The sequence below is a fragment of the Ylistrum balloti genome, unplaced genomic scaffold, assembly GCF_031769215.1.
Source record: "Ylistrum balloti isolate Yb309-2 unplaced genomic scaffold, AGI_CSIRO_Ybal_v1 Utg371536, whole genome shotgun sequence".
In the NCBI taxonomy this organism is placed as follows: Eukaryota; Metazoa; Mollusca; class Bivalvia; order Pectinida; family Pectinidae; genus Ylistrum; species Ylistrum balloti.
Window position 1 is genome coordinate 40641 of NW_026782792.1, and position 120027 is coordinate 160667.

Sequence of the window (120027 nt, forward strand, 5' to 3'; positions counted from 1 at the left end):
CACTCCTTCAGTCATACAATCCTCCTACAACCACCTCTGACAACATCACTCCTTCAGTCATACAATCCTACAACCACCTCTGACAATGTCATTCCTCAGTCATACAATCCTACAACTACCTCTGACAACGTCACTCCTTCAGTCATACAATCCTCCTATAACCAACTCTGACAACGTCACTCCTTTAGTCATACAATCCTCCTACAACCACCTCTGACAACATCACTCCTTCTGTCATACAATCCTCCTACAACCACATCTGACAACATCACTCCTTTAGTCATACAATCCTCCTACAACCACCTCTGACAACGTCACTCCTTCAGTCATACAATCCTCCTATAACCAACTCTGACAACGTCACTCCTTCAGTCATACAATCCTCCTATAACCAACTCTGACAACGTCACTCCTTTAGTCATACAATCCTCCTACAACCACATCTGACAATGTCACTCCCTCAGTCATACAATCCTCCTACAACCACCTCTGACAACATCACTCCTTCAGTCATACAATCCTCCTACAACCACCTCTGACAACATCACTCCTTCAGTCATACAATCCTCCTACAACCACCTCTGACAACATCACTCCTTCAGTCATACAATCCTACAACTACCTCTGACAACAACACTCATTCAGTCAGACAATCTTCTTACAATCACATCTGACAATGTCACTCCTTCAGTCTTACCATCCTCCTACAACCACCTCTGACAACATCACTCCTTCAGTCATACAATCCTCCTACAACCACATCTGACAATGTCACTCCTTCAGTCATACAATCCTCCTACAACCACATCTGACAACATCACTCCTTCAGTCATACAATCCTCCTACAACCACATCTGACAACATCACTCCTTCAGTCATACAATCCTCCTACAACCACATCTGACAACATCACTCCTTCAGTCATACAATCCTCCTACAACCACCTCTGACAACATCACTCCCTCAGTCATACAATCCTCCTACAACCATCTCTGACAACGTCACTCCCTCAGTCATACAATCCTCCTACAACCACCTCTGACAACGTCACTCCCTCAGTCATACAATTCTCCTACAACCACCTCTGACAACGTCACTCCTTCAGTCATACAATCCTCCTATAACCAACTCTGACAACATCACTCCCTCAGTCATACAATCCTCCTACAACCACCTCTGACAACATCACTCCTTCAGTCATACAATCCTCCTACAACCACCTCTGACAACATCACTCCCTCAGTCATACAATCCTCCTACAACCACCTCTGACAACGTCACTCCCTCAGTCATACAATCCTCCTACAACCACCTCTGACAACATCACTCCCTCAGTCATACAATCCTCCTACAACCACCTCTGACAACATCACTCCCTCAGTCATACAATCCTCCTACAACCACCTCTGACAACGTCACTCCCTCAGTCATACAATCCTCCTACAACCACCTCTGACAACATCACTCCCTCAGTCATACAATCCTCCTACAACCACCTCTGACAACATCACTCCCTCAGTCATACAATCCTCCTACAACCACCTCTGACAACAACACTCCCTCAGTCATACAATCCTCCTACAACCACCTCTGACAACATCACTCCTTTAGTCATACAATCCTCCTACAACCACCTCTCCAACTACCTCTGACAACATCACTCCTTCAGTCATACAATCCTCCTACAACCACCTCTGACAACATCACTCCCTCAGTCATACAATCCTACAACTACCTCTGACAACATCACTCCTTCAGTCATACAATCCTCCTACAACCACCTCTGACAACATCACTCCCTCAGTCATACAATCCTACAACTACCCTACAACTACCTGTCATACAACACACTCCTTGACAGTCATACAATCCTCCTACAACTACCTCTGACAACAACACTCATTCAGTCAGACAATCCTCTTACAATCACATCTGACAATGTCACTCCCTCAGTCTTACCATCCTCCTACAACCACATCTGACAATGTCACTCCCTCAGTCAGACAATCCTCCTACAATCACATCTGACAACATCACTCCCTCAGTCATACAATCCTCCTACAACCATCTCTGACAACATCTGATTTACAAATGTAATAGTCAAGTGATTTCACATAATAGAAACCAGAGGTGGGTATATCTATAGACCTTCATCTAAACCACAACACTATGAAATATTTCTTCAACAATCAGAGATTAATACTGTATGAAAAGTACTTAAACACTATACGACGTACATGTGGCTGGTTCCATGACCAGCCTAATTATTTGGACTCTTAACTTGCTTTGAAGAAGATAACTTAACAGCCCTTCCTGAATGATATTATTGATTTTATCAAACAATAATCTTTTAGACATTCCCAGCAGCAAAATATAAATATAATACAGTCACTTTGTCTTATTGATCCCTTATGATCCAATTGCCTGAATACAATTTTTTTTTTTTTAAATTACATTTCAGTACCAGAGTATAAATTCCATTTATTTTAAAATAAGGAGTTTCCTTGGCTTAGATCTTGGACCTCAATATACTTTTGAAACTTCCTGGCCATGAGATGTCTAAATACAATCAGTGATAATATTCTAAATATCAGATTTGTAGAATTTTGTAAATCTGATAATAGCAATAAGATTCTCAAGAAGTGGGTGTCTTGTCAGTGTAACAGAGATTATAAAGAGACATGTAACCTGAATACTATTTATCCTGGCTATAGGAACTCTTTTGAAATGAAGGTAATTAATCTTAGACCATTAGATCATGGGGCAACTCTAACATTCTGACATGGCAACAATATCAAACTACTGGTTGGTGCTGTTCAACGATCTCAACATTGTCATATCTTCTTTGTTTCTAATTTAGCAGGAATTGTTTCTATAAACTGGGATTTAAAACCTTGCACTTTCATTAATGAAGCATCATGTTTCTTTTCTTTAAAGTTTGGAATGTCATTGCAACTTCACAATCTTTTTTCTTTTCTTATTTCTCTTTTCAGGCAACAAACCCACTGCTATACTATGTTTATTGTTCAAGAAATATTGAAGAAGGCTCTAAAGAGTATAATTATTTAAACTCCAGAACATGAGATTAAAAGAAGGTAAAAAATTGTCTGTTACCTGTATTCAAGGATGTATGGCAGTCAGGATTGTCGTAAAGTTACGCATAATAATTCAATAAAAAATTAATTCCAGTGCAATGCCTTAGATGTTTGTATTTTCATATACTCTGCTGTGTAGTTGTGTTTATACCCACTGAAATAATGAGCTCTCAACGAAACAACTTTTGTACAATTTTTGCATGTGGACTACATTTTGTGGTGGTAGTCTATCAGATGTAAAACAGGTGTTTAGCATCAACAACTGAAACATTTTTCCTTTGCTAGAATACTTGTCTTGGGTATAAATCTTGAAGTCTTGGGTAGAATTAAACAAAATTTGTCAAGAAAATTTTCAATAAGGAAGATGTCCTAGCTTTTATGAAGTTTGATTTCATTTGGTAAAACAAACTAATAACAATAATTTGGTATAGTAAGGGTGACCTCTTCACCCCAACCCATACCCTGTCTCTACATCCAGGACAAAATAACAGTACCATACCACCCAGTCTCCCTGTCAATGTTGTTCAGGACTAATTACAAAAAAGCACAATTGTGTGAACTATAGTTAATCAAGCCACTCTCTAACACAAGAAGGTAAAAAAAGCTGTCTAGATGAGAGCTAAAGGGCAAACTATAATGTTAACACTAATAGTCTAAATATGAATCAAGCATACATACTTAACCTGTATTCTTCATCACTGTGCTATCAATCTACACTTTAAAACTATTGAAAAGATTTTTAAAAATTTTCTTTGTAAGTCTTCACAATTCCAGACCAGAAAACTTAACAAATGTGTATCATAATTATTTTACTCTGTCAAATTGTGTTTGTGTTTGCTAGTCAATTGGAAATGGATTTATTAAAGAAAGTTTAATATGCATTATATCAGAAACCTTTTAATTTTACAGTATAAGCCATTGGCAATGGTTGAAAAGTTCATTTGCCGAATGCTTGGTTACCATCAAGGAGTTAGTTACAGATTGGACAGTCTGCACTGTCTTTTATCAAATTACAGCACAAAAAGTTCACCAGACACTTGGCACCAATTCTGGTCAATTGAATTAACAATGGATGTGTATCAACACAAGGATACCATAAAACTAAACATTGTACAATACTCAGAACCAAATAACCTAGAAACGTACTGTATATACACAAACATAAATTCTCACTAATACAGTGTAGTTTTATACCATAATATACTAAATTCCATATCACAATTCTGTACCATATATACTCTAAATATGCATTATACAACCACATTTGTAAAATTAATATCATCAAAATACCCACTATTAAGAGAAAAATAATTCCTCTTCCCCAAGAATGCTTGGTCAAATTTGGTCATAATCAGATGTTTATGACTTGTAGCAATTTATTGTTGACTGTTGCCATGCCATACCATAAAAGTCACCAGTCCTTCAGACCAAGTGAGGTGAAAAAAGTAACAGCGAACTTGACCTCAGCCCTGGCCATTAACCCTAAAGTTCTGAACTTGTCTGTGATATTATGGTCCTTTATATGAACATGAACTTTGATCTGAATCTTTCCAGTAATAAAGCCAGTAGAGTGCTGACAAGGAATTTCTATAAAATAGTATCAGGTAAAGGTAGCTTTGTCCTTGGTCCAACAACTTACCCCTGACTTTCAAACTTCCTCAAAATAGTATGGTCCTTTAAAGTGTGCGATGTTTGATCAAAATCCCTCACAGCTGTTAAGAGTGCTTATAAGGATTTTCTAAAAATAGCAATTGTGACCCTGACCCTACAATCCTTAAACTCCAATGTACAAAACTTTGATTCAACCCTACATCCTTCAAATTTCATGTTTTAAGATATATGGTCTTTAATCAGTTAGTGTATGATGGTGACTTCAACAAATGAAGCCAATACAACACTAAAAAGGATTTTCTGATATTAGTGATTGGTGATTCTGATCTTGACACTCTGATACACAAACTCCTTTAAGCTTTGTCATACTTGACCGATATATGAAGTATGATCACAATCTGTTTATACATATATGTATGTACATATAATGAGTCAATCCCTGACCTCATCGTAAGAAGATGATCAGATTCAAAATTTCACAAAAAATGTACATTGTAATATTCTAATAAAGAAAGTTTTCTTAGAAGTAGTTCCATTTTCAAAATCTATATATACCATATAGTAAATATTACTTTACATAACCCTCATTTTCAAAATGTTGTGAAGCTCATGAGACCTTATGAAGAGATCTATAATTTAGATTCATTGATAATGTATCCATACACAGTAAGTTGAAATTTCACACTTCAACACTTCCGTGTGTATATACATGCATGCATGATATGTTTTATTGATAGTGTCACTGCAGACTCATAAAATCAATTCATTAAAGTGTTTTCTTAACTGTGGTCAGGAATACTGATTTCAGCCAAAAGCTTAATTATTAGTATAACCATGTAATAAAAAGGGCATTTGAACCATGCTACCAGTAATACTCAATATCCATGTATGATATATGTACTACAGAGCTCAAAATTTTGTGTTTCGGGGTACACAAAAGATACCATATTATCCACCAAGCCAAAAGGTACTGTACTCTACATACAGAATTTGGCAGATGTGCCTGGGGATATATGCACCTGACTATACAATACTAATGGACAGATTGACCATTGGACTAAATATAAGCGTAGCATATTGTAGAGGCGACAGAAGATGAACCCTGATTTTATTTGTTGTAACAAAAGGGAGCTAATAACACATAGAATAATAGTAGGTGTTCTGCAGAATAAACAGTTACATAGTTGTGTATATGTCTGTTCTTACATGTACAGCATACACATAAACAAGCGGAAATCAATCCTATAGCTGATACATACTGATGAGGCACACAAGGTTCTTGTGGATTTAATTACAATGAATGTATACAGTTCTACAGTGTCCATTTCCTAATACAATCACCATAATCTCCATCTGTAATTTATATTCCAGAGTCTGATGTAAACTTGTAAGTCAGCCCTGTCACTTCAGTAGTGGCCGAAAATTAATGAACACAGACATTTCACATGTAATATGATTTACACAGAGTAAGAACATTTTAAATTAATGTTGACATCCTCCACACAAACAAGTGTAACAGGAAATATGTAACAGATATGTGCCTCTGTGCTATAAGGATAAAAACACTGACCCGGACATGTATAATCTCCTACTACAAAGTATGTTCTAGTTCATCAGACATGTTCTACTATTACCTTCGATTTCTAGCTCAACTTCTGGTCCATGTATCATATACAATTTACCACTGATACATACTTTCTAGTTCACCATGTACAATTTACAACTGCTACATACTTTCTAGTTCACCATGTACAATTTACCACTGTCTCATACTTTCTAGTTCACCATGTACAATTTACCACTGCTACATACTTTCTAGTTCACCATGTACAATTTACCACTGTCTAATACTTTCTAGTTCACCATGTACAATTTACCACTGCTACATACTTTCTAGTTCACCATGTACAATTTACCACTGATACATACTTTCTAGTTCACCATGTACAATTTACCACTGCCACATACTTTCTAGTTCACCATGTACAATTTACCACTGCTACATACTTTCTAGTTCACCATGTACAATTTACCACTGTCTAATACTTTCTAGTTCACCATGTACAATTTACCACTGTCTAATACTTTCTAGTTCACCATGTACAATTTACCACTGCTACATACTTTCTAGTTCACCATGTACAATTTACCACTGCTACATACTTTCTAGTTCACCATGTACAATTTACCACTGCTACATACTTTCTAGTTCACCATGTACAATTTACCACTGCCACATACTTTCTAGTTCACCATGTACAATTTACCACTGCTACATACTTTCTAATTCACCATGTACAATTTACCACTGCTACATACTTTCTAGTTCACCATGTACAATTTACCACTGCTACATACTTTCTAGTTCACCATGTACAATTTACCACTGTCTAATACTTTCTAGTTCACCATGTACAATTTACCACTGTCTAATACTTTCTAGTTCACCATGTACAATTTACCACTGTCTAATACTTTCTAGTTCACCATGTACAATTTACCACTGCTACATACTTTCTAATTCACCATGTACAATTTACCACTGCTACATACTTTCTAGTTCACCATGTACAATTTACCACTGCTACATACTTTCTAGTTCACCATGTACAATTTACCACTGCCACATACTTTCTAGTTCACCATGTACAATTTACCACTGCTACATACTTTCTAGTTCACCATGTACAATTTACCACTGATACATACTTTCTAGTTCACCATGTACAATTTACCACTGCCACATACTTTCTAGTTCACCATGTACAATTTACCACTGCTACATACTTTCTAGTTCACCATGTACAATTTACCACTGCTACATATTTTCTAGTCAACTATGTACAATTTACCACTGCCACATACTTTCTAGTTCACCATGTACAATTTACCACTGCTACATACTATCTAATCCACCATGTACAATTTACCACTGCTACATACTTTCTAGTTCACCATGTACAATTTACCACTGTCTCATACTTTCTAGTTCACCATGTACAATTTACCACTGCCACATACTTTCTAGTTCACCATGTACAATTTACCACTGCTACATACTTTCTAGTTCACCATGTACAATTTACCACTGCCACATACTTTCTAGTTCACCATGTACAATTTATCACTGCTACATACTTTCTAGTTCACCATGTACAATTTATCACTGCTACATACTTTCTAGTTCACCATGTACAATTTACCACTGCCACATACTTTCTAGTTCACCATGTACAATTTACCACTGCCACATACTTTCTAGTTCACCATGTACAATTTACCACTGCTACATACTTTCTAGTTCACCATGTACAATTTACCACTGATACATACTTTCTAGTTCACCATGTACAATTTATCACTGCTACATACTTTCTAGTTCACCATGTACAATTTACCACTGCCACATACTTTCTAATTCACCATGCACAATTTACCACTGCTACATACTTTCTAGTTCACCATGTACAATTTATCACTGCTACATACTTTCTAGTTCACCATGTACAATTTACCACTGCCACATACTTTCTAATTCACCATGTACAATTTACCACTGCTACATACTTTCTAGTTCACCATGTACAATTTACCACTGCTACATACTTTCTAGTTCACCATGTACAATTTACCACTGCCACATACTTTCTAGTTCACCATGTACAATTTACCACTGCCACATACTTTCTAGTTCACCATGTACAATTTACCACTGCCACATACTTTCTAGTTCACCATGTACAATTTACCACTGCTACATACTTTCTAGTTCATCATGTATATATATTACATATTTTCTAGTCAACTATGTACAATTTATCACTGCTACATACTTTCTAATTCACCATGTACAATTTACCACTGCTACATACTTTCTAGTTCACCATGTACAATTTACCACTGCCACATACTTTCTAATTCACCATGTACAATTTATCACTGCTACATACTTTCTAGTTCACCATGTACAATTTACCACTGCCACATACTTTCTAGTTCACCATGTACAATTTACCACTGCCACATACTTTCTAGTTCATCATGTATATATATTACATATTTTCTAGTCAACTATGTACAATTTACTACTGAAATGTATTTTCTAGTCCATGTACAATGTTTTACCCTGCCATTTCTAGTCCCCTGTATATAAATTATTACTACGTATTTTCTAGTCCACCATATCTAGTTCCATCCCTATATATACATTGTCTATCTACATATCACAGCCCCATCCCTATATATATATATTGTCTATCTACATATCACAGCCCCATCCCTATATATACATTGTCTATCTACATATCACAGCCCCATCCCTATATATACATTGTCTATCTACATATCACAGCCCCATCCCCATATATAGTACATAGACTATTGTGTCTACATATCTTTGCCATAGCCCAATTTATTCTCTATTTAGAATGGATATATTAAGGCCTCCATTCATTTTAATAAATCTGATTTGCTTGTTTTCAAAATATGTTTATATCAAAATCCTTCTGACTTTAATTGCCTGATGGTCATCAAATACACATATCAAATAATTGAAATGGTTTTTTGCTATGATAATAGGAACCTCCTCCTCTATGAGTTCTCTCATGGAGACAGAAATCAATACTTTACATTTGCTCTCTAATGGAACCACCCTTCCTACAATATGTTGATCAAGCTTTCAGCATTGGTGGCTGGTAGTACCATAGTTAATCACACGCTACATATCGTTACACCAAATATTGTCAGGTTGTTATATAGATTTAATCAATTACTTAAAGATCAAAGTCCAGCAGTTCATTTCATTATAGTTTTATAGTTTATGTCTCTGCATGATCATAACCAATTTTCACTGACACCTTTTCACAAATTATCTAAATATTAAAGAACTTTTTTACAATATATTACCAGTAGTCAATGCTTTATGTATATCAATATTCAAATTTGCCTCCAACCTTCATCTAATTCAGTCTGACTCGATATTTCTGTAGACAGAAAGTTTTACCTAGGAGCAAACATTTGCAGTTAGATTAAGGAACAATTAACTCAACTTGTGAGTTTTGAAATCACCTAAATAATGAAAACACAAACAAGTATATAAATCTAACATGTACAGAGGTGATACTAAGATAATCTGTAACTGATGACCTCTGTGGTCAACTTTATATCCTGGGAGAGCTGCTCGAACAGCAAGATGAAATTCAGTAATACCAAAACTCGCAGGAACCCAGATTCCAAAATTTTAGTTCTGTAGTATGTTTATAAAGTGATGTACCAGTGTTTAAATTCTACTCTTGCACTAAAATCTTAAACATGTCATGTGTTTTCTTCTGTAGTCCAACTCTGAGAGGGTTGTAGTTTAACCCTACATGGTCCCAAATCTCAAATATCAGTACCCTAGTACAAATAAATAGTGATGTACAGTGCTGCCTTCCAACAACTTGCACAAAAATCTTAACATTAAAGGCTAATACCAGAGCCCAAGCAACAACACCTTCTTTGAAGAGGCAAGCTAAGATTATGTTTATACACAAATAAAGATCTTGATTCAACATAAATGATATCTGCACATTTATGTGTCAAATAATATTGCACATCTACCAAACATTTTGCAAACAAATCTAAATAGCTTGACCAGATTCATCAACTGATCTATCAACCTTTAGCCTGTCACAGACGCCAAGTTCCCGGACACTGATAATCCAGAGCTAGTCACAGAGTGATAGATCCGGACAATGAATGACCAGGGGGTAAGGAAGACAGAGGTCCAGACTGGAAGCAACTGCAAACCCAGGGGATTACCAGAAGGAATCTTTATACCTGTTGGCAGAGCCAAACCAAGAACTGACCAAGGACCCTTCTCAGGACCAGAAGCTACGTGAACATGGGAACAACAACGAAGTTGGTGACCAATAACTCGGTGACTCCCTGACTACCAAACTGCTACCACCGAAACAGTGAAGGATGGACCAGCCACAGGATCACCATGGGCAATATACTTAGACAACCCAGTGGTAGACTTGTCCTTATCCCTTTCAGAAGGCTTCAGAAGGCTCAATCTTCCAGCCCAAGTAAGGATGCCAAGGTGAAGCCACCGAACTTTCAAAAGTAGAGCAAAAAAACAAAAAACAAAATACAGAACACCAGTGGGGAGATGCAGAATAGGGGTCAGAATCACGATAAAAATGGCCGCATCCATCCTTGGTACCGCGACAATGACCATTTCTATCCATTGTAATTGGTTACAATAACAAAAGACCAAATAACAATGAAAAAAACAGAATACTGAGTTAATTCAAGTCTAAACACAGACAGGGGGAAATGGGGCAAAAATAACATGGCCAACACAACAACAAACAAATGAGAAATATAAACAGTAAAACCGCAATGAAAACCAAATTCTCAGCAAAAATATGGGATACTGTCCTGTATATTTGAGAAGTCGCCAAGACAAGATGAATACAGCCAGCCTGCTCAGCGTCGTGCATAGGTATGATAGGCAGGTAAGAGGGGCTCCCTTCTGGAGGTTCATTGGGCACTCTTTTTCATTTAAATATTATATACAAATGAATGGGAATTAGTGGAAGATATTCATAATAAAGTTACGATAATTATTAGTTATATGAAAATATTGATTTCAGCAAGGAATTGCTAACAGATGTTAGTATACAGTCAATACGAATACAATTTGGGCAACATGATTATTTATCAGTCACTTAGATATTCTTATATTGTCTCTAAACTACTATCTAGTAACATATAAATGCTTATATTTACATATGTAATTTTGGTAAACTGACTGCATTTACAATTTTCCACTTTACCAAATACTGATGTTTGTAGGTTCAAATTACAGTCATCAAAAATTATACTTGTTTTTTTTCTGTTTTCACTTTTTAGGAATGAAAGTTGTTTATTGCACATAGATATCTAAAATAACGAGGTGATCATTGATGGGGCTCTCAATAGGAGTGCATGACGCAATGTGTCTAGTGTTTGGGAATATTATCTCTTTCATGTTGTGGATTTAAGTGAATTTTTGAACAGAAACTCTAAATGGAAATTGTGTTGATAATTTTGCTTGTCAGGGTTTTGATGTATGGACTGTCAGATCAATGTCTAGCAGGCGACATTGACAACTTGAAATCTCATGCGTCATGGCATTAAGGAAAACTTAATTGTAAATCACATGTTTAACAATCAATTTATTTTGCCATATTTTATAGCTTTGTAACATTGCTTTATTGTTTTGTAAAGGTATCTAACTAAAGACTAATAACTCTGGTTATTTCTGTATATTGATACCAAGAGTGACCAGCTGCTGTTTTTGTTTACCTGATCTATTTCTACAGAATCAGTAAATAGTGGCACACCGTTTCAAATACTATAACTTAATACATTAATGACAGACAGTCTAATGCAACACTTCAAGGCGAGTGACTGGAAACCAGGAGAAAAGTCTTGAATTACACCACACTAGGGGAGGGGGTGTTCTACTTCCATGATTTCCTTATATTTTCTCGAGATTAAGGGAATCTTGAAGTAACAGTTCAGTTAATGTTATAGGTAACATGCATGCTTAGGAATGCATAGTATGACAACAATGGCAGGCATTAAGCATAGACACATCAGCTGTTTATCTGGTTGTACTGCCTTTTACAGACACATATATATCTATGGTCACCATATGCGACTCTGACCATCTAATAGCATAACATATTCTGAGCTGGAAAAAAAATCCACTTTATAATGGACCTCATTATTCCAGACTGAATTTCATAAGAAAAATAATTGGAGCTATTTATCAACTTTTTTGTATGTAATTGGACAACCTACATGAACATGTAGTTTTTTTTAAGATTTTGAACTATGAAGACAATGATCATAAATTAAAGTCATCTTATTAACTGTGGCAGTGTGCATGTCGACATTTTCAACTTTTAGAATTTAGTCAGCATTTGGTATAAAACATTTGCTGGTATAAATTTATGACACATATTTTTTTTCCAAGACTGTCCACAATTCCTCACTAGCAGAATGTCAGTACAAAAATGGAATTGTTACAACTAGATCAGAACTTTCTATACCATATTTTACATGATAATTGTCCTAGATGCTTCGCATTTGGGAAAATCATAATGACCGCAGAATTCTACACAAAAAACTTTAAATTTTTTAACACAAATTGACAAATGCAACAATCCATCAGTTCAGACAAGAAAAACAGTGTTTTTGTACTGTATATCATAAGCAGCGCAATTTATTATAATGTATCATCATTATATATGGAATAATCTACCTGTATCCCAAACAAGCAAAGGTCAGCAAAATCTAAATTTCCTTGTTTTTTCCTATTATCTTAGTCAAAATAAAGGATTTTCAGGGTTTTTAGTCACTGTCAATTAAGAAGCTTTTTCATGAAGGAAAAAAAACTGATCCTGTGACTACATTCTTTGAATGTTAATGCATTTTACCTTATTGTAAAAGCTTTGTAAAGCAATTTAGAAACTTTCACTAGCAGCTTATAATCTAGCTATAAGCTATATGCCTCAGCTGCTCTTGTAGTTTTAAGTGAAATATAACTGATATAAAATGATCATTATTTTGTCTGAATGATCTGGCAGCTGATGGGACGGCTTCTGATCAATACATTCATCATACTGATATTGAAAGTGTGTCTACCGTTGAGTAAGAGAGATTTATAATCTGATATGACAGAATATCAGAGGAAAACAGCTAAAGGTGATTAACTTTTCCATTTCCTTATTTGCCTGTTCTACTGCAGCCTTCCACTGGTGGTCACTATAGGAACATTCTTGTTGTTCTTGTCATTAACAGTGGTCAGTGTTGGCTCATCTATCAGCAGTCAGTGTTAGCAGGTCTCCAGCAGGGAAGTCTACAGAAGCCTAGCATCCAGTCTCACATATCATTACCATGGCAGTTTAGAGAGGTCAAAGGTTATTTAGTAATATGGTAGTGGTGATGGGTTTGGGGGTTGGGTGAGTCCTGTATTATTGGTGACAGTGTAGAGAGGTCTAAGAGTCCTGTATTTCAGTGGCCATTGTAGAAATGACTAGAATCATGTATCACTCTGGTCAGTATAGGAAGATCTAGAGTGTTGTATTACTGTGGTCAGTATAAAGAGGTCTAGAATCCTGTATTAGATTAGACAGGTTTTCAGTCCTGTTCTTCTCCAGCCAGGTATATGTGGTCAGTGTAAAATGTCTATTATATATGGTCCTACTGTTTATGGATCAAAGAGAGGTGAAATTTTTAATTTCAAATTCTATTTCAAAGTAATTACTTAAGATTTCATTAAATGATGGGAATATATTTTAATGGCTTGCTTGTTTCTTGAATTGCTGATTTGATAATGTCAGTGTGTACAGTCAGGGTAATTTTCTGCTGGACAGCATATTTGAATTCTAATAAACTGACATTAACTAACCCCAGTATGAACAGTCAGGGTAATCCCCTACTGGACAGAATGTTAAAATTCCAATAAAGCTGAAGGTTACTAACTCCAGTGTGAACAGTCAGGGTAATTTTTTTGCTGGGCAGCATGTTAAAATTCCAATAAAGCTGAAGGCTAATAACACCAGTGTGAACAGTCAGGGTAATCCCCTACTGGACAGCATGTTAAAATTCCAATAAAACTGAAGGTTAATAACTCCAGTGTCAACAGTCAGGGTAATTTGTTACTGGACAGCATGTTAAAATTCAAATTATGCTGAAGTGTTTCAACAAAGCATCTGACAGACTAACTACTATAGACTGTCTCAAAGAACTAACTTCTCACCAAGTTCTAATGTGTTATGCGATTCATCTGCTAAATTATACCCAACAAAGAAAAATCTCAAGTTGGAGAAATTTATTATGCTGCAATGTTCTAAAAAGTTCACATCATACTACCAGACAAGAAAAATCTCCTTATTACCTGGTACATGTAAACCCTGTAAGCTGCCCCTGACACCAGCCGCCTTAAGGCCTCAAAACATTTCAGCAACAAGCAAAAGTAAAAAACATCCAGAAGAAACCAATCTCAAAATGCAGACAAAATTTACTATAAGCTAACAAATGAAACTTATGCTTATGATGACTGGATATCAGAAATGATACTTTGAAGCATGATAAAAGCTTAATTTTAATTTTTAACATTCAGATTTTATCAGTTCATATTCATCACCAAAAATGTGATAACACTGTATAACAGTGCAAGTCTTCAACACTTTCTTACTTACTTGTCTCAACAGGCTAAAATTGTTTATTCCATAGTATATGTCCTGTCGATTTTAATGTTGGGTAGAGTGTCTCAACAGGCTAAAATTGTTTATTCCATAGTATATGTCCTGTTGATTTTAATGTTGGGTAGAGCGTCTCAACAGGCTAAAATTGTTTATTCCATAGTATATGTCCTGTCGATTTTAATGTTGGGTAGAGTGTCTCAACAGGCTAAAATTGTTTATTCCATAGTATATGTCCTGTTGATTTTAATGTTGGGTAGAGCGTCTCACCAGGCTAAAATTGTTTATTCCATAGTATATGTCCTGTTGATTTTAATGTTGGGTAGAGCGTCTCACCAGGCTAAAATTGTTTATTCCATAGTATATGTCCTGTTGATTTTAATGTTGGGTAGAGTGTCTCAACAGACTAAAATTGTTTATTCCATAGTATATGTCCTGTTGATTTTAATGTTGGGTAGAGTGTCTCAATAGGCTAAAATTGTTTATTCCATAGTATATGTCCTGTCGATTTTAATGTTGGGTAGAGCGTCTCAACAGGCTAAAATTGTTTATTCCATAGTATATGTCCTGTCGATTTTAATGTTGGGTAGAGTGGGGAAAATGGTGTTGCAAAACATGACCTAAGGAATGTGAGACCTCAACCATCATAACAAAAGTTTTAATATAGACTGTTTGGTGTTAAAATGGAGCATTATCTCTTATTTATATACTGAGCACCAACAGGAAGGCAGCACGTTTTCAAAATTTTCAGTAATTAAAATATGAAGTTTAAGGATTTTAATGCATTTGGAATGGGTAGTTTTAACGTTATAATCACTAGTGATACACTCAAGCAGACAAAAGATAGTCCATAATGTAGCTACTTGTTGTAAAATAACACTTTTGCTAGTGCTTTTTGTGTCAGTGTTCCAATGGCACACAGACTTCAAACTTACACAAGGGCAAATGGCATTTTCCCATACTGAAAATTGTTAGAATGACAAGCATTTGCAAAGAAAATGCCAAGGTTGTTGATATCAGAAACCATGAGGTAAAAGGTATGCTTGCTGATGAACTTTCTTGTAATGAAATTGCATGGAAAATGGGTTGTTCACCTTCTAAAACTAGCAGTTTAAACCAATGCTACCTTCTGATGGGATCCTTACGTGATAGACCACATCCAGGCTGACAACTGGTAATGGCAGCACAGCAGGACCAGTACATCCATCTCCAACATTTCCATGATTAGTTTCAATTGGCAACAGAATCTTACTGGAATTCAGGGTAGATGACTTTCTGCAAGTACCGTACGCTGCCGCATGTTTATGTGGGAGTGGTTAAAAAACTTACAGGCTATTTTATGTTAACATACTGATGCAGCAACGATATCAAAACCAATTGTTGTGGACAAGACAACATCAGAGATGACAAATTCGGCAATGGAAACGCATGTTATTCACCAATGAATCCTGATATCAACTGCGTAATAGTCACAGCATTATTAGAGTTTGGAGACTCAGTGGTACACATTTTGCCAATTGCAGTATCAATGAGCAAGATTGATGTTGTGATGAAAGTATATTGGTGAGGTGTGGAATTTCTTTCAAATACAACACGCCGCTGGTAACCATCAATGGTAATCTGATGGCCCAAAGATTCTACAACCAACTGTTGTATCAAATACAACACTGGTGACCATCAATGGTAATCTGATGGCCTGAAGATTCCACAACCAACTGTTGTATCATTTTTGGTACATACCATGATATGTTGAGACTCTACAGTAGGTTAGCACTTATGCACAATCCGCTAGATTAACCAGTGATATTTTCCATCAGCAAAACATTCATTCAGCCACTTCTTTTGCCAGCCTTTTCTCCTGAACTTAGTCCTAATAATTGAACACCCATTGGATTAATTAGGACAAGCTGTGCAAAAAACATCAACTGCAGCCAAAGACATGCAACAATTCAAAAGAGTCATCCAGGACAAATGAAGAAACCATCTGCCTATATGGATCTGATGCTTGGTTTATACACCAAAAAGGTGTCACTCGTGTGCAATTCTTTGACATTCTAAAGAAGTCAAGATTGTGAATGGATAACATTAGTTTCAAATGGATTTCAAGTGAATTTGTATATTTTTTTAAAACATTTCAGTGTTCAGTGTAATTATATACTAAAACAAATGTATGAAGAGTGTTAATAGTCGTCACCTAATTAAATGAAAACGTAATTAAAAATTAAATTACTATTTGTTACTTTATTTTCAAAATATTCATTTCTATCCAAATTTTCATTTAAAAACAATCTTAAGCATCATGTTTTCAACTTACAACAAAGCCTCAAGAAAACAGGACATATAGATATAAGTACACAGATAGACATTCCAATGTCTGTACCTACATGCATTAAATACCTGCATAACACACATATAGCTATAGACATACCAATGTTTGTACCTAAGACCTGTATAAAATACAGATAGACATTCCAATGTCTGTACCTACATGCATGAAAAACTTGTATAACATACAGATAGCTATAGACATACCAATTTCTGTGCCTAAAACCTGTAAGATATAAAGATAGACTTACAAATATCTATACCAAAAACTGTATAATATACAAATAGTATATACCTTAAACCTTTATAGTATGCAGATGTATGATTTGTACCTAAAACCTATATAGTATGCAGATGTATGATTTTACCTAAAACCTAATAGTGTACAAATGTATGATTTGTACCTAAAACCTATATAGTATGCAGATGTATGATTTGTACCTTAAACCTATATAGTATGCAGATGTATGATTTGTACCTTAAACCTATATAGTATGCAGATGTATGATTTGTACCTAAAACCTATATAGTATGCAGATGTATGATTTGTACCTTAAACCTATATAGTATGCAGATGTATGATTTGTACCTAAAACCTATATAGTGTACAAATGTATGATTTGTACCTAAAACCTATATAGTATGCAGATGTATGATTTGTACCTTAAACCTATATAGTATGCAGATGTATGATTTGTACCTTAAACCTATATAGTGTACAAATGTATGATTTGTACCTAAAACCTATATAGTGTACAAATGTATGATTTGTACCTAAAACCTATATAGTGTACAAATGTATGATTTGTACCTAAAACCTAATAGTGTACAAATGTATGGTCTGTACCTAAAACCTGTAAAGTTTACAGACATAAAGCTTGGGCATATATAGTGTATAGATGTATGGTGATTTTACCTGAAACACAGATGTGTGGTCTGTACCTTAAACCTGTTTAGTGTACAGATGCATGATCTGTATCCAAAGCATGTGTAGTACAGATGTATGGTCTGTAATTAAAACTTTTACAATATATATGTTATACTGATAGATGTATCCTGTATTGCATACAGAACCTGTATATAGATGTAGTTTTGATCATACAAATGTCATTAAGGCGTATAACAAAATCCTGCATTACCTGGGATAGGATGATCTTGCACATGTACAAGACAACAAACAGTCTGTAATTTAACAATAAAACTTAATAGCTTTCAGGAAAATTGCAGACAAAAGATCTTGATGAAATTAAACAACTGGCTGGTCTGCAAAAAGTAAGGCAGATGCAAGGCCATCCTACAGAAGTGTGGGTCTGGGACAATCGCCAAGAAAAAATAAACAAGAGTACCACCAACGATACATAGCCTGCCTTACATTGTTTTTCAATATAGCACATACTAGTATCAGGGGGTTGGGTTCACCAATTGCAACATACTACAATTTTAACAAAAAGCGTTTTCCAATTCAATATTTTGTAAATTTTTTGTACACAAATGAGTTGCATGAGTAACTAGATTTAAATGCAAAAGAAACAAAACATAAGATACATTGATTTTTGGTTATTGTCAACATTTTTGGTTAGTGTCAATATTATGTAGGAATTGTTTACAGTCAAACAAATGTAAGAGTTTTTGCATAAATTTCTCTGTTAGGATTTAAGGGAAAATGTAAAAAGTTTTTAATTTTTTTCCAAAAATCATATATTATGACTCTGAGAAGTAATTGTTAAACACAACAGAAACCCTGAAGACAAATATCAGTAGCCTAGTACATTTATTAAAGGGTTTAGCAATGCCTTTAAATAGTTGCACATTAATCTTAACATTAGATTTGAGACATAAAGTCGAAGTCCAAAATGTTTCATATGCATGAGTCCAGGACTCAAATATCTGAGTCCAAAAAATCATTGTGCATTCCCACTTTGCAAAGTAATAGTTAACACCTACAGACACCCTGAAACCAAATATCACTTCCCTGGTATGATGGAAAAGGAGTTTGCCGACGTCTTTCAACACTTGCACCAAAACCTTAACATTACCACTTAGAAACCAACACCAATGCTAACATCAGGATGAGCATAGTCTTTTTTTTCTGCGCTATGTTTTATACTTCTTAGATATACATATCTCATCAGGTATTTTTGTTTCTTATAATATTAAACAACCTTAAGCATGAAATTTTCTCTGCTAGTACAATGACAAAATGTCTAAGCTTTGCAGACCGATGTTCTGTACAATCTTAATCTATCAATTGTGAAATCAACTTTGAGTTTGATATGAATAACTTCATGTTTCTGCCATTGGGGCAATATAGTATAAATATTGTACAAGATATTTGTGGAGTAGAAAATACTCAACTTAAGAAATTGGTTTACTAAGAAATGAAAATTATGACCATTTCATATTAGCTGTTTCTTTGTATATCTTTATATACCATCTTCTTCCTCCCATATACACTCCAAAACACCAGGGTCAGTCTGCAACTGCCTACTTCTACAACTTGACTAGGTACAACCTTTATTCTAAATTTCAGTTCAAAATATGAATTGATAATGCAACCTTCTTTTTTCATTTATCATAGGACCTATAGACCTCCAACTATGGAAAAGATATTTCATTAAATAAAATAGAGTTTAAATTCTGCAGTGAATTCAACATTTTTCTTATCATATAATACAATCAATAATATTTACAAGGAAATTGTATTACTACTTCTTAAATCATAAGTTAAGTTTTCAAAATATGATTTTAACAACAGAAAATAAATTTACTTGAAATATTGACCACATAAATTTTGTAGTCATGCTTCTCCAATGGTTTCTGTCATGAATGTACCACAGACACCACAATATTTATTATAGGAATTGAGTTTAATAATATGTACTAATATAGTTATGACAAACACATGATCGTGTTGATAGATTACAGGCAACTATGAATATATTATCATTCCTAGGTCTGGTAGTGCAAATTATAACCCTACAATATATATCAAGATAACAGTCAGATAAAAAATAGCTATTTATAAATGACCAAATATATTATTTAAATTGTACTAGCATATTTTTCCTATACCACTGATCCAGGCAGAGGTTCAAGTCAGGAAATGATCAACCTCAAGACTGAAAATTGAGGCTGAAAACTGTCTTTTAGTTTAAAAAATGAGAGTAAAAACTTTGTAAGGCCAATACCTGTTACACATTGTAAACTCTTTAAGCAATAAAAGCTGATTAGAGGATGATCATATTTCAGCTTGTTACATATTTCTCAATCAAAGTTTACACATTAAGCTTCATTGCCTTGAAAAACATTTCTTCTTCCAAATCTCACCCCATCCCCAGAATCTTGAATGTCTGTAGTTTTTTTTATATATTTACATTTCCAGTCAATCTGACCTGAATCGTTCCAGGCCATATTATATTAAGGCTCAATGCAACCTGGTTCTCTTAAATTGTTCTTCAGGTTCCTTTTGTCTTACTTCTTTCATTCTAAGTTATATTTTTTTCCAAATCACATTCAACTTTCAATACTATTTAATTATATAAAGTACATTATGAGTGCCATTATTATTTACATCATCTACATACTTTTTGATCATTCACTTTATACATATAATGCATTTATAACATATCATCATATAACATAGTGTGGTGTGCCCTGCCTAGGATGCTCATAAGTATGCAGGAAGGAAATAGTTCTAGTGCACCCAGGGATTCATCACAAGTACTGTATGTGAAATTTCAATTATCATTGATCGCTGTATGAAGTTGCTCTTCAATTCACATTGAGAAATAAAGTTATTGGAATATTTCAGGCAAGACGATCATAAATAGCCTTTCTTAAAAATTTGATGAGGAATATTGTTTAGAAATATGAATTTACACCGTATATACTGCATCAAGGTATCCACACTCCTGTAAATATGTAAGCATTTAACATGAGGAGAGTTTTCAAATGTGTGCTAGTGACACAAAAAAGGCGTGGATTCATGGGCAAGACTCTCATATGTCAACCTCCCCCCTCCCCCTCCAACCCAACCCCTTAAAAAAATTAGTAAATTCCTTGCATAAGCTGAGTGTCAAATATATTTAGCATTGTAATCTAACATACATTTGTATCATAATATCCTCATTAATTTTTTGTTTCTCAAATACAAGGGTGAAATATTTCAAGTTTATTATGTTTAAAAGGAAATTGCAAGGGCTGGAACAATTAGTTATATTAGGAATGGAGGCACTTAACTAGGATTATGCCAAGAAAAAACTCTGTGAATTGCATTGTATGACAACCTGCAGATATATTAGCAAGAATACAGAGTATTTCATTAGTTATCAGATACTTTTTGTCATTGTGATGTAAAGAACATGTCTTCATGTGTTCTTCTTAATATATGATATGAATAGATATATATATATATATATATATAGATATATATATATATATATATAAACACTTGTTTTATCATAATTATGTCAAATTATTTTTGATACAAAATGCATGATATGGAGTTTTTGTACAAACAGATAAAGTAACTACCACATCGGCACTTAACATGATATCAGAAAAATGGAAGCATATAACTTTAAACTGTATCTATTTGCACATGATCAAAAGCTCTCTCACGCATACACCGATATCAGCATCATCAGCATCCCTGTAAAATATATTATAAATAGTCAGTATAAATGTCGAAATGCACAGTAACGTGAGGACAAAAGCTACACTGTCCAACACAGTCCAGTAGCACAGAATGAAACTAAGGATTACTTACGCTCACTTAGTTAATCCCTTAACCGCTGTCAGCTACCCGTTTGTTGGGGATACCGTGTACACAAACTGGCATGTGTGGAATATGTCTATGACGTCATTAATTTCTGTACAATTAGGCACAAGTAGTCGATAAGATATATTTGTGGTCAATTTTACATCTAAATCAAATATATCCAGTTTCAATCTGATACTTTAAGATAAGAAAGAAGCGATTTTTGACGAAATCATAACGAAATAATCAGTATGTTTTTAATATTGAACCATTCTGAAATTCCAATTGCCTCTACATTGGTCTTTCATTTAAGAGTAACAATCGGCTTCTCCTAAGAGTTTGAATTCTACTCACATGAAAGACGAAAAGAAAAGCATGAAATCAACGTCGAGCAGACACAGGTGCTCCCTGTCAATATGTCACTTTTACGGGACATGAAGGAAGAAATCAAGGTATTTGAAACCGAAAACATACCAAGCCGTTTTAATTGTTATGATCTACCTTTTTAGATGTTTTATTCTCTTGTTTTTATAAAGAACTACCCATTGTTGACGGTGATAAGTTCGGTGGTTATTTGTATAACACCACACAATTGGATACACATGTAATGATGTATCGAAGTACGTGCACACACTTCCCCTCGAATCTCCACAAATATACGCCACCTCTATATTTTACAAGTAAACTGTAAACTTATTTCGAATATCTCTGAAATACAAGCTACCGATTTCCTTTTATGTGAACGTGACATTTAGTAATTATAAATAAATGTACACGCATTATTGATTACCAACACAGAAGAGGTTATATTGTCTTTTAATCAAAAGATATAACGCTTGAAAGGTAATTGTACCATGCATATAGTTTAATTATACACATAAGGCATGTGTAACCCTAGAATTCTGTATGACACGGCAGCAAAGAAGTTTCCTCTGGATATGGGTGTATCAGGTACGGGAGCAATTAAAGCGAAATAGGCACATTTAGCTTTATAGTCGAATCCAGTTATACATATATAGGGCTATTTCTTTTGTGCAGATCAAAAAAGAAATGAATGACGAATCATATTTTTCATTGAAATGAATGTTTTCGACATATTTACTCAATTTCAGGTGATTTTTGGTAATTTTACACTAGCTATTTAGTAACAAACTGTTTAGTGATTCCATCCAAAATGTCATCTGCAAATAAGCATCACTTTAATGCAGATTTTGGCTGCCTGTGCACTTTCAGCATGATGTTTCCATGAAAAAAATTTATATACCACAATGAATGTGAATTGTGTGGTGGAAGTAAGTGATGAAACAGCAGATGTAATCGTTCGTAACTATATATTTATGTATCTATAAATAACAGTGATAAAGTCAACACAACTGATGTATAGCATAGTTTTGTGTACAGAAAAAGGAATAAAATAAAGGTCCAGGTTGTAACTTTTCACATAAGGAAAATGTATATAAAGGTATACTGTGATATTAATTTTCCTGGATGATATATTTTTGTGGATTTTGTGGATACTCTTACTCCCATCCTCGGTACTCCAGGGGTTATACTCACTATCACTCTCTGCACCCCTGGAACATTTCCTGACATAAATGAAGGCACAAGAAAAGTAAATTGATTAGTCTAGAGTAGGTTTCAGGAGAAAAAAAGATGATCAAACACAGACTGAAAGCTATATAGGTGCCTATTAAGACTGTAAACGAGCGACATCCAACTTCAAAGTCAGTATAATATACTGTTATGTGACCTCAAGATTTATTTGAAGAACATCAAAGGATCAAACTAGTCTTCTCCTTTTCCGAAAGGTGTCACACTAGTCTTCTCCTTTTCCGAAAGGTGTCGCACTAGTCTTCTCCTTTTCCGAAAGGTGTCGCACATTGAACATTCAATATTGCCAGGAAATGTTCCAGGGGTGCAGAGAGTGTAAGTGATCATATCAATGTATGCATATTTCCATTATAGCAATTGTTTTCATATATAATTTTATGTAGCTGGTGCCTCATCAATTGTTCTAAGGTTGACAACAAATGTGTTTAAATTGATCAATTCTGGCAAATTTCATATGACTGTTTACTGTTTGCATAATTTTATCGTCAGAATTTTTGAATTCATGAAAACTATAAAACTTTCATTAGCAACCTGACATTGTATAGAATAGTTGTTCTTGATCTTGCTTATTCTCTTCATGGCGGCTGCTACTGGTCATTGAACTTTTGACATCACAGCTAATAGGGTGCCATTTAGCATGAGTCACCCTTTGGCTGATTAGAAGTAGAAGGACAGGTGAAAATCATACACTTTATACATCAATATCTTGGCATTGGGTTGACTGATTCTGGTGCAGTTTTTAACCTTTTGGATTTTGGATCATAAAAGTGATTTTTTATTCATTTCTATTTTCACTGAGGGTATACTTTAACCCTTAAGTATTTAAACTAATAAATATATGGGTAATCAACAGATCAGACTATAATGTTCAAAGAAAATTATTATGAAGTATGTCCTTTTTTGTCTTGATAACATTTATCAATTCATTTGCACATTTTTTTTTTGTTGCTCTTATCAAACTTCACATTAAGTTTTGTTGATTGATTGTTTTATGGTTTCCATAGGATGTGAAACGTGACCAGGAATTTGTGTTGAGATGTAGAATAACTGAGGACCAATATCAGATGCTAGAAGCTATAAGAAAAAGAGATAACAACAAAGTTAAACACCTCATGACTCGAGGTGTTGACCCAAACTTCTTCAACAATCTTGGTAGTACACCTCTGCACATTGTGGCTGGACTCAAGCCATCTCCAGGTAAGGTATTGTGAATGTACATTGTGTTTAATTGGACCATCCACAAAAGAATGATATTTTAAATCCTTTTTCGTTTTATAAATGACAATTATCGTAACATTACTGAAAAACTTAATATTGACATCTTTTGTATTCTTTTAATCACAAAATTGAAATTACATTGTTCATATTTTCACAGAACTGATCTGAATGAGAAAACAGTACATGTGTTATTGAATTAGCACATATTGTAATATAAGATTATAATGTGATTTCAACTCTATAGACAAGGATTAAACAATGTATTAATGTTTGTACCCAGTATTGTTTTTCAATAGTCCATCCTTTTTCAAGGAGGCTGGGGGAAAATCCTGCTGCTTTTATTTAAGGACTTACAACATAAAAATGAACACGAAAGAATCCTTGAATGCACTTTATTGTTAATCAGTGATATTTTTCTGCTCCATATTATAGCTGTAAAGGACATGCTACAGATACTAGTATACTTCGGGACATCTTTGGATTCAGTAGGAAGGTTTGGACAGACGCCTCTACACATCGCGTGTCATAATTCTGCCACTACTGTCCAAGTTTTGCTTGAAACAGGGGCCTCAGTCAATATACAGGACAATGCAGGTACTGTGCACAACACTCATTGGACATACCAGTATATAAAACCATTTACCTTGTAAAAGATATTTTCTTTTACAGATCATCAGCATCTGTCTCTCCATCACTACCACCCTCTCTCTTTCCACCTGCTGCTTCAACCATGTGTCTGTCCATCTTCCCTCCTACTGCTATCATCTATCTGTCTACCATCCATTATACTGCCATCATCTGTCTGTCCACCATCCATCATACTGCCATCATCTGTCTGTCCACCATCCATCGTGCTGCCATCATTTGTCTGTCCACCATCCATCGTGCTGCCATCATCTGTCTGCCCACCATCCATCAAACTGCCATCATCTATCTGTTCACCATCCATTATACTGCCATCATCTGACTACCATCATATTGCCATGTCTGTCTGTCCACCACCATATTGCCACATCTGTCTGTCTGCCATCTTTTTGCCATGTCTATCTGTCTGTTGTAATATTGCCACATCTATCTGTCCACCACTATATTGCCACATCTGACTCTCTGCCACCTTTTTGCCATGTCTATCTGTCTGCTGTCATATTGCTACATCTGTCTGTCCACCACCATATTGCCACATCTATCTGTCCACCACCATAATACCACATCTGTCTTTTTGCCATCTTTCTGCCATCTCTATCTGTCTGTTGTCATATTGCCACATCTATCTGTCCACCACTATATTGCCACATCTGACTCTCTGCCACCTTTTTGCCATGTCTATCTGTCTGCTGTCATATTGCTACATCTATCTGTCCACCACCATATTGCCACATCTGTCTGTCTTTTTGCCATGTCTATCTGTCTGTTGTCATATTGCTACATCTATCTGTCCACCACCATATTGCCACATCTGTCTGTCTGCTACCTTTTTGCCATGTCTATCTGTCTGCCGTCATATTGCTACATCTGTCTGTCCACCACCATATTGCCATGTCTGTCTGTTTGCTGTCATATTGCTACATCTATCTGTCCACCACCATATTGCCACATCTGTCTGTCTTTTTGCCATGTCTATTTGTCTGTTGTCATATTGCTACATCTATCTGTCCACCACCATATTGCCACACCTGTCTGTCTGCTACCTTTTTGCCATGTCTATCTGTCTGCTGTCATATTGCTACATCTGTCTGTCCACCACCATATTGCCATGTCTGTCTGTTTGCCATTACACTGTCACCCTTTTGTCATTATGTAAAGGTTAGTAATACTCATAAGAAAATGTATAAGGGCATTGTTTGAAAAACGAGTATATTGAAAGATGTTTGCAAATAGCAAGGTCACAAATATAACAAGCATAACATTAGAACTTTACATTTAAGAATGAATCCCTAGCTGTAATTCAAATTGATGTAACATATTTCTGTGGTATGAACTGATATTTTACAATCCTGACATTTTTAGGTTGTACACCCTTGATAGAAGCTTGCAGCAGTGACTGCCCAGAAGCCCTGACCATTACTCAGTACCTTCTTGACCATGACTGTAACATTTTTCTCACAGATAAGGATGGACGGACAGGTAATATGTTGAAGCAGTAGGTGACTTTACTGCTCCCCCTGATTGGTTTCAGGGATCTACTGCCTTTTCCTTGACCAGACATGGTCAGCAAAAAGATGATCAGACACCAACTGAATGATCTATAATGACCCTTGCATCAATCATGGAATGTATTTTTTAAAAGCACATATTTGGTTTAGTTTTACAATTAACCTTCCTGTAAATTTATACAAACAATCATATTTTAACATGTTTTGTCTGTTTAAAAAATAAGGCATTGCACATGTAACTACATTTTTTTTTCAGCTTGAAAGTGAACACAAATCAGCTCATAATGGTTCTAATATGTTTCAGCCCTACATTGTATATGTGGTAATACAAAACAGGACTTGACTGTGAGGAATGAGATAGCCTGCCAATTACTGAACCGGGGTTTGTCAGTGAGCATAGAGGATAAAACAGGTATACACTGATAAATATAGATATATCAACAAAAATAGAAATGCACAAAGTTCCCCCCTGCAGTACACCTTAGCTGTTAGGAAATAATGGAATATTTGGTCAGGTATTGTGTCAAGAATGATTTCCCTTTTGACAACCTACCTTAAAATCATCCAAGTGCTGTCATTGTCTGATTTTGTGCGCTTCTTTAGTCCAAGTCATGTGGTGTGATCAAACCAAGCCAGATTTTTCCAAACAAATAATTTCAACGGATACTCTTAAGTTCAGCCACATTAATTTTCCATGTTGGCATTTTGAATTTGCCATTGACCTCAGTGCCACACTTAACACAAATTCAGAGGGGTAGAGCAATTGCGATGTTGATGGATGGTCATATCCAAACTGCTGTCACATGGCAGTTTGGTGTTGCACGGTGTACAATTAACCGTTTCCATGCTACTGGGTTAGATTCCAAATTTCCTGGAGTGGTCATCCGCATGAAACAAACACATGACAGGTTGATTTGATTGTTGCACTTGTGCAATAGATTCTAGACTGCTGTAGAGACTGTGTCTTATACCTTAGGTATTCATGGCAGGCCTATTAGTGCTCAAACTGCTAACCTTATGTCGGGCCACCATAGAGTAAAATCAGTGGTCCTGGATCCAAACCTCAACGCTGTTCAATACAGAGACCAGATCCTCAAACCACATGTCCTTCCACTTCTTTGACGCATAACCTAATTTTCCAGCAAGACAATGCTTGACTGCCTCTGGAATGGCGCCATATAGCCCCGACATGTTCCCATTGAGCCTTGAGAGGCGTATTAGGAAACATCAATGGACCCATGATAATACTGGTACTAATAGTGTGAAAAACTCACATCTGGACAGAAATGTTGGGGAACAGATTTCTGTAACATTGATTACACTCACCAGTCTAGAAATTTGAATTCCAGTTCTGGAAATTCTTCCACAATAGTCTGGATATCCTTTGTTACCATACTAAGAAAATTTAGTGTTTCATGTTATCTATGCCAAAAGTGCATAGCATAAATGTAATTAGCACTTTATGTAAAACATAGAAATGCAAAGTAAAATTTGATTGATAACAATGTGTCATCAGTCTTGTGAGGCATCATGAAAGTATATTGAAAGTTCGGTTTTTAAATTACTGTATTTCACTGCTGCAATTGTTTTGATCATGCAGTAAATATCTACAGCATTTTTAATAGACTCACTTGATTTTTAAAATTGGGATAGTTTCAGATGACAACAAATTGTATTATTCCATGGGAAAATAGCATACAAATTATGTCACAACACACATAAAAACACTATGCAGTGCATATCATATTGAGAAAGCCTGTGTTATCAAATATACCAAGTAGGCATTTAATCATCTACGAAATTGGTCTTCAATGAATAACAACATTTTACTTCGGAAATTTTAATTCATATACTTTTTAAATTATTTATGAAAATTAATCATACTAAAACAATGAAAGACATTTAAAGATACAGTAATTCAGCAAATACTATGTAGATATTCTGAATACAATCAACAGCATCATATTGACAACTTTATCATTATGTAATCAAGAGAGATAACTCAGATTTTATTAGCTGATTGGCTTAACTCAGCAGTCCAGAAAACACTTTAATTCAGACAATTTTGGCCAGGAACAAAGATGTCAGGATTGAGGGTACACTGTAATGCTTTCAAGGTCACCAGGGTCAGATGTGTTAAAAAAAGCTTCAAACAACTTCTAATTAAGGGAAAGACCAATGGTACCTAATGATATTGGATCCATGTCATGCTAGGATGAAGTGCTACTAATTTTATTCAAGTGAATGATCTTAACCCTCTTTCAAGGTCACAGGGTCAAATGTTTTAAAACATCTTTCATACAGCTTCTCTTCAGTAAGGGAAAGGCCAAAGATGATGATATTGGGCTTTTAGCATACTAGGAAAAAATGATATCCTGAATTGGTCTCGGCCCATTGAGGCGCAGCCTAATAGGGGAAATAGAGCAAATTTTACTCCTGTAGAAATGATTAGATTTTGCCCAAACTGGGTCTAAAGCATTCGATGAAGGTGAATTAATTTTGTATAAACAGTGGATCTTGGCTCCCAAGGGCGGAAGGGCAGGACCCAAGAGGAGAAATAGAGCCAATTTTTTAAAATCCTACTCCTCCTTTAGGAATGATTGGATTATGTTCTATTTTGGTCTAAAGCATTCTTGATTGAAGAGGAATCAGTTTTGTATAAATGATGGGTCTGGCCCCTTTGGGTGGGACCCATTAGGAGAAATAGAGTAAATTATTCAAAATCCTATTTTTGCCCAAGGGACTGAAGAATTATTAGTAGAAGGGAAATCAATTTTGTTTGAATGGTGGGTCAGGGCCCCCTTGGGTAGGGTCCAATAGGGGAAAAAGCAAATTCTTCAAAGTTCTACTCCTTCTGTAGGAATGAATGGATTTTGCCCAAATTTGGTCTGAAGCATGCCTGGATGAAGAGAAACTATTTTGTATAAACATTTGTCTCGACCCCCTGGGGTAGAAGGGGCAGGAGAGCAAATTATTTGTAATACTGCTTTTCCTGTAGGAATAATTGGGTCTGAAGTATGAATGGTTTGGTTGACCCCTTAGGGACAGAAGGAACAGGTCCGATAGAAAAATTGATGTTTTCAGACAATATACTTTGATATTTAGAATTCCTTTTTTTTAAGTTTTAATGAAGCAATTTCAGCCAAGCAAAGCCTGATGAGGGATGCAGGCCCTATAGGCATCTTTTTATCGAAGTATCAGTAGATCAAAACGCATTATCACAAACAAACACCAAAATGTACAACCACATGTTTCAGGATTTAATCATTCACTAGAATTAAATTACAGGGAAACTGCAGCTTTTGTTATTATCAGTACAAATTGTTTATAGGAAGTATATGCACACCTAGCCAAAGAGAATGTGAGTTTATGCCGTAGCATATATCCATCATCTGTCTGGTGTAAACATTTGACTTTTCCTACTAGTCTTCTTTTTAATTGCGAAAGAGGTGAATGATACAGGCCCTTAAGGTATTTTCATATATAAATACTAAAATATGGTTGAAAGCTTTCATATTCGAAAGCATTATCACTTTGAAAATTTTATAATATGCTTTTGTCCATACTTTATGTCTACACATCATATACTTACAAATATAATCAAAGTCAGTGTTTACAGAATATATTGAAATATAACCATGTATTATTCTATTAAAAATGTTGTTATGCATTTTCAGGTAAAATGCCATTGTGTTATGAACTGAAGCATTTCCTACATCGAACACGAAAGCCTCTTTCAGAAAAATACTTACAACTAGTGCAGACTTTAATCAAGGCTGGAGCCAGTTTTAACAGGAAAAATAGGCAACATGAACGTTTTGTAAGGTATGCCTGCAAAGTGTCATGTGGACCAGTGTTTACGCAGCTAGCAGGACTTCTGGAACCAGTGTTATCAGTGGGCGGGGTTTTAGCTCTCAGAGACTGTGTTCCTGAGGAGGATGAGGACCACACCCACTTGCATCAGTACCTTTCATCCTTGGCCTGCAGAGTTCAACCCCTTAAACTTATGTGTAGGACAGTACTTCGTGAGATCCCTGAACTCCGGGGAAAACTTTACACCAAAGTGAACCTCCTTCCCATTCCTTCCACACTTAAGGACTACCTAGTACTGATGGAATGATACTTAGAAAATATTGATCTTTTTAAGGGTGCAAGTATGATGTGGTGCATGAAAATTATTTTTACTTTTTAAGAAGACTGCAATATTTTGTTGTTTTTAGAACTCCTGCTGAAAATACATGCAATTTTATTTCATGATGTAGTCAGTAACTGATGATCAACCAGTTGCATGCTGGGAAAATTAGTGCTAGTCACTTTTTTTTTAAATAAGTAACCTTAACTTACTTTCAAAGACAGGTTGAGGTAATGTTTGTTAAAACTTTTTTGAAATGAAGATGACATACCTGAAAAACTGTTATTTAGGTCTCTATAAAAAGTACACACATACCCACACCCACACCCACCCAGTTGCAACAAAATTCTGAAGTGGGACATTAATACTGTACTGTGTAAAGCATGTGCTAATTGCATGCACACTTCGTGAAACACTTATGTCTTCATTGTGGTGATGATTATTTTTTTTACTTCATTACAAATTAATATCAACCTAAAACTTGAGTCAGCAAGCCCTACCACTTATGGTGCAATAGTTATGGCCATAATTTTTCAAATGTAGGTCAAAGGTCATGGCCAAGACCACATGGTCAAAAATTATGGTACTTTTGGCACATAAAGGCCAAATATGAAACTCCTACCTCTTATAGTGCATTAGTTATGGGCAAGGTTAAAGTTGACAACAAACAGACAGCCCAAAACAATATGACACTCTTTCAATCCAGGGGCATGAAAATACCTGCCAGCATTTTGCATGGATAAATTGTATCAAGTTTGTGCAGTAAATGACTTTTAATTACTTTGAAATGTTCATTCAATATCCTGCAAATGTCCAGGGCAATAAGACATTACACCTGATTCAAAGTCTTGGATGGATTATTAATTTGTTAGTAATACTGCAACACAGATTCCGATCCAAACACAGCTCTGAGATTCAACTCATCACATTCACTCTATAAATACTGATCTTCCAGCAAAGAAACAAACTGATATAGCAATTTTGGATGTTAAAATGTTTTTGATAAAGTAGGCCATTAAAGATATGCATTCAACTTTTCACATTTCAGCATTACTGCTGGGCAGTAATCCCAAATTTATCACCTGGGTACAAAATGTTCTTGAAAATCAAAGCCAAATCGTACATGTACTTGTCAAAAATTTGGAATCAAGGTGTACCCCATGGTTTTGTATTAGGCCCCTGCTTATCCCCTGACAGCACTTATGACATGTTAGAAACCCTGAATCTTTACTTGTTATGATGAACTCCTAATTCCTTCCCAAAACTATTGATATGTCATGCCTATTTCGACCACAATCTAACGTAACATTACTTGAATTAGGACTTTCACACAAAATTTAAAGCTTTCACCATTTCCATCTTATGAAATAAAAGAAAAAAAATCAACTCTAGCTGAAATGGTGATCAGCTGAATGGTGTGCCTCTATAAATTCTCCCATCCTGAACAGGTATATCCCACTTTTTACTGTGTGAGATTTCCTTTTCCCAACCTAGGATTGAAATGGTGAGATTTTTCCTGTCAAGAATCATCGTAACAATTTATTGACCTCACGTCAACGATTCAATCACATCAACGATGCAAAGCATTGGGACAACAAAAACACATATGAGTACCAGAAGCGTAAAAGAAAAATCTTCATTTATTGCCTTATTGGTATGTAAGAGGGATCTCAACCCTCGAAAAAAATGTTTAAGTTACAAACACTGAGCAAGCCTTGTACTTGCTAACTGAATCATCTATCATCCCCTTGGTTGAGATTTCCCTATTTCACCTCCAAGGGGTGGGGGGGTCATATATATGGGACATAAATAACACATGTACTGAACAGCATTAAAGATAGAAGTTACAGTATTTAAATGTAAGTTCAAATCTTTCAAACAAAAAATATGTTTGCCATTTACATACCAGTATTGATAAAAAGACTTACATTGATTGTAAGCTTTACGTTCTGTTGGGCATTATTTATTTCCCTTTGTCTTTTTAATTTCCTCAAAATTAGAATTCATCGTAAGAGTTTGTGATATGAATTAAATCAAAATGATTTAATAAATGTTGATGAACATAGGAGGAAGAACAATGTTTGTAGTTGTTTTGTTGTTTATGTTGCTTTTTCACTGTACTTTAGGCACCATTTCAATCTAGCCTAGAGGGCACTAAATTTTCCATACTTGACATTTCTGTAGTCAGCTCACACTGTTTCAGGATTCTAGTTTAGGATTCTAGAAAAGATGTTTCAGCCCACATTAATTGATAAAAACCATAATGTTACACTTTTTGTTTCCAAACCTTGGTACAACAACTGTTTAATATCTTTTAGGCAGAAATTGTTGTTTGTTGTTTACATGACTTTTTTTTCGCCTGTAATGAAATGGGAGGTTGGGGGAGAGGACATATAGTGTTGCTCATGTACGTACCGTCCCAGTCTTGTCCCGTCATGTGTCGCATCCGACTCATGTTCGTCCCGCCCTGTCATGTATCACATCCTGTCCAGTCCCATCCCGTCCAATCCTGATTCAATGTAAGCACTTTGCAACTTCATTTTGACAGATTTTTGTCAACCATTATACAAAGGTCAATTATGAGTATACTTTGGAAATTGTTGTGGTTTAATGGCCCAAGGTCACCATTGCCATATATAGAAAAATCATTAACTGATTCAATTTTTAAAACACTTAGCAACTTCATTCTTTCATGGAATTGGGTCAAACTTTACGCAACAATCAAGTATTAGTATATTTTGGACATTGATGTGTTTCAGGGGTCCAAAGACAAGGCCAAGGTCATCATCACTATATATAGAAAATCATCAACTAATTCAATTTAAACGCTAAACATTTTTATTCTTTCATGGAATTTGGGTAAAGATCAAGTATGAATATACATGCCTTGGACATTGTGTTTTAGGCATCCAAGGTCAAGCCCATGGGTATTTATGTCTTACAGATATTTTTAAGGTTAATTGGTAATTAATTAGTAATGTTGCTTTGAAAATACTCAACAAACTCCTCTTGTACATTTTCTTGGTTTAGTTTTACTTACTTAACTTACTTGCAGTGTTTACAAAATCTGAAATCACAACAGCATGTAAGTTCATTATACTGGTCACCAGCTTGCTTGCTTATGGGTTTGAAGTTTTGTCTTTGAAACAGCTAAAGTTATAAGGTTATACATGTATGAAGATTGTATTCTCAGATTAAAGTGCGGTCACACTGAAATGCCATAACCTAAGCACAACAGCATAACATTTCACCTGGTCATATTATACTGACAATGGGCTGACCATGCAGTCCTTGCCACTAATTCATTTAAAACTTAAAAGTCAAGCAAAGAAGACAAAGTAAAAACTTCAAAGACATTGAAGTTGGTCATAGTAGTTGTGGACAGAATCCTTAACGTTCCTTATTAGGGCAAATACTTAATTCAAGACCAAAAATGAGGCTGAATTGGATATGTTGATACTGAATGTCATTTATGACAATTCAATGAAAGGGACATACTACAAAGAAATGATATTTCAACACTATTGTTTATTGTTCACCAACTAACTAAAAGGTCAATTAAATATCAACATAAATGAGGCAGATATAACCAAACCCTCCTACACACATTAGTATGATGTGGAGGAATAGTAGAGAGTAACTATTTGCATAACGGAAATTGATTGGTTGGCGCCGTACATTGACCAGAATTACTGTAAATGAGATTTGAAATCTCAAAAACATGTGAACAGAAACATAACAGACAGCAAATATTACACACATAACAGCAAACAACAACATCGACATCAGACCCATCATCAGGCGGTATGCAATCCGATGGAAAGTAGATATCGCTGTGCGATGGTACAGAGACCCAGAGATTTGTGTCCCTTGGTAAGAGCTTGCGGTAAAATGTATCACATTGAATGTCTCGGCTGTCATTATGCAAGTCATGCGGGGCCCCTGAAAGGTTTTGGCCCTCACTGGTAGGAGAAACATTATAGCAGTGTTATGTTCTCAGTGGAAAATGTGAAACAAGTATGTAAATCCTCACATATCTTTCAACAGTCATGAATGTCTATCCGGCATTAATGATGAAGCAGGTAACACATAGCTGCAGACTGACAACAACACTACCAGCACTTAAATATTACTACTTGTTCATGACTTGTGTGATGGGATCACTAACTTTCACGTTTGCAGACTTGTTCTTTCTGAAAATTTTAAACCAACAACCAAGACTCTAACATATATACAACATTTGTTTTCCATGAAGATTTTAAACCAATTGTGGTCCAATATATATACCATGTGCTTTGAGCAGATCAAAGATGTGTAGCATTATTCCTTCTGTAACATCTATCTGAAATGAGAATGACAAATTATAATCCAATGCTAAGCTTAAAAAATTTCATTTCCAATAGCTATTGAATACAAGCAATCTGTTCAGCATCAGCTTTATAAAGAGAAAGATATGATCATTTGCACTATTTCACCACAGTAGTTAATGATTTAATTCTTTAATGACATGTACATCTATAATGTTCTGTAATAAATGAGATTAAATTACTATTCTGTTGTCCACGGTTCCGATTACAAATAGGCTTTCATATTACCGCCAGTGATTATTTGGAGACACTCTCAGTATTCCCTCCCCAGATTTTCCATGGGAAATTTTAAAAATCAGATTTAGAATGGATCTATTTTTTGGGATATTGGTAAATTTAAATGATATTTTTCCACCAGAAACGTACAAAATATTGAGTACCGGTAGCTAAAAGAATCGGTACAAATTACATCACTTGCGCAGCATATTCAACATGGAAATTTCAACCGTATCAGCCACATAAAGGAAAGCATACAATGCATTGAAATACATTACGCTGGAGACTTCTTTCATCGATGTACAGCTTCTCAATCTGGTCTGATCACTAACGTTCTATCGGAGACATATCTTTGGCAAATTACTCTAAATATATAACAAACCCTTGTGTACCTTATGAGAGTTTGTGTTGTAGTGTCCATAAATACATACACGTACATCCCCGGTCCGAAGGGATGCAACTCTCATACGGACCCCTGTTAAAATGAACTTACCCCAGAAAAGGTCGCAGAATAATAGTACCCCAAGGGTTTCGTTGCATATTATTTGCTCCAATTGATGCAGTTTTACACGAGATATGCGAACCATCGACAAACCGATACTAAAAATAAACTGTTCCTTTAATATTTTTAATCGATAATGGAGCGATTTTACTCACGGGGAATAACCTGTTCTTCTACTTATTCCCACGGTACCATTCCACAGCCGACGGAAGATCTCATCACGAGTGTAGGATTGTCTGAAAATTCTGAAGTCATATTTACTTATTATATTCACATATTAAGTTCAGTCTACAAAAATGAACAAATAAATATAATAAAATGAATGTTTAGAATAGTTTTGTGTCCAGTTATATCCGAATGATTAAACATTAACATAAACCTTAGCATGGTAATAATGACTAGGACAACCCGTTCATGAACTGAACTTTTTGTTTTATAATTTATCACGGGATAATGGCTTGGATGCTTGAATGTCGACCTTTGCCGGTATAACACAATTTGGCGTGTATCTGAAGGAGTTCTGACTGTAACAGAAGAACATGGTCAGTACCCTTGTGTTTCACTGTTACTCGAACTCTTTGTCGAATCAAAACTCCGCAATAAAATCCAGTTTCATCCCATTTTTAATTACACGAGGTATCAGACGTAAAATGGGATATATCTCCGAAGAAATGTAACACTACAAATACATAGATTTTTTTACAAAGATATGCTTTGCTAGAAACCATTATTACACAAGCTTATTCGTGAAAGTCTTTAGAAAGAACAAAATCTAAGTAAATCTGAACGAGTTAAAAGTTTATACGAACGGCATCAAGTAAAACGACACGACTAAACAAAAGTCATCGGAATATGCTATATAGAGGATATATATACATATATATATTTTTTTTTTTTTTTTTTTGCTTGACGAATAACGGTTATATTTCATTGAATGGGATGGATAGTTTGATATTTCGCACGAGTGAAGATTACCAGACTTTCTTCACCACGACATGAAATATCAAATTTATTCGCCAAGAAACCACGTTCTTTCATGTCTTTCGTTTATGTGAGTTGGAATTTGCCATTCTTTCTACGTCCAGTTTGTATGTTCCACTATCATTACTCTATCAGATATAAAGCGTCACATCTAAGACACAGATCTTCAAATTATTTAACATAATGCTAGGTAAGTAAATACGACACGTGAAACATTCTAATGACCAAATTCACATTAACAAAGATCAATATATTACAATACAGCGAGGATTTCCTACTTTTTTGTAAGGTTGTTTCTACCAAAGTTGTCGTTCCTGTGGTCCCCATGCATGCTTGGAGAATAGATGTTTTCACTGCAAATGTTGGGGTGAACATTTCACTTATATTTTCATCGTAAAACCTTATATATAACTGCGAGAAATGCAATAAAAAGTCCCAGGAACATGCGAACCATTAAGGTGTACAACTGACTTGCATTACTCGTACCTGGAATCAGATTATACACTTTTAAAAAGTTATACGAATGACAAACAAAGTCGAAAGACTCGAGATCGAATTTCAGGATTTTTTTATCACTATCTTTAAAACAGTCCTCTGACGATATTGCAGCTCAGTCGGTATAGCTTTGAACTTCGATCGTAACATTAGGTGAAGATCAAAGGTGTGTGGTTCATGGCGACTGCCCTCTTCTATATGATGCCGTTGTGGTTTCGGACAGGATATTACCTCCCTTTGCTTTGAAAGCCATGTGATGAGTCTCCCACATCTTGTCCAGCGAGCCACAGCCACTTCAAGGAGACCCCGAATCAAAATGACACTGGCTGGTGACGAGGCGATAAATATAACAAGAAACACTAGGAATTAATTAAATGTTTTGATGGTATGATGAATTTCGTACAATCTGAACTCTGGCTTTCACTTATCTATCGCACCGATTTTAGCAAGCCATTAACATCTCGCACATATTATCACGTGGTCGATTTATAGATTATTATTTTGCTTATATAGCTTGTAGATAAAGTATATGTGGTGTTTCTGGACACCATTGAATGATCGATTTGATCGGTGTGATTCCGGGCAGTCACTTCTAACCATTTAAAGAAATGTATTTCATAATTGAAAAACGCATATGTTAATGAATAACGAAAGGTTGGTGCGAACCAGTTATTACAGAAAAGGATATTTCGGGGGGTTTGGATTACAATTATGAACACGATATTTTCATCGACAATTTGATGTATTTCGAAACTGGCGCCTCCGATGTTTGTGCAATGAAAGGTTTTACAGTGCAACAGGATATTTTTTTATAAATCCAATTCTCAAATTAAGTAAAACCAATGTTGGTGTTAAGCAATATGCCACACTCGCTACAGGTTGTTGGTAAGATACAATATATGGAACAGTTTATGCTGGCAATTATTTTAAGGCGAAAACAATTCATTGTTAATTAGTTTTGGAACAAGACAAAGATATATAATGTTGGTACATTAATATTGTCATTATAGGACTAAGATTTCTGTCTCGGTCACAGATGTGCTATCTGTCTGAACAAATGATACGGAAAGCGACAAAATTCCCACATGTAATACAAAAATCAATAAAGCAGTGCGGGGATGACGTTATGATGTACACAAACAAAACGTCTCTACTTTACTGTTTCCTATTGCCTAAAATGCATGCTCGCCAATAACATTTCGATAGCATGAAAATGTGGCGAATGCTGTGATCGTTTTCCTTTTTGCACCTCAAGCTGCAATATCTGTACGTGTATGAGCTCGTGCGGCCCTTATCGCACCTCTTGGCGCGTACCCAGATGCAGAGCCACAGCACAATATCCTGAACACACATCGTCTGCTCTTTACCCCAATCCTCGCGATCGCTATGTGCGCGCCATCATTTTGTGGAAGTATGGAGTAAAGAGATCGGGTTTCTCCAAGCCTCGTTATTTTGGGAGCATCTACGCTCAGTATCGTCACTGGTTACTATGTAGCAACAATCATCATTGGTGATATATCTATTTCGTTAAAAAATAAAACCCTGGAGACCCATATACAAGCAGACGACACACAATTTTGACAACGGAACCAGTTGGGACGGTGACTTGTGTTCCCCCAAGGATTTTGGAATGGTGACATTTAACTGTCCCGGCCATGGGAAAAAGGAATAGTAAACTGAAACAAGAAGAGGTAGTGGAACTGAGGAAGCGAACTTATTGTAAGTACATAACGTGACCTAATTTACCCCCTCCCTTAGACTCGTTCTGTAGTTAGGCGCGTGTGACCTCCCCCGCCTCGGCGCTGCCAGATGTATGTATTGAGTACGTCCTAGGTGTACCGTCAAAACCATATATATTTATATCGCATTGTATAAAGCTGCTGATAGTGCTTAGGTACAATGTACTTTGAACATTTTCTTTCACTTTTTTATGTGTTCAGAACAGAGTTTTTTCTACTACCGTTTGACATTTGTACATTGTACATCAACATTAATACAGAATTGATAAAATTAAGTTTGTTCTTGGACAGTTTGGCTGTCCTACGGCACAGTTATCAAAATTAATTGTCTCTACAACACATCTTTAGAGCCACCAATTTTCAAATAGTGGCATACCAATTTATATCTGTTAAACATACATACCATATACTTGAAAAAAAAACTTACTTTTCTTACTATTTGACTCCCAATAAAACCAAAGCAATGTCTAAAACACATTTGAAAACACACCTATTTATATTGAAATGTCATTCAAAGTCTTCACAACAAATCGTCTATTGGTACAGACCTGAACTACAGGTTGTCTGCCATTCTCATGATTTCAAATATTTCCAACAACCACTAAACTATCAATATACACAGGTGCCAAATGCATATGGGTATCGGGTGTACACAGGTACCTAATGTATATGGATATCAAGTGTAAACAGGCACCTATTGTATATGGATATCAAGTGTACACAGGTACCTAATGTATATGGGTATCCAGTGTACACAGGCACCTAATGTATATAGGTATCAAGTTTACAGGCGGACCTAATGTATATGGGTATCAAGTGTACACAGGTACCTAATGTATATGGGTATCAAGTGTACACAGGTACCTAATGTATATGGGTATCAAGTGTACACAGGCACCTAATGTATATGGATATCAAGTGTACACAGGCACCTGATGTATATGGGTATCAAGTGTACACAGGCACCTAATGTATATGGGTATCAAGTGTACACAGGCACCTAATGTATATGGGTATCAAGTGTACACAGGCACCTAATATATATGGATATCAAGTGTACACAGGTACCTAATGTATATGGATATCAAGTGTACACAGGTACCTAATGTATATGGGTATCAAATGTACACAGGTGCCTAATGTATATGGATATCGAGTGTACACAGGCACCTAATGTATATGGGCATCAAGTGTGCACAGGCACCTAATGTATATGGATATCAAGTGTACACAGGCACCTAATGTATATGGGTATCAAGTGTACACAGGCACCTAATGTATATGGATATCAAGTGTACACAGGTGCCTAATGTATATGGCTATCAAGTGTACACAGGTGCCTAATGTATATGGGTATCAAGTGTACACAGGTACCTAATGTATATGGATATCAAGTGTACACAGGTACCTGATGTATATGGGTATCAAGTGTACACAGGCACCTAATGTATATGGGTATCAAGTGTACACAGGTACCTAATGTATATGGGTATCAAGTGTACACAGGCACCTAATATATATGGGTATCAAGTGTACACAGGCGCCTAATATATATGGGTATCAAGTGTACACAGGTACCTAATATATATGGATATCAAGTGTACACAGGTACCTAATGTATATGGCTATCAAGTGTACACAGGTGCCTTATGTATATGGGTATCAAGTGTACACAGGTACCTAATGTATATGGATATCAAGTGTACACAGGTACCTAATGTATATGGGTATCAAGTGTACACAGGCACCTAATATATATGGGTATCAAGTGTACACAGGCGCCTAATATATATGGGTATCAAGTGTACACAGGTGCCTAATGCATCTGGGTATCGAGTGTACACAGGCATCTAATGTATATGGGTATCAAGTGTACACAGGCACCTAATATATATGGGTATCAAGTGTACACAGGTACCTAATGTATATGGATATCAAGTGTACACAGGTACCTAATGTATATGGGTATCAAATGTACACAGGTGCCTAATGTATATGGATATCGAGTGTACACAGGCACCTAATGTATATGGGCATCAAGTGTGCACAGGCACCTAATGTATATGAGTATCAAGTTTACAGACGGACCTAATGTATATGGATATCAAGTGTACACAGGTACCTAATGTATATGGGTATCAAGTGTACACAGGCACCTAATGTATATAGATATCAAGTGTACACAGGCACCTGTACATAGATATGTATATGGGATATATCAAGTGTACACAGGCACCTAATGTATATGGGTATCAAGTGTATATGGGTATCAAGTGTACACAGGCACCTAATGTATATGGATATCAAGTGTACACAGGTACCTAATGTATATGGGTATCAAGTGTACACAGGCACCTAATATATATGGATATCAAGTGTACACAGGTACCTAATGTATATAGATTTCTGATGATATACAGGTGTCTACTGTACATATATATCTACACAGGTATCTGTTGTACACAGATATTGAACAGGTGTCTGTTGTACATATATATATCTACAGAGGTGTCTGTTGTATATCTACACAGGTGTCTGCTGCACATAGATATCTACAGAAGTGTCTGTTGTGTATAGATATATACACAGGTGTCTGTTGTACATAGATATCTACACAGATGACTGTTGTACAAAGATAAATATATATACAGGTGTCTGTTGTACAAAGATAAATATATATACAGGTGTCTGTTGTATATAGATATCTACACAGGTGTCTGTTGTACTGTACATAGATATATACACAGGTGTCTGTTGTACATAGATATCTACACAGGTGTCTGTTGTACATAGATATATACACAGGTGTCTGTTGTACAGATACTTCCATAGGTGGATATATACACAGGTGTCTGCTGTACATAGATGTATACACAGGTATCTGCTGTACATAGATATATACAAAGGTGTCTGTTGTATATAGATATATACACAGGTGTCTGTTGTACATAGATATCTACACAGGTGTTTGTTGTACATAGATATCTACATAGGTGTCTTTTGTACATAGATATTTACACAGGTGTCTGTTGTACATAGATATCTACAGAGGTGTCTATTGTACATAGATATCTACACAGGTGTCTGTTGTACATAGATATACACACAGGTGTCTGTTGTATATAGATATATACACAGGTGTCTGTTGTACATAGATATATACACAGGTGTCTGTTGTACATAGATATCTACACAGGTGTCTGTTGTACATAGATATATACACAGGTGTCTGTTGTACATAGATATCTACACAGGTGTTTGTTGTACATAGATATCTACACAGGTGTCTATTGTACATAGATATCTACATAGGTGTCTTTTGTACATAGATACTTCCATAGATGTCTATTTTACATAGATATATACAAAGGTGTCTGTTGTATATATATATCTACACAGGTGTCTGTTGTACATAGATATATGCTCAGGTGCCTGCTGTACATAGATATCTACATAGGTGTCTATTGTACATAGATATATACACAGGTGTCTGTTGTACATAGATATCTACACAGGTGTCTGTTGTACATAGATATATACACAGGTGTTTGTTGTACATAGATATCTATGTAGGTGTCTATTGTACATAGATATATGCTCAGGTATCTGCTGTACATAGATATCTACACAGATTTCTGTTGTACATAGATATATACACAGGTGTCTGTTGTACATAGATATCTACACAGGTGTCTGCTGTTGTACATAGATAATCTACACAGGTGTCTATTGTACATAGATATATACACAGGTGTCTGTTGTACATAGATATCTACACAGGTGTCTGTTGTACATAGATATATACACAGGTGTTTGTTGTACATAGATATCTACGTAGGTGTCTATTGTACATACATATATGCTCAGGTGTCTGTTGTACATAGATATATACACAGGTGTCTGCTGTACATAGATATCTACACAGTTGTTTGTTGTACATAGATATCTACGTAGGTGTCTATTGTACATAGATATATGCTCAGGTGTCTGCTGTACATAGATATCTACATAGGTGTCTATTGTACATAGATATATACACAGGTGTCTGTTGTACATAGATATCTACACAGGTGTCTGTTGTACATAGATATATACACAGGTGTCTGCTGTACATAGATATCTACACAGGTGTCTACTGATCAAAGTCCTGTTGAAGTTGATGTCCTGTTTCATTGTTTTTTTTTGTTTTTTTTTTTTTTGCTTCCTTATAATAAATGTTTTGTTTGTATGCAAAATGCATCTTTCTGATTCATCAATTTATTCTTTCATTTCTCAAAAAAAAATCTAGCTTCACCCGCTTGATAATGAAATATTAAAATATCCTACAAAGTACACAAACAATAAACAAGCAATAGATAACAGATTTATCAGGGGAATTTTATTTTATTATTATTTTTTTTTTTTTTTTTTTACGCATTTCTGTTTGGAATGTGATTGGTCCATTTATGAATGAATTTTGAATGAGGGAAAATGGCAGGAGTTAGCCATCAAGGACATCATACATGCCACACCAGCTGTTGTGTGTAGTGATTTGTCATAAAGTAATCTATCATTGAATTATCAATTTATGTGTTATTTTTGTTTTTGAAACCTATCCAAGAAATTAATTATAAGATTTGATAGGAATATTTTTTGCTTCATGCTTGTATTCCTTTCAAAGCTATGAAAAGTTAAATTTTCTTGTACAATTTATCATCATAATATGTATATATATGTATATCCTTTGTGTTCATAATTAACCAGATTAACAAAAGTTAAATTATGCCAATAATACAAAGCATATAAAATTTATTTTGATCCAACTTTCAGACTATAATTGTTGTTTGAAAGTGTTAATATCTCTTGTAAGCATTTTGCAGAATCTAGTCTTAACTATGTTGTGCAAAGGAGCATGTCATCTTCTAATTTTTATAACAGTCATCATGATAATAACAAAGTATTGATTTGCATTGTAAATACAGCCAACATGATGTTTATTAATGGTGATTATTTCAGTCAGAGAAATGTTTACACAGAACATATCTAGGTACTAATGGCTGCGTCAACCTACAGCCAAATGTCATCATATTTAAGCATTAACAGGACACGGATTTAGTCATGTTAGTGTCAAGGGGCTTTGCATTCTTCGGTCAATGTATGATTGCAGTGTGTCATGAAAGATAAACTCTACAATGGAATAGATGGATCAGTGACAGATCAATACAAAATTTCCTGAAATTGATCATTAAATATCAATACACATTGGTGTCCTCCTAATGAAGTTTGAATTCCCAGGTTTTAATAACAGCTTGAAGTACATGTATTTGCAATTAGTTAATTTCCATTTACATTATAAGCATGCATTATAATCTAGCAAATGATATGCATTTTTCTCTTTACAACTGGTCTACCTGAATAATGGTTCCATTATTGGTCCCAGTCTCCTTAGAAACACACTGCTCCAAGTAGGGTAATCTCAGTCTCCTAAGAAACAGAAACTGTCCTGAGTAGAGAGAGTCTCAGTCTCCTAAGAAACAGAAACTGTCCTGAGTAGAGAGAGTCTCAGTCTCCTAAGAAACTGAAACTGTCCTGAGTAGGGATAGTCTCAGTCTCCTAAGAAACAGAAACTGTCCTGAGTAGGGACAGTCTCAGTCTCCTAAGAAACTGTCCTGAGTAGGGATAGTCTCAGTCTCCTAAGAAACAGAAACTGTCCTGAGTAGGGATAGTCTCAGTCTCCTAAGAAACTGTCCTGAGTAGGGATAGTCTCAGTCTCCTAAGAAACTGTCCTGAGTAGGGACAGTCTCAGTCTCCTAAGAAACTGTCCTGAGTAGGGTAATCTCAGTCTCCTAAGAAACAGAAACTGCCCTGAGCAGGGATTGATAAACAACTCTCAGCTTGTGAAAAACCTGATGCTGTACCATATTATCAACAGCAGTATTTCATGACCTCTTGGCTGTGATAGTTAAAATTAGAATTACTATTCATTTGTTTATACATGTTTAAATGAAAAATGAGTTTGATAGCATGGCAAAATCATACACAAAGTCCTCATGAACTGGTACTAAGCAGATATCAAACAAAATTTATAGGCGAGGCATGTATGCTCCAATTTTATCTCGTTTGAAACAAATTTCATGATTTAAAGAAAATGAAAGACATTGCAAGGTTGTGGTTTATCTCAGCAGCTTGTATTTCGGCACCAGGTGTTAACGGATGTGAGGATTACATACCATTAAACAAGGAGAAATACAACTGTAACATTAGCTATACTTAATCTTTCAGGTAAATACATGCCATGGCAATGTTCAACATTTACTCAGTTGAAACTTTACTGTAGCATATGGGAGATTGTACAGTCTGGATTATATCAAAACTGAAGTATACATTTGAACAGCTACAGCCTTGAGTTAAAACATGTAAAGTGTTAAAGAGGCAGCTGTAATGTCACTCTTCTTTCATAACTATAGATTTTATTTTTCCAGATGTTCAAACCGAAACTAATCTTAATTTGCATCTGGTCTTTCGACCTGAAACGTTTCTGTGAAGTTTTAATTTCTGATTGATGTAAAGCCAACAATAGAATTAAACAGGATAAAAACATTAAAGAGCTCTTGCTTCCTTGTTAAAAAGCAAAAGGTAAATCTTCATTGACATGCTTGCCATGCCTTCAGTGGAGTTCTGGAATATCATGTCTAATATGTTTGATGTCCTCTTTGATCATATACCTGTATGACAATGCGTAGGTAAAACTAATATAATTAGAACATCAAAAGAAGCCATTAATTTTTACTTTGCAATTTAGATTTTTGATATTAATTATTTTTAAGAAATTTTGAAATATGATCTTCCTAATCAGTCCATGTCATCCATTTAGATTTTATTTAATCATCTGACCCATAGGATCTGAATGAACTAATGCTATCATGTTTCATCTGTTCATAAACTTTTACCTGTGAAATGCTGCTCCTCTGAAACCTCATAAAGTTTAATACTGAAAACCAAAGATAAATTTAGTATAAAATACATAATATGAAAATCTCATTTTTCTTTTTCAGTCACTTAAATTGTCTGCTGAATGGATGAATAGTTTTACTGTCTCTTGTATATTTGAATAAGATAGTGTGAACAATTTTAGGGATGTACTATGAAACTAATGTTTTGAATGGAAGGAGGGCATATTTATTCAATAAAAAATCAATTCCAGTGTAACATTATAGACTTTAGCATTTCTATGTACTTTGTGACAAATTTTTGTACTTATTACTAAATTGGAGAGCTTAATATGACGTTCTGTAGAATTTTCTCCTGTGGACTTTATTTTGTAATGGTATAATTGATGTTGTGATACAGTTTTTAGGTCAGCAACTTCAACCTTTTCACATTACTAGGATATTTCTCTAGAGTGTAACTCTGGAAGTTGGAGGAAGAATTCAACAAAATGTTGCATGATCACCACAAATAACAAATTTGACATTCATGAATGTTGATTTGGGGGATCACCTTACTTGAATTTTAGGACCCAAATTTCAATATTTCAGACTGTTTCTTGATTTTTGAAAAAAAAAAACGAAAACAATATTTGGGGTGAAAAACACAGTCATGCCTTCTTTTTTGGCCCACCATCTAATAGATGGTGGGTTATTCAAATCGCCCTGCGTTCATGGTCCGTCGTCTGTCCAGCCGTCCGTCCATCCGTAAACAATTCTTGTTACCGCTATTTCTGGAAAAGTACCGGATGGATCTTTCTCAAATTTCATATGCAGTTTCCCCTTGGTCCCTAGTTGTGCATTGTACCTTTTTTGGACTGATTCGAATTCAAGATGGCCGACAGGTGGCCATCTTGGATTTTGGAAGTAAAAGTTTGTTACCGCTATTTCTGAGAAAGTACTGGATGGATCTTCCTCAAATTTCATATGCAGTTTCCCCTTGGTCCCTAGTTGTGCATTGTACCTTTTTTGGACTGATTCGAATTCAAGATGGCCGACAGGCAGCCATCTTGGATTTTGGAGGTAAAAGTTTGTTACCGCTATTTCTTGGAAAGTACTGGATGGATCTTTCTCAAATTTCATATGCAGTTTCCCCTTAGTCCCTAGTTGTGCATTGTACCTTTTTTGGACTGATTCGAATTCAAGATGGCCGACAGGTGGCCATCTTGGATTTTGGAAGTAAAAGTTTGTTACTGCTATTTCTTGGAAAGTACTGGATGGATCTTTCTCAAATTTCATATGCAGGTTCCCCTTGGTCCCTAGTTGTGCATTGTACATTTTTTGGACTGATTCGAATTCAAGATGGCCGACAGGTGGCCATCTTGGATTTTGGATGTAAAAGTTTGTTACTGCTATTTCTTGGAAAGTACTGGATGGATCTTTCTCAAATTTCATATGCAGTTTCCCCTTAGTCCCTAGTTGTGCATTGTACCTTTTTTGGACTGATTCGAATTCAAGATGGCCGACAGGTGGCCATCTTGGATTTTGGAAGTAAAAGTTTGTTACTGCTATATCTGAGGAAGTACTGGATGGATCCTTCTGATATTTCATAGATATTGGTTTCCCTTGGTCCCTAGTTGTGCATTGTACCTTTTTTGGACTGATTTGAAATCAAGGTGGCCCACAGGCAGCCATCTTGGATGTCGACAGTAATACAGCACAAGCATATTGTCCATTATCCACCTGTAACTGACTGCTATCTAATAATACTTTGGGATCTTTTTCAAATGATATTTGCTGATAGGTGCTTAATAAAAATATCTTGTGCCATCATTGAGTACATTCAATGAAGACCAGTTCATGAACATTTACAACACCTGTAACAAACAAACAAAAATAAACAAATCTTCAAGAACTGAAAACAGATCCTCAAATGGTGGGCGCCAAGATCCCTCTGGGATCTCTTGTTTATTATGAAACCTATTCCATCCATTTTTCTACCTTATCATAATGTCTTAAAAAGATAAACTTTTAAAATATGGTGAAATAAAGGATTTTAGCAATTTTTCAAAATTTGCTCTTTTTCAATCAATATGGAGATTTATGACTATCAAATCAAATTGAAAATTAGCATTAGAGATTATCTTTTGCTTGTTATCCCAGTTTAATTCTATTGCATTTTAATGATAAAAGAAATTTACCGAAAACAATGTTTGCCTTGAAAATAACCAAGAATTCTCTTTATTCACAGAAATATTAAGAAAAATCAGTGAAAATACATTTTTCCTATAACATGTATTTGGACGCCTGTAGCGGTAAAGAAAGTGCAACAACATGTTTTTTTTTTTGTTTAAACTTATTTTCTGTCATCTAATCTTTAAAAACTCAACTTTCGAACTTTTAAAACCAGATAAAAAGTTTCATTTTCAAAATGAGTTTCAGACATCTTTAAAGTTGCATTAAATCATGGCCTTTACAATCTGTACCGGGGTATTGACAAAATACAACAACGATATGAAAGAAATGATTAGGCACAATATCAGTGGACATGTCTGAATGGAGGTCTTATGTAAAGAATGTTGACAGACAAGCTAGTGAATTTCTCAATATATAGAGAAGACATGGTCAGTGTCTTAAAATATTAGCTGTATTGTGAAGTGAAGAAGGGGAAAAGTGGTGAGCAATTTTTGTATTTCTGTCCCAAGTCAAAATTCAACTTATATTGTAAGACACTGACCATGTATTCTGTTCATCCTACAACAGTTATTGAACATTCAAACTTAAAATATTTTGCTTAAGTGACATTGATGTTATGATGAACTTTGCCTGATGATGTCTACCAAATTGTTCATTACAACAATAGAATTGCTTATTGTTTAATGAAATATTGAAGTAAGTCAGAATGTAATTCTGTCAAATGGATGCACATACTAAAATGAAGCTGTTTTCCATCTCTGTAGAACACAGCAAAAATATATGTAGCAGAAGTATTCTGACGATGTCAGTGCCAGTTGCAGGATAAAAATATCAGTATTTGTGATAAATAACATTATCAATGATTGCAACAGGGAATGGACACTTGGTTTATAACCACTGGCCCAGGTCCGTGAGAAGCAGACAACAGCACTGCTGTGTAAGATATTGGTGTAGCATCAATGTATGAGTTGTATGCTTAAAGATTACTCAACTATGTTGTGACAGTGAGCAATTGGAAACAAAATCAATGGCAAATACACAGGCAAGTCTGTAAATAAACATTTCATCTTCATCCAGGCGTCAGATTCCTACCATCTAGATGTCTGGGGCCAATTCTTCAGCATATGTCCAAGCTCATATTTTACACTTCAAATACATCTATACATATTCAGAACAGCATTGGTGCAATACATTGTAAGATTCTAACTTCTTTTTATTAGAAAAAAATTCCTAATTACAGCTGAGGTTGTAGTTAAAACAAGTGTATTTCATTTGTCAGTAAGTTGACCTGAGTGGACATTGAATAAAAAAGAGAATGGAGGAGTGATATAGAACAATGTTTTGTTACCAGGCTAATATCAGTCATGTCTGTAATGTGTCGCTTTATAGAAGTTACTACCACAATTACATGTGTATTGATATATAAATACTACATTTATACATCTATAGAATTTTTCCTCAGTATATTATTCAATATATTCAGCCATAACACAAATGTTGAAAAATATGGACTCTTATTATCATGATTAAACTGATACTTTACACATTCTTTCTGTAAAATTAATTGTTTATATGTACACTGGTACTTACTTTTGTACCTGGGTACATATTGTAGCTAATATGAAACCAAGAATTCTACTGAAACTTTATACTATTTGTACAGACGTATCTATAGTCACTGGCCATTAACTGTCCCATTCACTGAGCATTATCACTGATTAAGGTATTTATTCGCATTTTCATTGTTTACAAATAACAAAGTTCATGTCTTGTCACTGACAAAATCAAATTGGATTACTCCCTGACCTCTGCATGTTTGTGCCATTATGTGGCAGGGTCTCTTTGTAAAAGGTGGTGTAGTGGCTACCTCACTGAACAACATGTGAGAGACCTTCCACGGGCTATCTATGTGATTGAGGTTAAGAGTCCCTTAATCAAGGTCACCACAACAGCACATGATATCCATGTTCTCAATTCTCAATGTATTCAGAGATATGGTTCAGCCAGTGACTTAGTAAGAGGACAAAATATATGCTATTTTTGTGAACCATTTTGGTATGGAAGGTTACTTGAAATTGGATGCTGATTAAAAGGATTAGAAAATGATTTGATAATTCAGAACCTCTAATATTAAACTTGGGGTTGAAACAGGATGATGGGAGGAAATCTAACATAAGACAGAATCTGACCACTTATGATGTAACACAGGTACTAGAGATGAATTCCATTTTTATCTGTTATTATCATGATGTGGTGCAGTTATAAGTCAAATGTGATGACTTCATTCAGTATTATCATGTCTTTATATGTTGGTACATTGTATATAATTACACAAAGAACAGCATTTTTTTCTTTGTTTTAGGTACCTATGATATATCTATGTACTATTATATAACAATATGTACTGCCTAATGTGCACCTAACTTGCAGAATATGACCTCTTGTCCTCTAGAATTACACATTGTGTGTTGGAGAGTAATAAATCAATCTTCAAGTTTGCTTTTAAACTGCACACCTCAGTCCTTCACCCGAGGCTAGGTCCTTGGTAGAATCCTGGTCACAGCACCGTTTTAATAGGAAAGAAATAATGCAATAGATTGGATTTGAACACTGGACCTCTGAACTTTAGACTTTAAATGGATGCTCTAGCTTATCAAGCTACCTACCTGGTTATTGGTATATTCATGTATTTCAAGCCAGCAATAATATGAGTGTATACCGATTCAAACCTTATCCAGTACTCTAGACCTGGGATGATCTTTTGGACTGTATAATGAAATTCACCCAATTGAGAATACAGCACACTAGACATTACAGTTGATTTACATATGGCTGTACAAAGTGTAAACTTTCCAGTTTTTGTTTCCTGAAATAATTTGATTTATTGAAGTGGATATTTTTCACTCCAAGTAATCATTATAGATTAACACCAAATTGGAAAATCATTTTGACTCAAACTTATCACTGCTGCTGAAGCAGGTTTTCATTCTGGTGCAATGATAAGTGCAGTCAGCTGTAATGAGACTCAGAAGGGAACATGGAGATCATTACTAAGTGCCTGTGTTATTATGCAAGAGAGTGGAGGAAATTAAATGATGTATGGGGAAAATTAATAGGAAATTGAAAAGGTAGACTTATCTAAAGGTTAGGATAAACTGTTTATATTTTCAGTTGTGTTTATATGTGGTTTGTAGAAATAGAACTGCATGTTCTTCATGTCTTTAATTAACTTTCATGTATATACTTTTATATTTTCTGATGTTTTTCTCTCTCTTTTTTTCATTTTAAATCTCGTAGGAATACTTTGGCTTCATCAATAAATTGGAAATTATAGAAAAATACTCAGAAATTCCAGCAGCAATGTCTATTCAGCAGCAGAGTCGGAAATGAGCAGTGCATTGAGGCATGAAATCTGGAATATAGGCATATTTGAGACAAAGAGAGCGGTTTCTTCGGTTTTAGGCAATGTATATCAAATCTTTTTAATTTCAGTAACAACAAAAGTAGAAGAAAGGCATCATCATTACTTTTGGGTCATGTGACATTTTGATTCCACCTAGTAATACATAACCATGTTATTCCAATATATTTACAAAATCAAAGGCAATGATTTGTTTTATGTTTAAGCATTGAACTGTTGGTACTCATGGAGATGAAAATGCCAACAGGATAAGGAAAATTACATTCAATGAATTGTGATCGGGCTTTGTGTTGAATTTGTTATAATGCAGTTAGCATTCATATTCTTATGAATGTCAACTGAAAGCATGCAGTTCAGTGCTTACATTTATCACTTTCATTTTCTAATTTGTTATACCAGCAGGTAGTCTCATTTGTTTATATATAACTTGCAATATTCTTATGACATTGGCATTATTTGAGCCCACTTATATACAATAGACATTTAAAGTAAGGTTACCCCATAGCAATGCCATACACCAATAAAAAGCATAACATTTGTTGTTAACAGGAGTTATCCCCCTTCGTTGGCCTGTGAATATTAACCGGTGTTGTGCTGCCCCTTTCATTTCATTAGATATCATTAGTCTCTATGTCAAAGCTACTTGTATTTACGTAATCTGTAAGTAAGGGTCTTTATGTAAATATCTCCAGAATGGAATGAAGAAAAAAGGCTTTGGTCAAAAAAGAGTTGTTAGTCTCAAGCCAGAGCATTTAATTGCTCCAGCCAAACTAGGGAGTGGATAGAAGCTCAAAAATATTGATTGGCCAAATGAATGATAGTGTCTTTAGCAAAACCTGACACCAGTATCCCCATTCAAGACAGATGGACTAGAACCAGAGACTTCATCCAAAATGGGGAAATATTACAGTATCTCCAGATTATGGAATCTGTAGTCAAACAGAAACTACAGTCTGCAATGAAAAGTGTTTTTCCTGCTTTAAAGTGAAAAAATATCCTGATTTAGAATCATAAATCATGTCTTGGCCATCAAAGGGAACCCCAAGAGTTTTATAATGTTTCAGCCATAATTCCGAGTGATCAATGAATCATTGTGACACACTTGGTTCAAATTTTAATTTGGTCAGTTAATAAATCATATTTATAGTGTTATTTTTGGGATCAGTTGTATCAAATTTATTTGGAATGTAATGAAATTTATTTTTACATTTAAAAGAAAACATGTCAACATCATTATGATGTTATCAGCTTCTTTTAAATGGCAACAGCTCGGGTCACATGTGGTTAAGATCCCAGGAGATCTTGGATCCTGCAGCCTCTCACATTGATCACTAAGCTGTCATTGTAGTCACATGGTATATCACATTACATGCCTTACTATTAACAGAATCTGTGTTTCTATCTAACAAATTAATATAGAAAGTACTGATATTCAATATCAGAGTGTCATTTAGAGACCATTATAGGTCAAAGGTTATAATGATTTGTGGTGACAGAATCAACTGCATTTTAATTGTTTCATTTGAAAATAGCTTTATCAGGAAAGACCAACATATCAATATTGTTGTCTATTATGTCTGATATTAAAAGGAAATGTACCAGAATTCAGTTTCCAGTCTCTATGGAAACCTAGGTGTGTTAGATTCACTTACTTATCTAGAACTAAAATTGTTCAAGTTACTTCTACCACTTAATGACTTGCCCATCTATTACGACCTGTTTTCGGTACAATTTCAATTCTCACTTGATATTATAAAGTCATATTTTCATTGGGCTAAATTTTGTAATTTACAAAAAAAAAATTCTGGAAGACAATGGAGCATATACAGACCTATATGTTGTAAACAGAGGTGTGCTTTGTCTTAAAGTCAACATCTCCAATGGTCTTATTTCTTAGTGTGACTGTTACATGTCCAAGATAAATACACACTTGGAAGTCATTTGGTGTCAGAATTGATGTAGCAATGGTTTCCAACCGACTCGTAGACCTGTCCATATCACCTTCCATTGGTCAGGGTGAGCAGGGTTGGATCAACCATCACTTACAGTTCAGCAATATTAGATTGATAAACACTGTTATGCATGCTTAGTAAATGTAGTAAAATTACAAAGGATATAAAAGATGTAGGATTTCCTTTGTATTACTACCGATATAATGAGGCTCTATTGAATAGTGTTGGATATTCTACAAATCTGTTTATAAAAAGGTCTATAGAAATCTTTTCAACTTTTTGTATAAGGTCTGCAAAATTGTTTGGATGCAAGTTGTGATCTTCTTTAGTAATAGCAAAGCTCTAGTATCCTTGTGAGGAGTGACAGGTATCTGTGATACATTCCTTTCCTTCACTGTGCTAGATCTGTTCCACATTAACCGAGAGTTCACCTCTCCTTATGCATACCACCAGTCATGAGCACACAGGCCCAGTAGGCCTCATCAAACAACTGCTACAACATACACATACCAGCTAAGCAGACAGGAATGAACAGGCCCAGTGGACTTCACCAAACATATCAGTGAGGAGCACAGAGGCCTGGAAGGCCTTATCAAACAACTGCATACAAATTGCCAGGAGCACAAAGTCTAAGGTCCTTACATTGGCTGGACATTACACATACCAACAACCATGAACAAACAGGCCAAGTAGGCCTCATCAAACAATATGCTAAGCCATGCACATAATAGCTTAACTGACAGGAGCAAACAGGCCCAGTAGGCCCCATCAAATAACTGCTAGACTACACAAATACCAGCAAAACAAACAGGAAAAACCAGGCCAAGTAGGCTTCATCAAATAACTGCTAGACTACACAAATACCAGCTAAACAAACAGGAAAAACCAGTCAGTAAACTGTCAGGAACATACAGGCCCAATATGCCTCACCTAACAGCTGCTAGACAATATGCAGCATATAAGTAATGCAGGTCTGGAGCTCTACCAATCAATATCTATTGGTATTACAGTCTGTTGTGTGGTATATTGTAGTTACTTATACTGATAATGTGTGTTCAGGATATTGCTTTTATAGTTAATTGATGCAGAAACTTCCAGCTATATTCACCAATTGTTAACTTTGACCTGGGATCTGTTAACTATGCTACATACTGTCCCATATTTATCTGGCAATACTCCCATCCTTGTCTATTGCTTTACACTAATTGTTATCAACAAATAGTTTCAATGTCCAGTATTAAGCTTAATCAGGGTATCTGAGATATTGTGTTTCTCAGGACTCCTTACAGGATAAATAGGATAAATATGGTAATATATATATCATAACCAAAAATTCTGTTTAAATATCTGATAAAAAGCTCCAAATAAAGCATGTTTCACATGTAAATCTGTGCAGACTCTACTTAAACCCACACTGATATTACTGGCAAATCACTAAATGTAGTTCAAACAGATTCTGTATCTGTATAACAATAGGACAGGAACACAAATCAGCATTTAACTAATACTGCCATATTTATCTAACGATGAGCCCATACCTTGTTATAACTATAAACTCCACCATAAATATATGGCGTTTTAGTAAGATTATAAATCAGTTATATTTCATTTCATTAAATAAGCCCCACACATCCTGAGTTCAAGTAAGAAGTGACCTCCCTACCTCCCATTGGGCTTTATTTTTGATAAATACTGTAAATTGTTTTCTGTCCAATATTACAAGCTTACCTACATAATATCCAAAGGTGGCACACATACATTCACATAGTAATAACACTATTTCTATTATATAATGTGTATATTCACATTTTTAGCCCACCATCTAATAGATGGTGGGTTATTCAAATCGCCCTGCGTCCGTGGTCCGTCGTCCGTCCGTCCGTAAACAATTCTTGTTACCGCTATTTCTGGAAAAGTGCTAGATGGATCTTTCTCAAATTTCATATGCAGGTTCCCCTTGGTCCCTAGTTGTGCATTGTACCTTTTTTGGACTGATTTGAATTCAAGATGGCCGACAGGTGGCCATCTTGGATTTTGGATGTAAAAATTTGTTACCGCTATTTCTTGGAAAGTACTGGATAGATCTTTCTCAAATTCCATATGCAGTTTCCCCTTGGTCCCTAGTTGTGCATTGTACCTTTTTTGGACAGATTTGAATTCAAGATGGCCGACAGGTGGCCATCTTTGATTTTGGATGTAAAAGTTTGTTATCGCTATTTCTTGGAAAGTACTGGATGGATCTTTCTCAAATTCCATATGCAGTTTCCCCTTGGTCCCTAGTTGTGCATTGTACCTTTTTTGGACAGATTTGAATTCAAGATGCCAGACAGGCAGCCATCTTGGATTTTGGAAGTAAAAGTTTGTTACTGCTATTTCTTGGAAAGTACTGGATGGATCTTTCTCAAATATCATATGCAGTTTCCCCTTGGTCCCTAGTTTTGCATTGTACCTTTTTTGGACTGATTCGAATTCAAGATGGCAGACAGGTGGTCATCTAGGATTTTGAATGTAAAAGTTTGTTACTGCTATTTCTTGGAAAATACTGGATGGATCTTTCTCAAATTTCATATGCAGGTTCCCTTTGGTTCCAAGTTGTGCATTATACCTTTTTGGACTGATCTGAAATCAAGATGGCTGACAGGCAGCCATCTTGGATGTCTACAGTAATACAGCACAAGCATATTGTCCATTATCCACCTGTAACTGACTGCTATCTAATAATACTTTGGGATCTTTTTCAAATGATATTTGCTAATAGGTGCTTAATAAAAATATCTTGTACCATCATTGAGTACATTCAATGAAGACCAGTTCATGAACATTTACAACACCTGTAACAAACAAAAAAAAAATAAACAAATCTTCAAGAACTGAAAACAGATCCTCAAATGGTGGGCGCCAAGATCCCTCTGGGATCTCTTGTTTTAGTCTTGATCTAAAATGCATTGTATAATATACATTTGTTCAGTCTGGACAGATTATATTCTGGGTTTGTCAAAAGTTCGAAGCTAACTGCATTATTATCATGAAACAATGTTAAGTGATCAGTGTAATACATTGTCTTTTGCACTCTCAAAAACAAGTTATCATATATGATGAAAAATGTGTTCAACTGCTACAGCACCCATGAGGTTTCTGCTTAGGTCTGTAATACAGTAACTACTCCTTCTCATTACAAATGTCTTGAAATGCTCTTTAATCATTTTGTGTCAAAATGCATTGCTCTTTCCATAAGTTTGATCACCAATTAACAAACTTGCCATTAGTTAACAATCTTCAGCAGGTCTCTTCGAGCAGAGATTATAAGTTCTATTTCTCATGGGCTATGTTTGTGGTTGAAATATTTCATTTAAAAAAGTTACCGATATTTATCTTTGGAAATACAAATGTTGATAAGTTCATGAAGTGTGTAGGAAATCAGATCCACACCATAAAGATTACATCAATTCAATATCATAAAGATTAGCTTCACTGATTTCTGCTGGAGTTGATGCTATAAACATACATTCGATTGGCAGGGCATCATTGGATCAAAGGCAGCTCTTAGTCTGCACCATTTGCTAATGGATGTTGACAAATCTCCTGACTATACAATCCCTGATGCCACTGTAAGTGGTACTAATGTCATACATGTGTCTGTACTGATGGTCGTCCATGAACTCTGATGGAACGTCTGTTTATCCATTAAGTAGATTAGTCCACAATCTACATCAACGTGTTGCATAACTTTCTATTATCATATTTACGACTTCAGAATCACTTAGTATGCTTTGTTTGCCCTGCTGTCATTTCTCAGCTACTTTATCAGAGAAATGGACCCAACAGTTATTTATGTCAGATTTAGCCTAAATGAGGTAAATTTACAACATATCTGAATGCAGAATTTCTGGTTAATTCTGTAAGTTTAAGATTAATCATTTTATGAGGGGTTTTATTCAAAATTATATCAGGTGCAACAAAGTTGTTAATGAGGGTTTTTTTCCAATTAATAATCTTACTAAGCAAATTGTATAGGTTTTGTAAATATAGTATTAAAATGCCTTGCTATGGTATTTGTAGTTAAAATAAATGACATGGATTAGCAGGCAATCATACCTTATTGCACTAACCAGTACATGGCAAAAATAGTGTAAAAAGATGGCAAAATGCAAGTAGAAAAAGGAGTGAACCCCAGGGAGATGGTCAGTTAAAAATGAATCAGGAATGATAGTCTTAGCAAAGACAACAGGAGTATAAAGACCAATTTAGAGGAGTAGATGAAAAGTCAAAAATGGAAAGAATGAAGTAAAAGAAAAAAGAAAGGATAAAATAAAAAAGACAGGTGAAGAAATGAATCTGGAAAGGATATGGAAAATATAGAAGGTAAAAAGAATGGAAAGATTGATAAAGGGAAAAGTGGGTTATAGAGAAGGACACAGGAACAGGAAAATATGGAAAATATAGAAGGTAAAAAGAATGGAAAGATTGATAAAGGGAAAAGTGGGTTATAGAGAAGGACACAGGAACAGGAAAATATGGAAAATATAGAAGGTAAAAAGAATGGAAAGATTGATAAAGGGAAAAGTGGGTTAAAGAGAAGGACACAGGAACAGGAAAATATGGAAAATATAGAAGGTAAAAAGAATGGAAAGATTGATAAAGGGAAAAGTGGGTTATAGAGAAGGACACAGGAACAGGAAAATATGGAAAATATAGAAGGTAAAAAGAATGGAAAGATTGATAAAGGGAAAAGTGGGTTAAAGAGAAGGACACAGGAACAGGAAAATATGGAAAATATAGAAGGTAAAAAGAATGGAAAGATTGATAAAGGGAAAAGTGGGTTAAAGAGAAGGACACAGGAACAGGAAAATATGGAAAATATAGAAGGTAAAAAGAATGGAAAGATTGATAAAGGGAAAAGTGGGTTATAGAGAAGGACACAGGAACAGGAAAATATGGAAATGAAAGTAAACAGCATAGAGTGTAGGAATGTAGTGATGAAATGGTGGAGGAAATGAAGGAGTTATGAAATGGTGAAGGAGTGGAAGAAAATGAAGGAGTGATGAAATGGTGAAGGAGTGGAAGAAAATGAAGGAATGATGAAATGGTGAAGGAGTGGAAGAAAATGAAGGAATGATGAAATGGTGAAGGAGTGGAATGGAATGGCAAAGGAGTGGAAGGAAATGAAGGAGTGGAATGGAATGGTGAAGGAGTGGAAGGAAATGAAGGAATGATAAAATGGTAAAGGAGTGATGAAATGGTAAAGGAGTGGAATGGAATGGTAAAGGATTGGAAGGAAATGAAGGAGTGATGAAATGGTAAAGGAGTGATGAAATGGTAAAGGAGTGGAATGGAATGGTAAAGGATTGGAAGGAAATGAAGGAGTGATGAAATGGTGAAGGAGTGGAAGGAAATGAATTAGTGATGAAATGGTGAAGGAGTGGAAGGAAATGAAGGAGTGATGAAATGGTGAAGGAATGGAAGAAAATGAAGGAATGATGAAATGATGAAGGAGTGGAAGGAAATGAAGGAGTGATGAAGTGATAAAGGAGTGATGAAATGGTAAAGGAGTGGAATGGAATGGTAAAGGATTGGAAGGAAATGAAGGAGTGATGAAATGGTGAAGGAGTGGAAGGAAATGAATTAGTGATGAAATGGTGAAGGAGTGGAAGGAAATGAAGGAGTGATGAAATGGTGCAGAAGTGGAAGGAAATGAAGGAATGATAAAATGGTGAAGGAGTGGAAGGAAATGAAGGAATGATGAAATGGTGAAGGAGTGGAAGGAAATGAAGGAGTGATGAAATGGTGAAGGAGTGATGAAATGGTGAAGGAGTGGAAGGAAATGAAGGAATGATAAAATGGTGAAGGAGTGGAAGGAAATGAAGGAATGATGAAATGGTGAAGGAGTGGAAGGAAATGAAGGAATGGTGAAGGAGTGATGAAATGGTGAAGGAGTGATGAAATGGTGCAGGAGTGGAAGGAAATGAAGGAGTGATGAAATGGTGAAGGAGTGGAAGGAAATGAAGGAATGATAAAATGGTGAAGGAGTGGAAGGAAATGAAGGAATGATGAAATGGTGAAGGAGTGGAATGGAATGGTGAAGGAGTGGAAGGAAATGAAGGAATGATAAAATGGTAAAGGAGTGTAAGAAAATGAAGGAAAGATGAAATGGTAAAGGAGAGATGAAATGGAAAAGGAGTGGAAGGAAATGAAGGAATGATAAAATGGTAAAGGAGTGATGAAATGGAAAAGGAGTGGAATGGAATGGTGAAGGAGTGGAAGGAAATGAAGGAATGATGAAATGGTGAAGGAGTGGAATGGAATGGCGAAGGAGTGGAAGGAAATGAAGGAGTGGAATGGAATGGTGAAGGAGTGGAAGGAAATGAAGGAATGGTAAAATGGTAAAGGAGTGGAAGAAAATGAAGGAATGATGAAATGGTAAAGGAGTGATGAAATGGTAAAGGAGTGGAAGAAAATGAAGAAGTGATGAAATGGTAAAGGAATGATGAAATGGTAAAGGAGTGATGAAATGGTAAAGGAGTGGAATGGAATGGTGAAGGAGTGGAAGGAAATGAAGGAATGATAAAATGGTAAAGGAGTGTAAGAAAATGAAGGAATGATGAAATGGTAAAGGAGAGATGAAATGGAAAAGGAGTGGAAGGAAATGAAGGAGTGATGAAATGGAAAAGGAGTGATAAAATGGTAAAGGAGTGTAAGAAAATGAAGGAATGATAAAATGGTAAAGGAGTGATGAAATGGAAAAGGAGTGGAATGGAATGGTGAAGGAGTGGAAGGAAATGAAGGAATGATGAAATGGTAAAGGAGTGATGAAATGGTAAAGGAGTGATGAAATGGTAAAGGAGTGGAATGGAATGGTGAAGGAGTGGAAGGAAATGAAGGAATGATGAAAGGCTGGAAATAAGGAAAAGGCAATCGGATGTCATAGTAGGAAAGAAAATCAAACATGCTGAAAAGAAGAACAAAATTAAAAAGGAGCTTTAGTAAATTCATGTCTAGTCTCTTCCCACAGTACAAACCGTTCATGTTTCAAATGCTTGCTTGGTTTAATGTAATCGACACTTAGCTTTTAGGATTCTAAAATCAGTTTAGCTATAATTAATGCTTTATCAATAAATTACGCAATATTCTATTGAAGCCTAATCCTTGTGGGAAAACGTTTCAACATTCAGCCTTTTTTTCCATAAGGCTGATGCTGGAATAACAAAATTATACATCACTGCAAAGAGAGGCTGGGTGGTGGTATCAGAACAGTACTGGACTTTTCTCATCTATCTGTCCACTTTTCAATCTTTACATAAATTCTTTTTCTGTAATGAAGGTACAGCACTAATGTAAATGAAATATAGATTTTGCCAATATTACTTGTATATTTATCTAGTATATTTTTACATATATGTACTGGTACATATATGTGCCATGTTGTTTTCACTTAGAGATATTTAACCATTGAGTTAACAATGTTCAAATCTTTTCAAGCAGTCTTTGCTCTTAAGGTATCAAATGGAGTTCAATGAAACATGTAAGTATCTATAATATGGATTTGTAAACATTATCGCAACCATGGTCTTAATTATTTCAATAAATTTCCCTTTAATGGCCATAATAGTCTATGGCATAGTAATCTCTCTTGTAAATGGTTGTCCTTCTATGAATATATTTAAATAAATAGTATTCAATTATACATTCATTTATACCAGAAATAGATAATTACCTTAAAAAAGGAATAACCTTGACACATTTTACAATATTAACCTTGACCTCGAAACATTTTACTATATTTTTCCAAAATATATGACCTAGATTGGAAGCCACCTAGGTCAATGAACTTCATCAGGTCTGTGATCATGTATTCAAATAAATAACCTCCATTATCATCAATGTCAGAAAGGTTAATTGTGTTAAAATATTAAATGATTTTATCTAATAAAGTCAAGAGTTTTAGATTGGGGAAGGGAGGTGGGACCTTCATGGATTCAAATTAAGGAACAGAATCCTGTCTGACTGCTAGCCTAGCTGAAGTATATTATCTCAACAGGACAAGATTAAATCAACCTTTCATATTAAGAAATATCAAATAAAATTGGGTAACTGGTGAGTGACATTTAAGTCATATATACCTCTATTTAAAAATATTTTTTATTCAATTTGTTTATTTAAATGAAACAAGTTGGTGTGCATTTAAAATGAATAACTAAATAAAAGGTTGTTTGATCAATAGAGTGTTAATATACTTTTTGTAATATCACAATTATAATCATATGATTCTGTTGTCCAAAACTGCCTCCTCATTATTGCAATTAGTTTCAACTGTGATATACCCGCAAGGGAGTCACCAAATCTCTCTGAAGAATAATTGAAATACACTTGCTGAGCTGCTTGTCTGCAATATTGAATTACTGTACAAACTATTGACCATGCAAGCTTTAAAAAATCAAGTAAATTAAAAGAAACATTAACACATTTGCAGGAAAGTAAATAGCGTGGTACACTGAGAGCGACGTAGCAGAGCTGTCAATAATCTCAATCTGGTACACAGCTCTGTAGCATATTAAACCAGACTGCTGACTCTCTCAGAGGTTTTACAGGGCAGACATATCAAGTCTATCTATGTAAAAAGACTTTCCGTCAACAGTATTTCCAAAAAGACTTGTTGGTCAGATTTCCAAAACCTCTGTGATGTTTGCTGTTGATATACTTTCTTCAAAGTACACTTTGAATCTGTTACACAGATGATGTAGGAACAGTGTGTGTCGCCTGTGGGCAGGAATTTGAAATTCAAAGGCCAGATAATAGCATTGCTTCCAGAGAACTGAGAATTAATTTTACTCATGGCAGCAAGATTACATCAACTTTGATGTTTCTGTTATTACTTGTAGAAATGATATAGAGAAAAACACGGCTAGATTGCATCCTGCACTTGTTTTTTCTTTGAATACAATTATTGAAATGAATACAAGTTTTTGCATAACAAAGATTAATTGTTTTCCAGCTTTGTGTCACTAAATCAGACTTTAATCCTTTCCAAAATCAGATTGTTTTTAACTAAATCATGATTTGTACTATAGAGTCCATTCTTTACTCAAGTAAATGTGTGATTCACATGCTCGATAAGAATCACAATTGAAAAAGTTTTTGAACTGCAGGAGTACACCATATCTGCCTTTGAGCCTGAGACCAATGTATCAAAATAAAAAGTTTATTGTTAAGGTTTCACTGTATACCATACCTTAAAAAATGACCCAGTGGTGGAAAGCTAGTGATAAAGACGGTTTGACATCTTATCCTCTGAGTCACTGCGGCCCCACTCCTGGAGACAATCACATCATCTGAGTGTATGGATTAAAACTGGATGTAAAATTGTAGATTTGATTGTACCCTAATTGTATTTTCATTATTCAATAAGTAGGCTACATATTTGGCTTTTGTTTATAAACAAACTAATCAGCAAGGTATTTAATGAAATATAGAAATCTGTTTATTCTTCTGCATTAAGATTGATTTAGCTAACATCACTTGAACACATTACAAAGTTTGTAGTATTATCTTAGTCGTATTCAGTTTCTGTATCACTGTAAAGCTGTTTTTCTGGGTAATTTACTGAAAAGAATCCTTAATTTTGTGGGGGTTTTAATTTCATTGATTTCATGGATGTCCTTCATCCATTAATTATTTCTTATATTCATATATTTTAAGTTAACATAACTAGTGCTATCGAGTTTTATAATGTATATTTATCCACGAAATAGTGATTTCTTGAAAAAATTTGAGAAAATTTAACCCCACAAAAATATATTATTATACAGGTTCAGTAACCAGGAGAATTTAAGTAATTTTAAGTAGCAGAAAATGAGATGCTGCCGAGAAGTTATATTTGAGTTAGCTACCATTTAGTCAGGCATAGGATAGATCCATTCAACATAACTTCCATGAGGGCAGTATAGAAAAGTTGGACAGTTTATGTTGGCCTCAAAGCATTCAGAATGCGATACTAGCTTGTGCAAAATTTGAAAAGAAATTCTTTTACCTGAGAAAATATCATGTTTGTAATTTACTCTTACTAAAACACGAATTGTAGATCTTACATCTGTCTAAAAATTAATTTAATCTTTGATTTTATTGTAAATATTACTACCAGCATACTACTTGATTGGTCCATTATTATTGTGTTATTATTTTTTCTGATTCATTAAATTATTTCATTATTTTTTGTCAGAACCCAAAATAACAAGACATATGGAAAGAATAAGTTATTGGAGGGTTGAATTTGGCAGTTTTACCATACATTAATTTAAATGCAAAATGGATGTATCTTTTATACAAAGCAATGCATGCAACAAACCATCGTTTTCTTTGTTCATTTTATTTTCAAGACATCTATTTTTCTCTAATATTATTCCATCCTGAAAAACAGGTGCAGCTCAGCATGAACTTTAAAATAATAAAAGCATTATTGTAGAATCAATGACACCCTTCCTCTCTTCTTTCTCTTCTATCAGGAGACGTTAGTCTACCTGGGGCAAAACATCTTCTTTAGAGAGCATCCATGTTTTCCATTTTATCTGCTACAAATCCATAATTCATTCCACAAAGAAACACTGTCAAACAAAAGTATCACTTTTCTACAAAGTGATCATAATTGATTACACATGCTTTACCACCAATAGCCATCTGATTTGAAAAACCTAACAGGAAGCAAGGTCATTACCTAGCAAAACATTATACATGTACCTATATCTGTCTTTCATCCCTTGTTTTTACCAATTCCTTTCTTCTAAATTAAGCTGGACAGATTTTTTGCCATGGATGTTTTAAACATCAAGAGTACATGTGCAATGAATAAAAGATATATATTTAGGAATGCTTAATCATTGTATTTTATTTACCCATAATTCATTAGTGTCTGATAAATGGCAGACTGTCAATATTTTCACAAGTGATGCTTGAGTGGAAAATATTACAATAGTCCGGTGAATGAATGAAAATTACGTGATTTTCTATGGGTAACCAGTGATATTTTTTATTGATTTTATCTACAACTCGTCTACAGGTATTACGGTAGTTATCCTACAATAAGTAACCTTATGGAATCAACCTATATATGATACCTCTGACTCAAACACTGGCTGATTACAGAACAGTGAAATAGCATTTAATAATTATTCTTCTGACCAGCATTATATATGGGTGGGCTTATTACCAGGCATGGGCTTATTGCTGAATAAATATATATATTGTAACATATTATTATTAATGGTATTTAAAATGCAAAGGTGAAGGCTAAGTGACCTGTTTCTGTCATCTGTATATCATTATACAATAAAAATATGACAAAACACAGTATAAGACATGATTGTATTCAGTTGTGTTAATGCAATTCAAGTTGATACGTGGATTGAGAATTTTTCAGTAGGCCTACCTACTGTTATGGTTGTCTTTGTCAATATTCTGACATTAATGACAAACTCGCTTGAAACAGAGAAAAGTAAATTGGAATAGGACTATGTCACAAATATCATCACCATACTCTCCTCTCACCTATCGATGACATATTTACACAGGTTATTATCATAACTTTCTCCAATGTCAAGGTCATTCAACTGCCTTAACAGGAAAGATGGCCACCATATTTTGACTAGTGTCAGAATGATTCTCATGGCAACATGTTGGTAGGTCAGGAGTATGTCATTGATTAGATCATGAAAATTATATTCAATAAAAAACTGTGTTTCATAACCATTATTTTAGAATGAACCTTGAATTAAAAATTTTTGGGGTTATTTTCTTAAACATTGGTATTTTAATGCAACCGTAGATATTCTCCCCGACATATACCACCGTAGAAAAGCTACTCCTTTGATCACTTCTCCAGAACTGATCTTATGCAAAATTCTTTTGTCACAGAAAACTGTTCCTAAGAGGCCACTTGCAGTTACAGGGTGTAGCTCAAAGGGAGATAATCCTTAACTTTGCATCTGTTTCTGTAATCAGGTTATCTAGTTGTAAAGGTCATAATAACAAATAATTATCTCTGGAATGCTGCCACACAGAGCTGGTTGTATGTGACTGATTGATGTTTCTTTTTCATGTGATGTGTTTTATATAGTTGTAGTTACACTGTTTGATACATGTTTAGCTTAGAAATGGTAAAAATGTAATTCATATACTTTGATGTTTCTGATTGAAAAAATATGTTCAGACATACTCATCGGATTTTAAATATTCCTGACAACTGAAAGTTGTGAAAAGACGTTTTGTTTCACTTCAGTTCTTATGTGATGATGATGATGATGATGGTGGTGGTGGTGGTGGTGATGATGATGATAAAACCTATGCACAAATCTATGTACATGTAGTATCAACACAAGAAGATGTGACTCTTATGCTGGAAGGTGTGAGACTATAACAGACAGGCCCATTCCTTTGTCTTTCACACGAAATTTACAGAAATGTTGTAGACACTATCTGGGGTTGTGCATGTTATCAGATGGCCCTTAATTAACAGTTTTATACCTTTACCACACTGAAGATGACCATAGTTTTAATTGATAGTCTAAAAATAAATATTGTGATTAAAAAATAATTTCCTCCAATGAATTATGTGAGAAGCAATCTGATCTGATTTCCATAGATAACATTAAGATATGTACTCTCAATCTGCTCTTCTGTTTACTCCATCCAAAGTGGCTGCAGCAAAGGATCACCTGTGCATCCTATATATTCTCAGATAAATTGCTTGGATACTTATCCTGAATGAGTAAATCATACCTATATACTAAATGCATTAAGTACGTAAATAGTTTCTTGCTATTTATGACAAGTATTATGTACTTTCTTGAAGTATCAGAGAAAATGGAATTAACTGTATGATATATTAGCATGTACTTGAGGAAAGCCTACTCCTTTGTCTTTCACAGGAATTTACACTGTCTCGATGAAGACATTCATCTTCTTTATCATTAACTTGACAGAAACTTTATTAACCCAATTAATATATACAATAGATGATTTATAATACAAACATATTCAAATCAAATTAAGAAATGACTTAATGACTAAAAAAATTGGTTGGGTAAAAGAAATGAATTGTAAATTGTTCATAGTTTATGTAAAACATTAGAAAGGTAATTACAGATCTTAATGTTGGAAGAATGTTTATGACAGCTGTGTAATGAGCCAGAAGATGAATTAAATTTAGGCTCTTAGCATCACTGTCGATCTGAGAAGGACAAAACAGCTGTATGATGTTATTTTGTCAATAAAATATGCTTAAACTTTAAAGTAGCTGTATGATGCAGTGCAATTCTTTGTTTAGCTCTACGGATATCTTATCTAAATTTGTGTTAAAAAGGTGCAATTCACATGTATGTCTTTTATACAATATTATATAAACTTTGTTTTGCAACAATTGTGAAAAAGATGATTTCAACTTATACTAATCACTTCTTGGCCCGAATGTAAGTGCATGAGATGTCTTATTGTGGCAGGAAAATGGAATACTTGTGGAAATCCACGGGGTCAGGCAGGTAACCCTTACTTTTTCACGTCTGTTTTGGGAATAAACCCCAGCCAGCTAGGTGAAAGGCGAATGTGTTACCACTGCACCACCCGACCAAACAATGTTATTTATACAATATTCAGATGTCAGTGATCAAGTTGGCGATTGGAGTTTGAAGACATGTGAATAAGGAGGCATAATTTAATAAACTTTAGTTTATTTTTCATAATTTTGGGTTCATTTATCACTAAACAGTAATGTTAAAATGGTAGTGAAACAGTTGAAGTGTTTATTAGTCTCATCGTCTTCATTATATCAGCTGATTATTAATGCTATTTCTTCAAAGTCATTCGACTTTAAGCTGAATTGGAGGGATGTGAGATCCACGTAAAGTTATTAGATTTATTGTTTACATTGCTACTGGTTTCTTGCATAGTTTTCATGTAACAAATTTGAAACCTTTAAAACATAATTTATGCTTCCTACCAGAAATGAAAGACTTTCACAAATAGATAACGCCTTTGTAATATTTTGTGATAATTGAACTCCAATTTGTGAAATGAAGCCTTGAAGATTATCATCTAATGCCAAGATTGTTGACTTAATGTTCTCCTGAAAATTAGAAATTCAATTGCATCATAATTTTCACTTCCAATGAATAATATAGTACATATGGGAATAAATGTGTCTAGCATTGAAATTGATTTTGGTACCAAATAGCATCAGATAGTCCACAGATAACTTAACTTTAAGATAGCAAACATGTAGTAATTAATCTCTAGATCAATTTGGTCACAGCTTGTGTGTTATACATCTATTAAAGACATCAGTGGGTTTCTGGTGACAATGAAGAAGAAAGAAAGTTAGGACCTTGTTAGTCTGGACATGCTATATTTTAGTATAAGGGGACCTTGTTAGTCTGGACATGCTATATTTTAGTATAAGGGGACCTTGTTAGTCTGGACATGCTATATTTTAGTGTAAGGGGACCTTGTTAGTCTGGACATGCTATATTTTAGTGTAAGGGGACCTTGTTAGTCTGGACATGCTATATTTTAGTGTAAGGGGACCTTGTTAGTCTGGACATGCTATATTTTAGTGTAAGGGGACCTTGTTAGTCTGGACATGCTATATTTTAGTGTAAGGGGACCTTGTTAGTCTGGACATGCTATATTTTAGTATAAGGGGACCTTGTTAGTCTGGACATGCTATATTTTAGTATAAGGGGACCTTGTTAGTCTGGACATGCTATATTTTAGTATAAGGGGACCTTGTTTGTCTGGACATGCTATATTTTAGTATAAGGGGACCTTGTTAGTCTGGACATGCTTTATTTTAGTATAAGGGAACCTTGTTAGTCTGGACATGCTATATTTTAGTATAAGGGGACCTTGTTAGTCTGGACATGCTATATTTTAGTATAAGGGGACCTTGTTAGTCTGGACATGCTATATTTTAGTGTAAGGGGACCTTGTTAGTCTGCACACTTTGTATTTTAGTTTAGGACGACCATATTAGTCTGGACACTCTGTATTGTAGTAATGTCTGTTGTGTTAGACTGGACTATGTTGTAGTTCCCTTGTTGTCTGGATACTCTGTATTGTAGTAATGTCTAATGAGTTAGACTGGACTATGTAGTAGTTCCCTTGTAGTCTGGACACTCTGTATTGTAGTAATGTCTATTGTGTTAGACTGGACTATGTAGTAGTTCACTTGTAGTCTGGACACTTTGTATTGTAGTAATGTCTGTTGTGTTAGACTGGACTATGGTGTAGTTCCCTTGTAGACTGGACACTCTGTATTGTAGTAATGTCTATTGTGTTAGACTGGACTATGTTGTAGTTCCCTTGTTGTCTGGCCTCTCTATATTGTAGTAATGTCTATTGTGTTAGATTGGACTATGTTGCAGTTCCCTTGTTGTCTGGACACTCTGTATTGTAGTAATGTCTGTTGTGTTAGACTAGACTATGTTGTAGTTCCCTTGTTGTCTGGACACTCTGTATTGTAGTAATGTCTGTTGTGTTAGACTGGACTATGTTGTAGTTCCCTTGTAGTCTGGCTTCTCTGTATTGTAGTAATGTCTATTGTGTTAGACTGGACTATGTTGTAGTTCCCTTGTTGTCTGGACACTTTGTATTGTAGTAATGTCTAATGAGTTAGACTGGACTATGTAGTAATTCCCGTGTAGTCTGGCCTCTCTGTATTGTAGTAATGTCTGTTGTGTTAGACTGGACTATGTAGTAGTTCCCTTGTAGTCTGGACACTCTGTATTGTAGTAGTGTCTATTGTGTTAGACTATGTTGTAATTCCCTTGTAGTCTGGACGAAGGAGAAACTCTTGTACCTCCTAGAAGTTTTGAGCTGCAACATGGTGTCTAGCTCAATGGACAATATTTATTGATTACTTGGCTTAGGTCCAGCTTTAGGTTTTTTTCTCTGACAAACACGATATATTTCAGCAGCAGTAACACTTCTATGTGTTATTTTCACTACAGTTTTCAGTAGAGTTGACACTGTTAAACGCATAAGGAATTGTATGAAAGTAACAACTGAAATATTTGCAGTTATAACAATGAAAGAATAGTGCAGTTGGTTTTTTTATGTTTTTTAACTTTGGAAAAGTACAGAAATTGACAAAAATTTGTAGAATTCACTATAACAGTAATTACTATAGAATATTAGAGTTGATCAGTAAGAAAAGTGAAGTGAAAGAGATGAAATTTGCCACATTTCATTTGTTCCGTTTAAAGAAAAGCATTGCTAACACACTTTTTGATGTAGCTTTTTCTTCAAGTTTATAAATTGTTATTTTATATCTTATACTGTTTAAGATTGGGATAATGCCATTGTGCGGCTTCTGTCATTTGTCCAGCATCTTTCATCTGCAGCTTCTTACAAAAAATCGTTTTTAGTCATGAATGATGGAACAGAATTTGACCAAATTTGGTCAGAAGCGTCCTTCGGGAAGGAAATCAAGTGTGCATAAATCTTGTTTCTTGGCTCCCATGGTGCCTGAGGGGGGGGGCCCAAAATTGGAAATTTTGCAAGTTAAAATCTTACTTCTCCAATAGAAATAAATGAAGAATAAACGGTCTTAAACATTCTTGGGTGAATTTTGTATAAACATTAGGTCATGGACCCTGAGGGCAGAAGGGATGGGGCCCAATAGGAGAAATAGAGCAATTCTTTTAATTCTAATATGCTTGTAGGAACGACTGGATTTTGACCAAATTTGGTTTGAAGTATTCTTGGGTAAAGGGGAATCAGTTTTGTATAAATGATGGATCCTGGCCCCCTGGGGCATCAGGTGTGAGGCACATTTAGGGAAATGTAAGTTCTTAAAAATCCTTCTTCAGTGCAAGGATATTTTCCAAGTTAGGTCTAAAGCAATGTTAATGGATAATGAATCTGACTTTTGTTTGACCACATGGCTGGGGCCCAATAGGGAAACTATTTCAGGAATTCTTTTTCATACCTGCAATTTTTTGTTAAATGACTGATTAGCTGAATAGTTAGGTTACAAATACAGGCCCCTTAGGCCTCTTGTTTTGAAATAAACAATGGATAGATGATTTTTTTTTTTTTTTTTTTTGACATTAATATATCAACTTAAGCCTTGAAGAACTGGCTCCATTGCAGCCTTCCCTAAGTTTTGCTGTTACAGCAGATTGATATTAGCTGGATGGTTTGGTATCAGAAATACATGTATACAGGTAGTAATAAACTAGTAAGTTCATGAACAAGTGAAGCAGGCAACGCTTTGTAGATTTTTTCTATGACTTCAGTAGAAATTGAGTTATTACCCTGTGGTTTTTTTATGTTGTAATGGCTGATTTAACTTGAATGATGTCCCTTTCATGGATTCAGAAGTAACCGTAAATGTAGATAACACAATATCCAGGCCTTTTTAGTCTCAGTTGACTGTAACTGATAACATTAGTTTGATAATATAAACTGTTTAGAGTGGGGAGTCAAAGTTATGTTACCTATTGAGCAGATGATCATGTGTTTTTCACAAAGGACTACCAGGTATATATAATGATAACTTACATTGACTAGATCAATTTACCTGGATTCTTTTACTTTTTACTTTGACTTAATCCAAAATGTATTCACTTCCAGCTATTTAAACATTGAACCTCAGTCATTACCCCATAACTACACAATAGTTCACAGTTCTGTCAGAGATACAGACAGCACAGTCTATTTTCAAGGTATATAGGGCTACACAATGGAGAAATCCCTATCTTAAAAACACACTTTTGTAGAAAGACTGTTGTATCATAATGATGATGTCATTATAGGGAAACGATACAAAATCTTGACAGATTATGAGGTTTTCTTTATGAACATTATGAGGAAGAATTATGAGGTGTTTGTTTGTGACGAAGATCATCAGAGTTCTCTGATAATCCTGTTGAATTTCACAATATTGGTACATGTTATACTTCATACTTTGTATCACCATTAGTCCTGATGTTTCTATTTAAGAAACCATTTTCAAAGCAAAAAATTGTAGAAATTTGTAAGTTTTACAAAGAATATCACTGATTGTATGATCTCTTACCTCTACAAGTCAATCATATGTATATTAAATAAAAGGCTGAAATAAACTATGTTGATAATTTGGGGATGACAGATTTTTTTGTGATGTCAGCTGTCATAGCGATCAATCTGTCTGCATTGATCTTGGTGCTACGAGTATGTTCGGGGTGATTAAAATAAAATATAAGCAGATTTAGTTAGCTATATTAATCCATTAACTGAAGTCTCCACAAGATGTTTTTTTTTCATTTATTTATTTACAAATATTGATTCCCACAAAAATTGAATGATATTACAATAAATCTGTATTTTCCTTGAATGAAATATTATTGAATCTGAACTTTACCTTTATTCTTGTCACATAGACTTGTCACTTTTCCTTTGATCTTGCTATGTTATTGATTTCATTTTATTTTAATGGGTTTTACATTCACTATAACAACCTGTTGGTCTTTCAGCGGAAGAGAAAAAATAGGAAAAAGAGTAGGAGGGGGAAAATAGGAAGTGACAGGAGAGAGTGGGATACAGAGATGAGGTAGAGGGTGCCGTCTATGCTATTTGACCTGATCTAAAACTATAATTAAGAAGGCGGCCCTCCCCCATCCTAATTGTAGACCTAGCTTAACAGTAAGCACGACGCAGCAAGAGAACTGGTGTCAGGACTGAGAGGGAGAGTAAGGGATTTCTACACTAGGTAAATTCCAATATGTTGATAGTATTTTGGAGGTCCGTCAAAATTACTTACCCTTTTATATAAATAATAAATAAGTAATAAATATTTCCCCAATGCTAACCAAACTCTGACCTCTGGGCAGGCGTTATCACGCCTCCTCTTTTTCCGAAAAGTCATAGAGGGGTTTTTATTGTGCAAGTTGAACACTCTCACACAGGCCACCGCCTCAAGTCCCATCCGCCATTCTTGGGTTAATGGTTAGTAGTTAGTATGGTATTGATGGTGATCTTGATTTTTTTTGGTGTCCATGCATGTGTAATTCTTCTTTTCATTTCTATCTCCACTCTATGTACTGTTTGGTTTTTCACTGTCTATACTTTCTGTAATCCATACTGATCATTTCTTGCTACGGTATGACCAACTAATTTAACGCAGTGACTCTCCTCAGTACAATAGAATTCTCAATTCTTATTGGTCAGCCAATGAAAGTTGAATATGGCCAATGAATGAGCTGATAGGATATCAACACCTTGGGAAATAACTAAAATTACAAATACAGAAAGTTCAAATGCATTTTATTCAGTGACATTGTTGCAGACAATTCAACAGATATCACTTTTACAGATATTCTGTGATTTTTCATCTTTCAGCATGAGCTACTCCATCTTGTAATTAAAAGACAGATAACAGTTGTGAAACACATTTTTGACCAAATTCGAAACATCGACAAATGTAACCTTGTCCTTATCTGAATGCATGTTCACATTAGTAAGATTAATATCAAAACCACAATTATCACTTGCAGCACCCATAAGTTTGGAGGGTCCAGTAATTTGTTTGTACAGCACACATTCTATTGTAAGTGTCAACTGCTGTACTCCAGTTCGGAACATCATCAACTGTTTAACATTTGCATGTGACACTTTATGCAGAAAGTCAGTTACATCCTAGGCCATGCAATATGTCAATAATCACACTTGAGGGGGGGGGGGGAGCTTATTTCTCCAGTATGTAGCCCTGCCCCTCGGTTCCTATGATATAACTAATACTGACAGCATATTAGCAATGCAATGACATAACTATTATACATAATACACTGTATGTAATGTGTTAAACAGGCATTCCTTTGTTGAAATCATGTTAGTTGATAAAATAAAACTAAATATAAAAGAATGATTTTCCTAAAATGGAAAACTTCACAACATAATGGCAGTCAAAATCTCAAAATAATCCAAACTTGTTAAATTACAAAACAACTTAAATTCTTTATTCTGCCCAAAGTATAAAGATTACTAGAAATCTAGACAGTGTGTTTACCTGATACTTGTAATTTCAGTACATGTCCATGCAAATTTTGCCATTGTTAGGCAGTGTGATCATCTTTGAGTTGTAAGTTTGACCGATAACAGTGTAGTATATTTCTGCAGTTTGAACAGAAGAAATATAACTTTTAAGAAAAGTGTATCTCGCACTGTGAAAGGTAGAATCATTATCTAGAACTATGCTTTAACTAAGCTGAAATTAAACATTGAATGTTATATTTTCTTTGATATAAATTTTATTTATTTTATGACAAAAAAAAGTTATATTAACTTAAATGAATTCCACTCTTGTTGGCTCAGATGGAAACACATGTGTGGTCTTACTGTGGAGGAAACTGGAGTACGCACATTGATCAAGCGAATTAAATCCTGGTGGTCAAGGTGAAAGGCTAGTTTGTTACCCCAACCTCTGGTAAAGTGCTGGGGTGTGTTGTTTTATCTGTGTTTCTCAGGTGATGAATCAAGATGTGTGATTATATCAGGGAGGTTTGTGTTTCTCAGGTGACAAGTCGAGGTGTGTGATTATATCTGGAAGGTTTGTGTTTCCCAGATGAAGAGCCAAGGCGTGTTGTTAGATCAAAGAGGTTTGTGTTTCTCAGGGGAAGAGCCAAGGCATGTTGTTAGATCAGGGAGGTTTGTGTTTTTGAGGAAGCAAAAATCACTGGCTGTCCTGCATTGTCATTATTGTGTTCCTGAGCAGGACATTTTGAATAGTTGGTGAGATGCCTCCTGCATGTTGTTTACCGACCAACCTCACAGGAAACGATCTCTTATAAGCAGTTCCTCCCGATTTCACATGTCCAGGATGTTTTAGAATATTTTGGTAATTCTACACATTCCTAATTGAACAAAAAGAAGGCAAGACATGTGCAATTTAGATTGTTATACATGTTATTTGTAGATAACCCTGGATTTCAATCAGTTTTTGTGTTAAAATATATGATCTTAAGGATGATAAACAAATTTAAGGTTTTGTAGAAATAACGAGATATACACATGTGGATGCAGACTCCAGCTGAAGGCTGGAATTCACGCCCTGTTTTAAATATTAGTGGCGGTGTCATCATACCTGTAACCCATTAAACTGGAAATTATTGAGATTGGAGTCATACCAAAAAAAAAATACTCACTACCTATGTTGCATTAAACTTTTGCCAAATACATCAGGAAGATTTAGCAAAGCATGGATTTTCTGTTCTATATCCTTTTTTTTATAACCTTATATAATCTTCCAGAAGTCGAGGAATGAATTCGACTCAGAGTCAGGTTGTGGGCTTATTACAAGATGAAAAAGTAGATTTGTTGGTGATTTAGCTAAGCACACTTGACATGGGTGTGCCTGTTTACTGGGCTAACTGTCAGATAGAGTACTTCCTGTTCAATTACAACATGAAAAAACTAAAGCAATTACTATAGACAAAAGTAAAGTTTAACATTGGCATCATTTGTATTTTCCATTTACTATTGGAACCACTTTATACAGTGAAGCTCATGTATATATAGGTAGATTCTGCTTGATGGGTGTGTCGTTTACAGAGTGTTGGCAAATTATTTGACCATTACAAGGTCACTATAGGTCTAACATCCTCTGTAGTGATAAGGTACCTCGGAGACATCAACAAAATGCAGATTCTTGGCCATTTACCCAAAGAAAGGGTTTGTTTATAGGCAGTAGTCAAGTCGTGGGCAGTACATCTGAATTGCAACACAAGTTTGTTAATGACTTCTGTGAAGTTGTCTTTTATCAGAAAATTCCTTATCAACAACTTGGTTTTTCTCCTTAGCTCAAAAACAGATAATAGGATTCATATGGTTTCACAACTTGTTAATGAAATGCTATTTATTTTATTTGACAGTTACCGAAGAGGAAATTCAACAATGGTGAGTATGCATTATGCAGTGATTTATAATGATGCCCAAAGATGCCAAACTTTTGGGTTTGATGTAAATACTTAAAACAATTGGTTTGTTTAACAAAAACAAGGAAACAGAGTTAATGCAAATATACATATTTTAACAGTAATATTATTTTAGCATTTTTCATGCTGAAAGTGTTGTGCTAAAATGTGATTACGCTAATTGCAGTTTCTCTCTGCTGCTTACATAGCAATTATTGTAAATGCATGAATTCATCATTGCTCTGATTTGTTCAAAAGTTGTTTTGCTCTATAATTTGGTTGCACCAATTTAAGTATGTTTACTATTTGTTGTTACGTTGATGTCACCGGTCATCTTTTTCTTTCTTTTGTTTTGGTTATAATGTGGTGTACTTACGATGACCATGGTGTATACTGTTACCTTACAAGCTCATTTCTTCCATTGTCAGAACAGTGTGAGCAAAAGTATACAAAAATAGAAAGTACCTTATAAATCCCCAGTCACATGTGTGATATTTGGAATGATGATGTGTGATAATTGGAATGATGATGTGTGATATTTGGAATGATGAGGTGTGATAATTGGAATGATGAGGTGTGATTTTTAGAATGATGATGTGTGATAATTGGAATGATGAGGTGTGATATTTAGAATGATGATGTGTGATAATTGGAATGATGATGTGTGATATTTAGAATGATGATGATGTGTGATATATTTGGAATGATGATGTGTGATATTTGGAATGATGAGGTGTGATATTTGGAATGATGAGGTGTGATATTTAGAATGATGATGTGTGATATTTAGAATGATGATGTGTGATATTTAGAATGATGATGTGTGATATTTGGAATGATGATGTGTGATAATTGGAATGATGATGTGTGATATTTGGAATGATGATGTGTGATAATTGGAATGATGATGTGTGATATTTAGAATGATGATGTGTGATAATTACTTAGAATGATGATGTGTGATATTTAGAATGATGATGTGTGATATTTGGAATGATGATGTGTGATATTTGGAATGATGAGGTGTGATATTTAGAATGATGAGGTGTGATATTTAGAATGATGATGTGTGATATTTAGAATGATGATGTGTGATAATTGGAATGATGATGTGTGATATTTAGAATGATGATGTGTGATAATTGGAATGATGAGGTGTGATATTTAGAATGATGAGGTGTGATATTTAGAATGATGATGTGTGATATTTAGAATGATGATGTGTGATATTTGGAATGATGATGTATGATATTTGGAATGATGATGTGTGATATTTGGAATGATGATATGTGATATTTAGAATGATGATGTGTGATAATTGGAATGATGATGTGTGATAATTGGAATGATGATGTGTGATAATTGGAATGATGATGAAGGTTTTTGTATTTTACAGGTACAAAGGATTCATGAAGGACTGTCCAGATGGCAAACTGACATTAGATGTAAGTATATTTCATTTCCAAACACATCTTCTTATAGAAGTACCAAGAACACATCTTCTTATAGAAGTACCAAGAACACATCTTCTTATAGAAGTACCAAGAACACATCTTCTTATAGAAGTACCAAGAACACATCTTCTTATAGAAGTACCAAGAACACATCTTCTTATAGAAGTACCAAGAACACATCTTCTTATAGAAGTACCAAGAACACATCTTCTTATAGAAGTACCAAGAACACATCTTCTTATAGAAGTACCAAGAACACATCTTCATAGAAGTACAAGAACACATCTTCTTATAGAAGTACCAAGAACACATCTTCTTATAGAAGTAGAACACATCTTCTTATAGAAAGAACACATCTTCTTATAGAAGTACCAAGAACACATCTTCTTATAGAAGTACCAAGAACACATCTTCTTATAGAAGTACCAAGAACACAGCTGCTTATAGAAGTACCAAGAACACATCTTCTTATAGAAGTACCAAGAACACATCTTCTTATAGAAGTACCAAGAACACATCTTATAGAAGTACCAAGAACACATCTTCTTATAGAAGTACCAAGAACACATCTTCTTATAGAAGTACCAAGAACACATCTTCTTATAGAAGTACCAAGAACACAGCTGCTTATAGAAGTACCAAGAACACATCTTATAGAAGTACCAAGAACACAGCTGCTTATAGAAGTACCAAGAAAACATCTTCTTAGAGAAGTACCAAGAACACATCTTCTTATAGAAGTACCAAGAACACAGCTGCTTATAGAAGTACCAAGAACACAGCTGCTTATAGAAGTACCAAGAACACATCTTCTTATAGAAGTACCAAGAACACAGCTGCTTATAGAAGTACCAAGAAAACATCTTCTTATAGAAGTACCAAGAACACAGCTGCTTATCGAGGTTAAGCCACCAATGAATATACATATTAACAATATTTATCACCTAATAAGCCCAGGACTAGACACATAATCCCAGGGCTTTTTTCCACTATTTTTTGGGCAGAAAATTGATCAATTGTGAAGGAAATGTTTAGCAATAAACTCTTATATTTTGAGAATTTTGCTATATTAGATAAATCCAATTGGAAAAAGGGCCGAAATTTATCCCCATAGAGCCTCTAGAAAAAGCCCTGTACCTCTGACTTAAAGCAAGAGATATGGACTAATTACAGACCAATGATATACTGTTGGCTGGTTATCTTCTGAAACAGCAGATACGGCTTATCAAATACATCCTAACATTTTTTTTTTTTAAATTCCCTCGAAAAAGCAATAATTTTAACATTATATCTGCAACAGTGTTTGGTTCTTTTAAAATTTATTAATAATTTTTATTGATACTTCATATAGATTAAGACATAGAGTACCTATTACAAATCATATATAAAAACTTAAAATGCATTATAGCTAATGTTTCCTGGAGAAAAAGAGACAGCTTCAATTCTGTTATGGTGGAATTCATTCCAAATTATATTTCCATTTAATCTAATCATTTAAATTCCTACTTTCAGGGTTTCACAAAAATTTACAAGCAGTTTTTTCCCTTCGGTGATCCAAGTAAATTTGCCTCCTTTGTGTTTAACGTCTTTGATGAAAATCGGGTAAGTTCACCAAAAAAGAGACATGCAAGAACTACAAAGCTTTAAAGTAAATTGCTGCTAGGATTACATAATATAGATTTGGTTTGTATAAAAAAGAACTGAAACACCTGTTGAATTGGTCTTGAAGTCATTATTTTGAATCTGTTGGTATTAATTATCTGGTACTTTTTTAGCCCACCATCATCAGATGTTGAGCTGTTCAGATCACCCTGTGTTCAGTATTGGTACATCTGGCAACTGTCCTTGAACAATTTTTGTTTTTACTATTTCTGGAAAAATATTGGATGAATCATTTTCTGATTTCTAATGTAGATTTGCCTTGATCCCATGTTATGCAGAGTCCATTTTGGGCCTGATCAAAAAAATAACATAGCTAGCAGGTCACCATTTTGGTTTTGGACAGTCATAGATTGTTATTTATAGCTACTTCTGGAGAAGTACTCAACAGATATATTTATCATCTCTATTTCTTCAGGGGAAATGTCAAATTTTATGTAGCAATTATGAGAAAACACAAAGGAAAGAAAAAAGACAGGGAACGATCCAAGTTGTAAAGAACAAATAAAGATCAAATAATGGTTGGCACCAATATCCTTCTGGGGTTTCTTGTCTTTTGTTATAAATACAGCTGGTGTTTTATTGACCTCGCTATAAAGAACAGAAAACAAGGTGTAATGTATGGTGGAAATAAATTTCTGGAAAATTTAATGTAAAAGATTTGTTTAAATTCTTAAATTGGATGTTTCAATGGTGTGTTGGTGAACTGTTGACAGGATGGATTTATAGAATTCCAGGAGTTTCTCCAAGCATTGTCCGTGACTTCAAGAGGGAGTGTGCAAGAAAAATTACAATGTAAGTTTCCTCCAAATCGCTCATTTGCCTGTTTGATATTTAATATTTTCATAACATTCAAGGCAATATTAGCCACTTACTGGTTGTTTTATTTCTTTTCTCATTATACTCATACAAACATGGGGCTTCTATAAATAGGATTAACAAAACAACCATTAGTTGATACTGAAATATGCTGTGATCAACAAAACAACCATTAGTAGATATAAAATATGTTGTGATTAACAACAAAACCATTAGTAGATACAAAATGTGTTGTGATTAACAACAAAACCATTAGTAGATATAAAATATGTTGTGATTAACAACAAAACCATTAGTAGATGTAAAAATATGTTGGAGTTAACAAAACAGGCATGTCTTTCTGTCCATATCTAAAAAATATGTTATAATTAACAACACAACCTTAAGTAGATATAAAAAATATGTTGTAATTAACAACACAACCATTAGTAGATATAAAAAATATGTTGTTATTAACAACACAACCATTAGAAGATATGAAAAATATGTTGTAATTAACAACACAACCATTAGTAGATATAAAAGATATGTTGTTATTAACAACACAACCGTTAGTAGATTTAAAAAATATGTTGTAATTAACAACACAACCATTAGTAGATATAAAAAATATGTTGTAATTAACAACACAACCATTAGTAGATACTAAAATATGTTGTGATTAACAAAGCAAGCATTTGTAGATATAAAATATGTTAGTGTCCTCAAGCACAGTAAAGTTTGTATTCTGTTTGTAGCCAACACTTTATAAAAATACAGAGCTTGCTAACTTCACATCAAGTTGATACCCTTTATTTTATTTTGCATAATAAGAGTGAATTCTGACCTGTCATGTCTTGTTATTTCTACCTACCAGGTAGAGGTAGTAAACCTGTAGCTTCATAGCCAAAAACAATTTGTCAAATCATAAAACCTTGGTTCTTAATTACAGAAGATATGTGTTTACTCTGGGGAAGGTAATCAACCAGGCATGTTGGGTTTGATAATGGAATGAGGTTCTCCTGGGGTAGATTCCAGTTAACTTGTGTAATGTATTCTTACTTAAGATTAAACTGTAAAGGAAAAACCAATAGGAAATGGTGTCCACTTTCACAATATACACAACAGCTTAACAGGATATTGGGAAATTATTGATTCTTAAACTTGTATTGAGTTAATTATTAAAGCTCTTTGATGGACTTAATTGTGACTTTATATCATTCTAGTCATGTAAAGTTCAATGATATAGATGTAGTTAAAGGTCAATACATATATATATATATATATATAAAGCACTTTAAGGAATGAAAGTGATCATCAAGTGATAAACAGTTGTCACACAGACACTCGACTATTCTGTGTACATATTGTATATATATTCAAAGTAAAGTCAACATTGTCTGCCTCTGCATACATTTAAGGTGACTACCTGTAGAATATGTGTATTATCTGTGCTGAAGAAGGAAAAAGACCTTTTGTGGCGTCTGGCTTCCTAGGCCAGTATGGCGTAGTTTCGCTCACCTTTGCTCCAAATATGTTATTATGAAATTTTTATATGTACATGTTAATTAAGCTAGGTTAAAAATAAATGGCTTCCCTATTTAAAAAAAAAGGGGGTATGCCAAGATTTTACAGCCAATTTGATTGTTCGGTATTCTTTTCTTGACATTAAAAGCAAACAGAGCTCGAGGTATGGATCATTTCTTTTATATTTTAGCAGGACAAAAATGACCTTTTATCAACCTCCTGCTATTTTAGATTAATATTTTGACTAACTTGTTATCAATATATACACAGAAAGGAAGAATATTGCCAGATATCAATAGACCTTAACCTGCGACCACACTCAGGTTCAAAAACAGAATGAAGAACCATTTTCCTCTGCAGTCCCAAGAGGTACTTGCAAACAAACTTGCAAATTACCTCAGCAAAATAATTCTGTGGAAGGGATGTAACTCTGTAGTAGTATGAAGATCTGGAGAGAATCAAAGTCTGTTAATGTTTTGATGAATTCTTAATGGACCTCTCATTGCCTCTTTAGAATCTTTCCTTTTTCATATTACTGAGACACCTAGACATGTGTGTAAATATTCACTAGGGTGATATCATGCTTGCAAGAAGAGTTGATGTGCTGTTGGTTGATGCAGCTATTTATCAGAGCTTGATGCAATCTGCTTGTGAGTGTTCAAAAAAGTGTCTAGATGCCTTCATATGAATTTAAAAACTTGACTTTTCATCTCTTTTCCAAAGGGGCTTTTAAGCTGTATGATCTTGACAGTGATGGATTCATCACACGAGACGAGTTACTGGACATTGTGGATGCAATATATAAAATGGTGGTAAGTGTTTTCCTTTATGTAGTATAGTAGTAGACATGCTCTCATATTTCATTTATTGCTGAAATCTTATGTACAGTTGTAATGTGTATATATGTAAAGGAGAAAAGTTGAAAACTTTCCATGTCATGTCAAAGAACTTTTTATTTTATTTGTTCTCAGTTAAAACATAGCTATGGTGTCATCTATGGTTGTATCAGTCCATTATACATGTATAATATAATAGATCACGAGGGGTCCATTCTTAACCTCAGCCATCCATCATTTAGGGACATCTGTTCATTAGCTAAGGTAGATATCATATTAGGAATACCATTTGTAACTGAAGATATGCTTATTTTGCAGGGAAATTCTGTCAAACTTCCAGAAGAAGAAAACACGCCAGAAAAACGAGTCAATAAAATATTTGAAATCATGGATAAGGTAAAAAATATACAGGTCTCCATTGCAATAGATACAGCAGGGTGGTATTGTCATTATTGACTCAATGATTTCTCCATCATTAGTACAGGTCTCCATTGCAATAGATACAGCAGGGTGGTATTGTCATTATTGACTCAATGATTTCTCCATCATTAGTACAGGTCTCCATTTCAATAGATACAGCAGGGTGGTACTGTGTGTATTGACTCAATGATTTCTCCATCATCAGTACAGGTCTCCATTACAATAGATACAGCAGGGTGGTACTGTGTGTATTGACTCAATGATTTCTCCATCATCAGTACAAGTCTCCATTACAATAGATACAGCAGGGTGGTACTGTGTGTATTGACTCAATGATTTCTCCATCATCAGTACAGGTCTCCATTACAATAGATACAGCAGGGTGGTACTGTGTGTATTGACTCAATGATTTCTCCATCATCAGTACAAGTCTCCATTACAATAGATACAGCAGGGTGGTATTGTCATTATTGACTCAATGATTTCTCCATCATTAGTACAAGTCTCCATTACAATAGATACAGCAGGGTGGTACTGTGTGTATTGACTCAATGATTTCTCCATCATTAGTACAAGTCTCCATTACAATATATACAGCAGGGTGATACTGTGTGTATTGACTCAATGATTTCTCCATCATTAGTACAAGTCTCCATTACAATAGATACAGCAGGGTGGTACTGTGTGTATTGACTCAATGATTTCTCCATCATTAGTACAAGTCTCCTTTACAATAGAAACAGCAGGGTGATACTGTGTGTATTGACTCAATGATTTCTCCATCATCAGAACAAGTCTCCACTACAATAGATACATCAGGGTGGTACTGTGTGTATTGACTCAATGATTTCTCCATCATTAGTACAGGTCTCCATTACAATAGATACTCCAGGGTGGTACTGTCAGTATTGACTCAATGATTTCTCCATCATCAGTACAGGTCTCCATTACAATAGATACAGCAGGGTGATACTGTGTGTATTGACTCAATGATTTCTCCATCATTAGTACAGGTCTCCATTACAATAGATACAGCAGGGTGGTACTGTGTGTATTGACTCAATGATTTCCTCTATCATCAGTACAGGTCTCCATTACAATAGATACAGCAGGGTGGTACTGTGTGTATTGACTCAATGATTTCTCCATCATCAGTACAGGTCTCCATTACAATAGATACAGCAGGGTGGCACTGTCAGTATTGACTCAATGATTTCTTTATCATTAGTACAGGTCTCCATTACAATAGATACAGCAGGGTGGTACTGTGTGTATTGACTCAATGATTTCTCCATCATTAGTACAAGTCTCCATTACAATAGATACATCAGGGTGGTACTGTGTGTATTGACTCAATGATTTCTTTATCATCAGTACAGGTCTCCATTACAATAGATACAGCAGGGTGGTACTGTGTTGACTCAATGATTTCTCCATCATCAGTACAGGTCTCCATTACAATAGATACAGCAGGGTGGTACTGTCAGTATTGACTCAATGATTTCTCCATCATCAGTACAGGTCTCCATTACAATAGATACAGCAGGGTGGTACTGTGTGTATTGACTCAATGATTTCTTTATCATCAGTACAGGTCTCCATTACAATAGATACAGCAGGGTGGTACTGTCAGTATTGACTCAATGATTTCTCCATCATCAGTACAGGTCTCCATTACAATAGATACAGCAGGGTGGTACTGTCAGTATTGACTCAATGATTTCTCCATCATCAGTACAGGTCTCCATTACAATAGATACAGCAGGGTGATACTGTGTGTATTGACTCAATGTGTACAGGTCTCCATTACAATAGATACAGCAGGGTGGTACTGTGTGTATTGACTCAATGATTTCTTTATCATCAGTACAGGTCTCCATTACAATAGATACAGCAGGGTGATACTGTCAGTATTGACTCAATGATTTCTCCATCAGTACAGGTCTCCATTACAATAGATACAGCAGGGTGATACTGTCAGTATTGACTCAATGATTTCTTTATCATTAGTTTAGGTTTCCTACAATTGATAGAGAAGGATGGTATTTACAGTTTTGACTCAATGATTTCTTCATCATTAGTGCCTAGAAAATCACATTCTTATTTAACTTGTTCAGTTGATATATATATAATTTTTTTTTTCAGAACAAAGATGACAAACTTTCGTTTGATGAGTTCCTAGATGGGTCTAAGAAGGACCCTACCATTATACAAGCACTGACATTGTATGACACAACCAGTCAACAACCAGGATAATAGAACTGAGAGGAGTTAAGGATGTTTATTTTTATGTTGCTATGACATCACCTTGGAGACCAAAATGATTGACATATATACCGCCTTTGACAATAACCTGCCATGCCTGTGTTAAGAATATTTCTTTTTTTGAAAAGTTGTGATATTTTTATTTGTGTTTCCTGTTTTATTTATTTCATCTGACTTAGTGTGAAATACTCTTGACTAATTCTTGTTATTGATTTTTATTGAGGATGTTTCAGTGTGTAAATGGTTGCTAGTCTGATCATTTAAGTTGTATGCTATCTGTGACCTTGATTTTATTAATTTTCAAAAGAGTTTCAGAAATGAAAAGCAATAATCAGTAGATTTGAAAAGTCTAAATATATCAATGTTTTTCCATTAATGTTATTGGAAGGAGTTATGCAGCATAGCTTTGCAGTCTACTGGTCCATGCATTACCTAGTATATCATTTAAATTGTTGCAACCTAATTTGTACATAGTTATGGCCCTTTGTTCAGTATATATGACTTTTTCTGTTAGGGGCATACCTCATACATGTAATCTATACACCAATAACAGTTTTTCAGGAGCCCTGGAATAGTAGCGTGTCTTATGTCTCCTTTGATACAGAGTTAGGATGTGTACTGGCAAGGTTCTTGTATACCCTTGCCACAGGATATCTCAAGTTATTAAGATAAGTACAGTTTTGAATGAAGGAATGTTGTGTGCTGAAGTTAGACTCTAGACCCTATAACATGTAGAGTTATATACCTTTGTACAAGTGACCAAGGGTAGAAAACTATGGATTGCTTTTCAAAACTTAATTGTTCTGTATTAGTTAGATAATGCTCCATTTGCAATAGTGGGGAGGATCCATGAATTTTGAGTTTGAAAAAAAAAATTTGAGGAGGAGGAGGGGGGAGGGGACTTTTCCCACAGCCTCCTAAAAGCATGCTTAATTGAAAAGAACAACCCAACCTACAGCATCCAATGGATCAACCACTGAATTAAAGAATAACAAAAAAAAAAGGAATAGGATTATAGATCAGTATGTAACATAACAAATAATTCTAAATCAAATCTTACATTTAATGTTTCCATATCTAAGTTTAAATGTATTCATAAATTTGCAATAACCCTCAAACTGTAACATAAATCTCAGGTATAACCAGAACATAAGTTAATACACACTTTTGAATTGCATTTTTTGGTTGATACTTAAATTTGTAATGGAAAAGTTCCTTTTTTTACCTTTGTATACCAATGATGAATTCAAAATACATTACATGAAGTTGCTTAAAATATAAAAGTGAACATAAATTTGTATCTGCTCAAATTTAATGCAAGTTAGAGATAAGTTTGTGTCAGGTAGCATATAACCTTAACTCTAACACTAAGTACAGTTACATTGTGAAAGGTGCCATCTCTCCTTAACATAAATTATAATTCATTAGCTTAATGTATAAGCATGAATCATCAACTACAAGTAAAAATCTCAGGTTTAATGTGTAAGTTAGTATATTTCTTTTCTTTATCAGTGTCACAGAGCATATAGAATGTGAAAGGTAGGATGCCTCCTTAACTGGTACTCAAAATCATAGGTCAAATTACTTAAAAACATAAGTTGTGAAACTATTTTATAATCATTTTTGCCTATGTCCTATTAAAAGCTGATAAATTTCACTCAAATTTTGGTGGTTTTTTTTCTTGTTTTTTTGTTTTTTGTAACCTTTTTTCTTTTAAAGGACAGTTATTATTCAATATAGGGTGGAAAATAAGTATCTGGAAATTACAAAGTGATGAAAGATGTGCAGCAACAAAACACAACAATGGGCAACAGTAACAATTTTCAAATAAAGAAAGTTTTTCAAAGCAGATGTTTTCTGAAGAAAATTTCATGAAAAAAAGTTCTGTAATGCTGTCTATTATCATGGTAAACTTCATGGTATCATAACCATTATCAGCATTGTGAGATACTCCTTATGTTTTTTCTTTGCTGGCATTGATTATAGAGCATGTTATTCAGGAACAAGTGTGATTCTTCATACAACTTGCCTACTATATATATTATATAAAAAATTTTTTGTTGTTTTGGTGTCATTTTTGGTTACAGGTACAGTCTTATCCTGAAAATATCCACACACTCACAACCCCAACAACATATTCATATACAGGCTGTTAGACATGATATTGTAAATGATAAATTTCAATTTTCAGACAATTTTATTGACAAATAAATACATATTAGACAAAGGGAGGGACATGAGGCAGAGCCTATTAAGTCCTCTCCAGTTGTATATGATTTATGACATTACAAGTAGTTGCTATTTGTCATCATATATACGCAATTACTTTTTGCAATTTGGTTCTTTCTTCAAAATTGTTTTTTTAAAAGGCATTGTCATTTGTACCATTCTTAGCTTTCACTAATTAAACATACAGGGTAGTGTAAATTGTGATATTTTATACTTGTAGGTTATTAATTGAATCATAATCTTTGTTTTATATTAAAAAGAAGTCTTTCTTGTAAATAATAGCTCCTTTTTATGTTGCTGAGAAGTCAAAAGATAAGTTTTTTAACATTTCATTCAGTATGATAGGTACCTGTTTGGTACCAGTTAGAATGTGCCCAGTGTTTTGTATTTATCATGGATGTATACAATCATTACTATACAGATTCAATCTTTTTAATCAAACTTTTGCCATTTATACTTTATCCATGTCCTAAGTCAATTAACTTTTTTACAACATCATTTTTACATTTTTTCATGTCAGCATTTTAAAAAGGAATACTCCCCTTTTCTGTTTATGTATTACCTGTATATGTTCTCAATAAGATATCCGAAAAAACTGCATGTTTTCTCCCATTAGTCGTATTGACAAGAAACGTTACATATAATTACATATAATTAACTATAAATGTGGTCTATTTTCATTTCGTTTTTTCTGGTATTTTTCTTAATTCCTTGTTATCTGTGCAAAGTGTTAATTTTAATTTTGTTGATATGGATTAGACAATTATTTAATTATTCAATTTGCCTCAAATTAGTGAGCGATGGAAATGGGTTGATTATTATAAATATATTGGTTTGTAAGCAATATTGATTTATAAGATATATATACCACTTGCTGTTATTAACATCATAATCATACATTTAAGAACATGTTGTAGACTCATACCTTGAGTAGGACTGGACTGTTCACAATCTGATACTGTACAATGTGGGTTTATGTTTGACATTGAAATTGATGTGTAAACTAAGTGATAATTATGCAAGTCGTCCTGTAAATATATTTACATATGTACAGGAAGGAAATCGTGTAATGTAATTATTTAATGAAGCATTGTTTGATTATGATTTTTTAACTGTAATGTGTCCTCAATGATTATCTCCCCTTGATGTGTGATCTCCACAAAAACAGCCCAAACCTGAAGTACTCATATTGGACCTCTAACTGATGTCACAGGGTGACTTCTTTAGAAAAACATTGTGTCAAAGTAATTATAAGCAGCAATTTCATACAGTTTCAATGTAGACTGAATTTGAGTCAAAGTATTTAAAAGAAGCCATTTGAATTCCATATATTATCAATAATTTCTGCTCTAGAAGTGTGTAACATCTCTCCTATACCTCAGTCTGTGTGTGCTAAATGGGAGTTGTGTAGGATTATCAAAAGGAAACAACTATGTCTAAAACTGTAGACATGAACGTTAGATGGGGATGCAGTTACTCGACCAGTAATTATTATCTAAAACATTTTTTGAGATACCACCCGATTAAAGTATAAATATGTATCTAATTCAGATAGAAAAGCTAGAAAGTTATAAAGATATCTTTGACATTGACAGATAAAGTTCCTATTATTTCTCCGACAGAATATTTGGACAGTGCTAACCATTCATGTCATTTGTGAACTCAAAATGCACCTGTGACTTTGGTGAAGAGGACTTAGTAGGGTATTTCATCCCATTACTTTGACCAATAGAAATTGTGGATATACTGTATCTATAGGAACAGCCTGTGAGAATGACCAATCGTAACTGTTCCAAGGAGAGTTAAATTATAAAGGGAGATAATGAGATGAAGGAAAGGAGATGACAATCACTGGAATAAGTTAAATAAATTATTTAAAAACTGGAAATGGTTGTCTTTTTTTTTTGTAACCAAGAATTGATTGATGATTACGATGTAACACCAGTGGCTTTATTGAATTCTGACATTTGAAGTTGACGATTGCTACATCTTTAGAAATACATGTACATTCAGTTAAGAACTTTGTTTTGCAGGTCGAAATCCAAATTCAAACATGGCTGCCAATGGCCATCTTGTTGAATTTGTATATAATTGGAGGTTTGTTATCATCATTTTCCCAAAATAATGGAAAGGATCTTCTTGAAACTTGAGAAAGTTAAACCTATTGAAACTTTCTATACATGTTCAGTAAGGATAGGAATTCTGAGCTTCATCTGGTATTCAACATGTACAAAAACAAGTGTTGAATTGGAAATTTGAAGTTGTTCAACTATTTCACACAATACTAATCAAGTTGAACATATTATTGTACATGGAACTTGAAATTAACATGCAAAAAGTAACAGAAAAATTCAGTCTTTCATGGAACCAGTGATGATCATCAGTGAAGGATACATATAAATACCTTGGGAATCTTCTGTATATATAGTACTATATACAAATTTTTATCATATTAAGATTCAAATTAAATGTAGTCTTGCATTGATAGAAAGAAAAAGTCAGAGGTCAGATAACAAGGAGTTTATTGCTATACTGTAGAGACATTTTAGCTTGTCCCCAGTCTGGTAACTTAAAATACAACAAGTCATAATTATCCTTTCTATATTATTGGAAATCAAAAATATCAATCTTGTGTATCTTCTGAATCTGTTTGTAAGATCTGCCCAATTTACCAAGTAGGACACTTCAGCACAACTAAAATTGAAAATTTTCAGCTATGAATATTTGTTATATTCTTAAAAATTACTAAAGTGAAGTATTTATTTGACTATAATAATTGAAAATAAATATAATAATCTTTATATTAAATTAGAAATAGAAAACAATTGAGATTTTGTTCTTTATGGTGCCCTGGATTAACTCGTAGATGTTTCCATCAAAACTTCTATGAAATAAATAATTGCAAAATAACAAAATATATTATCATAGAAAGTATAATGATAACAAGAGGCACACAGGACCTGTAATGCTCACCTGGATAACGTAAAACTTCACATCTTTTGTTTAGGAAAACATTAACTCTGATGAACATAGGTCAGTTATAACTGATACAAGTACCTAGCAATGTACTGTGGTTAACATTAGAAGTCCTACCCAGTATGGTGGTATGGTTTAACAACATCTGCATATCATGAACTATTTAAAAAAAAAATAGAATAAGTAACCTTGAAATGACCATTGATTCCTGAACAAAACGTATCAAAAGTTTATTCTATATGTAGTTATTTTGTAAACTGTTCCATTTTAATTCATAAGAAAAGGAAGTTACTGGAGTTCTGACACAGAATTTTTTAAAGTATTCCTTAAAAAAAGTGATTTGAACCTGACTCTAAAGATCATAAGTGTAACTCTTTTGATATATACTTTTACTTAACCTTTACTTACAAATCCATCAAAATCTATTGTTGCGAAAGTGATGACAGTTGACAATTTCCTTAAAATATGGTACATATAGAGCCACTGTCATTGAACCTGACTTTGGAACCAACTCCTACTCAACATTTTTGTAAAATGTTGATGCATTCGTTGAAAAATACAGTTATTACAGAGTTCACTTTTTTATTTTGATGCCTCTGCTAGGATTTGAACAGGGAACATCTGGCTTACCAGTCTTAAGTTCAACTAATCAAGCAAGAAAAGTTCTCTCTAGTCCAGCAGTCTATTGCAGGCAGAGTTACAAAGTAAAAAAAGTGATCACTCTGAATTAGGGCAAGAGAAAATCGATTTGGTAGGGATTTGAATATAGAAATGTGCATGTTAAGTTGCTAATTAAAACTGAAACCTTTCTTCATGCTATTTTAACTATGCACATGGATATTCATAATAACATTTAAATATCTTGCTTGTCCATATGAACACTCATAATTGTATACCTGGGGTTAACCATACATGTACAAATCTTTTTGATCCTGATTGTCCAGACCTGAATAACACATCATTTATATGTTGTTGGACTGTTTCAGAAATGATGTCTGATCACACCATAAGGAAATGCCTAAGTATTCAGATCACTGATAACTACAAATCTTAAATGTAGTGAAATACAAATTCACTTGTCCTTTGTTAATTGTTTTTATTCCTAGTAAAACCAGTATGATTGCACAAGGAAGTGAAAATATCCGTGTCCTCAATAACAAAACTTCATGCGGTACAGATACAAATTTGTGTTCATACCTACAAGAGTGTTACAAAAAAAAAATTGTTTATTTCAATCTCAAAATGAAACATGGTGAAATCAAAGCTACATCTGTTCAATGCAGAAATTTCAGTAACTTAACTTGCCCGACACTTAGATGATTATGTATTTCTTTTAGCAGAATAAAGTTATCTAGATTTTAAATGTTTCATGAGGGTGTTCTCAACATCAGGTGATTTAAAAACTAAATTTGAAGGACTTAAAGAAAAGTGCACAGTCATCTTCCTTTTCACAATATCTGTGTTGTTTGTGGTCTATCGAAACAAGCAAGGAAATAAAACACAAAAGACATAAAAACAAAAGAAAATATATAAGTAATTGCTCCTTCTGACATCCTAACATAAAACTAAAGAGACATTGAAACATTACTTAGATATAACTATTAAATGTGTCTATAGTGTTTTCACCATGATAATTCTATGAAAACATGATAAAAATTATGGTAATAAAGAAGACCTCCGTCCATTCCAAAAAGCACTTTTTCCAGTAAGAAAATTATATCAACTTCAGGTGATATCAAGATGTTGCCTTGAATTATTTAGATACAGAGCACACTACAAGTGCTCTACTGATAAAATGTACACATATCATTCTGTTGTTCTACTCATGAGATGACGATTGATTCAATTTTGGAGCTCTGTCCTGGAGCTACAAGCTCATACTTGGCTGTGGATCCACCCTCTTCTAATAAATGATTAAATAATTGGAACGCTGACCGTCTCCGGCTAACAGTCAGATAGCGAGCCTCACCAGAGCCTCGACTTTGAGTTTTAAGCCCAAGCTTTTGTGCTTGCTGATGGATGTATGCTCTTTCATCTTTCGTAAAATCTGCTGTGAACATCAAATCCTCCTGTTTTCCCGATTTTGTATAAATCTCCAATGCCTCTACCACTTTATTTCTAAATTCTTTTTCTGAGGAGTTTCTGGATCCTAGCCCCGCACGACATATCACCTGATTTTTAGATAATTCTTCTGCTACTGGCACTTCAAGTCCCTTATTGCCTTCAGCTCCTACACCCCCACCTGTCCAGCCCATCTTCATTAGCAGTTGTCTCCCTTTGTTGTCTTCTGGTATTGCTTTAACCTGTGCCTGAATTTCACCAAAGATTTCATCACGACTCAAGCCTGCCTCGTCTGAATCAACTGCCTGTTTCACTTTGATTGTCCAGCACATTTGTTTGAGCCCTTCCAATGCTTTTTCTGCTGCTGCATTTTTTACTGTTAAGCGACCAGTGCCAAAACAGTCCACCAAGACGTGTCCTTCAAGTATCACACGACATCGCACCCCTGTTCCCTCATCATGATATTCATATTCCAAAATAGCTTTGTTAAAGTCTGCACTACGCTGGAGGATGGCTTTTGCATTGTCAGTTGAAGTCGTTTCTTTAGGTTCAATAAGAAGAAACCTGGAAAGGTCATTGGATGTTTCTGAGAATTTTCGTTTTTTAGACCTTGCTAAATTTACTGCATTTGATTCCTTGTGAATCATTGCAGAATTGTTGGATGGAATCTCTTCATGTAAGCTCCAGGCTGATGGAAAGTAATCATCTGAGGTCTTTAGAACTTGTGTCTCTGGATTAAGCTTAACAACTTTTAGGAATTTTTTACAAAGTTTATTGCCAGCCACCTCTATACTGTTGTGTCTGGCTTTCTTTTTGCTGCCTCCCTCTCCTTCTGCTAATTCTACTGAGTCAAATGTAACACAACATACAAATTTATGTAGTCCCTTTGGTGCAGGCAGCTCCTTGTACTTGTATGTGAAAACTGATTTATTTTTAATTGCAGCAATGGGAAGGAAATCTTTCGGTAAATGATTGACATCTTTTTTCAATAATTCTTCCAACACTTTGGCTAAATCAAATATTTGTTGTTCTACAGGTGTCATATCAACAGATATACAATCAACCATATCATTTTTTGTTGATAAAGCAATCTCAGCCTGTGTGTTTCGTTTGAGTTTTGGAGGAGGATGTGTCACCGGCTTAGGTTCACAGTGGGAGGCAAAATTACTTTTCACTGATGTTCTAGTTAACAGTGTTTTTAAGCTTACAGTGTTGGCTGTTGTTGTACTTGAAGTGCTGAGTGTTGTTGTGCTTGGAGAGCTGGATATCATTGTGCTAGCAATGCAGGGTATTGTTGTGTTTAGCGTTTGGGGCTTTGTTGTACTTGGAGTGATGGGATTCGTTGTACTCGGAATGTCAGGTTTTGTTGTACTTATAGTGTTGTGTTCTGTAGTGTTTAGAGTGCTGGATTTTGTGGTACTTGTTGAAATGATAAAATTGTTGTCAGTAACACTATTTTTTGTTGTCACATTATCCAATATTTGAATAGAAACTCTGTCACACTCTTGTTTCACTGTTATGTCCTCTGATGCCTTGACAAAATTAATTTTCGCCATTTTTGACTCTTTTTTCTCTTTCACAAACTGAACTTTTTGGACCCCCATGATTTTGTCAGTGTTTGTTAGTATGAGACCGATAGACAGGGCCTCAAGTTCCTTCATTGTGGCCAAAGGGTAGCGACAACCATATAGTCTGGAGTTGATGTAGCAATTTGATAAACAAAGAAGACGATGTACAGGGAAAGATCCTTGATGGGCTTCTAGGAACTCCTTACGCATTTCCCACTCGGACTTGTTTTCGTATGGACTTCTCAGACGGTCTATATTAAATCCTGTTCCTGTAGACATGATAATCGATGTTCTGGTGCCTAGGGGAAAAAAGTGAATTTGTTTGTCAGTTTGTATACAAAGACTAGAAAGCATGCAGTTAGAGATATTTTGGAATCTTCAATCCCGTGTGATTTTAAAAATACAGTTTTGACTCATAAAGACAAAAATAATAATTCATATTTTCAACAGCATATAGATAACCACATGTTGGAATCAGAGGATTTTTATCCTTTAAGATAAGACCCTGTTTATATTGTGTTGTATACCGGTGAAAGATGAGACTGGGAAGAAGTTATAAAGCTAAGTTGCTGTACAGAAGTTCAACGAGCGTTCGTCTGTGTTTTTGTGTGTACACTTGTCTACATACAAAAATACATGTGTATCAAATACCTTCTTTGTTCTTAATAAACGCGAAGGATCAAATATTTATATACTGCGCTCAATGAGTGACATAGGTCATAGTATCGATCTTCCACAGTGCCTGCATCTCTCTTGTTATGTGTGCTGACATTAGGCCGCTGACATATTGTTTTGAGTATACATTAAAAAAGAAAATGGTAGGCATGTCCGGATTTAAATAAAGCGCGAGTTACCTCCCTTATTGTCTCAAGCCCATCGTCCCATATACAAGTTAACGCAATTTGAATTCTGTTTACGCTGATAAATACTTTCACTTATCATTATCTGATCGATATTCCATACTTATATAGTATATCTATTAACAATTTACAATATTAACTAAATATTATCATAATGAGCACGCAATTACAGTCCTAATTACTGTGATTTCTGGGAGATTGCAGCATGATTTTGATTGAATCTTGGTGTTCCGACTGGTTTCCGGACTATAATACAGCTCTTTTCTGTGTCGTCCTTTCCAAAGACCACAGAAATCGGACATTTTATGTGTGTAATATGATTTTCATATCACTAATATAGTAGGAATTACGTATGAGATATACTTAATTGTTAATGACATATCAATGTTTCAGAGCATTGAACGATCGCCCGTATTGTTTTAGTACCAATATAAATGCAATCTGAGAGAGGTATGTCAGTGACATGTAGAATGATCGTGACACCAGCCGGACAGTACCTGCTTCCATGAGTTTCGATGGTACTTGTTGTGTGTCATCATTGTTCGAAAGTCGATTCTGTAGTATGGTGACAGGTTGTCATTACATATGCCAGCGGGTGATGTAAAACTGTTTTATGATAACATTATATAAAGTATTGTGATAACTGATATTTTCAGTTAATACAAAATACAGTGTAGGTTTCTGTGGTCATAATAGACCGGGAGCCCACAAGCCCACAAAGAAATGAAAGTCTGCCAGTCCCTTGCTGGTGGGTGTGGTCCTCAGGGGCAGGATAATACATGGAAAATTTGAGCTAGCTTAGCTTTCATGAGTAACAAAGAAAAACAACACAATATGTAATAAGCGTGATAAAGTGTATTAGAAATGATCAATGAAAGAATTTTTTCGTAGTGGGGTACCCCTGCCAGAGCTAAAAAAAAGGCCCAAAAAATCATGCTAGCTCAGCTCATGGGGTAACAACTTAAACCCAGCCTCAAATTTATCAGTGGGGCCCACTTTAACAGAAAAGAGCAGTGACAGACATTTTCACTGGTGGGGGGTCTGAGCCAGACACCCCAAAGTACCACGCTCTACAGCTGAGCTAGCTCAGCTCATGGGGTAACAACTTAAAACTAGCCTCAAATTTATCAGTAGGGCCCATTTTATCAGAAATGACCACTGAAAGACTGAAAGATCCATTGCTCGGTCAATCCTGTCTACTGTTTGTAAGGGGAGAGCCACAGAGGTACACGTATGCCTTGACAAATATGTCATAAATTCCATCAAGGACAGCGAAAGGAAGTTGCGTGGAGCAATTGACTGCCAGTACACAATCACAGGACCTGATCAGAAGATGCGGCAGAATGGTCAGAAACTCCTTAGGAATGGCAATTTCAAGGATGAAATGGGAAAGTTTCTGTTGCATGAATAGTGAAAAGAGCACTACCGCAATATCTTTGGAGGGAAAACAGTTATTGTGTCGTATGGAGGAGACTGCTACCAGTATATTCCTGATGACCAACAGCAAGTGATATCTGTCACCAAGCCAGCACACCTGCAAGGAGACCATGAGGAGGCAGACACACTAATAGCCTTCCATGCTGCCAACGTCACAGCTGGACAGATAATCGTCAGAGCCTCAGACACAGACGTGTTGGTGATCCTCATAGGGGCTATTGGGAGTCAACGTCCAGAAGTGAGGTCACTGGCGAACATAATCTTAGACTGTGGGATGGGGAATACGAGGCGATTCATCAATGTCTCAAATATTGCTGAAGTCATGGAAGAATGCCAGTCCGGATTACAAAGAGCACTCACAGAGTTCCATGCTTTTACGGGATGCGATTTCACGTCTGCGTTCTACAGGTAAAGTAAAATCACTAGGCATTGCAACTTTAAAAATTGAGAAATTAACATTTGGTTGGCCCTTCGTTCAGAGAACCAGGAACAATAGGACTGATCAGGAATTGGTCTAACCACGTTTAAGCGTTTTATCTGTGTTGAATAGGTCCAAACATGAGATGACAGAATCGGTATACTCTTGACAATCCCAATTTGAGAGATTTGACCAAAGAATCAGAATTAATCAGAGCTGACACCCATGTTTCAATGCTACAATGATAATTTGTATTAAATTTGTCTTCCTTAGGAAAGGTAAAGCCAAACCCTTCGACATCATGAAGAAAGACGCCACCAGAAAATCTGTGGAGATGTTCATCAGTATGGGAGATATCACTGTGGATGTTGACACTGACGTTGCTTCAGAATTCGTCTGCCTCATGTATGCCCAACACAAGACACGAGATGTTAATGAAGCCCGTTACCTCAAGTTGCTTGAAATGACTGGAAAAGTTTACCAGGTGAATTGACAATAGACTGAAATGTACATGTATAATAATGTGCTTTGCAACAGTACCCAAGGAGGAACCTTATAACCAACCCTCTATTTTCCTTTCAGGATAATCCGCTTGCCAACATCAAAAGGGTGGACTGTGCACTATTGCCACCAAGTCGCCCAACCCTCAAAATGAAGATACGCCGATCACAGTATGTTACAGCGAAATGGAGCCAGGGCAACCGAAGCTTCTCCTGGCAGCAGCTTGATACCATCAGATTATGGGTTGAACAACAAAGACAATATTCTACAACCTGCCTGGTATGAGGGACCTGCAGTTCCATCGAGCCTGTTCAAAACAACCAATGCCGATTCCATGGAAGGGGAGAGTGACAGTGATGAGACCATCATCACAGGTAGTGATGACATGGACTTAGACATAGAAAATCCAGATGAGCTGGATGAACTGATCGAGTCTGACGACGAGCCATGGAGTGAGGACTCCGATTCAGATCACGAAGATGACAGGGAGTAACATAATTCCAATTAAAATTGGAAGATAACTGACGATTGCCATTGCCTCGTCCTCTGTTGAGAAGGCCACTGCTTATTTCTGAAAAAATGGGCCCTTCTGATAAATAGGAAGTTGGTTTTAAGGATAAACTAAAGTAAAGCGCTATTTTGGAAAAATCCCGAAATCAGGCATGCCGGTGTAGCCAAACTGACAGATGTGAGCAACCAGTATACATTCAAACTGGGTCTATAACAAAACAGACATGAATGGTTTACTTAATTTGGACTGAAATTGTGTACTTTGGCCTGACTGACTGAATAAATTTATTTCTGCCACTTTCCAAAAAATTCCAAAATAATGGTTCACTTTAGTTGATCCTTGAATTGTTACCCTATGAGCTGAGAGCCTAGCTTGGCTGTAGGGCGTGGTATTTTGGGGGTGTCTGGCTCAGACCCCCCACCAGTGAAAATGTCTGTCACTGCTCTTTTCTGTTAAAGTGGGCACTACTGATAAATTTGAGGCTAGTTTTAAGTTGTTACCCCATGAACTGAGCTAGCTCAGCTGTAGGGCGTGGTACTTTGGGGTGTCTGGCTCAGACCCCCCACCAGTGAAAATGTCTGCCACTGCTCTTTTCTGTTAAAGTGGGCCCCACTGATAAATTTAAGGCTGGGTTTAAGTTGTTACCTCATGAGCTGAGCTAGCATGATTTTTTGGGGCCATTTTTTAGCTCTGGCAGGGGTACCCCACTACGAAAAAAATCTGTCATTGGTCATTTCTTATACACTTTATCACGCTTATTACATATTGAGTTGTTTTTCTTTGTTACTCATGAAAGCTAAGCTAGCATAAAATTTCCATATATTATCCTGCCCCTGAGGACCACACCCACCAGCAGGGGACTGGCAGACTTTCATTTCTTTGTTTGCCCAAGTATATAGATCCTTGCTGTGCACAACAAATTTTGCTGCCTTTCCAGCTAGGCTGACCCCTGTGGGCTCCTGCTCTATAAAGTGTCTCCACTTGTCAGGACGGTTTTTACGGGAACGACAAGAGAACACCGTCATCTCAAAACACTTATTAAAACTCAAAATCTGTCAAACGAGGATTAAATGTGAAAAAAAAAAAAATTTAAAAAAATAAAATGTAGGTCATTCTGTGTTTAGAAAGTGCAAGCGTCTTCTGCTTCTTCGAACGTACCGCACGTTCGCACGTTCGCAAAATTAGAGACGGATAACGTAACAACGCAACCATCTAGCATATTACAAAATACCAGCAGACTATTTTTCGAGGATATCGACCATATTATAGTATTTCCATTTTCTGAAATCTGCATCGTAAGAAATGACGTGTTGGTTTTTCTCCGTCAGGTCAACAACTATGGTATTTGGGGAAAGCCCTAACTAAATAGAATCAAATGTAATAGATATAAGCACAACCTTTTCAGCAAGTGAAATAAGGAAATGGCTCCAGTTATTTTGACGAAGTTAATTTTTTAGGGAGTGTATATTTTTGTAATAAGGACGATCTTATAAGCAATTTCATTTAAATCGTGACAAAAGATATACCCGATGGTTGCGACAAAGACATGTCAGTGAAGTTGTCATATAGATAATGATCACAGGTTGTCGCTTTCCAAGTTTTGTGATGTTTATGATAACACACCAGTATAATTTTCTAAATAACAGTGAACAATACAAGTATGGCTCGTTGAATTACAAGCGTGGATAACAATGATCAAGTTAGAGGCATGGGCGTCAACTGTAGATGTAGGGTCATGGATGTCAATGGCCAGGTTAGAGTTACGAGCGTAAGTGGTCAAAATAGAGTCATGAATGTCAATTGTCAAGATAGATTCATGGACGTCAATCGACAGGATAGAGATATGGGCGTCAACTGTCAATGTAACGTCATTGACGTCAATGGTCAGCTTAGAGCTACGAGCGTAAGTGGTCAAAGTAGAGTCATTAATGTCAATTGTCAAGATAGATTAATGGACGCCAATCGACAGGATAGAGATATGAGAGTCACCTGTCAATGTAAAAGTCATTGACGTCAATGGTCGAGTTATGGATGTTGATGGTCAGGCTAGATTTATCAGCATCAATAGTCAAGGTAGAGTCATGGACATCAATTGTCAAAAGTCGTGGACATCGATGACAAAGTTGTATACTCCTTGTGGAGTTCTTTCATTTATTTAACGCTTCTAATGTCTATCTCTGCCATTTATATTTGTTTTGATGACACTTCTGTGTCTGTTGTTGTCTGTTATTTATATTTGTTTGTTGTTGTCTGTTATTTATATTTGTTTTGATGTCACCTCTGTGTCTGTTGTTGTCTTTTATTTATGTTTGTTTTTATGTCACCTCTGTGTCTGTTGTTGTCTGTAATTTATATTTGTTTTGATGTCACCTCTGTGTCTGTTGTTGTCTGCTATTTACATTTGTTTTGATGTCACTTCTGTGTCTGTTGTTGTCTGTTATTTATGTTTGTTTTGATGTCACCTCTGTGTCTGTTGTTGTCTGTTATTTATATTTGTTTTAGTGTCACCTCTGTGTCTATTGTTGTCTGTTATTTACATTTGTGTTGATGTCACCTCTGTGTCTGTTGTTGTCTGTTATTTATATTTGTTTTGATGTCACCTCTGTGTCTGTTGTTGTCTGTTATTTATATTTGTTTTGATGACACTTCTGTGTCTGTTGTTGTCTGTTATTTATGTTTGTTTTGATGTCACCTCTGTGTCTGTTGTTGTCTGTTATTTACATTTGTTTTGATGTCACCTCTGTGTCTGTTGTTGTCTGTTATCTATATTTGTTTTGATGTCACCTCTGTGTCTGTGTTGTCTGTAATCTATATGTCACCTCTGTGTCTGTTGTGTCTGTAATTTATATTTGTTTTGATGTCACCTCTGTGTCTGTTGTTGTCTGTTATTTACATTTGTTTTGATGTCACCTCTGTGTCTGTTGTTGTCTGTTATCTATATTTGTTTTGATGTCACCTCTGTGTCTGTAGTTGTCTGTAATGTATATTTGTTTTGATGTCACCTCTGTGTCTGTTGTTGTCTGTTATTTATATTTGTTTTGATGACACATCTGTGTCTGTTGTTGTCTGTTATTTATATTTGTTTTGATGTCACCTCTGTGTCTGTTGTTGTCTGTTATTTATATTTGTTTTGATGTCACCTCTGTGTCTGTTGTTGTCTGTTATTTATATTTGTTTTGATGTCACCTCTGTGTCTGTAGTTGTCTGTAATCTATATTTGTGTTGGTGTCACCTCTGTGTCTGTTGTTGTCTGTAATTTATATTTGTTTTGATGTCACCTCTGTGTCTGTTGTTGTCTGTTATTTATATTTGTTTTGATGTCACCTCTGTGTCTGTTGTTGTCTGTTATTTATATTTGTTTTGATGACACTTCTGTGTCTGTTGTTGTCTGTTATTTATATTTGTTTTGATGTCACCTCTGTGTCTGTTGTTGTCTGTTATTTATATTTGTTTTGATGTCACCTCTGTGTCTATATTTGTGTTTGTTGTCTGTTATTTATATTTGTTTTGATGTCACCTCTGTGTCTGTTGTTGTCTGTATATTTGTTTTATATTTGTTGTTGATGTCACCTCTGTGTCTGTTATTTATATTTGTGTTGGTGTCACCTCTGTGTCTGTTGTTGTCTGTTATTTATATTTGTTTTGATGTCACCTCTGTGTCTGTTGTTGTCTGTTATTTATATTTGTTTTGATGTCACCTCTGTGTCTGATGTTGTCTGTTATTTACATTTGTTTTGATGTCACCTCTGTGTCTGTTGTTGTCTGTTATTTATGTTTGTTTTGATGTCACCTCTGTGTCTGTTGTTGTCTGTTATTTATGTTTGTTTTGATGTCACCTCTGTGTCTGTTGCTATCCGTTGTTCTTTTAATCTTAGATTTTCGGCGCAGTGTAAATATCTAGATTTAATGAAATGTTCTGTTGTATTGTGCACTTCTGCACCTAATTACTCTATATTCTTATGTTACTTGACGCGTCGACATGGAGAGTGTTCATTAAAACTTTGTAGTCAGTTTCGATGACAAATAATAATTCACATCACGTGATGTTAATTTCGTATTAATATGAGAACAGGAAATACTATTCTATAGATCACATGAAAGGTTAGATACACTACACAATGGGAAGGCCGGCAACGGCAACGAACACTTCATCCACTTAACAGTTCATCTTCCATTTGCACATAAGCCACGGTCACTGAATGCTCGTCATTTAGGCAGTTACCAGCAAGTTCAATACAGGGAGTAACGTATTCACAGAAAGGATGTTCAGTTAGAGTTTGCAAAGTATAGCTTTTAGTCCGGCGTGTCTTTGGAGCTAACACATCATCAAATCATCCGACGATGAATGACAACAATTCGATTACAGAAATATATGCTGATAAGGCGGCACCTGGTCCTATATACGGAGTTATCTTTGTCACCGTGCAGATACTCTTTGGATTTTCTGCAAATGCTTTATTTTTGTTGACTTATATCTATATGAAAACCACGTACCGGTGTGGTGCCATAGTGTATTACGAACTTCTGTTGTATATGTGTGTACTAGATATAGTGACGTGTTCGGTAATCATGCCCATGGATGTTCTACAACAACAGTACCCATTTACCTTGGTGAACGACGTTGGCTGTATAGTTCAGCAGTACACCAAGAGTGTACTCATCACGTCAAGCATGGTGATGGCGCTGATCATCGCTGTTCATCGATACCGTAAAATCTTGGCGCCACTAGGTCGACACATGTCCCCCGCTGTAGCCAGATTTGTATTTGGTGCCGTTGTGATTGGATCCATGGTAATACATGTACCGCTTATTATGGTAACCGGCAAAGAATCCGTTCAAACTTTTAATTCCTCACCATTGGTAGCATGTGGTTTTGACGATGAACGAAAGGATTTAAAGGAAGTGAAAGCTTTGGCTTTCGTATGGATTAGTATAATTTGTTTGCTAACGATAGTGACTGTTTCGCTCTATGCCGCTATCGGGGTACATATTCACAGAAAAGATACCCGGAATTTAAATTCACCTACACCGATGAGTTCAATGTCTTTCTTTCCGCCATCATTTTCTACATCTAAATATGAAATGACTGAAAAGGTCAAATATGAGACTCATGATAAAAACGTACAACTTCAAAGCATTCCAACCACGCGGGATAAAATCAATATTTCGAGAGACCTAAAAGATTATGGTGGAAGTGTTAACAAGGTTTTACAGACACATAACCAACCACTTTGTGTGAACTACTCAGACATGCCAGAGACAAAAACGTTGATGAGAAGTAAAACGGTGTCCCAAGATTACCACAGCCAAGCGGCGAAAGCACAAACATATCGGCCAAGATCCCAAGAACTGCTTTCTACATTAAAAGTTGCACCATCCTATGCGAGACGAACTCGGTCCTTTGGGAATATCAACGAAATAAATACTCTGACCAAGGTGACTCTCCGTACTAAACAGCAACAGCAACGAAAGCAGCGCCATGACGACATATTGCGTGTAGGCACGCTCATCTCTGTAACATACTTCCTGTCTGTGATTCCGTTTTCTGTAGCATTGCCGATGGTTTTATATGGTGAAAGGTTTGGTGACCAGACAGTTTTGGTCCACATCGGAGTTCGGTCACTATATCTGAGGTCAGCTCTCAATCCTCTACTGTATGGACTTTTTGACAGCAGACTTCGTAAATTCTTTGCTGGTGTTTACAGGCGACTCAAAGAAAAGTTGTGCTGATTTTTGTGTATAATTGTTTACGAATTTCCATATATTCTTATTTCGGGAAATCACGTTACTTGTTTGTGTTTGCTTGTTTTAATATATATCATTGATAGGAATTCAACAGCAGTCCTCATAATACTGATAGTATAATTGTATAGTTGAACCTTTACTTACTTTCATGAGTGGTAAATAGTTTAGAAATAATTAGGCTAACACTGTAGTGGTATATTGTAGTACTGGGTATGTATAAATGACTATCTATATAGCGCAAATAGCTTTTGAATTTCCCCAGTCTTTCTTACTCTACACGTATAAATATAGCACAAATGGCCTTTGAATTTCCTCAGTCTTTCTTACTCTACACGTATAAATATAGCACAAATGGCCTTTGAATTTCCCCAGTCTTTCTTACTCTACAGTGCAAGAGAGTTATCGCGTCCTGGACAGATTACAGCATCAACTAAGTAACACTGATTTGTTCATACTAATGTAGTTTGTTATAGAGGTGTCTATAGGATATAGAGGTGTCTGTAGGTTATAGAGGTGTCTATAGGATATAGAGGTGTCTATAGGTTATAGAGGTGTCTATAGGATATAGAGGTGTCTATAGGTTATAGAGGTGTCTTTAGGTTATAGAGGTGTCTATAGGTTATAGAGGTGTCTTTAGGTTATAGAGGTGTCTATAGGTTATAGAGGTGTCTATAGGATATAGAGGTGTCTATAGGTTATAGAGGTGTCTATAGGTTATAGAGGTGTCTTTAGGTTATAAAGGTGTCTATAGATTATAGAGAGGTTATAGAGGTGTCTATAGGATATAGAGGTGTCTATAGAGGTGTCTATAGGATATAGAGGTGTCTTTAGGTTGTACAGAGGTTATAGAGGTGTCTATAGGTTATAGAGGTGTCTTTATGTTATAGAGGTGTCTTTAGGTTATAGAGGTGTCTATAGGTTATAGAGGTGTCTTTATGTTATAGAGGTGTCTTTAGGTTATAGACGTGTCTATAGGTTTTAGAGGTGTCTTTAGGTTATAGAGGTGTCTATAGGTTATAGAGGTGTCTATAGGTTTTAGAGGTGTCTTTAGGTTATAGAGGTGTCTATAGGTTATAGAGGTGTCTATAGGTTATAGAGGTGTCTATAGCAAATGAACGAGAGATCTATACAATACTTATCACGGAAAACTGTATCTTTGTATAATGATTACCATTGACCAATGATAAAGATAAATTCAATCCATGAATATATGTACATATATATAAAATGCAACTGCTAAGCATCCTTTTTGGGGATGTATGTGTGTATGTGTGGGTGAGGGTGTGTGTGTTAATCTCTTTTTTCATTTCATGAATATTACATTAAATGAAAAGGATTTAAAAGTAATTGGACAGAAGGCATAGATCATTTGCTGACTTATACTTAATAAAAGACCTCACGTATTTTAAAAAAAATGACTTATATTCATATTTGCATTTGTTTGCAGTTTGTTTTGTAAATCTTGTGGACTGTAGTGTAAATCCTGTGATTTGGTATTGTAAATCTTGCTATCTATAGTTTAATCATGTAAACTGTTAAGCCACTCCCCTCAGCGACTTCAGGAGATTGCGACAACCGAGACAACAGATCGAACAAGAACGTGACCAGTGCTGACGAGGCGAAATTGTGGTCAAAATCGAATTTTTTGAATGGCTAAATATGTTGACATTAAAGTGTTATGTGTACAAATATAATTTGTCTACTTCAGTTACAATCACTTATCACATAATCGGCCTGTTGTACCTTGTCATACATGTACGGTCATGTCATAGACATCGTTAGATACATATGTTTAATAACACTATTGTGACATCATAAATAAGTCACGAACAATTTTGATGGCGTCATATGTTTGTTTTGGGAATTTTTTTCAAATTTTCACCGATTTTTCAGAAATACTGATTATATGATAAATAAAATCTTAAACTCGTTTCGATATAATATGTATTTAATTAAACTCGTTAAATAATTTGCTCATATAACTCATTTAATCAATTCCGTAACACATGGACTCTCAAATAGGATTCCTTATCTACTTACTGTCACGCGTTTCAAAAGTAGAAAATCCGTCGTCTCCACGACGATCGTTTGGCGTTAAAACAGACTTGCAGTGTTAATGTAGATGAACTTTTCTGTATTCTTACGCGTTGTGGAGTTGGATAATTGGAGTTCAAGGATTAATTATCAATAAAATAAACACTTAAAATGAACTTGAACAAGTAATTTCTGAACACACCCAAATTTGTTACCAACATGAATCACAACATTTCAAATATGATTTACTTGATTTAGAACTTGAATCAGCAGGTTTTGGCTATTTCCTGAGGCACACTATCAGCTGATTACACGACATATAAGAGAGACATTGTTTGCGTTCTCAAAGTGTGGCGGCTAAGTCTTTCATTTTCATATCTCAAAATCGTGACACCAAAATGAGGTGTCTAAGAAATGCTCTCCTTATTTTGCCTATTGTAATAATCAAAGTCGCACTGGAAGGTTTACCACTGCACAGCTTCCAACCAGACATATATCACCACGATGAGATAAGATTCGACACGTGGTTCTATTCACACAAACTACTGACTCCTGCGTGAACTGGTCACCTCAAGTTCCACAATGAAGTCATGCATTGTTTTTGTATGCATGATAGGCATAACTCTGGCACAGTAAGTAAAATAATCAGTTGTCGCTTTCTATAAACAAAGTCTGAAATATTCAGGCTGTAGAAAAAACATTTTATTACAGTTTTTGCTTGTGAATTATAAATAGATATAGGAATATATCAATTTGATGAACACTGACATCACCACTACAGTAATACAAGAAATCATAGCTACTGAATGTTTATATATAACTTTTCAAGTAATGCTATACTTTTTGTAGTTTTGACCAACCACAGCAGGTTTTTTAGTTCTACTCACTGCAATGAAAGTCGCCCGTTGCAAATGTCCACCAATCGATTCCTGTGTACATGTAAATGTAAGTTGCATTTTGGCACGTGACGGGAAAACAAAACTCGCTCATCAAAGGCTCGCTACTTTTGTCTTTCTTTTCTTTCTCGCCGAAATACAGCTTACATTTTATGTCACTGACCATGTCTTCTCAGTCGTGTAAAATCTGAAATACCTATGTAATCATTGGTTCTTTCACACGGTACATAACAAAAGCCGCTGTGTCTATTATCAGTGGCGAAAACCAGTTACTGATCATGGTCGTATAAATGGTACATTTGCTCGCAAAACACTGTCATTTATATCGATCATAAATGTCATAACCAGATAGTTCAATACTTATATTTATTCCATTTTGAAGTGATATCACTAAAAGTATTTGATAGCATCATAATTAGTGATATCTCAGGGTAATATCGACAATTATCCGTGATAAAACATGTATCACTATAATACAGTGATATCGCCTATTCATTGCATCACCCGATCGTTATAGTGGTGGTGTCATCATATTCAGCAGGAATTGGTAGCTTAATTCTAAACATGTACAGTGTACATCGAGACTGATATTTCACAGGTTTTATAGGTCTAGATGTTCCACGGTTGTATTCTATGTAGTAACTAAGATCACAATAGAGGTAGTAGCAGCGAAACCAGAGATAGGTACACATATTTTGGATTCTTGTTTTGTCAGTTTGTCTGTCCGAAATCATTATCTACTAGTTTCTGATAAACATCACTATATTGGAGCGTGACGTCGATATCATGAGTGTCGAATTTGGAAAGGAAACTGTAGTCGCCACGAATTCAGAGGTAAAATGACCAGGAAGTCAACGATGCATTTATGAAACCCGAAAAACACTCATATCTGTATCAAACTCATGTCATATTTAATTGAATGATGTCAGAATTTGATTATATCATTATCCAAAGTCATGACGCATTGAGTGATATGCCCTAACTGGTATAGTTTTCTGGTGAAAACGTTCCCCCAGTAATACTTTAACACATGTATACGGAAGTTTACACTTCACACTAAATGACCCTATACGTGGATTGGTTTACGTTCACACGTCCTCATTAGAGCCAAGGTCATCAGCTCGTAACGGAGATGGAGTCCTCGGTACAGACGAAGAGCTCGGAACATCGCTCTTCCGTCCGATGAAATAAACTTGAGAATTGGATGTTATGATATATCTATCCACAAGGCAGATAATATAACATTATGTAGTCTCCATTGTAACTTGTCCCTTTGTCATCAATATTTATGTCCCAAAAGATAATCAACGGATCGTTTATATGAGTAACTATTGGATGTCATAGAAAAATGGACCTACAATTCCAAGGTTTGCCGTAACCTGCATGACACGTCTTCAATCATTTGAATAGCAGCACGGTGTTACGAGTTATTAGACTCTGCGGATGTGCACCTCCCTGTCCAGATTTTGAGGTTTCCTTTGATTAATTTTGAATTTCTTAGGTTGCCTCCCAAGTTTTTAAATTCAGGCCTTTAGCCTCACTGGCAAAACAGATATATGATGGAGTACCTATCTGTATTGGAAGTCACTATTCACTAATCATATGTCTTCGACATCGAAGTGTTTTCTTAATGTTTTAATAGTCGATATAAATGCAAATCCTACGGTCTCATGACCAGAGTCACAACTTGTAATTATATGAATTATAATCATATTCAGAAAATAAAATTGCATTAAATTATCATAAAGCAACAACATAGCGGAACCAGTTGCAATTATAGGCTCACAAATACACTGGCCGCCTAGTATAGGTACTGTTGTAATGAGACGCAGCGGGGGAAATATATATATAGTCATATGCCTGGTGTTTGAAAACCATTCAATCGATCGGATATAGACTGTTCTGGTGTTACCCTAGGAGATGGGTCGAGTCCTTCGTCAAGTTATGTTACCCTTCATATCCAAAAATAATTAAATTCGACGAAATAGATATCTTTTTCCGTGAATCATTCCTGTCAAACGGAACTCAAATCTATATAGAAGATGGATATGACCATCTGGACAGGGATTGAAAAGAAAATTTCATAATAGATTTGGGTAACCTTTCACTTCCAGGTCCGATTGTAAACTTACATACTTACACACAAACGAATACGAAAGAATCGTTTTCTGTATAGACGAAAGGAATTCCAGCTGATTCTTCTACAAAGAGAAACTTTGTGGACTGAAAATGTTATGTTGAATCAAAGAGGCCCCAACTTTGCCTTATGACGTAAGCCACTAAATATCTATTGTTACTTTTAAGTATTCACTTGAATGAACAACTTAGGCTCTTTAGAAGTTTTCAAAGCATGAAATATCTGGCATTTTGCCAATGTGGCATGTTATGCACATCTCTAACTGCTATAAACACTTCTCTGAGACTGTTGGAGTCTCATACCTTAATGTAGGCTGGTATTGAAAGGACAATTTGGTGTTAGGCAAGGGTATGCACTTCAGGCCTCATTTCCCAAAACACAAAATATAAGTGTGTATTTTTTAAAAGTGAAATAGCATCGTTGGACAAGCCTGAAACTTTCTGTTACAAGTTAAACATCAGCATATAACCAATATTTATGCCAAGTTGCATTGTTACCTGTTAATGCCTTGTATGTACAATCAGCGCATAGACATCGGCAATAGGCAGAACATTATATGACACGTTGGTAATTGGTAAACAACTAAAACCGAACGAAAATATATTGTGAAAATGCATTTTATGTTATTGTATTCAATTTAAACTCAACATATTAGTTAGAAAGGACACTATCGAGAAAACAAAACACCTTTATTAGATAAAAAAAGAAACACATAACAAAAACTCCTGACTTAATCCACTGTTTCATAAAATCATTTTCAACGATCTTTGAATGTCGACTGAGAAGTCTTGTTTAATATATGTGTTTTCAAAACAGAAATAGTATTATTTTAGCTGTTTGAGTTCATTTTTGATGTGATTTTCCTTGACCCTTCGGTGCCCCAAAACGTACTTTAAATAAGTAGTTTATCTTAGTTATAGCAGAACTCTCCTAAACTAAACAGGGTTGTAAAAGTCCTATTTGTTTCGGTTTCAGGGACCCTATAGATTTCCGGCCCTATAATGTAACGGCCCTGAACCTTTTCTACAGTTCTGATTATAATGGAAATGGGCAATTCGATCGCAGCGAACTCAACGACGTCTTCCGTAACTACGATGTCAACCGTAAGGTCACGACTTATATTACATAAAGAGTAGTACATATCATAAGGAAAGGCTGTAATATAGGCTAAGATTTAAACACCCTTTCCAAGAACTTATATTCAGCAGATGGAAGAGATGTGATACGCCCAAGGACGAAACAGTTTTGTTTGTATATATCTTGTTGGATATAAATTTCTCCCGGCTAGATTTATAATTAAAACAATAGGCGTTATATATAAAATACTTTGTCCTAACTCCACAAGGGTACCATTTCACTGGAATGTATTTGAAAAAGTAAAAATAATGTTATATATACCAATGTATTTTGTAACTGATAAAATGTCGTTAAGTTCAAGACCAAGTTTTATCTGCACAGACGACGGGCGCGTCGCCCGCCATGAGTACCTGCACTTCATATCTCAGCCACTGTACGACTTCGCTGTGATCCTGTTTGAAGACTACGACTGTGCACCTCCGCCCGACGGGTTCGTGGATGATGTCGACTTCGATTTATATTACAGTGAAATGGACGCAAATCGTAAGCAGGATTGTTTTTCATATTGTTGTCATAATTTTCTATCCCAAATGTTTTTTGTGGATAAGTTACTTTCTCGATATTTACAAATTAGGGTCTTAAATGATGTAACAATTTCGATATAGTTCAAAGTTCATGGAAATCAAAATAACCAGGATTTGTAATACAGCATTACTTCGACATGGTCAGAAGAGCTTTAATGGTTGATAGTACATATATACCACGTAATCTGTAATATTGGCAAGATTTCGAGATGTTCAGAAACCTTTATATGTAATACTGACGTGAACTCGGGATAAACAGTAGAACTTTGATTTGTAATAGTGATGACCTATACCTGTGTAACAACACAGTCTCAGTAGGTTCTTTATCAATCACTTTTACAGAAGATGGTATGGTGGTTATTAGTGAGTTTGTAGATCACTGGATACATGTAAGTAGCTTATTAGTGCGGATACAATTCTTTAATGCTTCTAATACGGCCATCTTCTTGTATCACCGACAGAATTCTATCACCTATTGACTTCTCCTAGCACGCCGACTTCTTCTATCGCCGACCGACTTCTTGTATCACCGACAGAATTCTATCCCTTATCGACTTCTCCTAGCACGTCGACTTCTTCTATCGCCGACCGACTTCTTGTATCACCGACAGAATTCTACCAACTACCTACTTCTCCTAGCACGCCGACTTCTTCTATCGCCGACCGACTTCTTGTATCACCGACAATAATCTATCACCTATCGACTTCTTCTAGCACGCCGACTTTTCCTATCGCCGACCGACTTCTTGTATCACCGACAGAATTCTATCACCTATTGACTTCTCCTAGCACGCCGACTTCTTCTATCGCCGACCGACTTCTTGTATCACCGACAGAATTCTATCACTTATCGATTTCTCCTAACACGTCGACTTCTTCTATCGCCGACCGACTTCTTGTATCACCGACAGAATTCTACCAACTACCTACTTCTCCTAGCACGCCGACTTCTTCTATCGCCGACCGACTTCTTGTATCACCGACAGAATTCTATCACCTATCGACTTCTTCTAGCACGCCGACTTTTCCTATCGCCAAAATTCTGTCACCTATCGACTTATCACCGACAAGAATCTCTACCAACTACCTACTTCTCCTAGCACGCCGACTTCTTCCAATTCTTGTATACCAACTACCTCGACTTCTCCTAGCACGCCGACTTCTTCCATCGCCGACCGACTTCTTGTATCACCGACTCTATCACCTATCGACTTCTCCTAGCACGCCGACTTCTTCTATCGCCGACCGACTTCTTGTATCACCGACAGAATTCTATCACCTATCGACTTCTCCTAGCACGCCGACTTCTTCTATCGCCGACCGACTTCTTGTATCACCGACAGAATTCTATCACCTATCGACTTCTCCTAGCACGTCGACTTCTTGTATCGCTGACCGACTTCTTGTATCACCGACAGAATTCTATCACCTATCAACTTCTCCTTGCACCACCGACTTCTTCTATCGCAGACTGACGTTTATCATCTAGTGACTTTTATCACTGACTGACTTCTTCTAGCACCGACCGACATTTTTCTATCGCCGACCGACTTCTATCACAAATATGTGAGCGACCTGTTTTAGCCCCGACCAACTTCTTACTTAAGAGTGATATATAGAACTACCATCCAATGCATCAGTTTCTGTGATAAGATGTCATTTGAAAATCATTTAATTGTAGAGCCTGTGAACAATGTTTCAGTATATTGATATAATTACGCTAATTCTAGGTATGGGGAAAAAAAGCGACATAATCAAAGCATGTGCTGCTATGATTACTAGGGTACGTGTTATTCTAAGTTTCCTTACTTGTTTATTCTAGGTGCTGGAGAAGAACGAGGCCTTACATATGCCTTCTTCCCAAGCTCCAGTTACTCCATAAGGCTGCAGCATTGCCCTGTAAATTACCTGTTACATTAATAAACTTTGTCAGCGTTAACGATACAGCACCTGTTGTAACTACTATCATTACGATACGGCTATTTATATGGAAGTAATACTATTTACGTATGAAATACTCGGTATACACTAAATTAAGGTATGAAGCGATTCTAGAGAACATTCTTTTTTCACTCAGCCTTTGTTACATATCCACATAAAAAGTGTCGCTCAAAGTTTTCTTATATCATAAAAACAATAGTACAAGAGGAAAATGAATTCAAACATTGGTTAAATATGTCGAACTGACAAAGATGTCTCGGTGGTATTAACATCGAGGACTTTCTACTGGATAGATGTGAGACGATAAGGTTGACATGAGTTAAATGTATACATACGTATCTCCAGGCTTCGAGTAATAAAAAAAGCATCCCTCCTTGTCCGACTTCGATTCTACCCTTTCCCCGGATTTCTTTTGTTTTAAATTTCTCTGTGTAAAGACGTGAAGTTCCGTGTATGGTAGAGAGTGACATTCAGACAACCGAGGGGATGACGGATCCAGGGACGAAAACCAGGGAAGAGGGGGTTAAAATTAGGTTGGTGTTGTAAATAATATGGTTTTGAAAATAATACGTATACAGCAGCGCATAAGATTTGTACACCTATGTTATCCTTCAAAATCTCGTTCTCTTCGTATATAGATTTCCCCTCTGTCTTACAAAAAAGATCGTGCTGAAAATGAATGACACATTATCCCTCCCTTCAGGTCCGCTCTTACGTATTTGAAACAGTGAGAGCTAAAGGCCATCTTTGGTGGAGGTTCTGGATCCGGCAGTGTTTCCATAGTTTTGTGTATTCTTAGCTAGCTTAGTTGTATTAGTTTGCTTCATGATGCGTACGTGCAGAACACATGGTGTATCAACGTGATATCATCGTAGTACCGTTTGTCTATTTATGGATGACGTAGTTCAGTCATAGCTTGAAATATGACCCTGGAAAGGTTTATATTACGTTATTTGACCTTTCATCTTAGTTGCAGACATTGGACGCTTTAAATTGATTTATTGGTTCATATATTGACCTAGGTCTAAAACTTTTGCTACTAGTTATGAATGACTATGAAGATTTCGACCAAATTTGGGAAGCAGAACGGCGGGTCTTAGTCCCTTAGGCAGGAGGGGCGTGGCCACCCAAAAGAAGAAATAAGCTTGTAGCAGATTTTTAAAAAATCTCACTCCGCCTGAAGGAATGATTGGATTTTGCGAATAATTTTTTTTATAAACATCGGGTCTTGGTCCCCTGGGGTTGCAGAATTGAGGCTCAATAGGAGATATAGAGCAAATTCTATAAAGTTTTTACTACACCTGTACAAATGATTGGATATCGCCCAAATTTGGTGTGCAGCACTTTTCGGCGAAGAGGAATCAATTTAGTATAACTGTTGGATTTCATGTATAGACATCATGTTCACAAAAATCTTAAGACGAGAGAACAAAATAAAAAATACACAGAAACCCTCAAATAGCACATTGAAAGTAAGGACAGTTGTACCACACAAAGAGTAAGTGTCTTCAGATTCATCAACGACATCCAGCTGCCAGGTAAATACTGATCACATACTGATCACACAAAGTCAGTACTATCAGTACAAGGTACCAGGTAAATACTGATCACACAAAGTCAGTACTATCAGTACAAGGTACCAGCTGTCAGGTAAATACTGATCACACAAAGTCAGTACTATAAGTACAAGGTACCAGGTAAATACTGATCACACAAAGTCAGTACTATCAGTACAGGGTACCAGCTGTCAGGTAAATACTGATCACACAAAGCCAATACTATCTGTACAAGGTACCAGGTAAATACTGATCACACAAAGTCATAGCTTTCAGTACAAGGTACCAGCTGTCAGGTAAATACTGATCACACAAAGTCAGTACTATCAGTACAAGGTACCAGCTGTCAGGTAAATACTGATCACACAAAGTCAGTACTATCAGTACAAGGTACCAGGTAAATACTGATCACACAAAGTCATAGCTTTCAGTACAAGGTACCAGCTGTCAGGTAAATACTGATCACACAAAGTCAGTACTATCAGTACAAGGTACCAGGTAAATACTGATCACACAAAGTCAGTACTATCAGTACAAGGTACCAGGTAAATACTGATCACACAAAGTCAGTACTATCAGTACAAGGTACCAGGTAAATACTGATCACACAAAGTCAGTACTATCAGTACAAGGTACCAGCTGTCAGGTAAATACTGATCACACAAAGTCAGTACTATCAGTACAAGGTACCAGGTAAATACTGATCACACAAAGTCAGTACTATCAGTACAAGGTACCAGCTGCCAGGTAAATACTGATCACACAAAGTCAGTACTATCAGTACAAGGTACCAGGTAAATACTGATCACACAAAGTCAGTACTATCAGTACAAGGTACCAGCTTCCAGGTAAATACTGATCACACAAAGTCAGTACTACCAGTACAAGGTACCAGCTGCCAGGTAAATACTGATCACTCAAAGTCAGTACTATCAGTACAAGGTACCAGGTAAATACTGATCACACAAAGTCAGTACTATCAGTACAAGGTACCAGCTGCCAGGTAAATACTGATCACACAAAGTCAGTACTATCAGTACAAGGTACCAGCTGCCAGGTAAATACTGATCACACAAAGTCAGTACTATCAGTACAAGGTACCAGCTGTCAGGTAAATACTGATCACACAAAGTCAGTACTATCAGTACAAGGTACCAGGTAAATACTGATCACACAAAGTCAGTACTATCAGTACAAGTAAATACTGATCACCAAAGTCAGTACTATGTACAAGGTACCAGCTGCCAGGTAAATACTGATCACACAAAGTCAGTACTATCAGTACAAGGTACCAGGTAAATACTGATCACACAAAGTCAGTACTATCAGTACAAGGTACCAGGTAAATACTGATCACACAAAGTCAGTACTATCAGTACAAGGTACCAGGTAAATACTGATCACACAAAGTCAGTACTATCAGTACAAGGTACCAGGTAAATACTGATCACACAAAGTCAGTACTATCAGTACAAGGTACCAGGTAAATACTGATCACACAAAGTCAGTACTATCAGTACAAGGTACCAGGTAAATACTGATCACACAAAGTCAGTACTATCAGTACAAGGTACCAGCTGTCAGGTAAATACTGATCACACAAAGTCAGTACTATCAGTACAAGGTACCAGGTAAATACTGATCACACAAAGTCAGTACTATCAGTACAAGGTACCAGCTTCCAGGTAAATACTGATCACACAAAGTCAGTACTACCAGTACAAGGTACCAGCTGCCAGGTAAATACTGATCACTCAAAGTCAGTACTATCAGTACAAGGTACCAGGTAAATACTGATCACACAAAGTCAGTAATATCAGTACAAGTACCAGCTTCCAGGTAAATACTGATCACACAAAGTCAGTACTACCAGTACAAGGTACCAGCTGCCAGGTAAATACTGATCACACAAAGTCAGTACTATCAGTACAAGGTACCAGGTAAATACTGATCACACAAAGTCGGTACTATCAGTACAAGGTACCAGCTGCCAGGTAAATACTGATCACACAAAGTCAGTACTATCAGTACAAGGTACCAGCTGCCAGGTAAATACTGATCACACAAAGTCAGTACTATCAGTACAAGGTACCAGCTGCCAGGTAAATACTGATCACACAAAGTCAGTACTATCAGTACAAGGTACCAGCTGCCAGGTAAATACTGATCACACAAAGTCAGTACTATCAGTACAAGGTACCAGGTAAATACTGATCACACAAAGTCAGTACTATCAGTACAAGGTACCAGCTGCCAGGTAAATACTGATCACACAAAGTCAGTACTATCAGTACAAGGTACCAGGTAAATACTGATCACACAAAGTCAGTACTATCAGTACAAGGTACCAGGTAAATACTGATCACACAAAGTCAGTACTATCAGTACAAGGTACCAGCTGTCAGGTAAATACTGATCACACAAAGTCAGTACTATCAGTACAAGGTACCAGGTAAATACTGATCACACAAAGTCAGTACTATCAGTACAAGGTACCAGGTAAATACTGATCACACAAAGTCAGTACTATCAGTACAAGGTACCAGGTAAATACTGATCACACAAAGTCAGTACTATCAGTACAGGTACAGGTAAATACAGATACAAAGTCAGTACTATCAGTACAAGGTACCAGGTAAATACTGATCACACAAAGTCAGTACTATCAGTACAAGGTACCAGGTAAATACTGATCACACAAAGTCAGTACTATAAGTACAAGGTACCAGGTAAATACTGATCACTCAAAGTCAGTACTATAAGTACAAGGTACCAGGTAAATACTGATCACTCAAAGTCAGTACTATCAGTACAAGGTACCAGCTGTCAGGTAAATACTGATCACACAAAGTCAGTACTATAAGTACAAGGTACCAGGTAAATACTGATCACACAAAGTCAGTACTATCAGTACAAGGTACCAGGTAAATACTGATCACACAAAGTCAGTACTATCAGTACAAGGTACCAGCTGTCAGGTAAATACTGATCACTCAAAGTCAGTACTATCAGTACAAGGTACCAGCTGCCAGGTAAATACTGATCACACAAAGTCAGTACTATCAGTACAAGGTACCAGGTAAATACTGATCACACAAAGTCAGTACTATCAGTACAAGGTACCAGGTAAATACTGATCACACAAAGTCAGTACTATCAGTACAAGGGTGTCTAAGTAGTTTCCATGGGTTAGCCGAGTCTGTTGGGAGTGTCTAAGTAGTTTCCATGGGTTAGCCGAGTCTGTTGGGAGTGTCTAAGTAGTTTCCATGGGTTAGCCGAGTCTGTTGGGAGTGTCTAAGTAGTTTCCATGGGTTAGCCGAGTCTGTTGGGAGTGTCTAAGTAGTTTCCATGGGTTTAGCCGAGCCGAGTCTGTTCTGTTGGGAGTGTCTGTTGGGAGTGTCTAAGTAGTTTCCATGGGTTAGCCGAGTCTGTTGGGAGTGTCTAAGTAGTTTCCATGGGTTAGCCCTGTTGGGAGTGTCTAAGTAGTTTCCATGGGTTAGCCGAGTCTGTTGGGAGTGTCTAAGTAGTTTCCATGGGTTAGCCGAGTCTGTTGGGAGTGTCTAAGTAGTTTCCATGGGTTAGCCGAGTCTGTTGGGAGTGTCATGGGTTAGCCGAGTCTGTTGGGAGTGTCTAAGTAGTTTCCATGGGTTAGCCGAGTCTGTTGGGAGTGTCTAAGTAGTTTCCATGGGTTAGCCGAGTCTGTTGGGAGTGTCTAAGTAGTTTCCATGGGTTAGCCGAGTCTGTTGGGAGTGTCTAAGTAGTTTCCATGGGTTAGCCGAGTCTGTTGGGAGTGTCTAAGTAGTTTCCATGGGTTAGCCGAGTCTGTTGGGAGTGTCTAAGTAGTTTCCATGGGTTAGCCGAGTCTGTTGGGAGTGAGTGTTGGGAGTGTCTAAGTAGTTTCCATGGGTTAGTCTGTTGGGAGTGTCTAAGTAGTTTCCATGGGTTAGCCGAGTCTGTTGGGAGTGTCTAAGTAGTTTCCATGGGTTAGCCGAGTCTGTTGGGAGTGTCTAAGTAGTTTCCATGGGTTAGCCGAGTCGGTTGGGAGTGTCTAAGTAGTTTCCATGGGTTAGGCGAGTCTGTTGGGAGTGTCTAAGTAGTTTCCATGGGTTAGCCGAGTCTGTTGGGAGTGTCTAAGTAGTTTCCATGGGTTAGCCGAGTCTGTTGGGAGTGTCTAAGTAGTTTCCATGGGTTAGCCGAGTCTGTTGGGAGTGTCTAAGTAGTTTCCATGGGTTAGCCGAGTCTGTTGGGAGTGTCTAAGTAGTTTCCATGGGTTAGCTGTTGGGAGTGTCTAAGTAGTTTCCATGGGTTAGCCGAGTCTGTTGGGAGTGTCTAAGTAGTTTCCATGGGTTAGCCATGAGGTTAGCCATGGGTTAGAGTCTGTTGGGAGTGTCTAAGTAGTTTCCATGGGTTAGCCGAGTCTGTTGGGAGTGTCTAAGTAGTTTCCATGGGTTAGCCGAGTCTGTTGGGAGTGTCTAAGTAGTTTCCATGGGTTAGCCGAGTCTGTTGGGAGTGTCTAAGTAGTTTCCATGGGTTAGCCGAGTCTGTTGGGAGTAAGTAGTTTCATGGAGTCTGTCTAAGTAGTTTCCATGGGTTAGCCGAGTCATGGGTTGTCTGTTGGGAGTGTCTAAGTAGTTTCCATGGGTTAGCCGAGTCTGTTGGGAGTGTCTAAGTAGTTTCCATGGGTTAGCCGAGTCTGTTGGGAGTGTCTAAGTAGTTTCCATGGGTTAGCCGAGTCTGTTGGGAGTGTCTAAGTAGTTTCCATGGGTTAGCCGAGTCTGTTGGGAGTGTCTAAGTAGTTTCCATGGGTTAGCCGAGTCTGTTGGGAGTGTCTATGCAGTTTCCATGGGTTAGCCGAGTCTGTTGGGAGTGTCTAAGTAGTTTCCATGGGTTAGCCGAGTCTGTTGGGAGTGTCTAAGTAGTTTCCATGGGTTAGCCGAGTCTGTTGGGAGTGTCTAAGTAGTTTCCATGGGTTAGCCGAGTCTGTTGGGAGTGTCTAAGTAGTTTCCATGGGTTAGCCGAGTCTGTTGGGAGTGTCTAAGTAGTTTCCATGGGTTAGCCGAGTCGGTTGGGAGTGTCTAAGTAGTTTCCATGGGTTAGCCGAGTCTGTTGGGAGTGTCTGTCTGTTGTTTCCATGGGTTAGCCGAGTCTGTTGGGAGTGTCTAAGTAGTTTCCATGGGTTAGCCGAGTCTGTTGGGAGTGTCTAAGTAGTTTCCATGGGTTAGCCGAGTCTGTTGGGAGTGTCTAAGTAGTTTCCATGGGTTAGACGAGTCTGTTGGGAGTGTCTAAGTAGTTTCCATGGGTTAGCCGAGTCTGTTGGGAGTGTCTAAGTAGTTTCCATGGGTTAGCCGTTGGGAGTGTCTAAGTAGTTTCCATGGGTTAGTCTGTTGGGAGTGTCTAAGTAGTTTCCATGGGTTAGCCGAGTCTGTTGGGAGTGTCTAAGTAGTTTCCATGGGTTAGCCGAGTCTGTTGGGAGTGTCTAAGTAGTTTCCATGGGTTAGCCGAGTCTGTTGGGAGTGTCTAAGTAGTTTCCATGGGTTAGCCGAGTCTGTTGGGAGTGTCTAAGTAGTTTCCATGGGTTAGCCGAGTCTGTTGGGAGTGTCTAAGTAGTTTCCATGGGTTAGCCGAGTCTGTTGGGAGTGTCTAAGTAGTTTCCATGGGTTAGCCGAGTCTGTTGGGAGTGTCTAAGTAGTTTCCATGGGTTAGCCGAGTCTGTTGGGAGTGTCTAAGTAGTTTCCATGGGTTAGCCGAGTCTGTTGGGAGTGTCTAAGTAGTTTCCATGGGTTAGCCGAGTCTGCTGGGAGTGTCTAAGTAGTTTCCATGGGTTAGCCGAGTTAACCTTCCATTTTCATTTCAGGGCCTATCACCAGGTTCATCTGCTATTTTGTGTAAGGTACGGAAAAAAAGCTTCAATATGGTCCATGAAATACTGACAGTAAAATTAATTCAATAGAATTCTCTTCACATGAAATATTGGTCTTGATTGTTGTGAGAAGGGGGTTTATGTTTTCATATCTTATTTATCAATCTTCATTTATTTCTATTTTATTTCACACATTTCAATCTACAAACTTCAAACAATGGCACATTATGTGTTTACTGTCAATAGAGCAGCCAAGGTCATTTTGAGGTAGGGTGTCCTTGTAGATGAACATCATATTGGAGGCCTGTTACCTGCCATCCAGAGAAATTAAGATAAATTAACTTTACAAAGGACACAACATGCAAGTACTTGTGCAGATCAGGGAAAGAATTAAGTCAATAATAATAAAAAAAAACATTGTCAAACAATTTTATTTACAGAAATATACAAAACCACATTCATTAATATATAACATTGTAACAATCTGCACGTAAAATAATACTTGGATATGACCAGAGTATTTTATCATCCATAAAATCATTACATGTACAGGGATAAAAGCATTAAAACCAGCTTTGCCAATGACATTGATTTGAATGGTACACAGTGAGCACACATTTATGTCACGGGGCGTTTTATATATATATAAGAAAACATGGGAAAACATGGTCTTCTATGTACAAGCAAGAAAATAAATCAGTTATTGAAATATTTCACAAATTAGCAAGAAATTAATCACAGTTTACAAGTTATGATTAGCCCAGTCTCCCAAAATTCATGGACAATTAAATTAGAATACCTTTCCATTTTGTTCTCTGATATCCTT

The 120027-nt window shown here is 35.7% G+C and overlaps 5 protein-coding genes across 5 annotated transcripts; 3 read left to right on the plus strand and 2 right to left on the minus strand.

Annotated features, from left to right (window-relative positions):
- The first annotated feature begins 22435 nt into the window (after window positions 1–22435).
- LOC132562851 (ankyrin repeat domain-containing protein 7-like) lies at window positions 22436–31211 on the plus strand. Its single transcript, XM_060227626.1, has 6 exons — window positions 22436–22483; window positions 24647–24839; window positions 25293–25454; window positions 26868–26984; window positions 27318–27425; window positions 30691–31211. The coding sequence occupies exons 1-6, from the start codon at window positions 22448–22450 to the stop codon at window positions 31131–31133; spliced, it is 1059 nt and encodes a 352-aa protein (XP_060083609.1). The 5' UTR covers window positions 22436–22447; the 3' UTR covers window positions 31134–31211.
- Window positions 31212–34703: 3492 nt separating this feature from the next.
- On the minus strand, window positions 34704–35150 carry LOC132562858 (transmembrane protein 250-like). Its single transcript, XM_060227634.1, has one exon. It carries the CDS (start codon window positions 35121–35123, stop codon window positions 34704–34706), a length of 420 nt encoding a protein of 139 aa, XP_060083617.1. The 5' UTR covers window positions 35124–35150.
- Window positions 35151–39075: 3925 nt separating this feature from the next.
- Window positions 39076–88927, plus strand: LOC132562857 (neuronal calcium sensor 1-like). Its single transcript, XM_060227633.1, has 8 exons — window positions 39076–39425; window positions 75810–75834; window positions 77248–77296; window positions 78818–78907; window positions 79681–79759; window positions 82013–82101; window positions 82444–82521; window positions 84691–88927. The coding sequence occupies exons 1-8, from the start codon at window positions 39362–39364 to the stop codon at window positions 84799–84801; spliced, it is 585 nt and encodes a 194-aa protein (XP_060083616.1). The 5' UTR covers window positions 39076–39361; the 3' UTR covers window positions 84802–88927.
- Window positions 88928–89991: 1064 nt separating this feature from the next.
- Window positions 89992–94374, minus strand: LOC132562855 (uncharacterized). Its single transcript, XM_060227631.1, has 2 exons — window positions 94296–94374; window positions 89992–93943 (listed from the first exon to the last, which is right to left on the minus strand). The coding sequence occupies exon 2, from the start codon at window positions 93921–93923 to the stop codon at window positions 91839–91841; it is 2085 nt and encodes a 694-aa protein (XP_060083614.1). The 5' UTR covers window positions 93924–93943; window positions 94296–94374; the 3' UTR covers window positions 89992–91838.
- Window positions 94375–105732: 11358 nt separating this feature from the next.
- LOC132562859 (uncharacterized) lies at window positions 105733–111726 on the plus strand. The gene is made up of 5 exons (XM_060227635.1): window positions 105733–105782; window positions 109159–109286; window positions 109642–109803; window positions 110187–110233; window positions 111667–111726. Exons 1-5 carry the CDS (start codon window positions 105733–105735, stop codon window positions 111724–111726), a joined length of 447 nt encoding a protein of 148 aa, XP_060083618.1.
- Window positions 111727–120027: the final 8301 nt, after the last annotated feature.

What these genes read in the sequence shown, in the direction of transcription:
- LOC132562851 (XM_060227626.1), top strand. Translation starts at nt 22,448, where the DNA reads ATGTCACTTTTACGGGACATGAAGGAAGAAATCAAG. An exon ending in ACATGAAGGAAGAAATCAAG is followed by an intron (nt 22,484 to 24,646) that starts GTATTTGAAACC and finishes TGGTTTCCATAG; the next exon opens with GATGTGAAACGTGACCAGGA. An exon ending in AGATAAGGATGGACGGACAG is followed by an intron (nt 26,985 to 27,317) that starts GTAATATGTTGA and finishes AATATGTTTCAG; the next exon opens with CCCTACATTGTATATGTGGT.
- LOC132562858 (XM_060227634.1), bottom strand. Translation starts at nt 35,123, where the DNA reads ATGTTTCTCCTACCAGTGAGGGCCAAAACCTTTCAGGGGCCCCGCATG.
- LOC132562857 (XM_060227633.1), top strand. Translation starts at nt 39,362, where the DNA reads ATGGGAAAAAGGAATAGTAAACTGAAACAAGAAGAGGTAGTGGAACTG. An exon ending in ACTGAGGAAGCGAACTTATT is followed by an intron (nt 39,426 to 75,809) that starts GTAAGTACATAA and finishes TTTATTTGACAG; the next exon opens with TTACCGAAGAGGAAATTCAA. An exon ending in TGTGCAAGAAAAATTACAAT is followed by an intron (nt 79,760 to 82,012) that starts GTAAGTTTCCTC and finishes TCTTTTCCAAAG; the next exon opens with GGGCTTTTAAGCTGTATGAT.
- LOC132562855 (XM_060227631.1), bottom strand. Translation starts at nt 93,923, where the DNA reads ATGTCTACAGGAACAGGATTTAATATAGACCGTCTGAGAAGTCCATAC.
- LOC132562859 (XM_060227635.1), top strand. Translation starts at nt 105,733, where the DNA reads ATGAAGTCATGCATTGTTTTTGTATGCATGATAGGCATAACTCTGGCA. An exon ending in CCGTAACTACGATGTCAACC is followed by an intron (nt 109,287 to 109,641) that starts GTAAGGTCACGA and finishes TTATCTGCACAG; the next exon opens with ACGACGGGCGCGTCGCCCGC. An exon ending in CAGTGAAATGGACGCAAATC is followed by an intron (nt 109,804 to 110,186) that starts GTAAGCAGGATT and finishes TCACTTTTACAG; the next exon opens with AAGATGGTATGGTGGTTATT.